Source organism: Aphelocoma coerulescens, chromosome 4, assembly GCF_041296385.1.
Source record: "Aphelocoma coerulescens isolate FSJ_1873_10779 chromosome 4, UR_Acoe_1.0, whole genome shotgun sequence".
NCBI lineage: Eukaryota > Metazoa > Chordata > Aves > Passeriformes > Corvidae > Aphelocoma > Aphelocoma coerulescens.
The window spans coordinates 15,135,988-15,278,624 of record NC_091017.1 but is presented as its reverse complement, the minus strand read 5'-3'; the positions used below and the strand labels follow the sequence as shown (position 1 = coordinate 15,278,624).

The window sequence follows — 142,637 nt, the reverse complement described above, 5'->3', positions numbered from 1 at the left end:
TAAAATGTGATTTACTCATATGCAGTGCCCTTAGCAGCAAATTTACATTTTAGATTAACAGATAGAGACTTTCAAAAATCACACATGGTTGTCATTGCCCAAGTGTTTGGAAGCCAGCTTAAGCTGTTACAAAGAGATTTTGAGCCCAAATTATCTGCAGGCTCCTTTTAGGACTCAGAGCAGATTATGTGGAATGAGAAGATCCTGAAGCAACCAATTTTGTTGGTCTGTATGTGCAGGCAATTATAACTGCAATGTAAATATAAATGGACTTGGTTTTAAAATGTAGCTGCAGTGCGAGGCAGCCAAGATAAACCAAAATGTCCCTGGAGTCTCTGATCTTCTTTTTATGTTGCTGGATAAACAGCGCCACATATTTGACACTCCTTTACTTCCTGGCCATTTCCAGCCTTGGAAACACCTTTCTCAGAGCTTATCATGTGTGTTGGGATTCACCTCTTCTGGTAGCCTGTGTGGATGAGGTGGTGCTGGACCAGGCAGTATCTGTCTCCTGGCTTTGGAGCCCAGCCTGGCTTTCCACGAGGGATTAGATCTGCTATCTCATACCTTCACCATAGCAGTTCTCCTTCCAGTGTCCCAAGCCTCTCCTCAACACCCTGGATCTAACCTCATGCACATAAAACATGGCACATTCTCAAGTATCAAAAGGAGTTTATAGGAGCAGTAAGCATCAAACTGCACAGCCAACAATTTTCAGAGCTATCCTGCCCTCCAGGATTACAGGGCCTTTCCTTTCAGTATCTATGGCTTCAAAAGCTACCAGCAAAGAACAACTGCTAGAGCTGCCAGAAAGCTCTGCAGACCAGCCTGGGGAAAGAGCTGGACAATAGGGGACAGAGGCTAAGTTCATGCATTTATTAATAGCTGGCAGTGATAGCTGGGTTACCTGCCAAAGTCAGACCTGACTCTTCGTTCTTAAACACTGTGTCTGATGAAAAAGCCAAAATCACATTTCACCACTGCACCTGGTATGCAGCTACAGAGCCATCTTCTAATTCTTTGTTTTACAAAGTGCCTCATAGCCCAGAGGTATCTGACCACACTTGAAAGGTTTATCAAGGGATGGCAACAAGACTTTGACCAACGCCCTCTTTATCTGCTACAACCCCTTCCATATGCACTTCTGACAGCATCACAGCATAACTGAAAGGAGCATAAGCTCATCTTTCTGCCTGAAGACTCCTCTCATTGAACATTCAGAATGAGGAACCAAAAGATCCCTTGTTCCCTCACCTCATCTTCCTACACCCAGTAAATTTAAAATGGAAAACACTGAATATGTAAGGAGTACAGAGGGTTTTTGATGTGCTCATCAAATACGATTTCACAAAACTTAATTTCTATATATACATGCATGTATGTTTGTACAGAAACATATTTATCACCATACAGTTTTCTAAAAAAACCTACTGCTATACCACACAGACCATACTTTGATGCAGATACACTGTGCAAAAGAGGCACAACTGCAGGGAACATCCACTTCTTTGACCTTACTGTTACCGTCAATAAATACAGGTTATTAGCATTTAAACGTATTTAAGCATATGCTTTTATTTTTCTGGAAAAAATAAAAATCTCAGGTCACTTACAGGGAAAAGGTCTTAGACTGCATAGAATGGAATCTGGCAAATGGGCACAACCTGAGGGTTAAAAAAAAAAAGGAAATTTAAAAAATTATCAGCTAGTAAAAATTCAGTGGATTGCAAGTGGCAGCAGCATTTTAAACCATGAGAAAACTTGGCCCTGAATTCTTCATAGAAGGTGTATAAATAGTTACAGTAAAACTGTTTCTAGTTCCAGGGCTTCTCTGAGACCACACAATGATCTTCTGCCATCCCTCTCCAGCCCTTTTCTTTATCTGTGAGCAACGACAATTTCTCCATTATCAAAGAACCTGGCATAGAAAAATCATCTTGTCTTTGCATAAAGCATGACTCGTTTTTATGCTTTATATAAAATAATAATGAATGTGAAAGGATCGCTAAGTTCCAAATCAATCACAGTCTTTTGATGTTATTATTAACTGCACATACTCCATTCTTGTGGTTTATGGTATCATCAGAACCCCTCAATTGATTTATACCCTAGTGATCTAGTTGTCTCTATTCATTATCCCATATTTAATTAATATATGCCTCAGAAGGAGTTGTCAAAAGACAAAGTTAATTATAGCAGGAAAAAAAATCTAGTTGAAATCATGTCATATTTTAGCTTAGTGACAGCCCCCACAAAAGACCATTTTAGCTGCTTCTGTATTTTTTCTGCTCATCTGAATAAACACTATTGTATTTTCCTGCCCAAGTAAGAAAAAAGACTTGTCTCTACTCTTCACTAGGCACTTTGGATTGCAGAATGATTTCTTAGATAATTAATGTTTTACTAAATACTTGCAATTCTTGAGCTGTGCTGAAAAACTTGATCCTGAAAAATGGAGAATTTGGCAACAGATTATTAACCTTATTCATCAGGCTCAAAGAGCACCTTTTATGAGGGGAAAGCAAGTATTATACAAACTATAGGTAAATACACCAGAATTTTTATTCAAAATTATCCCAGCTGTGTGGGCAACCTTCTGTGAGATGCTTTCACTGTGTTCAAACAAATTACTCCTTCTGGAAGAATATTTGCAGAAACAGTACGTTTTAACTTCATGTTGGAAAATATTGATGTAAAATGAACAATTTAGGTCTTAAGTATAAGTATTCACTGTGGGTGATTCAAAACTTTACAGCCATCCAATCAGAGGTGTGAGGCTCACATATCCAAAGTAAGTTATCCTGCTTGTCTTGACTTAGGTACATTTAAATTACGTCTGTCAGAGCCCTCTTCCAAAAAATCCTAATATAAAGACGCATCTGCAGAATTTTAGTGAATTATTTTGAATTATGAATGTATTGAGAAAATCTTACCTGTTCACAGGTATAACTTAATAAAAGAAATAAAAAACCACTAATCTTAGCAAGCTGGGGATAAGTGCTGCTGCCTATGTAGCACTTACACTCTTTACATTACACACGCTGATGCAGGGGAGCTCTCAAGCTGATATTTTTAATGCTTCTTGTTTATGATTCTTCTCTCAGAGATCTGTGTTTTGCCACTGAACTTTTAGTCTAGGTCTGACAGTAAAATCTGAGAGCGATGGCAAAGTTAGAAATAGAAACCATGTCAAAAAGTGACCTCTTCCATCCATTAAAAACTCCCTTATTCCATGTTCTCATACTTGCATTGCACAGAACCTTTCTGTATCCAGCACCTATCTAGATTCCTTTCCAGAAATCCCTTTATGGGACTTCACCAGACACTGATGTTCCTTCACCAGAAAGATTCCCAGACATTTGAGATTGGCTCTTGCTGTCACCCCCCCAAATTTTCTTCACCACTAGCACTACTGCTCAGAAGTCTGTGGTTATATAGATGTTATTCTAGGTCTGAAGACCACCCATCATGATCCCATGGACCACAAAGGTTTCAGAACTCTTCTGAATGCTGTTTCTGGTTTGGAATCTGCAACATTAGCATCCACTACGGTCACACAGTAGTGGAATGTGTAATTGAGAAATATCTGCCTCTGTGGGCAGGAACAACAATTATTCTATCAAGCTGGAAAACACACCCCACTATCCTCATTTTTCACTGCAAGAGGAACACTGCTTCATGAGCTGCCTGGATGTCAGCAGCATGTCCCAGACAAGGATCAGCAGGAGCAGTTTTAGCTCTTCTGTAGAAAACAGGACTATCAGCAAAGACCTGACATCCCTCGAGCCTAAAGGTGACATTTCAGAGCTGGGTGGACAAGACTGGACTCCTTGGTCGGCATTTCAATATTTGGTGTCTTGGTCTTGCAAAGCACATACTCATCCTCTTTTCCATGTGGCAGCATTTTTTACACCAAGAGGCTGCTCCACGTGCAAAATTGGTCCCAGTTTCCAATGGTTTGCTAAATTTCCAATACCTGATATAAGAATGCCACTGTGGGCCCCACAGAGGCTCCATCCTCCTCTCTTTTGTTACAGTAGCTCTAAAGGCAGGGTTCTGCACTTCCCCTGCCACCCACAAATCCTAGGGGGTGCAATTTCTGGAGGAACTATAAACATCTAACAGAGTTGGTCAACTTATTCTGTAAGTTAACCAAACAAACTGAGCAACATTCTTTAGGTTCATTAACCGTTTTGAGCAGGCTTCAACTTTTTACCTATTCATTTACTGTTTGTAGCAAGTTTTAGCAAGAAGAGAAAGCATTTAAGCCTCACTCCTTATTTAAATTTCTTGAATGCACACCTTAAAATGTTTGAAATAAAGAACACAAATAAAGAATGTAAGAAACAAGTACAAAACAAAAATATGTATAAATATATTAATTGCATAAAATATGGTTTAGATTAATACTACTACTATATATATTATGATTATTGTAACTAATAATAAATAAAAATGATGTCTATATAACTAAAATTATATCACTATATAACAACACAGGTATGTACAGATAAAAAACAAAGAACATAAACAAAAATCAAGCTAGACTCTGTAACTATGAAAAAAACAGAGATGCATCATGTACAAGTCATTGAAAAGGGAAATATACTTTTTCAGTGCTTGCAATATTTGACCCTCTATGATTTCTAAAAGTGAGACTGACCACAGAACACCACAGATTATAACCATTCATCTTCCATAAATCTATTTATTGACTTCCATATTTCTCTCCTAATTTTTAGTTTTGTTCAGTATTTTTTCTCCTTAATATGCATGCATTCACAGATTTGGGATTTTCTAATAAATCTCTTTAGACAGGATTATTGGCATTTATTCATGAATAAAGTATTGGGCCCTTTAGATTCTATCTCAGCTGGGACAGTACAGTGACCAGAATCAGAGGGCTACTCTGTCAGGGTAGGGAGCAAACATCTTCTCAGAGGCACTTCCTACTCCTGTTTAAAGATAGAATATGATTTCCTTGCCATATTCTTTTCAAGTAATGGCAGAATACACATTGGCACCCAGGTACAGTGATCATGGATACAGGCTGAGGGAAAAAGGAAAACAAACCTGTGCAGAATGGAGAGTATCAACATTCTTCCATTGATACAAGGACGCTAAAAACACATTTGAAAAAGCTTCATTAGATCACCTGTGTGCATTCCTGACACAAATCACCACCGTCCTCATGAATTTACAGAGGAACCTAGTAAGTAAATACCTCTTCTTGACTTGTATAGCAAAAATGGTAGGAAAAAAAGGTTGTGAAGTGTCTGCTTGGGAGTATATACAAACTAAATCAAAGGTATTGTTCAAAATTTACAGCAGGTCATCTCTTCTTTTTTCCTATTTCTTTTCAATATCGAATGAAGGGCTGACCAGCAAGGTCAAACTTTCCTTATTAATGAGGCATTGCTAGAGCTTTGTCTCATTAGGGCACTCAGAACTATGCATTTACTGCAATTTGCAGCACTTAATAGAGAAAGGTCAGAGCGGGTTACGTTCAATTTCCACTTGGCAGAGGGAGGAAAAATGGAAGCAATTCATTTGCACAAATTTGAATAATTCTTCTCAGTCTCCTTTTCTTTATCTATGTCTAGATAATTCCTGCATCTTAGCCCACTCACAATCACCCCAAACCTGCCAACAGCCGGCTTTCTATGAAGGCTGTAATGGAGCTGACAGATTCTATGAATCCAGGTGTCAAAATAAAGCCATTCAGCTCCCCCTCCTCCCTCTCTCACAACAGGGAATAGGAGCTGCCTCTAGTGAGCTCTTAAACTTATCATAAATGTATCAAGATTGCTGTGGGCCATGAAACAGCTGTAGACAATTAATCTTTCCACAATTCTTCGCCATAAGAATTGCTTTCCCTGCGAAGTAACATCTGCCATGCTGAGGTGATTATTCATGGGCAATGGGCGCCACCGTAGTTTTATGCATAGAGCCATCAGTGGCAATGAAGCAAAATTTATAGTTTTCCCTGGTTCAGTAAAAATAACATTTCAGCTGCATTAAAATGTCATCCATCAGCATTGTCCCAGAGCACAGGGCTCCATCTCATCCAGAGAAATTAAAAAGTATTCATTTTAATGGTAACTTGCGAAGCTTGCAGTGACATGGCTTTTCTTCCCCCCTCCCTCTCTTTTTTTTTTTGTAAGCAATATTGAGGAGGAGGAGGACTGGAGGAAAAGGTTATGTGGTGCAGCGAAGCTGAGGATTAAATGTGCTACTAGGCAGTAATGATATACCAATTACTGGGCTGCTGGTTCTTATTTATTCATAACCCCTGAACGCTTAATCAAAAATCCTTGAATCAAACTGAACAACTAAAGAAGGAAAGTTATTTCACAGAGATAATGTAATTCTTCAACTTAAAAAAAAAAAAAAAGAGAGAGAGAGAAACTCTGCCAAATGGATATAAAGGCAAGACGTGGCACTTGCCAGAGTGGTAGGGTTAGTCTTTTAAAACATTAGCTTAAAGGAGTAGGGAAATTTCAGCCGGAAATGTAATGGTCGTAATTTACAAGCGAGTTTCTATTCTAACTCCTAGAGTAAAGCTGATTAATGTCTGCTTTGGCAGAGTGCTCAAGGGAGAGAAGTGTGCAAAAACTTACTGTGTGATTTTAACACTTTACTCTGTGTTGTTCCTGTGCCACTGCATCAGATTGCTCAGGTAGCACCTCGCTCTGGAAGTACTGACCAGTCAAGGACTGCTCAGGAACTGAGGTGCCATTCACCTGAGCAAAGATAACACATCCCGGATTTTAGACTATTTGGATGCTTACATGGATAAAAGACATTTTTCTGTGTTAAAGAAGTGACTGAAAAGAAGAACTAATCACATCTGCACCTTCTGGAATTGGACCTGGACTATAAAGGCTCCACAGCCCAAGGGCAGTGGTGACCTGCAGCGGGTCTAATTCACATTTGTCAGCTACTACCACTGCTTCTGACTTAATTTAGAGTAAAATAAACTGGTTTTAGTGTAGGACATTATGCGCAGAAAACCTTTCAAAATCTCTGAGAGCTAAATCTGAATATGTCTACATTCAAATTTTTAGCAAAATTGTGCTGACTCGATTTCTAAAGCATATTAATTTAACAATCTGCATATCAAAAGTATTTTGGAAGGAGTGTTAGAAAATATCTTCCCTTAGCCTTTAAGGATAGACTATTTACAAAGGCATACAGGCAGTAAAATATGAGATGAAACACAGCACTGAAGGAAGAGCTTCCCCTCTAGAGCAGATTTGGTTCCAGGCAGACTGAAACACCCACATTGCAAGTTTTGTCTTTTTTATTTTTTTACCTCACGGTGACCACAGACTGATTTTACTGATCAGTTTTAGCATTTTACCTTTAACCACTCAGTTGGTTTTTTCCCATAGTGTTTCTGTGGAGACAAGCTCTCTCTGAGGGTTCAAATCCTCTGTGTTTTGTGTTTCTCTCTCTTATGATGCACCTCATTATGACATGAGTGTCCAAAACAGAAATTCAGGCTTGGACCAGGAGTCAGACCTCAAATCCTTCAAAAAGTTAAGTGATACCAAAATATATGCTGGCAAGTCTGGAACAGCTTGAGTTTCAATAAAACACCATAGCAGGTAGATGGACTTTTTTTTACACTACCTGATTCTGAAAGTACAGCTTGCTATAAGAAAAATACCTCCCTCTCTTTTCTGAGAGTCTCTAAAAAATGCCAAACACGCAGCAGGAGACAAACTCCCCACCTATTGCTTTTGTCTGAGAATGCAATTAAATATGGTCTAAAAGAAAAACTAAATTCCCTTAGTGAGCGGGAGGGCTGTCAGCAGCTGAGTGGTGGTGAGCGATTCCAGTGAAGAACAAAAAGGTTTGCGATAAATTGTTACATGGAATGCTTGGGTTTAGCTCCATTCTTCTGTTTCCTGTGCAGTAGGGGGACTGACTCAAGGCCCACATCGAGGATGAAGGAGGCCTGGGCTGATCTTTAATGGATCCTACACTTTTTACTGTTTGCTGCAGAACAGAAAAAACTGAACAGTGCTGTCAGACCTATCCCCAATACGGGAAACAACAAAATAATTTTGATGGTTTGCATAAATTCTTTCAATCCCACTGCTGATTCATTGGAAAGGACAGGTTCAGCTCCTGGGTCTTGACTGACCTCTCTTGAATTATGAGGGACCTTGCCTGGAAGAAATATTACAGTTGGCAAGATTGGAAAATAGCAACAGTGCCTGCCAGACCCTCTTGAGACTTCAGCGATCAGCTAAAGTGGCACATGCTGAAGGACACGAGACTCAAGAGCAAAGAAAATACTGAAGGGGAATTGCAAGTAACAAACCCTGTATGGATTCAGAGAGAAGGTAACAGCTAGTGAGAAATCATTTAAGAAATATTTTGACTTAAGGAGAAAATACAGGCTGACTCATCAGTGTGGAAAGGAAAAGACATCTGACCAAGGACCCTCTCAGTTCCCACAAGCAATCTGGACTTTCCTAGATTCAGCCTATCCACAGGAAAAAAGCAACAATCTTTGGTTTGTGTGCTATGGAGCTGCCTGAAGGCTTACAGCAAACCATTTTAGTTAGAAGGTGACAAATGGGTTTTATGGGCACTAAGAACAGACTCAAGGACCATTTAGTACTGGACCCATCTCTGCCAGCCACAAGTGGCAGACGCCACAGTAACCTGCTAACAACAAGGCAAAGCATTTGTTCTCCTGGATGTTATTCACAGTTTCCAGCAATCAATGTTTCAGGGATCTCCTGAGCCAGAGGCTGCCTCTTCCTCTTACACGTTACTTGTAATATCCAATCCTCCTCAACAGTGTAATTGTGCTTTTGATCAATTAGCAGTTTCAAGCAGCTCTAGAGAGCTGCCCCTAACTCGGTGCTATCACTGCCCCCTCCCAATACCACCCATCTCCAAAGAGGGGCACTAAGGTAGATGTTGGTCAGTGCTACTGGCAACAGCCCAGACACAGGAGCATCATGTGAAGGGCTCATGGGGAAATTGGCCTTCCTTCTTTCCTTGGCAATAACCCACCCTGAGCTCTCCAGCTTTTCCCAGCAGCTCTCAGAGTCTTTGCCTTCCTAGGAGGCCAAATGTCTTCTGCATTCAGAAGAGAGAGAGAACCCTCCACAGGACTCCTTTGAGTCTCAAGAGGTGTTCAAATATGTGAACCCTTTTATGAAAGTTAGCATTACAAGCGTGATTTGGCTTTCAATTTAAAAATGTTTCAACTGAAATGCTAAGCCACAAGGCTTTTACATTTTGGCTCTTTTTTAAGCTGTACAGTTACCCTTCCCAAGAAATGTTAGGACAAGACAATTAACCATGCTATTGATTTTCTAAAATAGCAATCTTACTGTGACTTCATCAGGAAATCTGCTGATGCCGGGCCATAACTGCACTCTCTGGCCACACCAAGCCATCCTTTCTGATTGGGAAGGTCTCTGTCACCTTGAAAACAACTGGGTTTCACCATAACACAGGCTGAATACTTTTAGGGATTTGTGATGAGCTCTTAACTATCATTTATTATCTGAGGTGCAGAAATCCCAGTGGAAGTTCGTGCTCGTAATAGACCATTATCCAACATCTCTGCACTAGTTTGCTCTGACAGAGTAAAAACACGCAGGGAAGTCCCAGTCCCATAAGCTGCAGCATATCCCAGCAGCCTGGATATATCCCCAGGTCCTCCAAGAAACCTGCACCCGAGTTGCTCATCCAGGGTGAAACTGAACCTGTGTCCTCCCATCCAAGTTCAGCCATGCATTAGACTTAACCCATCAGGCTCCACAAGAAAGTACAACTGTTCTTCTTTTTGGATGGGCAAACGCACATTAATTATGAACAGTAATTAGGAGCAGTGTGTCAGCTTCTGCCAGAGGAGTTTCCCACAGGCAGAGAAGAACAAGGAAATCCTGGCAGATAAGTGCTCTGTTAGCCACTGACCAGGTGAGGTGATGAGGGGATTACAGATGGCCTGCCTAAAATCATGTGAGACTAAAACCAGCCTGGGAACTCTACCTGCAGTCACATTCATCCATCAAGCACTCCTTCACATGCCTCTTCCTTCTTGGAACACGTCAAGAGGCACCACTGTCCAGCAATTTCTCAGTGCCAACCACTGTATGCACTGAAAGAAGCAATTTAAAGAGAGCTGAGGGTTTTCTGTTAATTTAGGAAACCCCCATTGTTTTTTGTCCTACCAAGACAGAAAACTTCACTGCAAGGGGAGAACCTGCAGTGAGAAGGAACAATGTGTTTCTGCAACATCAACTCTCATCCAAGAGCAACCATTCATTCACTTTCTAGCAGTAACAAAAAACATGAGGTGTTCACATTTGGAGCCAAGGAAAGAGCAAATTAAATCTTCTCATATTCTTCCCATGGAGCTAAATACCTTTTTCTACATGTACATGGTTATTTACTGTAACTTTACTTCATTAGTGTTAAAGACTATATGTTAAATGTTGTGGGTCTTTTAAAATAGGACACACTGAAGAAAAAATAAAGGGTTGCTTCATCAAACACATTAAACCCTATCTCTAGCTGATTTTAAAAAATCGTGAAGTACAAATTATCCAGAGCTTAGCACTCAGTGTCTCTTCCCTGGCCCATAAAGTCAACAGTTATGGTGTTAAAGTTTAATCAATCCCATAAAATGTTACTCAGAAAGTGACCCTGGTGTTATGGCTGAAGTACATCTCCTACATTAAAAAGCACTTTCGTGGAAGCCAGAGCAGTGTTATTGAAACAGAGAGCTAATAGGTATCTATATGAGGTTATGGAAAGGGAGGAGAAAGTAAAGGAGAGCCCTGGGAAAGGCAGTTGAAGGAGGAAAGTAAGAGGAGAGGGAGGAGAAAATCCTTTTTTTCCCAGTGGTTCTCCACAAAGCTAAATGTAAATACATGAATGTTCAGGTTGAAGTATAAGAAGCTGTTTTGACAGTTGCTCGAAAGCAGAGATCTTCATGAATTTCATATTAAAGCCAGATGCAATTTTCAAGTCAAGGCAGGAAGATTACAGCAAACAAGAGCAGTGGTAACAGCACTGGAGACAGATGACAGGACATGACGGCTTCCTCCAAAGTATAGGCTTTTGGATACTGTTAAGATGAAGTTAATTAAATTATAACTTCATCAGAACATTATATTATGGCAAAAAAATTAAAGCCAAAAGATCAGTAGTTATTGTCGGTGAGCATCCTTTTTGACTATTAACATCCTGACTATTGATTCACTTCCTAACATCCAGCTGAACTCCATTGCAACGTGCAAGCACTAGATAGGGCACAGTGAGTCTTGCCACATATTCTACTTTATATATGTTTTGGGTAAGAACAACCAGCATCCTTCAATATTTGTGTCGTGGTACATAAATCTGTTTGGAAAGTGTCAGCAGTGGCGAGGAGGAAAGCACACAAACTCTTCTGAGGGAGGCAATATGGCTTAAAATCAGAACAGTTAAGCCTACCAAGAAGTATAAAACTGCACAGTGAGCTGCCAGACCTCTGTATTTCATCCAGCAGAATTTAGGCTCCACCACTCACCAACAGATTCACAAAAGTTTGTCACATTTCAGGTCAAGATTATTAATCACGCTGAACCTTTGGTGCGATATTTGATGTCTTCCAGACCCATGTCCAAGTATACACAAACCACTGAGATTATCAGAGACATTCAGAAACTACCCAAGTTAGCACCTTACCAGAACTATTTCTATGTGTTAGATGTTATGCAGGGGGAACTAAAGAGAAGACAGAGCCTGAGGACAACACAGTTCTGAGAAGCAGCCGAACAAAAGCTATTTTGAAAGGGAAAAAATATTTCTCTTTCAAAGGCCTCTGTCTCCAGATTAACGCACAAGTGATTAGCAGTGTATTTTCAAACCCTAAAGAAAACAACATTTGTTTGCTTACTACCTTTGGTGAAGGTTTTGGAGCACAAATCCTATGAGGTGAATCTGAGGGAGGTGGGCATGTTTAACCTGGAGAAAAGGAGGCTGAGGAGGGATTTCGTCACTCTCTACAACTCCCTGAAATGAGGTTGTAGCAAGGTGGGGGTCAACTTCTTCTCCCTACTAGGCAACTAGTAGGACATAGCCTCAATCTGCACCAGGGGAGATTCAGAGAGTCAGGTTGGACATCAGGAGGGATTTCCTCACAGAAAGGGTTGTTAAACATTGTAATGGGCTGCCCAGGGAGGTCATCATCCCTGGAGGTGTTCAGGTCTGGATGTGGAACTCAGTGTCGTGGTTTAGTTGACAAGGTGGTGATCAAAGGTTGGACTCAATAACCTTAGAGACCTTTTCCAACTTAATGATTCTGTGATACCTATGAGAAATTTCAACTGACTTTTTTTCTCAGGAATATGGATGAGGAGAAGGCCATATTTTGGAGATAATTTCAAATTAGTTGTACCCTGAAGTGAGAATGTTCATCTGCAGCATCAGATGTAAGGTGCTGGTGTTTCAGCCTAATTTAACTAAAGTAGTTAGGACTTGCTGTTTCATTAAAAGATTATCTAAGCCTGATCTGTGCTGGAATTCAGTACTGCTATTCCAGAGCAACTTTGACTGCAGTAAGGATTTTCTTGTAGTTCTGGAGCAGAAAGCAGAAAAGCTCTCATCTGAAGGAAGGCTAAAGAAACATTAAGAATCACCCCTGCAAGATTCATATAGAAAACACGGCTGGACAGCTCCCTCCACCCAGGCCCTCCCAGGCAGATCCAGCAGCAGCCAGACTCCTGTCACAGCTGTTCTCCTACAGAATCGGCTACAGCATCCAAAGAGAAGCATTCTCCAAACCAATTTGAGTTACATCTCAAATAACCGAATGTTCATTGTGAATTGCTTACAAGGAAGCAGATATCTGCCACGGCACAAATAAAAGACAGCTCTGAGGGCTTTGCAGATCAGACCGTGTCAGCAACAAGAGCACAACCTAAAGAGAAAATTATGACAAGTTATTCCAAATGTACCTGTTTACAGTTCTGCACAAGCTAAGCTGTAAAGGCCATTAAATGCTGCAACTCAGCTGAACAAACTTGAACCAAGGCATCAGAGTGTCTCTTCCAGGCCCATGCAAATTATACTAATCTGAATTTAACTTTGAACCTCTCAGTTTATACAATGTGGGATTCCTTTAAGTTTTATAGTGTACAGAGTTGAAATTTTGACTGGTTTAATCTCAAAATGTATGGCAGTACAAGAAGTAGTTTAATAAATGTAATCCTTTGATCAGGAGAGAAATCATGGTAAGAATACAGTTGTTACTTCTAAGCAGGACTCACGACTAAAACACTGAAGCATTCTGTACAGTCTTTATACCTAACTACACCAAAATTTGTCTTGGACATTCCTATTCTGACTGAAAGACAATGAGAAAATCCACCTTACTAACTCAAAGGTGTCAACTTTTTCATGTGAATTCGCAGACATGCAGAAGTTGACATCAATTCTAAACTTCTAAAGTCTTGCTAGTGGGCTCAGATCCTCAGAATGACCAAAGCTGCAAGTGCAAAAGACCAATTAGCTTCTTGTATCTGTCTTCCACTCTGCTGGAGCTTTATATGCTATTCTATCTCCCAGGCTGTCTTTAAACAGCTTTAGCCAGAGGTTTTCCTCCCTATCAAGAGACTACTGCAAAGCCATGGCTGCCACCATCAGAGTTTTCCTTCAATACTTAAACTAAACCTTTTGCCCTCCTTTTCACCTTGCTATACTGATTTTTTATATCCTATATACAGTAAATAATTCTTTCCCCTTTTTATTTTTTTCCTGATGAAAAATATTTGTAGTCTTCTTGTGATTTCTTGCTCAAAAATGGATATTTTGTAAGGCAAACAGCGAATCATTCATCTCACTGACACCTCTCAGAATAACAAAAATAAAAGTGAAGTTCTCTTCAAATAATTTTACAGAATTTTTCAAATAATTTAAAGAAATAAAGTTCTTTATCACCATTTTGACCAGGAACAGATTGCTAGTGAAGACATAGATAATCTCCAGTGGGAGTTAGGTCTAGTATTTAGCAGAGATGCAATGAATTATGAATAAATAAATAAAACTACAAAATTGAGAAAAATATTAGTGTTTGAATCTCCCCACCACAGAGGAAGAGTTGCTATTTCAGCATTCTTCTGATCAGTCTATTCAAATTATGATCTAAAAAGGGTTCCTTTTTTTTTCTTGTTCCCTTAAATAACTTATTAGTTAAAAGGATGTGAATTAACTTAGAATGAATGTTCAATTCATATAGTAGAATCGCCATCATCATTATTACAGGAAGCTCTAATCATTATGCAGCACTAATATAAGACATTCTGCTAGCTTGCCTTTAATGAACATGACTCACATTTCACTTTAATGATTCCTACACCCCTGTCTCCTCTGAGCCTTCTACTCAGCCATGGGGGAAGGGTGGCCTAAATACCTTTTTAAAGATAAAGAAGGGAGTCACTTCCAGTACCTCTGTCTTATAGCAGCTCACACTGAAGAGCCTTGCAGAAATCTGAAGTCCAGAAAGCACTCAGAGCCATCTCCTTTCAGGAAGTCTCCAACTGGGCTACCCAAAATTGAGGCATGTGGAGTGATCTCAAAGGAGCTGCGCCATCTGCAGCTTTTCCTCCAGAAGAGTCCTTCCCACCTTACTCACTGTTTTCTACAAAAGAATGCCGTGGCTTAGGCAGAGCTCCCAGGGAAGGGGCTTGCATTGGTGGTGGTGCAGAGATGCATTAAGTGCATTATTCTCTTCCCAAAGAACTTGTGGAAATATTCCAAAGAGAAGCCCAGCACCCCACACCCTCCGTTCTCACCCAAATCTAGCCTCACGATAACAATCAGATATTGAGAGACTGAAGCTTCAGATTGTGAAAACAGCTTCAGATTGGAAAACAGGTCCACTTACCTCCAGGTCTAGGGTCTTAACTATCTTCAGTGTCATACATGAAATCCCTATTTGTGCTTGGTCTTTGCATATTAAGTGCTTTAATTAATTAATTTTGAGTTAAATATTTTTAAATTGAATGTTAAAATTAACCCATCAGCCCAGGTACCAAAAAAATCAAGTTCCATTAATCACTTGTACACCATAAGAGTTATCTTTCCGGTGTTTACTGTATACTTTCACAAGTGTTTTAAGATGTTGGATGTATTTTAGTACTTTTTAAGGTGCTTTTACTTGTACTTTGGTTCCAAGGCAAATTTCAAAACCCCAGTTCCAACAAACAGCCCAGCCCCCATAGCCATTGCCCTGTAAGCTCCATGGCAACCTGAATTTTAATGACCCTTATCTCAACTGAGACCACCCCTCTGACAAGGATGAGCCATTGGTGGACAGAGATGATCTGTCAAAGGGAAAACACCAATCACCTTGAACCGAAGGGGTGGGCTGTGGGCGGGCTGTGGGCGGAGCACAGGCACTATAAAACAAGGAGTAAGAGAAAGGCACGCCCCTTGTCTCCAGCCTTGCCGAGGTGGAGTTCAGTGCTGGGAAGGCCTACTCCTATTAAGGAGCCTTTAGTAATTTCTTTAGCTTTTGGACCAGCCAAAAGCCAGCCTAGCACTGCAAGCCCTTTTTCTCTACCTGAGGTCTAGTGCTGTTTCAGCCAGAAGATCTAAAATCCCTGCACTCCTGGGGCATACCATCTACCGAGCCATAGGATCCCAAACTTTTATATTTTGCTAATTTTTGTAATTTTTCAATTTTTCTGTTTTTAATAAATTGTTTTAATTTTTAACTAAGAGTTGTCTCATTTCTCACACACAGCATAGACCATTTCTCAAAAAAATCCACCTCACTCAATCAGGTCAAAGTCAGAAACGTCTCTGTGGCAACTATAAACTATTGCTCGAGAAACATTACTAATAACAGCACAGAGATAAGCACAAAGGTAGCTCTTCGTGTGTCTGCTACATAAAAAGACACCCCACCAAACCACGTTCATGGCATGAGGGATAAATAAAACTGCTAATTTTCACAGGACTTCCATTACATTGCACCTTTCTTGCCACTAAGTGTACAGTTGAACTGCAGACCAAATTTCACTACGAATTCCGTCACTTTGACAGAAGTCTACTCCTAACAACCTCCCTGCTGGAGCCAGTGCTCTGCCATGTGTTATCATAGCCTTCCCAAAGGATAAGGTTCAATGAAATCAGGTTCTGGTTTTATGGATGTTGATTACAGGTATGAATAAATTGCTTCTTTACACACCAAAAATTCTCAATTGCACTCCTTGGTCAAATAGACAAATATTTTACAGCATTCCTGAGAAACAGATAAAGGAAAAGCAGAGACAATTTCACAGAAGTTCCCTCATATCCATCCCATCCAGGTGTGATGTCTGGCACATAAGCATGAAGCATTCAGACATGTGAAGCCAGGACTGAACAACACTACAGCCACTTAAAACAGTGGCATCAGTCTAGGGGGGAACGATGACATTACTAAAACTAGTTGAAAAATTTAACATTACAGTTTTCTTCCTTTTACTTCATAGTCTCTTTTGTTTCCTTAACTTTTACACAAACTCCTTTCCTCCTGTCATTAAATTTAGAGAGGCTGGCAAAGTTAAGTATCACGAACTTTCATAAATTACTTTGATTGTCCAGAACCTGTTTAATATCCAGCCTTACAGGCAGTACTGTACAAGAACAAAGTTTGGTCCTCTCCTGACTTAGAAGTTCAAAAATGTCATTGCAACTCCACAGAGTGCTCCTTGCAAGGGACAGGGAGTGCAGCTGCCATGTCAAGAGACTTGATTACAAGAGAGGGACAGAGGACATTTGAGGAACAGCACTAGGAGCAAAAGGGTTCTCTGATACTGCTCTAAAGCAACTAAAGCAAACTAAAGCAGCTAAAGCAATCCTCTCCTTATCACCTGAGGAATGCAAGAGACTGTCCCTTCCCTATTCCCTATCCCTGTACATGACACTTATGCTCATGCTTAGCTATGCAGTTTTATTCATTATCTGTTTACAGGACATCCCTTTATGCCCAAAGTTCTTAGGAGATGCAGGACTTTCCTCAATTTCAGTTTTGGAGGACCATAGCTGTTACTTCATGCATTCAGCTCTGCTGCAGTTGCTTCCTGTTATTCCTTAAAACTACACAACAACCTTTTCTCACTCTCTGGTCTATGGCACACAAGGATCTGTGGGATCACAGCTGAACTATTCCTGGAAATGTTAAACATCTCATGCTCAAAATTCATCCATGGTGTGGTTCAGCAGCTCAATCCATCATTACTCAGTTAGGCCTAACATGTGTGTATAATTTCGGACCAGGAATGGAACAACAAAGCCAGCCAAAACTACATTTTTGGTATTAAATGTCGACCAAAGATTTAAGAGATCCCAGAACAAAATGTTTTCCTTTTTGGCTTTGATGATGACAAAATTAAGATCCTCCCCCCTGTACACACCTGTTCCTGTCATCCTGCTTCACATCTCTTATGATCAAGGGTACAACTAGAACTGCTGATTGCCCTCGGAAAGGCTGACCATCAAAAAATATGGTACAAGTTGAGAAGCCTGCAAACCATCCCAAGGCAGCCAGGCATTGCCCATACAAACTCCCCGAGTCTTTCAGGCCAAATTCAGACATTTCAGCTGGTGCTGAATGGCATCTTTCTCACGTGGCTGCACAACAAGTGCCTGAGCCTGTGAGTTAGTCTCTGACCTCACAGGCTTGTTCGAGTTTGCAATTATCCCAAAATGTATTCTTGTCAACAACACACAATTTTCAATACATCACTTGCTTTTCGAGTCAAATTAACACTTCACAGTCAGATTCTGCCTCCTAGACAACTCTATCCTAATTGAGACTTCCGTGATTTCATTTCAAGGGAGAGCAGAAGCCTTCATTTGTGATTTTAGCTGCAGGGACAGATAGATAATGAACTGCGTAGATTTCTCCAAACCAAATATCACATCCCCTGAATGCAGCTACCTGACAAAAGACATTAGACTACAGGAGCTGGGACTGTGCTTAAGCTCAGACATGTATTGTTAAATGTGACATGCTCAATTTATCATTAGTTATGAAGTGAAAACGGATGAATACACATTCAATTTAGTTCAGCTGCTTTCTTCATTTATCACACTCTTTCATCATCCATCATTCTTCCCTGCCACCCTTTTGATTTGAACAAATAACACACTTTCATAAGTTTAATCTAATTAATCATAATTGTAAGGTAATGTTCCCTTAATGAAGCGTATATTGGGCTGTATAAAGTTTGTTGCAATTTTAATAAAATCTGTTCCAGATAAAATCTACAAATGTTTTCAATGGAGCCAAACCCAGCCCTATCTCTCTCCCACTCATTACTAAGGTTGATGATGATGTATCAGTACAAAGAGTTGCTCAAGCATATTGTTCTTTTATAGAACCACTGTTTCAATAAATTGAAAAGCGTTCATCATTTTATGAGACAAGACATGCAGTTAAAAAAGTTAATTGAAGTAGAAACAAATTAGAAAACCAACCTAAAAGATTTTTCACACAATATTGCTACGAAATATACAATATTTGCTATCTTCTGAGTGCATCTCACACGTCAAAGTCAGTATAAAGAAGAAGTTGCTCCTTAGCAGCACAAGCAGTGTACAGAGCTACTAAGTTTGCTGCAGTTCTCCAACTGCAGGTAACCCAGAGCAGAGCCACTTTACAGCAGTGCCACTGTACATGTAGCTTCGTGCACCAGGACAAGTCAAAGAATTTTAGTTCTTCTCAGGACAACTCAGCTTTGTTCACTGAAATCTGTCATTATGACCCCAGATTTCATTTCCACCCCTCCACCACCACTGCCTATGCTACACTAAATTTCTCGCCTTGTCTTGCTGTGAGTTTCAAAGATTCATAAAACATTTTTGAGCATCTGGGTGGGAAGTGCTGTAGAGATCAATATTACTTATGGTGATTATTAATGAGCAGTTAAATTTGATCATTATTAACATACATGGGTTCTTCATGCCAAGATTAACATAACCTCCATTTGCTCACACCATAACATACTCATTTGTATCTCTTTCCACTCTTATTTTGGCAATTATTTCTAAGTTTCAGTAGCAGAAACAGCACATTGGAAATCTGACTTATTTTCCCACTGGTAGGCTTTCACATCTCTGGGCCACTAGTGACAGATGTCTGTCCTTTTCCAAATCTGGCTGAAAGCTGTACTTATTTGCTCCAGGGATTTTTGCCCAAGTCAGTGTCCTGGTTACAAATATTGCTGCAGAAGTATTGGCAGGTTCATGCTCCACCCATCAAATCATTTATCCACAATGTAATGTCCATGTTTTCATTTTCAAGTGCAATTTTACCAGCTTTACTTCAGGTTTTTTTCAAACTAGTGAGATATTTCCACAAGAGAAACAATTCTAACCATCACTACTACCATCTCCATCAAGATGAAGTTTCACCTGGCTGGAGGATGGGTGAACAACACAGAAAACATCAATTCCAGCATCTTATTCTGATGTAAGTCACTATAGGATCCCTTCTTGTTCCATCAGAAAGGAAGGAAGACAATGCAGCTCTACAGCTTGTTCCCTGGTTTACGTAAGGAATTGCAGAGCTTTTTCCTTCCACTTTGTGAAATGAGTGTGTGATGGTTTCTGGCAGACTGTTAGATAAAATGTGATTGTGACTCTCCCTTGTTGCACACAAGATTAGAGCTGCACAGCTGCCAGTGTTCCCTTTAGACCTGGCAAGTTATTTTACATACCCACACAAACAGGGGCAGAAAATAGGGATTTACTGGTTACCAAGACAAAGGCAACAATAACAGGAACTAACTTCAGGTCTAACACAGACTTACTGTGGCTGACTGCTGCTTTTAATAGCCACTTCTGTAGCTCACCCCTTGGAACACAAGAGTACAGGGTTTAATAATCCACCAAGGACACAGAGCACCTGAGCAGGAGTGTGTGGAAGAGGAAATAACACAACAGCAGTAACAAGTCCTTGTAGCTGCAGCAAGCTGCAATAAATTCATTTGTAAAGGAGTAGACAGCCAGGAAAGACACCAGGGTCAGCCTCTTTCTAGACAGAGGCTGATACAGAGATATCATGTGAGAGGGAAACCTCAGACATTTAACAAAGTTCTGCATTTTTCTGAAAAGAGAAAAAAAAATAAAAAAAAAGAAGAAAAGTAAAGGGTCTCAGCTGGTAAGGGAGGAGAAGGATGCAATGCAAGCTCTTCTCTCAGGACAGGGGGAGTTTCCACATCTTCCCAGCCGGGGGGACTCCTGCTGTAGTCTCCTTTCCCAACTCTTCCCTTTACCCCTATTTTGCCCACAACAATTACGAGGGCCAGTGAGGTGGCAATTCCTGTTCCTTGTCCTATATCCCTTCACTTTTTTTTTTTTAATTTTTGACTCAGATTGGGTTTATCTTCTAAGATTCTACAGCAGCCAGTACATCCAAAGCACTGCTACCAATTAAGTACAAATTATGAGATCAATTAATCATTCATTATCTTCACAATGCAATAGCTGAAGCTCCAGGGTAGGCAGTCCAATAATCCTTACAACCCTCAAGGTACTCATCTCCTTCTAAGCTGATCATTCATTAGCCAGAGCATATCAGCACAGAAAATTCTTCAATTTCCAAGGCAATCAGTCTAGTAGAAATGACAAGTCTTTGAAACTCTGATCCACCTTAACTACATGAAGTTTAAAAGGCCCGAAAACACGTGTAATCAGTGCTTTCAGTGAAAACAAAGGAAAAAGTTGTACTGAGCACTTGGAATTCAGGTTCATTTCACAGCCTGGACAAAACCAGGCAGCCTTTACAAAAACTCTGGTCTGCACGAAGTGTTACCTCTGTCCCAAGGCAGAAATACATAACAATCCAATCCAAGAGATGCATGTGCAGGGAAGAAAGCTGCCTTCAGTAACCTGAATGAGGCAGGAGCCTTCAGGCTCCTGGCGAATGAAAGCCTAGAAAGCACGTGTGCAAAATATCCCAGCTCCTGCCTTCCCTGCTCTGAAATGATCGGTGAACTCTGACACAGGACAAATAGCAAGATGGCAGCACAAATCACAGAAATCCCAAGAGGCACCCATGAGTTAATTGCTCACTAGAAAGCACTCAGACACAAAGTGGTGCTAATTGTCTTGGGCTATGGTGCACCCATGCACTTTTTTAGCAAAAAGGTATTTTACAAGTAAGCATCTCAACTTTACAGAGGAAGGTTCTGCATGGGAAGAAAGGTAATTCAATGCTTCTCTGCTCTTTAAATCAGGTCAGTAACAAAGAGAAAAGAAAAAACATCTCTATGGAAATGGTGAAGCCATTGACCTTAAGCTCTCAAAACAGGACCATCCAGAGTAATATAAAGCATTATTTAGAGAAAAGTGACTGCCAAAAAGGGAACAACTTAGATGATGTAATGGGAGTGTCCAATTCAAAGGAACATGCTGGTCTGCACAGACTTTGATTTACCACTGTAAGATCACACAGCTGTTTTTCCTGCTCCATTTTACCCCCTAAACATCTTTCCTTTCAGTCTCCTAGCTCCACAGCCTCCCATATAACCTTGTTTCCCAGTCAAAGCACAGTTTCCAACGTGGAAGTTGCTGCACAGGCCACAAAACAGCCAGAGGGTCTGGGACCCATCGCACCAGGCACTGGGGCTGGGACAGTGGTGGGGGGTGAGTATGTGGAATCCGTGAGTGGCAAAAGCTGATTTCACCAAAAAGTGAGATAGTAAGCTAGGAAATAAGATGTTTTCAGCTCAGAGATCTGCAGAGAGAGTAGGGCTTAGAAAAGGGGTTTACCTGGTATCCAGAGATGGCTGCTCAGCCCAGCAGGATCCAGGTGAGCTTACACAGCTACTGAGTGCCCCAGATCCTAGGCAGGTATTACCTGGCTGTGACTTTGCCACAGTTCGGGAAACTTTTCAGAAGCAGAATGGCATTCAAAATCCATTCAGGCATCGGTTTTAAGAAGCTTGCCTCCAGTTCTCTCCCTCTCTGTGAGAGCTCCTTCCATGCAGTAGGACTAAAGAAGTTTGCTCACATCTGGGAAAAGTAAATGAGGAGGAATGATATTTCCCAAAGAAATCTGCTACAGCTTTTCTAAATAAGAGATCTCCTATTTAAACAAAAAAGAATGGAACAAAACAAACCCCACCTTTTGTCCAAAAGGGAAAAAAAACCTCCAAAAACAAAACCTCAGAACTTTCTTTTTTTTTTTTTTTTTTTTTTTTTTTTTTTTTTTTTTTTTTAGGAAACTGATGACTAGGAAGAAGATTTTTGAAGATTTTTCTGCATATAACAGTGTTTCTCCTGCTTTTCCTTGGAAATTAAAGCAGAAGAAAGGAAAAAAGTCTCAGCACAGCTGATTTCTCACATAGCATTTTTGCTGAGTTCCTTCCAAATTCAATTCTTTCCTGCAAAGCACATTAGAAAAGGAACTTTGCAGGTCTTCCATGGCAGTTTCCCTAGTTTTTCCACCAGCTCTCATGCAAAGAGGCAACATCCCCAGAGCAAAGTGCATCCCTCTGAACATCTTCAAACTGAGAGGCACCTTCTCTATCTGAAGGACATTGCCCATGTGTGTTTCAGACCAAATAGTGCTGCTGGAGTTGTCCCTTTACTTAAAGCCATCAACCTCTCCCCCTATTACTTCTCCAGTAATTTTCTCTTCTGGTTTTCCCACCCCCACAAACTCACATACCGCAAAGGACTTGAGGCCACTCAGGGGTTGTGTCCTACTTATTATTGGCAATTGTGTCCACTCCAGTGCCCTCATTGAGCCAGGAGTTTTCATCCGGTGAAGCTGGTGGAAGACCCTTCTATTTAAGAACTAATTTGTTACAAAGAATGATCCCTTGCATTTGGTTGTTGTTTGCCCAGGGAGTTCCTTTGTCATTTACTTGCTTGGTGCAAGGTATTTACTGAGCTCTGCATTCCTGGCAGCAGCACAGAAACCGCCTGGACTCAATTCATTAGCATTTAACCTTATATTTGTAATAAGACCCAACACTTAAAAACCACTAGCAATCGTTGCCACCACATTATGCTGCGAGCACAAGATAAGAAGAGGAGAAAATGTACTGAGCATCATCTTTGTTACATGTGTGCCAATGCTAACCTTGCTGTATGTGGCCATCATAACCTTGCTTTCAACTCTAGAGAAACACCTCATAAAATCTGCCTCTGCCACAGAGCACTGTCTGCTCACAGAGTGCTAATGTTTAATTAAATGGATACTTCCTAAGAAGAGCACAAGGAAGGACAAGTTTCCACTTTGAGCAAGACCATCACTCACATACATATCCAGTGTTTCAAGTTTCTGAGTGTTAAACAGCACACAATCAACACCCCCAGCTCCTGAGCTTCACAGGTGTATTTGTTCAGCACAAGAAAACATTTCTTTGCAGCAAGAGCTTGAATTAGAACAAAACAAAAAAACCAAAACCAAACAAACAAAAAAAACCCATAAAAATCTTAACAGTAGGTTACCATCTGAATTTTCTGAAGTAAGCAATTCTTATTTCCTTCGTTTTCCAGCTTTCAGTTAAAAAGGTGTTTTCTTGGAATTGTTTAAAAGAAAATTGCCAGAGAATGGAGCTGATCAATTAAGACCCGGAAAGAAGGATGTCATGCATATGGATAAGCGAGGAGATAGTGCAGGGAGAAAAAGAAGTGGCAATGAAAGGATAGAGAAGGAAACTACTTGAGTGTTTCCTGTGAACTGTCTTCTGCTTGTTGGCACCTTATTCCAGCTTTTAAAAGGAGAGACAGAGTCTAGAGAGCAAATTTAGCAGCGTCTACTTGAAAGGTAAGAGTAAACTTAGACCCTGACAATTACTAAATAAGAACATAATTAATTATTCCTTCAACTGAATAGTCCGGAATCCTACCACAAATCAATCAGCTCTTCTTGCCTAAGAAGCTCTGACTCTATTTTAGCTCAATGAAAACAAAATCAATGAAGGCCAATTATAGCCCATCTCGTTAGAGTATGCAAATAGTGCCCCGCGGAGCTGAGCTGCTCTTGCTCTGGGCACTGCCGGGGAGGACACGCGTCAGGCACACCAAACATGAGCTGGTGCTGGCACCTAGCTGCCTGTGCTGTGATACACCAGCTCCTCACAGCTCCTTTGCAGGGGGATACACACGTAGCAGAGACCAACTGTGCCGAACATCAGTTCTTCAGCAGCCTCCTGTCCTGGAATTTCAGGTGCAGAAAGCCCACCAGTGTGTCTCAGACAACAGATTCAGCATTATTTACAAAAAAACAGTGTGTGCAAAGCTGCAGAAAACAGAGAGCCTACCTACCTTTCATCACCTTACATCGAGAGGAAAGGGCACTTTAAAAAGCATATCATAATGATATAATTGTAATATTAATAATAATGATACTGCAAGGAAACGATTTCATCCAAGTGCCATCAATCAAACATCTCGCCCTCTCAAACAGCAACTGAGAGCTCTGGGTCTCCAGACCAGAATTCTGGCTACCAACATAAGGCTGTAGTACACATCCACCCTGCCACCACTCTAACCTGAGCTCTAATCCCCACCAAAACCATAGCATTTCAGGAAGCTTTCTCCTCTTCCCTGTGAAAATTCAAAATGCGAAGGACAAGTTTGCCAACATTTTCCTGCATGCAATGCATGGTCCATAGCTGTCTGGAGACACAAGGCTACTGTAGCATGAGCTGTTTCGAGTTTAACCTCTTGTTCCAACCAGTGCCACCCCAGCCCCACAGGAGCACTGAGAGTGCTGATACTGACTGTGCACACATCCTTGCAGGATTCAGGCACCGGGCAAGTGCCTGCCAGACCACAAGATCCAATTTCATGCACCCAAAAAATCTGGCCTTCCCGAGTCCTGCTCATCCTGACCAATTTCTGCATCACTTGCTCACAACAGACAGGATTATTCCTTTCAAGGAGCCACCTGCAAGGACTGAGCTTCCCAGTTTCCTGGCTACAGCCCAAGGACATTTTTGGCCAAAAGCCCCCTCACAGTGGCTTTCTGCCCATAAAGTGGGACTCTACCTACCCTTGGCCTCAGAGCCAGCTTTGACAGACAGCTTCATCTTTCCACTAGCTACCTAAAAATTATGATGTAATACTTACTTTACTGCCACACTTGGAAGTGCAGCCAGGGCTTGGGGTAAACTACAAAGCAGCAACTACAGAAGGATTTCAAATTAAATATGCAACTGCTGCAAGAACAGGGTGCCTCTAGTTTTGCTTCTGGTGCTAAAACCTTGGTGTCGCAGCATATCCCAGGCTTTTGGGCTGTGTGTGATTGGGAGCTTTGGGTTTGTGTTTGTTTGTTTTTTCTCATATTGTTATTTTTATGTTGGTCCTATTATAGCCAAAGGGGGCTTTTTTGAAGCACCTTGAAAAGGAACATGATTATGCTACTCATAAAAGATGGAAGACAAACCATTCCTATTTTTAAACCTTGACACACCGACCCAAGAGATGTGAGGAGCCAAACCTGAGATTTCAAGTGCTCCAAACACTGTTGATCTTCACTCTCTCTGCATATTAGTTAACACTGATTTCTAAGCTAAATCCAAACATTAGCATTTTTGCCATTAAAAAAAAAATCATCATCCTATTTAAATACTGTACAACTCTTCTGTTCTTCAGGAACAGAAAACATTAGAACTGAAATCTTTAAAGCAAAAAAATGGGGAAACAAAATTTTTCATTACTTCATAAGCAGTTACATGCAATAAAAAGCACCCTTGTCAGACAGTTTTGAAAACCACGCACAAACCCTTGTGCAAAGTAGCATGATGCTCCACAGCACAACAGCCTCCTTGACACAGTATCCTTAAGAGTTTATTTTACATTCCTGCTAAGAGAGCAGTGTGAAATACCCACTTTTACTTTAGCATGCATGCACAAATGCACACAACTAGAGGGCTGCTTGAGACACTGCAGTAAGGGAATTCTGCAAGCTGTAAAGAGGTCTGCTGGAATTGCCATCACACGCCCATGGAAAAGCTTCAGGGCTATCAAGGGCATTCTCGAAACAGCACTTCTCCTGTCATGTCCTGGGATGTATTTCTTCTGCTTACTCTCTGGGCCACAACCAATTCAAACAGCAATCTTCTTAATGGCTCAGAGTTTTACTCCCTACAGAGTCAACCTTCCTAAAGGACCACAGTGACATATACAAGCTACTTGATTCTGTATCTGTTGCTGATCTCTCCCTTCTTCAAGCCTACAGGAAAAGATGCTCCACAGCCGGCACAAAATAACAGACAAGAAGAGGAAGACTGCCTTACTGATGGAAAAATCCCAAGGACAGCAACAAGTTGGAAAAATTGGCAGGAGCAACATACTTAGGTTTTCTTTCCTCACAACTGTGTACAGGGGGTTAAAATGCAACATCGTGCAAGCCTCAGTAGTGGCCCCATTTACAGATTCCATCTTTTTGCAATTTCATTTCAGTTGGTGATGTGGCAAGGCAAGTAAAGCTACTTCAAGCAAAGATTAATCCAGAAGGTCCTGAATTGTTAAGCCACTTCAACTTTGCAAAGCTGGACAGTACAGACTCAAGTAAATAATTTTTATCGTTTTAACAGTAAGCCTGGACTTGGCTGGTTTCTGAAACTAGATTTCTATAATACAAGTTTACTGTGGCTTAGCCAGATCAAACTCAAATTCAATGTGAAAAGCCAGTGTATTTCCACCAGGAGGGAGCCAATAGTCTTATTTGGTCCAAAAGTAAAGCCTGGAGTGAGAGTAGCAATATTTCTGAAGTTACCAGTTCCTGGTGCTGCCATCAGTGAGTACTGTAACATCCACACCTCATGGAGAGCCCATTAGAGAAACAAGGTATGAATGATAACAGTGACTAAAAGAAAGTCACAAAGTGCCTCAATTTTGGATATTGAAGATGTCATCTACAGCAGTGATTAACTAAGGCTGGTTAGTACTTGCAAGTGAGCACACACACACATCTAACCTTAATCTTTTACACGAGTAGTAACACAACAGTGATGCCACTCTGAGTAGAAGTTAACTCTCAGCCTTAGCCCTTAGGACAAGCCTTAGCCCATTTGGCAAAGCACTGCAGCCCTCTCACTGTGCTTTGGAAACCTCTGTAAATACAGCAGCCAGCATCCTGCTCAAAAAACTTCAGAACCAGAAATCAGCATTGTCTACAGGAAATAGAAGTCCTGAGATAGCCCTGATGATCAACTCCCCAGGAGTTTTCTTGAGGAGGTAAATGAGTGCATATGATTTCAAGAGAGGAATGGGGAGGCCACACAAACACTCCTGCCATCCTCAAGGTTTATTTTGAGCTCTTTGGAAACACAGCAAAAAACCCTGTACTGACAGAAGTGGGAGCACAGCTGAATCCTGACCAGCGCACATTCAAAAGTCCAAGGGCAGCATATCAAGCTTGAATACAAGCAAAGATTTTGCCCCTTTGGAGCATGAAGAGATGGTCATATGACTACGCTGCACAGCTCCAAAAGATACTGAGGTGAGTGCAAACTAAGGACACAATTTGGCTTCAGCAAGTTATTTCTAAAGCCATAACTGCACTCCTTCCCAGTTGGGTCTTCTTAATTCCCCTGTTATCTCTAGTTTCACAGAGCTAGACCAAGCCCATGCTACTTCTGAAATTCTTAGGACTGAAGATTTACATTTGGGCATCACCTTTCTCAAGATATCAGGGACAATTTCCAAAGATCTTTTGGCACCTGAAGATTAAAGGTACAAGGTTTTTAGGCATTTTATGAATACCTACCAGGCACTTAACAACCCTAAAAACCTAAATATCCTCCCTCACCCCTCAGCTCCTTCCCAAAACCTCAGACATGTTTAACTTTTACCCTAAGCCAGCCTAGCTAAACAAACAGGTGTGTTTGGGACTTCACCTGGTCACTGGTTTCTTCATGTGGCTAACTTGAGAATTGACAACCTCCTAAACATTATTCCTCTCCCTCCCCAACAAGTAGTGCCACTACTATTACAGAGCGAGACAAGGAAGAAATTTCTGCTGCTCTCAAGAGCTCATGCTTCTGAATTCCCATCCCTTCCCCTGAGCACGAGCCCAGCATTAGGAGTTGAGTGCACAAGTGGAAGTTTGATTGCAATTGTTGGAAAGGATTAATCCCTGCCCGGGCAGCTGACTTCCACAGTGCAATAATTAAGTGGAACCGTTGCACAAGATGAAGCATGAGGGAGGAAATTAGAGTATGCTGTGCCAGGGTTGTTTTGTGCTAGAGCTGTCCCCACATGGGCTTACACTCCATCACGCTCACTTTATGCAATGCTGTCAAGCATCTGGACTAATCCATTATCCCAGGATGAAGTGAGGAGCACACAGGGCCAATCTCATCATTCTTCTTTGTAACTAATTGCAGGAGACAGTGACTTGCTAGTGTGTGGGAATGCAGGTAGAAGGAGCTCACAAGCAAGCAATATGAGACAATCAAAGCTGAAAGTACACACAAACATCACCCTTCAGTGAAAAGACTGGTGCCTTTCTTAAACACCAGGCATGGAATTGCACAGCCAGGTAACATTGAAAAACAAAATAAAAATTAGGTTACAACAAACACGTGACACAAAATACAGAAAGACGTCCTAATGAGCAAAGCACGCACAAAAACCTCCTGCTGCCTAGTAAAGCTCTGACTTATGCCAACAAGTCACTTCAGAGGCAGAAAGTTTTGGCCTGCCTAGCCTGACACAGACACAGGGCCCGACACTGAGGGTGGCAGTGTGCTGCTGGGAATGCCCTTTACTTGAAAACTCCAAGAGCTTCAAGGAAGACTTAACTGTAAAAGGCTCAAGTTCCCTGCTCCCATCCTAGCTCAATGCTAGGTCTCCCAAAAGCCCTCTTCACTACTCAAAACAACAAAAAACCCCCCCACCAGCTGATAGATGGCGCTACTTGGCAAGGAAATTTCTATCCTGCAGTGTGGCTGGATTAAGGTGATGGCCTCAAGGTTCCAAAGCAAATTTCCTTTGGACTTCTGTGCAACTTGTTCTTACATGAGACAACTCTGGAATTAAAAGCTCAAAATACTAAGACAGGACATGATTTAAGGTGTAGCTAAAAACCTCACTCCAGAGATCCATTCCTCATGCTGGACAGACACCCCACCCCTGGAAATGTTCAAGGCCAGGTTGGATGGGGCTTTGAGCAGCCTGGTCTAGAGGAAGGTGTCCCTGCCATCAGCAGAGGGGATCAAACGAGATAATCTTTAAGATCCCTTCCAACCCAAACCATTCTGTGATCCTTAAGAGCTGACATGAATCCAGTAAAATGAACCAAGTTACACTGGTGGAATAGTGTCAAGCCCTCGCGTGACAGAGCAATTCACAGAAGTTAAAGGTTATTCAGCTCTCAGTCTCTCTTTGAAATTAAAATCCCTACAAATTAGGTCTCCAAGACATACTGTGTGCACAGAACATCATCTGGTGTGTGAGAAAAAAAACGTATACAGGCCAGCCTGTGAACTGCATACTACCATAGCACAAGGACACAACAGTGTCACTGCCACGGGGGGCTGGAAATATCCTGGATTTTAGTGACCCAGGTCCAGAACAAGTGGCCCTTCCCACCACAGAGATGCACCAACTGCAGCCTGGCCACAGTCCAGCCGAGTTTCCAGCCCTGTGCCATGCCTGGTCTAAGAAGAGAGGTGGGAAGCTGGCATGGAGATTTCCCTGTGCCTCCTCACTGAGCCACGGGGCAGCTCTGCTGAAGCTCAGCTACAAATCCATACCTCCCTGCCCCAAAGGTGGCCACAAGTTGAAAAACTGAGCCAAACACTTTCTCATTCCATGCTATTTAACAGAAACATCAGCCATATCGATACAATTATCATGCCTTGTGTCTGTCTTTTATTTAAAAACAATATAATTTTTCTTATTAGCCAAAGAGTAAGAGGTCACACAAACCCTTACAGAGCCTAAAAGCCAGATACTAATTTTAAAAGACTGTAATAGCTTTGTGATCAGTTAAAAAAAAAAATCATCATTATTCCAGATGATGTCTTATATGCACTGGCTTCTTTGCAAAATGAATTTACCTTTTCATTACTATTTACTGACCGTGCTTGTATTTCATTTGTATGGATTTTACCCAGTAAAAAAGAGCCTCAGAAAAATTTAATAAAAAGATGGAGACAGTGAACAATTATTGGAGTCTGTATCTTGACTCTTGAGGTCACAGTTCTGTTTTTATTATGTTCATTTCAGAGAAACAAAAACCTTTTTTGATGGGAACAAATCAGGATTGGTAATTGCATGGACACATTCTTCAGGCACAGCAGTGCCCAAAAACATGTCTGTGACAAAACCAAAAAATTCACACCCTCACTGTTAGGCCTGAGCAGCCAGTTCGTCACACAAATAAATATTAAGAATCCCCAAGACTTTTAGCAGCTCTCTACTCCAGCTGCATATCCTCACACAGGGCTGAGTCAAGCTCTGTTCTGCAGCACATACTGGCCTACATCATGCTCCAGTGGTCTCCCTCAGAGTTAATACTGGGACCAGTATTAACTTCGTCCATGACATACTGAGAGCTAGTGCCCCCTCAGCACATTTGCAGATGACACCAAGCTGAGTGGTGCTGTTGACACACCTGGAGGACAGGATACATCCAGAGGGACCTGGACAAGTTTGAGAAGTGGCCCAGGGAGGCTCTGTGTTGGGCCTTCAGTATTTGTAGGAGGCTTACATGAAAGATGAGGACAGACTTTTTAGTAGGGTATAGGACAAGGGGCAATGGTTTTAAATGATAAGGTGGATTTAGACAGATATAAGGATTAATTTTTATACAATGAGGGTAGCAAAATGCTGACACAGGTTGCCCAGAGAGGTGGCAGAGGCCCCATCCCTGGAAATATTTGATGTCAGGTTGGACAGGGCTCTGAGCAACAGGGTCTAGTTGAAGATGTCCCTATTCACTGCAGGGGGGTTGGACAGGATGGCCTTGAAAGGTCCCTTCCAACCCAAACCATTCTGTGATAACACTGTATTGCACCACAGCTTCAACTAGAGCTTGCAGTCTAAGTTGAGGCACAATTGCATATAAAACCAGGCTTCCTTACTGCTAGTACTGATAAATATTTTTGTTTATCCAACAGCTACTTTGTGTCCACCATCCACAAAAAAATCAGAACTAGGAAGCTCCTTCCAGAGCATTAGTACTAATACCTCGGAGAAGGCTTCACAGCCAAAGCCTGCTCTTATCTTAGTTGTGTCTCTTGGGGTTTTCTTTGGCCCTCTCCTTAAATATCTCAGTACTGTCTGAAATCATTTCCATTCTTCAAGAAAGAATTTGCAGCCTGGATAATATCAGGACTGTCCAATTCCTGAGAATAAGGAAGAGCAGGAATACATCACATTTGCCAATCTGATACTTGAAGTCTCCTGTGAATTAGACCAGATAAATACTGGGGGAAGACCTAAATATTAACTAGAAACCTTTTTATCAATATGTTCAGTAATGGGCAGGACAAGGACATTTTTAAGTACCTTAAATCTCAGGATTGGCCCAGGAGCTTCCAGAGTCAACACTGAGATTTTTATAACAAGTTTCCAAGGACTCTCAATTGGGCTTTTTTTTTTTCATTAGCCTCCTTCAAGTCAATTAGGAGCAGTCTATAATGACAGCCTGCCTACATTTAATGTATTAGAAGCAGAGCAGCTTAACAGGACACAAAGGGAACCCTTGGCTATATCCACTGTGCTCAAGGTAGAAATAATAGATCTCAGCAGCAGGAAAATAATTTTTAACATTTGAATTGGATTCCATCACCATCTTTAAAACCACCTACCTGTCCAAGGCGTGTAGAGTTTCATCAAAGCTTGAAAGGGGCCAACCCTTCTCTAAACTCAAAGGTCTTTCTCTAAATCCAAACAAAAATATGTACTTATGTCCTAAAATAAGAATCAATGCTCTATGTGCCCGACACTAGAAATGAAAACTTCCAGTTCAACCACTGATTTCTTGAGCTATCTCTACTCATTCAAACCAATAAAGCTGCGATATTTCCCAGGTCTCTCAGGGGAAAAGGAAAAAAATGTACACGAAGCTTTCCAAAGGCAGTAGAGAGTGGCCTAACTGGCACTGAGTCAAGTAACACCTTCTATGTACTGGCCTTCTGCTATTAGTCATCGTGGTGTACATTGCTGCCCTATAAAAATACTCCTCCGAAGTAGAAATTAAACCACCCCAAGAATGTGGCTCTCACGTCTGTAACAAATCTGGGATGCAGTCCTGAACCACCTATTAGCTATCACCACTGCCCACACAGCCTCTCTGAATACATTTTCAGAGCTAAGTGAGAAGTCTGGGCATACAACACCAAAAACCCACCAAGAGTCAAAGAATACACAGGACTTTGTGCTTCATAAAGATGTACGAGCTGCTGCAGTTCAAGAAACCTCAGCTTATTCATTCACCTACATATTTTCAATTAAGAACTGACAGCATGATGCCTCATGGCCCGTGCCACTCATATAGCTAAATCTACACACTTCCTTGATAAATCCCTCCAAAATAAGGCAGATTTTCTTAAAAAAAAAACAGTTCAGTGGAGACTATTTGTAATTAAGTCACAGAATTCCATTTTGCTTGTCAGACAACATTTCATTACAGTGTCACTATTACCTTGTCATTATCCTTCAACTTAGCAGGGCTTTTTGCCTTAAAATTCAGTTTTGCCCTAAGCAAGAAGCAAACTGCAGCCTTGGGCAAGCTCACAATCCTATTATTGTAAACACATGCACCTAGCAGAGCATCCCAAAGAGTACATTCAAGATTCCAAAACACCACTGCAGTTCAGCTACTGATGATCAACTCCAAGAGCAGGAAGAAAACAAAGGGCCCATAAACTGACTGTGAAGGTTCTCTTAGGAATCGTATATTTAAACCTTCAACCAAAACAATTCTTGTTCCATCTACAGAGAAATACATCACAATCTACACCTTAAAAGAAATATTTTATATACATATACATACCCCAATATTTACAGAGTAGATTTTTAAATGTGTTACACCTAAGCTGTATTTTATGTGTGTATGCATATAAAAGAGGCAGGCATATTTTCATAAAAGTTGTCCTTACAAAGCTTCCTATTGTGAGTGCAATCCAGGAAAGCTCAAGCTCACAGCTAATATCTGTAAATTATGACAAACACGTTCATTAACCCAAAGCTTGCATGACCAGTTCATCTTAACAGTAATAACATAACTCAGACCACAGTTGCTCTAGGTTCACCTTAAGCAAAAAGTCTTTGCTGTGTCTCACTTGTCTTACCACTGTAACCCTTTTAACATAAACAATTTCCTTCTTAAAGGCCTGCCATGCTAAATCTGAAAACACTTCCCTATGTATTTGTCCTTGTGTAAGTGCATAATGGGAAACAGGAACTCTTTTTCCGGGAGACTATGCTCTAACAAGATTTTAAAATTTTGATTTATAGAACAGTAATTTTTTTTCAGCATTAAATTTAATTTCTCCTTGCTGAAAGAAAAAGACTACTTAGAAATTAACTTGGTTAAAAAATGAGGAGCTCAGTTGTTTTCCAGTTAATTACAGATTCACTAATTGAGTCTCCCTGATATGACTTCATGTTATACTTTCAAGATGAGCCTGCATGATGAGTCACTCCTACTCTAGAAAGGATAAATACCATCTATCTGCCTTAAAGTCCAAGGAGAAGATAAAAAAAATGAAAGAAAACCAGGTTAGAAATCTGTAGAACTCAGCTACAACTGGTCCTTTATGTCGGAGACTGGAGTTTCCACGAGTCCAATGTTAAGCTCTCAGGAAGTGTAACTGTTTTAATTACATACATTTAGAGAACAGTAGTAATGCCACGCAAGACCCAGTAGAAATATAGAATTTATTTCTCATTACATTCAGACAGCAATACACTGCAGATTTGGACATGCCATGTCTCGTATCACAGCTGACTTACGGATCCTATGTTTATAGTTGTGATAGCTACTGCTGGCCCAGAAAACACAAAATGTGTTACTGGAGTAGCTCTCTTGAGAACTTCAAGCCATTAGCAATTTTTGCAGATGGATACTTATGACAATCCACAAAAATTCATCTGTCATAGCCTACATTATCCAACCTTTACTGTACCTTACTTCTACAGCTCCAGAGCTCAAGAAAGCAATTTCAACAACAGCAGTGGACAGGGAAATTAAGGACTTGCCCCTTGTCTTCCCTCAGGCAGCAGTTCTCAATAAAGGCAATACCATGTTATAAGGCCACCAAATTCCTCATAGTCTATGATCTGTGCTTTTGGCAGGGCAGCTCCTTTCCCATCCTATAGGCTCTGTGCAGCCCTCGCTTCCATTCCCTCCTTGCACATCCAGGTGCAAGCTAACAAAAAGAGTCAATCTTTTGACTCCTAAACATGTTATTTAAGTAATCTACAACAAAAAGTCTGTGAGCAACAGGAAAAAAAAAACAACAACAAAATTGTGTTATGTTTAAACCTTTCAAGTACCATGAACAAGAGGTATCTTCACAACCAGTGTCCTGACAGCATCTGTTCAGTGTACTTCCCTTCATCCTCACAAACACAGAAAAACTGGGGTGGTTTTTTTCATCTTCTAACTCTGCAGGCATTCAGCTTGGGAATACCAGGAGCTGCAGTGCATCATCACGTGAAGATGGAGAGGGGCAGGAGAGGGAAAGAGTGAACAGGGAGGAACACAGACACTGCCCTTGGCAGGCTCTGCACCAGCCACACACAGAATATGCATACACGCAACGAAGGATTTTGTTTTCTTGCTCTATTTTTTGCCAGTTTTTTTTTTTTAATTATAAAAACCACATTATTCCTGCTAAGGCTGGTTGTGCAAAGTTAGTTTTCAAGAACCACCATTCAGTCTGACTCAGTTCCTGCAGACAAGCTTCCTATTGATCCATTTCTCACTAGCATCTTGCTGTAGTTTTTCTGCTGTTCTTCTTTGAAAGTATCTTTGACTTTTGCTCGTTTCAGACCTCCATCCCTGGAACAGAGAAAGAGGGAACAGTAAACCATCAGGACTGTTATAGCTATTGCTATCAAACTGTGCATTACAATAATTATCTCAATCAACTGTAGAGTTTTAATCTAAATTATTATCATTAAAGGCTTTTCTTCAGAACTTCTACAACATCCAATTTTAAGTACACTTATTAAAACCTTTACCTTAAGCCACAATGCTTATGCAGTCCAAATTTTAAATTCAGCCCATTAAAACAGCCTATTCATGTTGGGAGCAGGCTGTATCTACAATAGAAATCTCTGGCAATCTGAGATGCTACTTCCCCCGATTGTAGAGGCAGCCAATCTTCTGCAACACTACAGTTATATCTTGCCTTGTATTTTTCAGAGCTGGGTCTCATAGTTAAATCTATTTGCCCATTCTCTTCATCTAAATTTTGCTCTCAAGTCTGTGTCATATGAAATCTAGGCACTATCCTGCTACTTACTGAGGAAGAACATGAGAAAGTCAAAACAACGCTTGAGGCTTTCTGCTTTATTTTTTGTTGTTCATCAGATTTGTCAAGTAACTTCACTTCTGCTACTTAACCACAGCAGAAGTCTCAACATAAGAAATATGAGTGGACCTTCTTCAAAAGCATCAAACCTTTATATGACACTCACTGCATGCTACATGCTCCAAAGACTTTATACATCTTTATTTTTACTTTGACATATGTGCACGTGGAGTTACTCCATTGTTTTCTCTGAGTGGAATAAAGTGCTGTTGAATGTTATCTGTCACAAAGCAAAGGAGGGAAAGCACCTCTCAGTCAAACTAACCACAAATAGCCCATGAATTCTAACAAGGATGTCATCACTCACCAGGGGAGTTCAGTCAGTCCTCCTTGGCGAGCAATGGCTGACCTCACTCTGTTGGCAAACTGAACAGCATCTTCATCTTCCTTCAAGGGTCATAAATCCAACATAATCAAAGCAGAGAGAAGTCAATTGAAGCAGGCTTTCGTAATGTTTTTTATCTGCTGCCTCATCAAATTAGCTTACTGCCAAACAAACCATCCCTTATCATACCAACATCACAATCTGATGTTCCCATGTGATAATAACTCATTTTTCCCCTAGAGTGTTGAAATTAGGAGAAAATTTTGCTTCAACAGGATGGAATATTAACACTACTGCTACTGTAAACAGTACTGCATTTACTGCTATCCTTTGCATATTTGATGCACTGCTGGCAGCACCAAGCTGCATCAGGAAAAGCCAAGTCCAATCATACATCAGCCAGCACTGACAAAAATCCAGTATAAAACTCAGATTTGGAGACAGGGGGTGGATAGAGGTTTTGGGGAGGGAAAAAAAGAGTAAAAACACACTTGCAGACACAGTCAAGCTCTTAAACAGCAATCAAACAGATGCTGGATTACCTTTCTAACCATTGGTGGCAAGTACCACACGTTGCAAACAATGGCCCAGCTGGTCATTATTCGCAGCAGATAGCTCACGATGTTGTATTTGCTGCTGTTCCAGAAGGCATCTCCAAACTGAGGATCATACTGCAAAGGATCACCAAAAAAAATTATTAAGCCTTTTCCCAGACCATCACAGCCTTTCAGACCTGGGATTACGTGGCAGAACAAGCAGCAGATGCCACCCACTTGCCTGAACAGCCAGAAGAGTTAAGCCTGCTGTGAGCAGGACACTCCTCTTCCCTTCAGCTCCAGGAAGGACTAGCTGGATTTCTCTTCCTTCCAGCTTTCTGGAGGAAGAAGCTGACCCCATCAGGGCCTACCAGCCAGGCTCCATAGACCGAAGGACTTCACTTTAATTTCAGCCACTTATACTCCAGGAGCCATCCACAGCATGCATACAATTGCCTGAGATACTGTGCTTTCAATAGCAGCTGTATTGAGACAACTTCCTGCCCCTCTGACAAAAACCCATCCTAAACTCCGAAATTCAGTAGCTAGCTATTTCCACTTACTTTGATTGCAACAGGATAGATTGTCCCTCCTATTTCAAAGCTCCCCTTCTTGAACATCATCACGGATGTATTGTTTATACAGGTACCTGTCCAGAAGATAAAGTCATTGCTTCACACAGCCATTTCAGTACAACACAACATCAACATAACAGATCTTACCCATAAAGGGCCTGCATTTGCTGCTCAGTTAGTTAAGCATCTCTCCCCTGCTCACTTTTATCCTTTGTCTTGTGACTGACTCCCTGAATGAAGCCAGAAGGTGTGCAACACAAAAAGCACAATACTGAGGTTAAATCCACAGGACAGTGAATTGATAGTCTCAGGGCAAAATAAGCAATCTTCCCGTTCTTCTGCCTGAAGCTTCTGCCAGGAGAAGCAACGTCCAGGGACAGTATTGTGTTGTCTTCATATATATTCATCTTATATTAAAGATGAAAAACAGGAATGCCCTAACGAAATTGAAGCCAGAGGTGAAGATAGATTTGAGCAGCAGAAGCCATGAAAAGAGAACAGGGATGACATCAACACTGAATGGAGATAAGTAGTTCAGCTTCTTACCTTCTGGAAAAATTAAGATCGGGAGCTTGTTTTTATCTGCCACATGTTCCCTGAGTCTGTGGAAGCAGAAGGAAAGTTTAAAAAACAGCTCCTTTCCACTCTTCTTTCCCCAGGCAGGTGCATTAAAAATATCTTTATGTATTACATATGTTTGAAACCAAAGCCTTTTACTAGACACTAATTTGTACTTGGTTTTCTTTTCTACAGAAACTGAAGCCATCCCTTAGGCCCCTGGAGCATTACACTGAGGCAACATCCTGTTTTCTTTCCTCCACATTATTTTACTAATGACTGTCAGAGAAGCCAACAATTTTATGCCATTAAGTCAGTCCAACTAACTCTGATCAACTCAACCTTCAAGAAATTGCCTTCATAAGAAAAAAAATTATTGATGCAGTGGTCCATCCAGACTCTGTGTACTTAACAGCAGATTTCTTAAAAAGGGGACTCCTAAATGCCTACAGCTCACACTACTTGAATAACACTTGGATAACATGGCAAAGCTGTCCTGCTCTGCAGAGGCCAATAAGCCAGTGAAGAAGTTAACCTGTCAAAATTAACCTAAAAAGTTCTCTACAAATTAGGAAGAATTTTTATCCCTGTACTACAGTATTCATGGGTATGTTTTTGGTGACATTTTGCAGAAAACCACTTTTGTATACAGCTTGCTCTTATAACAAGACATTTTGCCTCTCACCCAAACAAAAAAAGCTTTTTATTTCTAGTAGCTCGCAATTTTCAGTGAAACTGAGACAGTTTCTGTCACAGAAGGCCCATTTTATCATCAGTATTTCTCTTCAACAGAAAGCACCAGCATTTAAGTATCTTCACATCCTTCCAAAATGCATACCAGAATTCATCAGACATTAGTCATTTTGCTGATGGCTTCTCAGCTGAGATGCTTTTTGAGAGTCTGCAATTCAGACCTGACCAGAACCTTTGGTCTGAACCATGACACCCTGTATAAACGTTTCAGGCCTTCCCTGGTGACCTGGGAACCTGACATTTTGACCACAGTGTACTGCACCGAAGCTCACACAAGCAAGCACATTCAGGTCGTTCTGAGTGATCAGTGTGCAGCACACCACCCCTACAACTCGCTTCCAGATCCCCTCATCCGGGTCTTTGATTGCCCGATGCCTCTCCAGGGAGGCAGCCCAGAACACACCTCACCTTTTTGTCACTAGATGGCGGTCCTTGATCTCGGAGCGCTCGAACCAGACGTGAGGACAGGCCTTGACCGTGGCTCGCTGGATAACGCCCATAAGCCCACCGTGAACCTGGCCCACCTGCAAGCCCAGCAAGGCACATCAGTATCTGAGACACCTGAAGGGCAGAACTTCCTCCTCTCCACCCCTCCAAAAAAATCCAACAAACCCAAATGCACTGGGAGGCTGCAGACCAGGATTGAGCAGTGACAAGAGAAGTGTTAAAATGCATTCACTTGAGAGGATCTAGACACTCACATGGAAGCCTATCTCAAGTACTTCACCAGATGAAGAGCCTGGCATTGACACTCCCAGGACAACTTCCCCGGCACATAATATAGACCAATTTCAACACAATTTACACTTTTCCCCACTGACCAGTGCTCAAGTGAATATCTCTGCTGTGAAAGTTAAGTACTGAAGTCTACAAGCTTTACCCCACAATCTTTCCCTTTCCTGGTCCCTCTCCTGTGGTCACCTTAGATCTCCTCATACCATTGCATAGCATCCATCATTTGTCAAAATGATCGCATCTATCGGTGATGTGTGGTTGGCAACACAAATTCCTCCTTTCTGAGGTCTGTTTTCCCTGCAATTACATATTTTTTTGTTAGACTGCTAGTGCACTAAGCACCACATTACACACACAACAGTTCCATGAAGCTGTCAGGTGAGTCAGCCTCTAGTGTGACATCAACTTGCACCTCAGGAGAGCAGTCCCCATTTCTAATGGGATGCTCACACATATATAAGCATAGACACACTTTTGCTCACTCACTTGTTATGGTAATGGATAGTACCAGACAGAGCTCTGACGAGGATGCGGGAGCACGTGAGGTGAACCACTTCGCTCAGGTAGTTTTTCACACTGAAAGAAATCAGACACCTGAAGCATCCTGGAAAGCAGTTAGACACACATGCAATGTTCTCCAGCCTACTCAACACAACTCAGGGCTGAAATTTTCCTGGTATTCTGGAGCACAGAGGGATATTCCCAGCTCTACAACTCACTCGCTACAGCAGCTCAGCCAAGATATGTCATACCCTTGGTACCACATCGCTAGGCAAGGCTGTCCTCTCTTTGCTGTGTGTTTTTCATCCCAACCTATTACCTACCCTACAATGCCCCATTTGAGTATCTCATGGCAGTAGGAGGAGCCCATCAGAAATCATCAACCTCAGTGCCAAGACTGGCAAGAACCCAGCCTCAGCCCAAATTCAAAATGCCACTAAAAGCAAGGTCCCAAGGTCCACAAATCTGTGGGTGAAGTATCAGTAGTCTGTTATAGGTAAAATCTGTTCACTCCTTATCTTCAGCTGTTTTGACTAATGCAACTTGGCGAGTTCATTCCTCACACATAGTACCTACCTGCCATTTGGCAGCTGTCCCACCACTGTTGTTCCCACAATCATTGACGTAATCCCGATGGCAGCGAGGGTAAAGCTACAGACAAAACAGACATTAAACCAAAATAAGTAGCTTTGCTCATTGTAATAACACTTTGCCCCTTTAAAATGGAAAGGGATTGCAGAAATTCGATTATTCCTCAGATACTTGACACATGCAGTTCTCTAACCCAGCAATTCCCTGACCTATTGCTTAAAGTCATGGTGTAGCAAAGGCAGCAGATCCAGATACTCCCATGCACACAGTGTCAGGGAGACTAGAGCTTGCCCACCTTATATTTATTTTGTCAATACATGACTCAAGGGAAGCATTTGTGAAAAAGATGACCACCAGCCCTACTCTACTCTCCACAGTGAATGGGCAACATAAAAGTATTCTGAAGGCCTTCTTAACCTAAAAGAAGCCTTTAAGTAGGTTAATCTTCTGTATCTGCCAATGCTGCTTTTGGGTTAAAGAAAGCTGAGATGACATTTACCAAGAAAACAGAAATTTACCCATTCCCAGACTGACAAAATCCCTCAGCACCAGAGCTTACCGTAGGGGCAGCAGGAAGCAGTACCGCACTATCACCCCAATGACCCACACCACAGTCAGCCTCAGGCTGATGTAATGGAAGTTGACATTAGTCCTTGTGAGCAGATTCCAGGAGAGCAGCTCTTCTGAGGAAAATCGTTGAGTGACTTCATCTTCCACAATGGCCTCAAACCCTTTTCTGCAGAAGTAGAAAATGTGGGAGAATTCGAAGTCCGCTCGATGCAGACGGGCAATTTCTTTCTCCATAGGCGTTTCATCCCTTTCAATGATACCTTGGGAAGGAAAGGGTAACCACATGAGAAAATAATTCTGTGAGGTAACAGTCACCCTCCACACCACTTGTCACTCTGCATTACTCAAGGAGACAAATCTACTGTCAGAGCCCCTCCTAGGAGAGGAAGAGAAGCTGTGCAGTTGAACACAGCATACCCTGCAAGAAGCCAGTTCCAGCTCCCCTTCCTCACACCAACACCCTGAGCAGCGATTATATCAAGTTCTGTTACCTACTGAACACGAAGAAGAAGGCTCTTTTCTTTCCCACCATCTGGCATGTTCTCAACTCAAACTTTATCCAAGATTCTCTTACGCTTTCAGAAGAAATCAAGTGAGACTTTGGCCTTTCAATTCCCTTCTGTGCTCTGTGTATTTAAGAGTATTCAATCTCCTTGATGAAGGCTTCCCTATCCCCTAAGCCCATCTCTTGCCTAACATTCTGGTGTCCCACAGCCACAACACAGCCAAAGCCCCAGACCACAACACTGTGCATGGATTAGCTTTGAACCAAACACCTCCCTGCCTTCACAGCACAAATATTTTCTGTAAGTACAGGCACACCACACTATTTTTTAATTTTACTTAAAATCAACAAAAAACCCTCCAAAACACCACATCAAAGAAAGTTGTGCCTAGAGAAGCCTTGATTTAGTTCAGCACTAACAACTGTTTTAGTTGAACTCTGACTACATCACACCTGGAAAGAAACCTGGAGAGTTCAGAACTGCAGTGCGAACAGCAAGTATTTCCCCTCCCCCACCCTTTTCATTTTTTAAGCTCATGGTCTGATAAGCACCAATTTCTCATTAGAGCTTTCAAAGGCAAGGACAAATTGTGTAAGCTAAACAAAGATCAAGTAGCTGCTTGCTGGTAAGCAAGTCTGGCTCCAGAAAGTGATGACCGAAGAAATCTAGAGTAACAGTTAACCAGAACAACCATCCCCTGGGACACCCAACTTGGACTACAGAGGTCCAAGTTCAGGCTGCCACTCTGTCAGACACCCTCTGATAAATTGCATAATCTCTGTGCTTGCACAATGACATAAAAACGGGAAAGGACATAGCACCCAACTTCTTCAAGCTACTAGAAACTTTCCACATTGAAGGATGTATTTTTGTAGGAAATCTGCCTCCCAATGAAGTCTTGCCAGCAGAAAAATCTCTCAACAAATTTCCTGTGCCAATAATTGTAACATTTAAATTACAAGTGATATGGAAAATCTTCATATCACACTGTACCATACATATGGGATAACACAGGAAGCTCCAGGATACAAGTCCCCCAAATCACTGAGGTAAGCACTGAAGAACAGCACTGCAACAAAACCTATTGGCACCTTCAGCTTTGAACTTGACAGCCACGACTTCCAATTGTACCAGCAGGCCACCTCACCGTATCATCCTATCACAAGCCTACAAACATAAACCATTAATATGGTATACCCAAAAAGCCACATGCTCTTCAGGATCTAAATTATACAAGCATGCATCACATCAAACATTTACCAAAACGGACTACGCTTATGCCATACACTAAATCCAAATCAGAAATCCAGTTTTTGATTCAATTTTTCTCACACTTGGAAAAATCTCGGAACTGTGGAACATCCAGGACTGTAGGCCAGTCAGTCCAACCTGTCTGCTCTGTGCTGCTGGAGACAAGGTTGTAGGCAAGAAACCAGGGGAGCGCTCCAGCACCCATCACACAAGTACCACCCTTCTCTCCAGTTCCCAGAGCTGGGAATGTTTCCTCCTTATCCAGCCCTTATCTTTCCCCCTTATTCAGCACCAGTCAAGCAGCTGCCCCATCTGGCTCCAGCTTCTCAGCCGAACCCAGCCCAGGGCTCAAGTTTATCACACTGCTAGCAAGTTGAGATAGCAGGGCTGTAATGTCTTGCCTCATCAGCCAGTGCTGTCCTTGTCACATGACACCCCGTGCACCAGCTGTCCTGCAGCCTTCTGACAGCTACTCTGAGCCAAGATCTCAGCAGCACATGAAGGTATTACGAACAGAATTAAACACACACTGCTCTGGTGATGTACTTAGCCTTCTTGTAAACACAAGTCACATTTAACGGCCTTTAACCCCTTGGCCATAGGCAGAGATGAGCTTGCCAAAGACAGCACTATGCAGGAGTACAGCAAACATTACTCTGAACCAAAAAAAAAAAACCCCATAGTCACTGTTTTTCTCAGTGTTGCAGCGCAAGCCCCAAGCCTTCAAGCTCACATACTCCAGTCAATTACACCAGGCTCAAATTTGACACTATCTACTTACATAGTCAGTAGATCTACTTAGTAGTATCTACTTAGTAGTATCTAGTAATAAGCTCCTTAGTAGTATCTACTTATGTAGTAAGTAGATACTATTAACATTATTTACATAAGCTTTTCTTTTAGTGGATGTAATTTTCAAAACTTATTAGCATTTTTGTCTTTTTTAAACCCACCACCTTGAAGCAACACAGTCAGCACACAGAGCTGAGAGCTGGTTATTCAGCTGGAGTGAGATAGACGCCTACCTTCCGAGTACCTGCTCAGCCAAGAGCTACCACTGGGTCCAGCACACACTGCCCTCTAACAGAGAAGGGCCTTGAAGCAACAGCACCACATAATTCCCCACATAACCACACCAGCCAACATTTCCCTTGAAACTATGCCTTATCACACCACCAACACAGGGGCACTGGCTGCCCTTTCTGCCAAGAGATGTAAAGCACACTGGATTTGGTACTGCAGAGAAAGGTGGTGTCTCCTGAATTGTGCCCACTTGTCTTTTTGCCTATTTTTTTCTTTTACTGAGGAACACAATTTCGAAGTGTTTGGGGAGGACCATTTTTGCTCTGCCAGGGAACAGGAAAACCTGCCCTTGCACATACATCTGCAGTGCTCCCTCGTATCCTGACCCACCTCCTAGTGATGGCTGGATGGACAGGAAAGACGTAAGAGGTGATACGTCCTTTCAGCACTTACACATAGGTGTACACACACATAAAAATTTACTTTTACTCTGTTTTAAATCAACTACTCTGTAATTCACTATCAGCAGGAGTTTCTCCTCCCTCAGTAAATATTGTGTAATGTAATTGGGCCTCTCTGTCTGCTCATGTTCTGTCACCTGAGGGGACACCAACTTACATAATGTACTGTTAGACCTACACCTGCCCTGGCCCTCAAGTACTTTCTTCCACACCCAGGAACTCTTAATCATAAGTCAGTTACTCCTATGCTTAAAAAATTCCCAAGAGCAAGATATGGAGCACAGCTTGGCACTACAGACTTCATGTCTCCCCATACTTTCTCAAAGTAAGAACAGTTAAGACTCCAGCTTCCTGCAGAAAGAGCCACCTCCAGTGGGGAAAGGTTTTAACTTTTTATTTCAGATATGCAAAGGACATTAAAAAGGGCTTCAGGCTACCATTGTGATTGTGTATCCCCATCCATAAGACTGCTTGAACGTAGCCAGCATGCAACCATCTATATGAACTACCTCAGGCCATTTTTACTATCTCTAATGCTCCTCCAGGCAGTGGAGTACACTCAGTTCAGTGCAGGTTCTGAACCACTACGCACCCCTCAGCTGCACAGATAGGAAATAGCTACTTGTAGCTTTTGAAAGATAGCTCATACGACAATCTACTAGCTAGGACCTCTCTCCCTTGATATCTCTTTACTAGAGAAGAAATAACTGTGTAAGAATGATCAGATGTCTAGGAGGACAACAGCTCCTACTGTGCAGCTAAGCTAAGCTAAGAGTAGGGTCTCTTGCACTCTTACTGGCCCATGATGTGATGGGGCACTGTCAGCCTTACAGGAAGAAAAAGGATATCTTCCTGCATCACCGACAACCTGGGAAGCAGCCAACATGGCAGTGACATTGTCCAAAACGACCGCTAACCTTGACTTTCCCCCTTTCCTCCCAAAAAACCTCACAACTTTCAGGACACTGGTGAGTGATATAGGATGTACTTTTTCTCAGCCACTTGAAAGTCAGCAATTAAACAAGGCAAGCTCTAACCTGTTTTCAGAGCTGCTGTGCAGTACCACTTATTACCACAGGTGCTGACAGTTGCATCTGCTGCCATGGAAGCCAGTTCCATGCCTGGCCTGCAGACAGTGAGATCCCAGTGTTCACAGTATTGATAAGGATATCCCTTTGGAGCTGAAACATGCACACCCAATTCGGCAATTCAGTCCCCATTACTGGATCATGTTCACATGAGCTAATCCATAGGCTCAGGTAACAACTGGCAAGCTGGGCCTGCTTCCAGCTGTGCTGCCTAAGGAGGGAGCACACAGAAAATGCTCACCCTGCTGCTAAATGCTGTCAAAACAGAGCAACTGAATAGCAATACTGAAGCATTCAGGAACCAAGAGGAAACCAAGTGCTAGCTGCAATGTCTTGTTCAGCCTTCTCCTGTTTCCTGGGCAAATTCAGACTTCTCTCATGGCTCCAAAGTCTTAAAGCCAACTCTGACCTACTACAGCCTACCATGACTCACACAGTATGAGTTAAGATACAGCAAAAGAACTAATTTCAAAATTGGGCTAAAGGAAGAAATATGAAGCAACTTTTCAGCTGTCTTTCTACAGATAGTGAGTGCAAGACGTTTGGCAAACACTGATATTAACTCCAGAGGGTAAAAGGTCAATAGCAGCAGACTGAAAAAAAGACAAGTAGCCCACCACACACTTTCAACTTGCAGTCCTACCACAGAAAAAGCACTGAACTTGGGAAAGAAAAGTACTGTCCAAACACTCAAATCTCTTCAGAGAATATTTAAGTGCACTCTAGTGCTGTTAGCACTGAGATAGCTGGCCAGCAACCCTGCAAGCAGCAAAGACAAATTTCAAGATGAAAATCAACCTCCTCATATTTAAACTTGAAAATTTCCATCAGATGAGAACAGTCTCCATCTTCAGCTCTACTTTGTTTCGTTAAACTTCATGCTGCTTCATACCCTTCATTTCCTCATGCCCTGATTTTTCAGCTACTCAGTACAAGCCAGTCAGTAGAAGCAGCATTTTATTCTGCAGGAACTGTCTGCTAGCCAGTAGTTGCACAGCTGAGCTGGAATCACGAGCTGATAATCACTAAAGAGCTGACAGTCTCTGCAAGGGCCCTCCTGCCAGCAGCTGAGGGAAGACACCAGGCCTCGGGAAGGCGATCCCTTTCGGGACCATCTCTCCGGACCGGTCACCTCTTCCTGGGTCAGAGCCGCTGACCCTCATCACCAGCTGTAATAACTGGTGCCCGAACAGCCATTGGACCCCGGACCTGGCCTGAGCTCCGTCTTGACTCGCCAAGACAGAACCAGCCGTTCGTGCACTGATCCTCTGAAGATAGGCCTACGTTTTAGCAGGCCCTTTTGGATGGGGACAGTTCAAGACCCTCGCCTCCCACCTAGGACTGAAGTCCCTGAGGATCAAACTGCCAGACCATCTCCCCAGCAGACCTTTCTAGGAGCTAGCCCCACCAGAAAACGGGATTTGTAAGTTTAAACTTGGGGCTCTCCTCCTCTTTTTTGCGCACAACTTAAAGTAATTTTGGGGTTTTTTCTCTTTTTTCTGCTGAGGGAGGAACTAAGATGGGACATAGGCAAGCTAAACCCAGCCTTTCCCAATCTGAGAGAGACCTATACCCCTTCCTTCTAACCCTTCTCTTAAAATCTGACTTTAAATTCTCTACAGGTGCTCTTTCTAAGAAAAATCTTAAATCTTTCACTAATTGGATATCTCGAAATTTTCCTGATGCTACAACAGACTGTCCTTTCTGATCCGTTCTGGGACAGAGTGGGGAACAAACTGTACTCCTCTCAAGCCTTGGGAAACCTCTCTGTTTCCAAATTCATTCCTTTATTTCATTTATTGGTTAAAATGTGTCATGCGACAACCCTCCCTCAGCCAAACCCCTTCTCTGCCCTTCTCCCCTCCCACTCCCCCTCTCTGCCTCAAGCAATGGCCAGCCAGAGCACGGACCCCGCCTGCCGCCCTGGCCCGGCCGGGGCACCGGCCACCCCACTTCCCTACACCGATCCCCTATTTCCAGCAGTTCTCCCATACCCAACCCCCCCCCCCCCCACTCGCCCCCTCGGTTCCACTGCCACCCCCCAGGCAGCGCACACGGGATCCATCCCAGACCCATCCCCCCTCCCCAGGATGGATGCCTCTGAGCCGCCCCCAGCCCCATCTCCCTGTGCCCCTGCTATTTCGCACCCTTCCCGCACGACACCACCCTTCCCCCTCTCGCACCGGCTCGCGGTGCCTCTGACCCCCCCCCACCCCACCACGTCCCACCCCATCCCTGCTCCACGCGGCCCTGCCCCCCCCCACCCCAGCGCGGAGGCCCCGTCCCAGCAAGCTGCTCCACCCCCGCACCCCCACAGCAGGAATCGTACAACACGGGACTGGTCCCGCAGAGCTCCGCACACGCACTGCGGGGCACGGAACAAGCGTCTGCCCCTCTCGCCGCTGGCGGGACCCAGCTATCCGCGGCACTGCCCCAGGCTACCGCCCGAGGAGTGGAATCTCCCTCCCCCCTTCCCCCACTGGAAATGGCCCTGACACCCTGGCAGGTGCCGGCACACCCACTCTCTCCCTCCCCAGCTGCATCTTGCGCAATCCCTGCTGATGCTCCCCCTCTCCCTGCACCCCCCCCTTCCCCTACCACGGGTTCTTGGGCAATCCCCATCTCCTCCGCTCCTGCCCTAAAGCCCACCGCCCCCCACACCCTCCTACAGCCCATCCCGACTCCACACGGAATTGCGAAACCGGCACTACCTGCAACCCGACCCCCCCCAAATGACCTGCTGCTGTACAACCTCTCCACCCCCATACTGCCACAACAGACCCCCTTCCCTGCAACCCGACCCCCCCCAAATGACCTGCTGCTGTACAACCTCTCCACCCCCATACTGCCACAACAGACCCCCTTCCCATCCCTCAAACCACCCCCGCTATCCCTGCCCTGGCTAAAGGAAAGTCGGCAATTCAAAAACGCCGCGCTACGCCCCCTGTATCCCGGCCCTGCCCTGCCACAGCTTATCCCTCCTTTTCAGATGACAGTAGCAGCAGCTCTGACTCTGAATCTGAGGACCGATGGGCACAGACACGCAGGGAAGCGAACTGGGAGGGAGATTGGGAGTTAGCCCAGAAAATCTCAGCCTTTACAGTCATTATAGGGAAAGGGAGGAGGGGTGGTCCAACTACAAAAACATGGGAACCTATCCCATACAAAGAACTCAGAGCTTTGCAAGGCAGCAAAAGAACATGGGAGAGGGTCACATTTCTTTAGAAACTTATTGGAAACCACTTTCTCTGCCTATACATTAGTACCACATGATATTAAAAACATTATTAATTGCATCCTTTCCCCTGCCAAATATATGTTATGGGAAAGGCATTGGAAGAGACATTTAAAAACAGTCTGACACTTATGCTAAAGATGCAAATCAGACAGATTGGACAATAGAACAACTAGCTGGAGAAGGTGACCTCCAAAAACCCTCAGATCAAGCTACAACCTTACCTGAAGTAGCATTAAAAGACAGAGCTATTACAGCTAAGACATCGCTGTTTCTTACCCCTGATGATTCTGTTCCTACACAATATTTCTCTAACATCAAACAGTCAGCAAATGAAAGCTTCATTCAGTTTGTTGATCGTTTAAAAGCTGGCTTAGAGAAACAGAGAGTCTGGATGGACGAAAGGAACTTTTGGGCAAACTCGCCATGGTAAATGCTAACGAACAATATAAGAATATCTTGAGGGCCCTAACCTATGGACACAGAACCCACAATAGAACAAATGATAGAGACCTGTACTAGACACACATCTGCAGAAAACACAATGACCCAAGCAGTTGTAAAAGGCATCACAGAGAGAGTTTCTGCTGCATTTGCTGCAGCAGTCTCTAAGGAGAATGCCTGCTGTTTCTATTGTGGCGAATTTGGACACTTAATAAAGGACTGCCCACAAAGGTCACCCACCCAGGACCGTCGTGCCGCCTACCAAAGGCACCAGAGACAGCAACAGCACCAGCAGCGTCCAAAAAACTTCTATCGCAGTGTGGTGTCAAGGCCCCGCACCCAGACAACAAATCAAAGGCCATACTACCCTGCCCCAGCTGTGAACTCCACATCGGACCACCGAGAGCAGACAACTGGACCTCACCCGGCACCATCATCCCAGGCGATCCCAGAACACATGAGAAGGATCCAACACACGTAGTGCTACCGATCGGAACCAGACGCCAACTGGTAACATCACTGCCATTTAACTTTGTTGACGAGCGTTTTTATTGTATCCCCACACGAAAGTATGGACCGCAGAACGGCCCATGGGACATTCTTATCCTAAGCGATACCCTCCATGGTCCAGAACAACTCTTTGTATTACCTGAGATACAAACAGTGCACCCTGGACAAGAGATTCTTGTCCAGCTTTGCTGCACGGACACACCTTTCTTTCTCCCACAGGGAACACCGATTGCCCAAGCTTTTTTACTTCCACAGAACCACCCAGAACAGCTTCCTCTCAATCCTACAGCAATGTGGATAGAGATTGTGGGCTCGAACAAACCGACCATCGAGTGCAGCTTGTTCTGTAAAGGAGAGAGGGTCTACCGCCCAGGGATGCTGGACACTGGAGCAGACGTGACCATCATCGCCCGCTCCGAGTGGCCAGGGAATTGGGAACTGGAGCCAGTGGCAGGTATGATCTCCAGGATTGGTGGAGCTGCAGTATCCATGAGAAGCAAACGAAACATTGTCACCTAAGGACCGGAGGGCAAGGTAGCGACCACCCGACCATTTGTGGTAAGAGCCCCCATCACCCTACGGGGCAGAGACCTTCTATCCCAGTGGGGTGCCACCCTTACCATTCCCAGCCAGGATTTCTGACTGGGGCCACTGAGAAACGCGCGCTGCCATCTACTCCCCCGCTCACCTGGAAGACTGACAACCCAAAGTGGACAAGGCAGTGGCCCCCTGAAAAAGAAAAACTCAGCATGCTGGAAGCCCTGGTGGAAGAGCAACTTGCCAAAGGTCATATCACCGAAACCACAAGCCCTTGGAACTCCCCTGTCTTTGTACTGAAAAAGCCTGGCAAGGACAAATGGAGACTACTCCAGGACCTACGAAAGATCAATGAGGTCATTGAAGACATGGGCCCCCTCCAACCCGGCCTGCCATCACCATCGATGCTGCCCCAAGACTGGCTGCTGGCCATCACAGACATAAAAGACTGTTTCTTTAACATCCTGCTCCATCCTCAGGACGCACCACGGTTTGCCTTCTCCATCCCCTCTCTTAACAATGAAGCCCCACTCAGAAGATACCACTGGCTCATCCTCCCACAAGGCATGAAGAACAGCCTGACCATCTGCCAGTGGTACGTCGCCCACATTCTGTCCCCTGTCAGAAGCCTGTTCCCAGAAGCAATCATCTACCACTATATGGATGCCATACTAATCTGTGCATCAGAAAAAACTTATTTGGACAGAACTCTTAAAAAGACAATTGAAGCCATAGAAGAAGCAGGGTTCGAGATTCGTGAGGACAAAGTGCAGCACTCCAGCCCATGGACTTACCTCGGCCTCCAGATCCGTGAGAGAACCATCATAACCCAGCAACTCACCATCAAAGAGGATCCCAAAACCGTAAGGGACTTACACAGCCTGTGCGGATCCATAAATTGGATACGCCCCCTACTAGGAGTCACAACAGAAGACCTCACTCCCCTCTTCAACCTCCTCCGCGGTAGCGGAGACTTGGACTCTCCACACACCCTCACGCCTGAAGCCTGAGATACCATCACCAAAGTCCAGGAAGCCCTGTCTTCACGCCAAGCCCATCACGTTGAACCCAGCCTGTCTCTCTGCAGTTCTGAGTAAGGCTCCCCATTTACATGGACTGATCTTCCAATGGGACCCTCAACTCAAGAGACCCTTTGCTGATACTTGAATGGGTCTTCACAAGCCATCAGCCTACAAAGACATTAACCACCTTCCAAGAAGTAATAGCACATTTAACAAAAAAGGCCAGAACCCATCTCTGCTCTCTTGCAGGGTGTGAGTTCACATGCATATACTTGCCATTGACCACTGAAGATCTAAAGCAGTTGCTCCAGACAAATGAAAGCCTCCAGTTAGCCCTAGATAGCTACACAGGCCAAATTTCCATTCACATGCCAAAACATAGATTTTTCTACTGTGATGCAGCTTTTAAATTGATTCCAAAATTAATCCAAAGTAGAAAACCTCTCAAAGCTCTGACCATCTTTACCAATGGGTCTGGCTCGTCCCATCAGTCTGTCATGACATGGAGGCAACCCAATACCCAAAAATGGGAATCTGATATCCAAATAGTAGAGGGATCTCCACTGATTGCTGAGTTAGCAGCTGTTGTCAGAGCCTTTGAGAAGTTTAAAGATGAACCTTTTAATTTGGTCACAGATTCGGCTTATGTCGCTGGCATAGCTATGAGGGCTGAACATGCTTTTCTAAAGGAGGTCTCCAACCAAAAATTATACCAATTGGTTTCTACATTAATCCATTTAATCTCGCACAGAAAACAGCCTTACTACATTATGCATGTGAGGTCACACACTGACCTCCCTGGTCCCATTGCCGAAGGGAACAGGAGAGCAGATGCACTGGCCATGCCAGCAGAGACTGCAAACGTCCCTGACCTCTTTGCCCAGGCAAAGTTGTCACATGCATTTTTTCACCAAAACATTCCTGCCCCCGTCAGAATGTTCAAGCTTTCAAAAGATCAAGCAAATGCGATCATTGCAACGTGCCCGAACTGCCAGAACTACCAAATACCATTTATGGGTACCGGAGTCAATCCCCGTGGTCTGAACAGCTGCCAATTGTGGCAAACTGATGTAACACACTTCCCATCCTTTGGGAGATCCAAATATGTGCACGTGGCAGTCGACACATTTTCTGGGGCAGTGTTTGAGTCAGCCCATGCAGGAGGAAGTGCTGTCCACGTCATCAAGCATTTCCTCCTTGCCTTCGCCACCCTGGGAGTCCCTGAAGAAATCAAAACAGATAATGGGCCTGCCTACACCTCTCGTAAGTTAAAAGATTTCTTCAAACAATGGGGAATAAAACACAAGACAGGCATACCTAGCAATCCCACAGGACAATCCATCGTAGAAAGGACCCACCAAACCCTCAAAAGAGTCCTCAACCAGCAACGGAGAGAAACAGAAATCTTGTCTCCTGTTGAAAGACTCTGTAAGGCTCTCTATGTCATTAACTTCCTAAATGGTACATCGTCAGAGCCTGACCCCCCAGTACTCCGCCACTTCTCAAATTCAACCCAAGCTAAGCTCACGGAGAAGCCACCAGTGCTGGTGAAAGACCCAGAATCACACCAGGTCTCTGGGCCTTTCCAATTGATTACCTGGGGGAGAGGCTACGCCTGTGTCCAGCTACCATCTGGCTCGAAGTGGTTCCCAGGAAAAAGTATAAAACCATACCTAGGCCCTACAAACACTGCTTCCACAAACTCCAACAAGAACTCTCCTGAGTCAAATACAGGACCTCCCCAAACTCTGCATGAAGATGAAAACGTCGCCGAATGCCCAACAACCAGGAAAAACATCGTCCCACCACACAGCAGCAGACTGTTAAAGACTGTTTCTTTAACATCCCGCTCCATCCTCAGGACGCACCACGGTTCGCCTTCTCTGTCTGAAACAGAAAGCTGAACAAGAAGCTATGGCAAAAGTCAAGCCATAGGCCAGACACAGCCTGAAAAAACTGATCCTTAGTTTATATGTTATCACCCCTTGTTACCCCAAAATATCCCCTTCCCTCAACCCTTGTCAAACCTCCCTAAACCCCAAAACCTCCCCTCTCACCACAAAGCTAACAAATCTCGCTTATATTCCCTCTCAGAAGCCCCATCTCTGCCCAAAGATGAAATGTATCTACGTTGATGCTGTCCTCACCGCTGCCTCGATGACCTAAAAGCAGATAAGAGCCAGGACTGGGTCAATGACCTTTTTGGACAATTAACGGGATGGATTGCATCTCTGATTAAGGGAGCTTTGTGGGTATTCATTGTAATTATTACTGTGTTACTTATGTTCTCTTGCCTCCTACGTTGCTGCAGAAAGGCTGCTGGGAATGCCTTTTTAATAAATACAGAAGGAGGAGTTGTGGGGTATGCCCAGCCCCTGCCCTGGAGGGATCTCTGCTGAGATAAGAGATTTTGCAATCGCCCAGCAGGCAGCCACTTCTTTGGTCACGGCGAGAAAAGACAGACCCACAATCCTTTAGGAGACCCTATGCAGATCCTTCGTAACCCATTGGTCCTCACCCATCCCAGATCCTCTGTAACCCATTGGTCTTCACCCATCCCCTGTATCCCTATAAAAGCAAGCTCTCTGGCCCCTGTGGCTCAGAGAGGGTTCTCATCCCTGGCTTTCCCCTTCGCCAGAGGGGACCAACAATAAAGCTACCTTCGTGCAGAACCAGCCACACGAGTCTCTTGTCTCTCTGTCTGGCCTGGCCTGGCGGCTGCCCTGCAGAGCTGAGCTGGAATCATGAGCTGATAATCACTAAAGAGCTGACAGCCTCTGCAAGGGCCCTCCTGCCAGCAGCTGAGGGGAGACACTGGGCCTCGGGAAGGCGATTCCTTTCAGGACCATCTCCCCAGACCGGTCACCTCTTCCTGGGTCAGAGCCGCTGACCTCCTCATCACCAGCTGTAATAAGTAGTATTGCAAAACAATTAGGTTTATAAGTGTGCTGATTTTCACTGGTATAGAGTTACTTTTATTCACAGTGGCTGGTACTGGGGTGTGTTTTGGATCTGTGCTGAACACAGGGTTGATAATACAAAGATGTTTTTGTTATTGCTGAGCAGGATTTACAGAGCCAGGGGCTTTCCTGTTTTTTTGTGCACAGCCAGGCTGGTGAGGAACTTGGGGGTGCTTGGGAGGGTGGGAGGAGACACAGCCCGGACAAGTAACCCAAAGTGACCAAAGGGATCTTCCAGACCATATGGCATCATGCTCAGGATATAAAGTGGGAAGAAGGAGGAGGAAAGCAGGACATTTGGAGTGATGGCATGTTAAAATAAGTCATCATGTTACCCATGATGGGGCCCTGCTCTCTTGGAGAAGGCTGAGCACCTGCCTGCCCATGGGAAGCAGTGAATTAATTCCTTGCTTCACTTTGTTTGTGTGTGTCGCTTTGGCTTTCCGTGTTAAACTGTCTTTATCTCAGCCCACAGGTTTTCAGGCTTTTACTCTTTGTGATTCTCTCCCCAATCCCGCTGGGGCAGTGAGTGAGCAGCTGCCTGAGGATAAGCCATGACTTTCAGTGAGCATGTAACACCCCACCTCTTTTCCAGTTCTCTCATGCACACATCTAACTGCTTTGAGAAGGCCTCAGTACTTCCAACGTTAGAACATTAGTCTTATCAATGGAACTTTACCCCAAGCTCTCACCATTAGCAGTAGGAGTCTGTGGCATCCGCGGCTGCGGCTTTTTGACACCTTTTTGTAACCGGATAGTGGCCCACTGTTGAACAGAAAGAAAACATTAATTCACAAATGCAGTATTCACTTAAGGAAAAAAGTTACCAAAAAAACCCAACAGTTAGTCAGACATGTTGTGATTTTCAAAGAATATCTTCGCCAGGTAATCATCACTCACCTTCTTCAGATGTGTCTACAAACCCAAACCTATACACAGTTCTTATGAAGAAACTCAGAGTAATTCACAGTAATTAAAAAAACCAAACCAAAACAACACTCAGTGCTAGTCAGTACTTCACAACTCTGGTTTCAGTCTTCAGAGAGCCAACTCAGCACTCCACAGCTGCTTCAGTTCTAGTTCAGATACACGGCCACCAAGAGCCTGAACGGCCTCTGTCAGCCTTGCTACTGGCACAGCAACCACTGAGTCCAGGCTGCATGGAAAGCCCCAGAAGCCAAGCTAGACACAGGACACACAGCACGTGTTCACAAAGCTGACAGACACATCACAACCCAGCCTGCCTTCTTTCAGAGTAGTCTCATCATACTGAAGCAAAAAACCAGAAGTCCGAACTATGTTAAGTGAAACTCAAGCCTGTATATAGCTGATTTCACTAAAACCAAAACCAGCATTTGCAGTCTTGGGAAGTTTCAACTAAATTCAAACTCAATCCAAAAAGGATTGCACCCAAGAATTTGCCAAGCTGAACAAACCTGGCATTTCCCTTGACTGTGCAACTGCTCATTTCTTGGCATCTTCACAGAATCATAGAATGGTTTGGGTTGGACGGGATCTTAGAGATCACCTAGTCCCAACCCACTGCCATGGACAGGAACACCTTCAACCAGATCAGGTTGCTCAGAACCCCATCCAGCTTGGTCTTGAACACCTCCAGGGATGGAGAACGCACAGCTTTTCTGGGCAACGTGTTCCAGTTGCCTTCTCTTCTTCAGGCTGAACAGCCCCAACTCTCTCAGCTCTCACTTCAAAGCTCTGAGCAGCAGAAAAACAGGCCAAATCACCAGCTTTAGGGTGAGCTATAGAGAGCCCCTTCCCCTGCCCTTGGGAAGGGCTGCCAGCTCGCAGGGGCTAACCTGCTCTTTTCCAGTGGGTGGTCTGAGAGAATGAGATTGAAATAGGGAATAAAGTAAGCTTTGCTCTCCAATGAGTGTCAAAGCTTCCCAGCTGCCCTGGTTCCTGCAAAAGCCTCTGGCAGAACCACATCAGAGTCAGGAGACTTCCTCTCATTTCAAGCCCTGATGAGGCTGGAGCCAGTTTAACCTGTTCTCAGGGCAGAAGGCTTTCTTGACCTCCATCTGACTCAGTTCCAGAGAGCTTTCATACAGCCCTCTTATCTCAGGCTTCATTTTTACTGAGTTAACAATTATAATCCTTTTTCCACTCCAAAGCCTGTGATGTCAGAGTAGCCATTCTGGCCTGAATCCTTCCTTTCCCTACATGGCAGCTTTGTTAAGGGATGGAAAGCTCAGTCAATGAAGGCTGACTTGGTGGTTACCCACTATCCACATCAATTCCTCCTCCACAAGACTCCTTTCTATTTCTAGGAACATTGCTATTATGGGCATTTTCAAGACAGACAGGTGACCTGGTAGAAATGAGCTCATATCAAGAGATCAGGATATTATCCTGTTCAAATCATAATAGCTTAATCAGTATCAAAGGCATATTTTTAAGAGCATACAGATGATGCTCAGTCTGCACAGGAAGGACCCAGACCCATGTTAAACCACGCATTTTCCACCTTTCCCCTCCAAATGAGCTGTGGGACATAGGAAGATGCAGTTCCCTTTTGAAAGGTCGGCATCCTGACTCATGGCATTATCTCCACCAAGTAATTTCCCAGTATGAGCCAGTACTGCTTACTGTATCAGATTTTGCTGAATCACAACCTACCCTGCCAATACAGTCACTCATTTTCTCAGTTCTGCTGCTGCTAAGGCAATAGCTCTCCCAGAAATTAATTTTAACTGTAGAAATAACTCAGTACTTTCTGTAGTACTCAAGTACTCTCAGTAAGTTTCTGGCACATCATTCTTAGCAGTACTGTGACCATAAAAGTTGTGAGAAATACCAAACCAAAACACTGCTCAAGGAAGAACCCATTCACAGCACTGGCATTTTACATTTTGTCTATGAAATGGATTTGGGGGTGCACCGGGACCAGCAAATACATTTACACAATAATTTCTGACCAGACTTGAACCACTGCATTCAACGAATTAAAATCTCCACAAACAGCTAAGTCACTTAGCACACTTAGAACAAGAACATATTTGGCTAATGGTCTCAGCCGTACACACTAGCAGAAAAAATAAGTTTTCATCTTTCAAATCCTCTCAAAGGGGTAATCAAACCGTGGAAGAACATTTTGTTTGGGGCTCAGAAAGAGCATGCAACACTCCCTTCAGAAAGCTCTTGCTACAGAAATCCTGCAGTTACTGGTTCATACTAGACTGTATCAAGGCCTGATCCTCAGTACAAACCATGAGGACAGAGGTTATTGAGACACGCCTTTGTAATGCCCAAGAGCTTGCAACACCCTCCTGTACTGCAGTATCTTTTGACATTTTGCTACACAAAGGAAGCAGTGGAATCTTCCCAAAGCAGAGAAACTGCAGGGTCATGTAACTCAAGTCAGTTTCTAATGCTCAGACACATTTATCAACCCTATTCAGAAAAGCACATTCTTTCTTCCTAAGTGGTCTGACCTTTGCTCCTCAGGTCCATCTAACTCCAGAAAGGTGCAGCAGCCCGCCTGGGGGATGGGGGAACAATGGCAAAGAGAAAGGCTGGAGAGGACAGTTCCCTTTGCCCTCTACCCGTGCCTTCCCAGGGGATGGGAGCACTGCCATGAGCCTGACATCAGCATAGCATCATGTACAAAGGTTGCACAGAGCATTCCAGGGGACAGCTGACTTGTCACAAGTCAATGGCTGAGGCAGTTTTACATTCCGTGCCAGGTCTCTCAGGGGGTTTAAACACACTTAATAAAATAGGCAATGATGAGACCAGCTCTCCCTCTTGGTCAGGAGCATTTGGGCATTCCTAAGGACCCACATCTACCAGATGCCACAGCAAACATTTCTTAAGTTCTCTATGTCAGCTTTCTTCGTACCTCAGTCCATCATATTTCCAAAAACTCTGCATGTTCCAGCAACCAAGGAGCAAGAAATGAGAAATTTTTACTTAACATCTAATTCTTTCACGTACATTCAGGCACCTGAATTAAAGGCACTACCATCAAAGCCAGAATCTCAATTTTGATCAAGTGAAAAGCCTGTTCATATCCAGGCTGGGAAACAAGAGACACCACCTGCAGTAGTGTGAGTAATTTCCCTTCCTTCCTGCTAGCCAGGGATGTGTGCCATCCATTACTGTTTCAGCTGTAGGACAACTTTATGCTACAAAGAACTATCACAATGTGAGCTGATCCATTCCACAGAGAGGAACATAACGTGTTTGTGTATTAGAGATCAAAGCATTGAAAACAATTATAAGCCATAACCTCCATTCTACTCAGGAAATAAGCAAAAAGCAGACTGGCAAGTCTTTTGGATCTGTCAGTAACACCGGCACAAATCTAAGTGGCTTCTCCCAGCTGGTGCTGAGCTGGCAGTCCCAAGAACCTTGGTGCAGACCTATGTTTTCAGGAGGGATTATTGAAGCAGCTTTGGGGAATAAGTATAAAACACCAGGCTCCCAAACAGATTAAAAATAGTTCTGCAGTGGGGCTACCCACTGGACTGAAAATGTAAGGTCAGAAAACAGCATCATCCCAGAACTACAAACATCACCACAAGTCTGATTTTGAAACTTTAGTATCCTAACTGCTGACAAGAAAGTAGCTTGGATGCTTTAATCACACAACACAGGATCTGAAGATACCACACTTTACTAGGCAAGGAAAACATCAACTTTCCCCTGAAAAATTCTCCCTCTTTCTCCTCCTAGAAAAGGCCTCTAATTTATCAGCACCTTAAAAAAAATCCAAAATGGCCAAAAGAACAATTTCACTTACACATCACTAAGCAGCTGCCACACAGAGAGAACCCGTGCAGTACTTGAGAGAGATCGCTGTCTATTTGGCAACTATCTTATCTGGAATTAGGGAGGGCTTTTGATATCTCTTGTAAATAAAGTGTAATTTTTACCTCTGAGGTCTCAGTATCTCCAAAGCCAAGCCTAACGTGTCGTTTCATGAAATCACATTTAGACATTCTTTTCTGGGATCAGAAATCAAGTCATTAGGAACACTTCAGAGTGTTGCCCTGTTCCCCTAAGAAATGAGGCTTAGCCTTTCACCTCATTTACCACATTTACATCACCTCTGACTTCACAATGTTTGATGATTTTTCAGAAGGGAGAGATGACTGAAATCTGCAGTCATATGGAGACAGACCACTGGTGTTCCTCTTCTCAAGGCACCGCCGGATCAGAGCCGAAAGTTTATGTGCTAGTTTAGGTGAGCACTCCTCCTTGGAATCTCTCCAAACCTCAGTAACAACAGAAAGACTGCAGAGCACCTCCCACACAATGCCACCTTGTTTAACACAGCAAAATCTGCATGCCAGTTATTGGGTTGTTTTGTGTGAGGCAAGAACACCACCACTACCACGAGGAACAATCATTTCCGAGTGAGGGCAAAAGGCCCTCTCTCACCTCCCATGCACTTCTCATTCTGATGGGACACCCTTGGCACTGCCTCCAAGGACCTCCCCAAATTCTTCTGCACACAGGAATTGCATAGCAAGTCCTTCTTGGTGGACAGGTATCCAAAGAGCAATAAAGAGTCCAGCTTTACAGGATAACACCAATGGTATCAGCAAAAGGAATGCCAAGCAGCTTCTTTTACAGCAGCTTCACAAACTCTTACTTCAAGGCAAGCTCTGAATACAGCTGCTGCTATTTTTTTAACAGCATTTGCTTATGAACAGTGCTCATTTGCTTGTTGTAAAACTGAGAGCGGTTTCAGACAAGAGCTGTTGATCTGGAATACGGTGCATTAATTACTGATGCAACCACAGCAGAGGGTGGCCCCCAGCTCTGCCAAACTTACTGATGTGCAAGGACTCTTGATTTTTAAATCTGTGGTAAACATACATAAAGGCCTTCAAAGGACTGGGGTCTATGTTAATACAGGCCAGGGATTTACTTCAAGATTCTGCACAAAAATTGCTGAAATACTACTCCAAAAGTCAGTCTGAGCCCTGTAAACGAGGGTGCATCGTTCACATCAGGCATGTCTCCAAGACGTTTCTCATTACCATCTGAGCTGGCAGCTTTCAGAGCTGTCGGATTCTCCTCTGCACAGCAGTCTTTGAAGGATACCAATTACACAGACAGAGGCCTTCATTGACTCTGTGCAATGACATTAGTCAGCAAAGCTTGCTGCCGAGGCCACTGACTTACACAAGCAGCAGTCAAAGCCCACAATGATTCATCTATTTATCAGCTTACTACTTCTCCTTTTCCCTTCCCCACCCACATTCCCGGCACCACACACAACCCTGACGGTGACTCATGGGAAGCAGCTGCAGCCTGGCATACCTAGGACAAGAGTAACAGTCCATCCCAGCTGCCCTGCACAGCCACGATCTCCAGTTTGACCAGGGGCCTTTCTTCCTCACACCTTTCTGAGAGGTCCTTTCTTCCTCACATCTAGGTCCATTCATATTGCCAAGGTCATCTTGCAACACAAGGAACTTGGGCTTAACCTCCAGCTACAGAATAATATTACAATCTTGTCTAGCAAAAGTACATTCCCAGCATGCAGCACAATAAGGTATCAGAAATTGCTTCTGTTACCAGGGGTTGCTGTTAAACCCCAATGGATCAGTTACAGGATGTGAAAAACACCTACAAGTGCAGCATCTGCTGTGCATTACAGCCAGCAAAACCAACCACACAAGAAGCACCCTCTCTGCTCACTGCAAGCCCCCACAAAGAGCCTCAAGAGACTGGGGAGGGGAGTGCATTCAAAGTGCTTGCAGTCATCATCAAACCACTAGCCCAGAAATAGACAATAATGTGACGTTAGTTAATAGCCAGGTTGTTTGTTTCCTGACACAAATGTGACCTAAAGACCTCACTTCCCTCAGGCTTTCTTATTTCTTAATATTTCACAAGTATTATACACCGCACAGTTTAAAAAAACACAAGAAATGTTTCCCATTAGAAAGGGCGAGCAGGGTAGTCTGTACAAAGTGTTGCTGACAACTCTACTGTCTCAGGTAGCAAGGCACACCCTCAAAAAAAACCCCAGCAGACTGGAAAAAAAACCCCAAAGTATTTAACATGGTGAGCTGCAATCCATCAAGCAGAGATCATCACTCTGGGGGTTCATTGCCACTGCCAAATATATAGACATCCAGTCCAAACCAGTCCTCCAGATCTTCTACTACCTGATGGAAATAGAGGAACTGATCCTCTGTGACAGTGGCTGCTCTGTGGGCCTCAATGAAAGACAAAGGACTTTCTGAAATGCTGGATTCTCCAGTGCTTGGCAAGACAGCTCCAATGGCATGTTTGCAGGGGCCTTGACAGTCACAAATCAATTAAGAGTTCATAAGAGACAATGGATTAAGACAGAGCAAAAACGAGACCAAGAGGTAAAGATGCACTAAATTTAAAATTGGAAGCTATCTGTTCATGTTGAAAAACAAACAGGGAGAAATGCAGCATGCTGTGATGACTGCAAGAGACAGTCCCCAGCATTTCAGCTGTCAGGAATATTTCTGTGGAAAGTAATGTCACAAGCATCAGGATGGCAGGTGACTAGTCCAGACTAGCTCCTCATAGGGGCAAACAGCTGATGGAGATGTTTTTGCAGCAGTACTCCCACGTTTTAAAAAACATACCAATAAAAATCCTTCTATTAACACTGAGAGGAAAGCCACAGGCAGAAATGAGCAATCTCCTAAAAGTTTGCTGAGTTTGGTAAGGTAATTCAGAAGCAAGATAATGTACTTTCAGGAAGACCCACATGATGGGGGAAGCAGGCTTTCTAGTAGCCAGTGGTCTGCCTGCTGTACTTCTTTAGCACAGCTTTCTACACTTTTTCCCCTTATTGCACTGAAAAAAATACAATCCCATAGGAAAAAATGTATCCATATACTCCATATAAAGCTGGTAATCCCTAGTGCAGTACTTAAGGGTCAAATGCAACCCAACAGAAGCACACCCTCATCTGTACATGCTGCGTTTTGCTTAGCAGCATGTGCTTGCTGAGGCAGCTCAGCAGAGAGAAAAAGCTATTGTGCACCGACTGATGTCCCTTGTCAGAAACATCAGATGGTTAAAGCACAAAACCACTTTGTTCCTAAAAGGAGCTTTCCCCTCCCTTGTCTCAGATCATGCTTGCAGCACTGGGAACAACCTTCTGCCCTCCTGAAACAAGTAGAAAAAGGTTCTTTTTTTAACTGGCAGGAAAAAATTCAAGTATAAGCCCCCTGTCACCTTCACCTTGCTCCATCCCACAGCCTACACAACTGAGCACCACAGACCCGTGCCTGGATGTCTTATCTGACGTGACCTGAAGAGGTATCAGCAAACTGTAGAACTGTCCCTGAACTATGGACAGACTTGGACCCTCAAAACAGATTAACTTTAATAAAGCACACGTTGTTACCTGACAACACAGGCCATGTAGGAAACAAACCACCGTCCTTCCACTTCGCCGATGTTTGGGATACAAACAGGCAAAGCCAGGGAGCAACTCGGTATCAGCTAGGATGCACAGCCACCACTTTGCAGACAGTTCCTGTAATCTGGCCCATTAAAGAGGCAACAAAAGCAGCAGCATCCTGACTGAACACTCTGCAGGTCCAAGAGCTCACCCTCCTCCTGGGAAACAAGGGAAAAGGCCTGGGGAGATCCAGGGCTGGGGGCGGAAGAGGAAGCTTAAGGAAGCTATTAAATTAACATTCTGCTGAAAAAGGTCTCAGCCATCAGAGATTGCAGCATCCTTTGACTTCACAGAGCCAGAAAACTTGTCTCGGGAGAAAACATGCACACTCAATTCAACATCCCAGGAAATCTCACCCAGCTAGCAGCACATTTCACTGTTAACATGATTTTGGCAACATCACGTATCTTTAGCTGCTCTTGCAGGCGCTTCTTGGACCTGGCTGGCAGACAATCAGCCTCTGTCAGGCTTCTAACCAAGACAGACCTGGGAGCCAAGGAAGAGGAGACATCCCACAACAAACCACTTCCTTTCAGGGATTATTCCCAAGCAAGTATTCTGAGGACAAAGAATTCACAGGCAAAGCGAGGCCAAATTGAGATAAGCAGAATACCTGGGTGGATTGAGCAAGTCCAACTTAGCTGACTCTTCTTCTCAGAAGACTTTCCAATTTTTCATTGCCTTTTCCTATATTTACAATATTTTATATCATATCTATGTCCAGTATAATTCTGTATTAATATAATTTTTAATATATAGAGTGGCATGCAATTCCAGAAAGTATTTCATGCAAAAGTAATGGCAACTCTCAAGATAAGTCATTATTTCCTCCCTTAGGCAACAGGAGAGCTCTTGCAATTAACCATCGTCGATATGCCGTCAGACACTTCTCCATAATTTTGCCCAAAACATTTTGAGTCACCTCTTGTTGCAACATTTGGTGACACTAAAAATAACAATTAATGATCTAGGAATAAAGAATGCAAATTGTGGTTATTCACAGGTGAAGGCAAGTCATCCAAACAAGACTATCTCACTAGGCCATCTGGATTGCTCCCTCAGGCCAGGATGATCTTTACCTCCTCAGCTTCTGCTATTAAAAATCTTTTTTCCGCTAACAGCTGCATCTTCTCTCCTTAACAGTTATCCTGATATCATTCACAATCCCAAAAAGTACTTCGAGCAGATTCATTCTCACCCAAAAGCCTTAAAACATTTTGACTTGAGATGCATTTAACAGATGCTGTTTAATAGGCGAGATTTTTTTAGCCAGGCTTGCCTGAAAACCTCGAAGAACAAGATGAAATCAGACAAAATCTACTTTCCACAGTCACACACTGATGTATATTGCATGGCCACTGACTGTGCCGTGAGTCATTTCACTTTTCCTCCTTACAGCTGTTTCCTTGGTTTGGGTGCCCCTCCTCCTTCGAAAAAGCGTAGTAAATATTTAAATCTCATCAAGTCCAGCAGCAATTTAAAAACACTCTTCCTCACCACTACCATGAGCTTCAGAGGGAGGGTTTTCACACACATATTAAATATGCCCCATGCAGAAAGCAGTTTCTCTGCGAGAAACTGGCTATCACGGAGAATTTAGGGGCAGATGGCAACTGAGGTGCTGGACATGCTCAACTTGGATGGGAGTCCGCATCTCTGAGCATCAGCACTCCTGGCACTTCCCTTCGCAAACTTCAGACCTTTACACCCTCCTAGAGCACGACCCAGCATCATTTCCCCCAGGTGGGGCACAGCTGCCACCGAGCAGCGACAGCCTCGCCCAGGCCATGGTACAGCCTTAGGTAACAAGGTTTATTCCGCTCTCCTGTGGGTTCAGGGAGAGCACTCCAGAGCCTACACAACCACGAAATTAACAGAGATCTCCAGTTTTGCCCAAGGGCTTTAAGCCCAAAGCTACAGCCAGGCAATGCCAGGCAGGACGTGACCCAGCCGCTCCCCTCTACAGGAGAGGACAGATGGGACCGGAGCGGACAGACGCTTCTCGGGGATACCCACCCCCGCACACCCGCCGGCCGGAGGGAGCCGTGCCCGGCCCGCCAGCTCCCCTCGGCCCTGGGGAAGCGAGCGAGGCCCAGCCCGCGGGGGACACGGCGCCGGGGACACCCCCTCCTCCCCCTGGAGCCCCCGCCTACCTCCAGCGTCTTCACCAGCACCCACATATAGGCCTCGGAGATGCCCAGCGAGATGCCCAGCGCCGAGGGCAGCACGATGAGCCCAAGCACCACCGCCAGCCACACGGCGCCCACCTGCCCCACGGCCCACACGACCTCCATGGCGGGCAGGGCCGCGCGACGCCGGCAGCGGGGACCGGGCAGCGCCGCCTCCCGCCGGCCCTAAAGGCCCGCGGCCGCCCCGGCCCGCCCCCGGCCCGCCCCGCTCCGCCCCGCCTCGGGGCCGCCGGCTGCTCCAGAAGGGCTGGCTCGGTGCAGGTTTGGAAGCTGATGAGCCTCGGGAGACGGGAAGCAGCTAAAAGCGGCTTTAGCGGACGGCACGGAAAACTCCTGGTACAGGAGGAACGGCTCCAGCGGGTGCGGGCGGGAGCGCGGGCTGGAAAGCCGTAAGGAGCCCGAAAAGAGCGGCTCGGGGAGCAGGAGAGAGAAGGAAAACTGGGGAAAGCTCCTGCGTCTGTGAATATCAAAGAGGACAAGGACAGCTAAAGAAAGGAAAAGGAGCAAGGTCGGCACTGTCCGCCTGTGTTGTCTCGTGCCTTGAGCTGGGAAGAGGGGTTCACTGAGGGTCCAGCCCCCATCCCGGCGTTAGGCCCACTCCAAGAGAAAGGAAACTTTGTGGCAAGTGCTAGAGGAGGGTTTGCCTGCCCGGACCTGTGCACAGCACTCCTACAGCACTCGGCGTGACACAATCCATACCAAGAAAGCAGTGTTAGCAGAAAAAGGCTGAAGAGGGATGGCAACCTTGACAAAGCATCCCGGGGAAAGGGAATAACATCCTCTTCTGAGAAAAAGGCAGTCAGCATATTTTCTGCATGCATCTTTCATAACTGCTTCATAGAAATGGGATGTTTAGTTTGCCTCTCCATATTTGAGAGATCAGAAATATATCTGAGAGCCAAGTGTTTAGGATCCAAGGAAAAACCTGAATTAGAGTCCAAGGCCTAAAGAACTATTTCCAGGAGAGTCATGTGGATGAGGGCGTTGCTTTCTAGCTCCCATTTTTGGCTCTGGTGTCTCTCCTCCTAGTCTTTGCCTCATCTGGTTAAATAATTTCTCTGAGGCAGAGGCAGGATGATCCCTGATGAAGCCTCTAGACACAACAACCACAGTCCAGCTAGATTTGACATTGCTAAACAGCACTTCAGTGTCTTCATTCTTGTAACTGTTTAGTTATGATCATGCCCAAAAGGCCCAGTTAGGATGAAGGCAATAACCTGTCGGTGCCATACACATGGTAATAAAGAGTCCTTACTATTCACACTATAAGTGATTTTTAAATATTACAAAGATATGTGGATCCAAGTCAATTAATATTGGCCAAAGCCCAGAACAGAAACAAATCAAAAGTACATTACTTTCCAAACTGTCTGATATTTATAACACACCCATGGGTAACATATTTTAATTTTGTATTTTGTCTGTTGCTTCCCAAGCAGAAAGTGCTTTTTAGTGCTTGCTCATGAATTTTTATCTAGGGTGCAAATGGCAGAGGCCAAAGGCTTTGTTGGTTTGTTTTCATCTGGCATTAAGAACAAAAGTCTTCATCCACAGAACAGACATAACCCAAGTAGCAACAGTGGATCCTGTCTAGATCCTGAGGAAAACAGTACAGTGTTCATAGCAATGGGTCATACAGCTTTGTATCTCCTTGATGTTTCAGTACCTTCCTTTACATAGCAACATCTAAAATTGCCATCTGAAGCAAGAATTGCAATACAGGTAATCCTGTGCAAGGCAAAGCATTGCCTTGTGTGTTAGTTGAGAAAACAAACCTTGCAAACTGAAAATAATTTGATTTAGTCCATGTGTTTGTTAACCTCTGCTTTAGTGAAATGGCACAGCATATGTCAAATTTGATGGCATGTGGCAAATTCCTGGGTCTCAGAGGGCTGAGATCCATCAGGGTACCTGGAGCAACAAAAGAAGGTTCTGGAGACCTCTCCTTGTAATATTCGTCACATGGAATTAAGGCACTGTGGTTTTTTTGCTGCAATAGCCTGGCTGTTGGACCTGCTGGCACTGTCCTCAGGCTCCGTAAACAAAGAGTAAGAAGGAGCAGTCTCTACCAACATTTGTGTTTTAAGAGCAGGGGGGGGGTGGCTGGTTTGACCCCTGCTCTTACTACACAGCAGCAGGGAAAAAACACTGGTGAAAATGTATCATGACAGGAAGCAGTTTTAGGCACAGGCAGCCATCCTGTGTGAGCTGAACAGGACCAGGACGGAGGCAAGACTCGCATGTAAACACAAACTCCTATTTATTGCATCCAGGCTTCCCCTCCGGAATTGCATGAATAATTCACAAAGCTATTAATGTTAAATGGGAAGAAAAAAATCAATTCTCTTATTGAGTTGCTTGAAAAACCACCTTCTCTGCCTGGGACAGCAGGGAGGAAACATGCCTGCTCATCCTACAGCCTCCTGGTGACAGAGCTGCTGGCAAAGTCCTGTCATGACTGTGCTGAAGTTCAGCCTTTGCACAGATCTTTCACTCCTATCAAAGACTAGCTGGCTGTTAACTGCAAAAACTGTTGACTTACTTAAAAAAAAACAACAAACCAACTTGCTTTCTTTACCAACTGGCCTTTGCCTTTTAAAGATAAAGCTGTTATAAACCGTTCATCACCTATCTACTGATAATTTGATTTCAAATTAATTACGTCATTACATTTTATTTGTTTGTACTGTAAGCTGTGAAGACATAGAATTTCTCTGCCTCACTTTTACCAGTGAGCCAGTGTTCCTGAGAGGAGGATTTTTTTGGTTCAAGCACTAAGACCATTCTTTCATTATGGGTGAGATAGCATGATTCTGTTGAAGATATACAAAGAGTGCCAGTTCTAACAATTTTCCATGCTTTCATTTTTTCAAGACCTATTTTATGTAGAAAGGCTACAGTTAGTCATGTTTCTAATGGAGTATTTTCCAGAAAGAAACATCCCATTAGATGTTCCTTTCCTTCCAAGTTTCTATATTTGGAAGAAAACATTTTCATATATCCTTATTTTTTAATTTATTTCACGAAGTCCAGTGCATACCAAAAAAGCTTTGGTTGAAATGATATGCTTCAAGTTTACCTAAATCAGGTGCTCCAAATGGATACAAAAAGTTTTGTTGCTTTTTTTTTCTTTAACTTTGTGAGAAGTTTCCGAGATACTTAATTTTTGCCCCATTAATACTAGCAATAATGTATTTTTATGTCTGTAGCAAGAATACATTTATTGTCCAAATAAACATGACTATGTGATGTAACACATGATTTTAATGAGGGTTGGATTGAATCAAAGACAGAGGAAAAGGATCAGTCTTACCACAATGCTTTTCTAAATTTTTTGTTGGTGTTTTTTTGTTTGTTTGTTTGTTTGGCCACACTTATTTTATCCCCCTAATTATCAGTTCCTCTCAAGTTTTGGTGGTATGAACCACGGCTGCAAACTTGTTTTCCAGGCTGGGGGAGATCTTTTTAAACCAACCTGGGAAGAGAGCCTGGACCTCATGTGGCAGTCCCAGTCTCCCTTTGCTAAGTTATTGCATGTGTCATTGGCTTCTGGTAGGTCAGATCTAATAAAAAGTAGCATTTCATTTGTCTCCTGTCACTGGAGCTGGGCAGCTTCAGAATATCAAACAGTTTCATCTCATGTAAATATCTGTGTTTTATTGGAAGTAAATAGGGCCAGGGTGGCTATCCTAGTGCTCCCTTTTATCTTGTGCTGTTGAGGAATGGCAGGAAGCCAGCAAACCACTCGGGGGAATTCTGCACTCTCTCATCTGCCTTCTGGCTGCAGGCAGGTCGTGCTTTCTCTCTACCACTGTATTTGCCATAATTCACTGTAAAAATGGATACCTTTTATACAAGGAGTCAGATGTTTTCAGCTTCACTTTGTATCCTAAGTGGAATTTTACTGTCTGCTGTCATGACTTCCAATTCTTATTACACTGAAAATAAATAGAAGTAGTTTGACTTCCACTCAGCCTTTGAGCCTGGCAGTGTACACTGAGAGAGCTGCAGCCTTGTGTGTTGTCTCTAGCAAGAACAAGGGCTTATAAACTCCATGCACTTCATGAACACAGCACCCAGGCATGCCCCACCTCAAACAGTTTAATTTCCATCATTTAGAAATTTAGGTTTCTAGGAATTCATCAATCCAGCTGCAATTAAAACCAACCAGCCCAGCAGATGTGCTAGAATTTGTGGCGTCGATACAAGGAGCAGGCCACAAGGATGGCACTTCCTTTGGCTGTCCACCATGACCTGGCAGCCTGGATTTCTACTGCATTTGGAGAGAGAAAACAATGAAGGAAAAAATATGTAAGTATTATTCCAGAACTCCATGATCACATTAATGACTGAAACTTTCAGGGTAACTAAATTAACCACTTAAGAAGAAACTGTTTTTTTCCCTTCATGCCAGGATTTTAACGAACGACAAAACATGCTGATAGCTCATAAATTAATTTACCTTTGCATCTCGTTTTTTTTTTTCTTGAGTGATATGAAAGCTTGCACTTCCCAAAAGAGCATTAGTAAGGTTCTAGTCCTCATGGCAGCTTAGACACATACAGGGGTGCCACCTCCTGGTCCTGCCGCACAGTGTAATCCTTGAGCTCGATGCACCCACCAGATCCCCGTGTCACACGGACTCTGCAACATGCAAAGAATAACTTAAAAGCCCAAATATCTTAAGACAGCATCTGGATAGAAATCAGCCTCAGCTCAAACCTAACAAGAATGTAATTTTTATATTGATCTCTCTTCTTCTAATCCCTTTTAGGTGGACTTCAGAAAATTATATTAATAAAACACAAGACAGAGTGGTCATTTGAAGTTTAACATACTTCAATTATTATTTCATTGAATGCATGTACATACATCTTATTTAAAGTTATAAATTATATGAGAAAAGGAGACTGCCCATAGCCCATATATGATGAGCATTTTAGAAAAAATAATCTATTATATAATTGATAAATGCAGTACTTAATATATGAACTACATACACTAAATTAAATCACGTAAGTGATTTAATGTGTGCTTACAAAATAGGCTGTTTAACAGATGTCTGTATAAACTTAAAACATAGTTATTAATAACTATCCCTTGTAAAAAGAAATACACCTTTCCAAATTATTTAATAACCTACTTCTTAGAAGTTTGATATGCAAGGATATAGTACTTTTCCCAATATTACTCTGATTAATAACCACAGTTTAGATATTCCACCTCTTTCACCTTTTTCAGCATCTTTTATACTGTCAAATAGAAATACCAGGGGATATCAACTGATGTCAATAATCTACAACAGCACACAAATCATGACTACTGATTAGTAAAGCAATTATCATATTAAAAGAGTTCAACAGGGCTCAACATACTGTAAAATTAGAAATCAGTCAATACCACTGCCATTATATAGAATAGCATTGATTGGATGTACTAAATGCAAGCCTTGATGACAATTGATCATGATGAACTCTGCTCACAGAGGAGTCTGGTACACTAATTGAGGAGCCATCCTTAAATAGAATAAAAAATAGATGAGGAGGGGAGAGGAAAAATGTCTACAAAGCTGCCTGTCTGTGCAACAAAACAATAAAAAAAAAAAGAGCCAGGAAGGCCTCTGTCTGCTGGATGTCCACTAACTTCCAAGACTCCTTTTCCAACACCAAATGAACCTGTGAAATCCTCACAGGTCATCTCCACAATCTGTGCCACAGCTGGGAGACCTGCTCAAAAGAGTCCTAACTACACCTCAGCAGAAACATTTCCCTAAACAAATCCCACAAGTAGGCCAGAAACCCCAGAGGTCTCATCTGTGATGCCGGAAATCAGGCCTCAGACTGCTCATGTAACCAAAATATGCTCCTTAGAATGAGGAGCTGCCCAGGCTGCTTTTCTTGGTTTTTTTTGGGGAAAGCTGCACATGGAAGAGTTTGAGTGAAATGCTGGGTTGTTAAATTCGACACTAACAGTTTGTAGTTCTCACTACAGCTCAAGGAAATGCATTATCCTGAAAACTTATTCTAAAAGCATCCCCAGCCCCTGATCAAGATCAAACAGAATCAAGATTCTGAAGACACTCATCCCAGCAAATGCAAATGTTGTACTGTCTCCAGGATCATCCCAGTTTTGTCACCTCTACTGAGTTTTAAAACACAAAAAAAAAAAAAAAAAAAAAAAAAAAGCTCAGGGGCTAGACCCCCTAGACCCCTACCTGATTTTCAATGAACTAGAAGGACAGAAGTAGTTCTGATTTTGGTTTGTGACATGGAAGAGATGGTCTGGAGTAACTCCACACAGCCGAGGCTGCTCAAACTTCAAGCAAGCACAAGTTTTGATGGTAGTAAACCACGACAGATGTTCAAAAATCCGGTGTTTGGGGTATGCAACGTTTTTTTTATGTTTTCATTGTTTCCTGGCAATGGGAGAGCAGGCTGTGCACGGCAGTTTGCTACCGATGACTGGACGCCAGCAGATGGCCCCCTTTGAACATCTCTTCCTAATGCTCAGCGGAACGCACCCTGAACAGCCAGCCAGCGGGGAAAAGTCGTAGATGAGCACTTAAATGTTCTCAGATGTAAGACACAGCAGTAGAAAAAGACATTTGGAGCCAAGGGAATAAAGGACTTTAGCTACATCAATCAGTCTTAACACGCAGGTATGTTACAGGGAAAGATTATTATAAAAATGAGCACACTACCTGAGTTTTATTAAGGACATAAAGGAGGAGTTTTTAAAATATATCTGGTTTTTCATCCACAGAGCTCTTCAAACAGTGATGTCTTCAGGAGTTAGAAGCAGCAGATGTTTTTGTTCTCTGCCTTACCCACATAGCGAGAAGGAGTGATTTTATTCATTCATTCCAACCTAAATTTATTTTCAACTCATGGCTCATTTCCTTAGGCAGCTCAAGTTCGAGATGAATGCACCTGGGACTGCTGGGGTTGTTTCAGTTTGCTGATGCATTAGTGCCACAGCAACAGGTAGCATCCCTTACATGCTTCATACATAGGTACCAGCCAGCAGCACCAAATTACAAAGCAAGGCTATGTTTTACAGTGTAGATTTTCCCTGCACTGATTCGCTGTATCATATTTAATTTGGACATGAGGTCATCCAGTCAATTCAAAGAACAAGGCTCCTTGGTTAAGAAGCAGACGGGCAAATACATTAAATGGTGAACAACAGGGAAATCTGTGCTCTGGAGGTAGACAGAGCTCACAAGCTTGTCCAAGATGATGATACATCTTGTCTATGTTGTTTGCACAGCAATCAGATAAATAAATTAAAACAAACAAACAAAAAAACCACATAACTTACACTGACAGATTCTTTAATTTTTTTTTTTTTGCTTGATTTGCTTTGTTTTGGGCATTGATTGCCTGATCCACCCAAATACTCCACTTGCTTCCATTTCAGCCTATCATTTGGCACAAATGAGCATGAGATCATGCTGTATTTGATCCTGCAAAGGTACATGGTAAAAAGAGGAGCTGTAATACTCCTGGTTCCTGTAAGACCAGTGAAAGATAAGCAAAGAGGAGGAGCAACATGCGTGCAAGATTCTTGATTGCAAAAAATAAGCTGTTTGTCAGCTTCCCACTCAACGTGTTGTCATAAGAACATGTTCTTTTTACTGTTACCAAGGCCTCCTGCTGATACATTCTGTACTTAATTTGCATTTCAAGAGAAAAGAAAGGAGGAGGTGGAAGGTGGGTTGAGAAAATAACACCAAAAATCAAAAACACTTCTTTAAAGCAGGGCAAGACAAAGTAGTCTCTATTTCAAGTCAGATTGGCATTTCTACCAGCAGCTAACAAAGCACACTTCACTTGTCATTGACAAGTTCATGGCTTCATCACTTGCTTTACACTTCCCCATTCTGTATGTAAGGACCCACTTCACAGAGTTTGCAGCTTCTTTTGCCAAGACAGACAAAAAATGTCTGAGAGAATACTGACAATCCCACCATCCTCTCACAGATGACACGTAATGCTTACACATTCAGAGATCTGAGCTTTACTTTTACACAACTTGGAGTCATAACCATAATGAGGGTCACACATTCCTAGGCTCCTCTTGATGAGCTGGAGAAGTGTTGCAGGACAGGGAAAAAGGGCACATCATTCTCCTAATTTCTTACAGAAGCAGAAAATTTCTCTTCCAACAGTTGTTCTTTGTCTCCCCATATTTTCCCATGTCTGGTCCCTCTTTCTGCCTATTCAGTCTCCCATTTTACCTCTGAGCAGGAAAAAAGCACACAGTAGTGTGGGAAGGATGCTCTCAACACTTGTCTTATTGCAGTCTCTGTTTGCAACTCTCAGAAATCAGCCACACAGAAGGAAAATCTCCCAGTTTTAAAATCTGGCACATTGAAGACATTTGAGCATTATCAGGTTTCTCAAACACGTTTCTTAACATTTTTTATACCTAGAAAATAAATCAACAGCTTAAACAGCCATGGAAGCACATCTTATTACAGTTGGGAGCAAGTAGATCTCTTCCATAGCAGAAGAGCCTGAGGCAATTTTCCTTACTGCTGGCACTCTCCCTGCCCTGGGTGGCTAAAAGCTGTGCAAAAGGGCAGATTCTCCTACTGCTTACCCATGATGCCAACACTTTGACTGATCCACCAAAGGAATTCACATACCTGTAGCAATACCAGGCCTGGCCACAGAAGAGGAGAGCTCAGTTCCGTGCTACCTCTGTGCCACACAGCCTCAGGACAATTATCACTTCTGTTAGCCCCTCTCCTGGATATTGTTTTTCTAGACTTTCCAGGGCTGGGTAGAGTTGTATCTGTGCATCTGTCCCTCTGCAGGATGTATTTGTGCTCACCAAGACTGATCCTCTGTCTTCCCTGAGACTTCAGCCAGCAGGGAGCTCTCATGTAAACATTATTAACTGTTCTTACCAATGTCTGTGTTAAGAGCACCTTGGCCAAAACAGCACTTATTTGTGTGTGTTTCATTAGGGACTGTGCTAGTTTGAAAACAAACCAGTGGGAGGCACCAAGTCAGAATAACAATTTAATGGAAATTAAAGGAAAGGAAAAGAAAGTAAAAGAAAACACTGACAGAGTCAAGATACAACCTGACTTCCCTGTTAGGCAGGGTGGTGGTAGCAGACTTGTAGAATGGTGGTAGCAGTCCTCTGAAGTGGTGATCCTGTGGTAGAAGGAGTCTGCTCTTCCTCAGAAAGTCCAGTGGTGGCTGTGTAGCTCCTGTCCTCTGGAAATCCAGTGGAAAGAGTGTCTCTGATGTTCAGAGTCCTAGATTATATCCACGATGGGATGCTTGGTTCCTCCCTCTGGGTGGAGCAACTCACAATAGGGTAATGAGTCATGAGGCCAAGTGTTGATTAGGCTCATTAACAGAAGATAGTCCGGAGGGAGTTATCTCTGAGTCATGGCAGGACAATGATGGGCCATTAACAGAAAGATAGTCTGGGGGGAGGAGGCAAGGAAACACTGCCCCACCTGATTTCAACAGCTCATGAGGATGGTAATAGAATACACCTCAACCCAGGACAGGGACATTCAGACTGTTAAAGAAGCCAGATCTTTCCATAGGGGGCTACTTACCAGGAGAGCAAATATTTTATACCAATAAATTCTATAAGAGATGGAAATATTCCCATTGCATACTCCTTAAGTACACTTGCTCTGTTCCTGGAGGATGGGCTTGTCAGAGGCTAAATCCTTAGCCTTCCCATCCAGTGGTAACACAAGCGGGGGGCTATCTAGAAATAACAGCAACAGAGGACAGTGGATGTCACATCACAGGTTTTCTTTAATTTGTGTAATGCATACAAACAGACACAGAAAGGGATTTAACAAAACCACAAGATATAATTTAAAAACACAGTATATTTTCTGTTACACCATCCTTGGCTGGTACTAATTTATCTCAGCTTCACACACCCAGGCATCAGGGACATGCTGCCCTGGACACTGTTCTGCTCTTTGTCACAGCAGAAAACTTTCTACAACGCCATCCCTGGTCTTGTGACATGGAGGAGAAAGTCAGCACCTGCTTTTTCCCTCTGACATCCAACACTTCCTCTCCAACATGCAATTCAGAAAACATATTTTGGTGAACTGCTTCATGTCTTCTGACATCAGGAAATCTATCTAGAGCAACATGGTTACTGTGGCTCACAGTAACAATGCTAGTCCAAGTCCCTGAGAGAGTCTAGGAGTACAGAGGTGTTTTATTATGAGTAACCATTTAAGTCCTCAAGGTATCGTAAATATTTTTAAATTGTATTTTAATGAACATAATTAACTTTATTGTAGATTCTTTCTGCCTCAGGGAGAATTTAATTAGCATATTTTATGTTTTCCTATTTATAAAATTATAGTATTTTGCTTTAAATAAGGATATCTATGGTTTCCCTGCTGTGTCACATGCAAAATATCTTATAGGGACAGAAGGAAAACATGTTGGGTTTAATATAAAACCAGTCCATTTTCTGGTAGAGATACATAATGGAAAAATGAGATAAAATAAATAGCATTTAACAAACATTTCCGTTTCCCACAGATCCATTTTCTATTACTATCTGACAATATTTTTTCTGTTGCTCTTCCTTGAAAGACTCTTTGACTTTTTTCCTTTTCAGTCCCCCGTCCCTGAAAGATACAGAAAAGAGTCTTAAACTCACTTCAGGGTCAAGGCAGAGAAATATTACTATATTTAGACTATGTAGTCAAAGCAGTTCCTACTCTTAATGTTGACTTTTGTAAGACAATGCTAAGTGATTTATTACTGCCAAGACTTACCACACAACAATGTCCTTCTTTTAACTCAGCATTGGACAGGAAAGTAATTAATTTTCACCTAATACTGCCTGCTGTCTAGATCCACCTGTCAGCTGTTTCTCTCTACCTACTGTATTATTCTAATTATTCTAATGGAATTATTCAAGTAATAAAGTAATATTTTCTGAATCAGAGTCAGGAAGGGTGATGGACTACAGTGCAAACAAAGCAAGTTTTAAAGGATTCCATGCTAATGTTTCAGAATACAGAACACCTAAATATGCTTTAAACCCAATTCCAGAGATGTTGCTTCTTACCAAGGAAGCACAGACATTCCTGCCCGAGCAGCGATGACAGCCTTGACTCTGTCAGCAAAGTGAACAGCATCTTCTTCTTCCTGAAAAAAAAATTAATTAATTGCTTTACAACATAGACATTTTCTCTGTGCCTCACCTAAAGAGATAGATTTTGTCAGACAGCAGGCACAGGAGTTTGTACAAGACCCACAGGCCAAATGTGACCTGCAGGGCAGTTCCAGCTGATCCTGGTTTGCCACTACTTGGTGCCAAAAAGAACTAAATGGAGGGTCTTTGGTTTCTGGGGCAATCTCAAACAACACACAGCCTGAGGTCCCAGGTCTGGGCAGAGTAGGGGATGCATCCTGTATAAATCCATGCTCACTTAAGACTATAGCATTGCTTCCTGTTCTTTGTCCATTAAGTTATCAACAAAGATTCACAAACACCTTGTGCAGTAACACAGACATCCTTCCAGACATTTCACAAGCACTTTCAAAGCATACAAAAGCGTAAGAACCTCTTTGACCATCGGTGGCAGGTACCACACATTGCAGACAATAGCCCAGCTGGTCAATACATTAAAAGCATAGGTCATGATGGAATGCTTTGTGCTGTTCCAGAAGGCATCTCCAAAGCGGGGGTCATACTGGAAGACAAAAAGAATAAGCTGCCTTGGTTTAAATCACATGAGCTGCTTTTTTTTTTAGCCACAAAGTCACAATTCAACTTATTAAATAACCACCTCCTGAAAGTATCAGTAAATTCAGAGTAAAGTTCCAACATTCATTACAAGTTTCTAACAGTTAACTTTTACAAGCAATGCAGGACCCTAAACTATGAAAGACCTGTTGAAACACAACTATAGCAAAAGATTTATTCAAAAGGTAAAAACTTGTCATCTACAGATACACTGACCACAAAGGTTTCCTTGAAAATGCTCACACCAAGTTTTAACAACTTCAGGCAACGTTATAGTTCCAGAAAAAGTAACTAATGTTTCCAGATCTAGAGTGACCTGGCTGAAGGTACGCAGAAAGACTTGGAAGTGCCAAGAAAACTGCCTTTATCCCCAAAGCACACAAGAGCCAGGAGCCTATGATAGAAATGACGTGTTTCCCATACTGCTTAAAACCACAAAACATTTCTGTGTCTCAGGGCTTATTCAGTACTTTTTTCACACCAAACATACCCCTTTCCAAAGCTTACACATGAACAGTTTCTCGGACATGAGAAGCTTTTGCAAACAATCCTTCCATGTTTGGAAAACTGCAGTTACAGTACCTTGATTGCTACTGGATGGATGGTTCCTCCTACCTCAAAGCTTCCCTTCTTAAACATCATTACAGATGTGTTGTTAATGCAGGTACCTGGTCAGAATTAAAACAGGTGAAAGGCTTAATCCACTCTGAGAAAAGCATCAGGAAATGAATCCTAAACGGTCTTAAGGAGACTTAGTTGCTAAAGGAGAAAGTAAACTTTAGTTCTGGAACATAATCCCAGAGTATGTCTTCATCATGTTATATGCTAAAGCAAATAAACTGTCATAAAACTGCTGTAAAATACTAGAACATGTCTTTTAATATCTCACCAGAGCTAATTAATTCTACAAACTAAAAACAAACACCTCACTTGTAAAGACTGGGTATAATAAACTGCACTCAATGGCAAGAAGTGAGAAGAGCAATAAAATCAATACAGTTGTTTCCTACCTTCTGGGAAAATTAAAATGGGTAACTTGGCCTTATCTGCAATGTGTTCTCTAATTCTGTGGAGAGAAAACAAAATTTCAGTGTATACTTCATATTTATGTTTGTCTAAGAATCTAGACATCCATTACTTCTCACATAGGACAAGTAAGGCCCTTGCCCAATTGCCCTTTGCCAGTCAGTTGCCTCAGCTGGAATATCTGCTGGTTTCAGGCCTTTATCTCAGTATCTCTTGCTAATTAAAAAAGTAGATTTTCTACAAAGTTGTATGAAGTTTCATTTTACCATTTCAACCAAAGATTACTGGTACTTGAAGCATGTGAAAATAACTTCCCAGATTCCAACTAAAAATGCAGTCAAACTTTTCTTTAGACTGAAATATATTCCAAACTTCTAGTTTTCATGCCTTCTAGGTTCACAACATCAGTTTTATGTGCATCTAATGATTCTCCACATTTAATTAAGTGACAGGTCACTATCTTACTACATTTGCTGCATCACTTAAAACCACAAGTATCACCATTAAGCAGATTACTGACACCAAAATCTGTCATTTTCCAGGACAATTGTCTTTCCTACAACTCAAGAGCATGGAGCTCCTCTCCATCTGCATTAAAGAACAAAATCAAAACACCATATATCACAAAAAAAAAAAAAAAAAAAAAAAGACAACTGATGACAAAAAATGACAACTCTGCGGACAAATTACCAGACCTGACCAGACAATGAAGCAGACACCTCACTACCTTACCTTTTCCTCACCAGGTGACGGTCTTTCATTTCCGAGCGTTCAAACAAGACATGCTGAGAGGTTTGCATGCAGGATTTTTGAATAAGTCCCATAAGCCCTCCATGTACCTGGCCAACCTGTAAGCCCAAAAGAAACTTGTTACAAAGCAAACACACATACACACTTAAATTATTAAATTCTAAATACAGATGCAACCATTTCTAAGCTTACTGACAAATTATACCAATCCCCTTGGTCATAACTGTGCACACACCTGCCTGCATCTGGCTTTTTGCAGTCCAGAATGCAAGTTTGGATGCTGTCAAATCCCAATCTTTCTAGCAGGAAGTTTATCCTCTTACCCAACACTACATCTATGAGCATCTCAACATTATGGATATTTACCAACTGTCTTGTTCATACCAAGGAATAGCATCCATCACTGGCCAGGACTAGGACATCCAATGGAGACGTGTGGTTGGCTACACAGATGCCTCCTTTCTGTGGTTTGTTTTCCCTGCAGTGACAACCATAAAAGTAATTAGTTAATGTTTATCCTCCAGACTTCAGGCCCCATCAGGTGGCAAACACTGAAAAATATCTAAGCGTCTGAAGGCAGTACTACGTCACCTACACACACCCTACCAATGCACAACAGGAAACACAGTAGGCAGAGTCTGGATGATTATTGTACCACCACCAAGTACCCAGGCTGTAATGGAATAAGAACCTTGCTCCAAAACTTGAGATGTTAAATACTGCAAGAAACAAACTCCAGACTAACAAGGGCAGGGTGGCATCACTCACCTGTTGTGGAAATGAACAAGGCCACTCAGACATCGGATACCCAAGGTGGCACATACCATCTGGACCTGGTTGCTCAGCCAGCCTTTAACTCTAAAAGAAACGAAGCCATAGAGAGATTCCCAGTTCTATGGAGTCATACACAGGACAATGCAATGTAAACTCTCTGAATTATCCCCAACTGCTGTTACTACAAAGACCATACTAAGGCTCACACTGCATGTCTGCTTTCAGATGCCATTGCCATGAAACTCTCTCACAGCACTCTGTAAGTTTGCAGGAGAGAAAAAGTCACTCCATGATAGTCCACATCAGTCCTCTGGACTCAAGCAAAGTGTTCCAACTACTACTTCAAATGCTTAACGAAATACAGAAGAAACTGAAAGAGCCCTCAGCAAACACCTACCTGCCATTTGGAAACTGTCCCACTACTGTAGTGGCCAACACCAGCAACAGGATGCTGAAAACAGACAAGCAGATGCTGCAAAGTAAAATAATCTTAATTAGACTCCAAGAAGCAAAACTGAAGGAGTAAGCAAGAAGGTATTTTTATTTGGCCCACTGATCCACTTCATAATGCTTCCTTCCAGCATTAATAGCATCTAACTAGCAACAAACCACTAGCTAAGTAGCACACAAACCACTTAATCCATCTTTGCTGGATTTAAAAAACAAATTAATTACTAATAAAACATATGGAACATGGGAAATCTACATTTTTTTAAGGGATATTTGAGTTTAGATGGCTTCTTGGAAAGGTCATGCCAGGTTCTCCTTCCTGCACTAGCCAATAACATATTATTTCACAACTTCTGTAAAAAGTACCATGAAAAATGATCCCAACCAACGCTGTCTGGCTCACCGGAAAGGCAGCAGGAGGCAATACCGAAATAGGATGCCAGTGACCCACACAGCAGCCAGTTTCCAGTTGGTATGGTGCAGGTTAGCATTGGTTCTGCTGAGCAGATTCCAGGACAGCAGCTCCTCGGAGGAGAACCGCTGAGTGACTTCATCTTCTGCAACTGCCTCACAGCCCTTCTTGGAGAAGTACATGACATCAGCAAGGCTGAAACATCCTCGGCATCGGCCAGCAACCTGCTCTTCCATGGGGGTCTCATCTCTCTGGATGATCCCTGCACGAGGAAATGAGCCTTCCTTCCACACGGTGAAATGAACAATATGGATTCCAAAGAGAGTAAAATACATGTGCTTTTTAGAAGTAGCTCTCCTCCTACTCAAGCATCATAATGGCATTGCTATGCCTCATCTATGTACTGACAGTTCATTCCACAAGTCACTTCTGTAATCCGACACCATACAACCCCCCCTAAATTGCTGAGGAAGGAGAAAAGGATTCAGATCAAGCCACAAATAAAACCTTGAGCACAACACCTACTTCATTGTCGTTTACCAAAAAACAGAGGTACTCACACCTAGAAATGTCACCAATACACTGCCAAGATGGCAGGTCCCTCCTGGTGCCCAGACTCAAATTCAGGCAGTGTTTGTATGATTGTTGTTCTGGCTGCTGTTGATTAGTTTTATTGTTTCCCAGCTGTAACAAACACTTTCCTCTGGCATTTTTTTTCTTGAACCTTCTATTTTCCCCCATCCCTTCTTCTTTAAGAGTCACTTCACTACCAAGAAACTTGAAGGTGCCTAGATTTCACCCCCAGACATACACAGCATTACACAGACACATTGTGCAGGAATAATGACAGCACATTCATGCTCTGCTATTTGTAAAGTTATACCCCATAGAACAGCCACAGAGCAAGTCTCAGATGTTTGTTGAGGTCACTCTGAGACCAGATTCTTATCTGGCTGGTTACAGTGACTAAAGTTGTCTTGATTCATACCAGCTAACACTTGGCTTTTCTGTTTGCCGTCCTGCCTTTGTTGGTTGTTTTTGTTTTGTTGTTTTTTTTTTTTTTTGAGGGGGCGTATTGGATGACATTAAATATGCATTGTAAAAATACACTTCATTTATCTGGATCAACCTACTTCCCCCTAATCAGAATCACAAAACTTTCCTCTATCTGCACTTCAGTAAAACCTTCAACACCCAAGAAATCATCAGACCAGAAAATTATTAGCAGAAATACCAGAAAACCAAGCAGCCTATATGACTAATGACTAAAAATGGCACTACAAGTAAAGGATTACTATGAGAACTTAACCCCCCCCCCCCTTTGGTCGAAGAAAAAAGGAAAAAATAGTTGGGGGAAGAATTTATTTGGATTTTATCCTCATGCCTAGAGAAGAGTGCAAATTGTAACTGTGATCCATGGGATGCTGTAACTCTTCTACTTGAGAGACCCTGGCTTTTTTGCATGCTAGGAGTTACAAGAAGCAAAAGATAACCATGCAGAGCCATGTCAAGCACAAAGAACACTCATTCCTCCCAATCCTGTAATGAGACAGCTGATGGAGCCAGAAAGCACAAACTACTTATGCAAACAGGGACAGCTTCCCACAGGCTTATCAGCAATGTCTTTCTATACCCACACTAGTGTCTAACTCCTTTTATTCACAAGACTCAATCATTCAGAGATTCTCTTGTTTATAACATGCTTTTGTAGGTTTGTAACTTCAACAAATATTTGCCCATCAAACTCCTTTCTAAGTAAGATTGTTAAATAGCTGCCTTTTTACAAGATAAATAGTGCTGTGTCCCCTTCATCCAGAGATCTTACCAGTGGAGATTAAATTTTCAAGTGCCAGCGCCTTCTGCTTTTTCACTCCCTCCTCAATCTGCAGGTTGGCCCACTGTTCCCAAAACAAGAAAAGTAGATGTTGATGGTTTTCATTTCATCATTTCCAGACATTCTGTAATTACTTCAGGTGAATTACCAGACATTCTGTAATTACCTCAGGTCTGAGCCTCTTTTACCCCTGCCAGGTCTAAGATTTTCATTTCTCAAATTCAGCCCAAAGGCTGTCCCGCACACCTCCTGTTTCATTTGTTACATGGACTACCTTTTGCCATTTCCAGGAAAAAATTGTTTGGCTCAAACTGCTTTTCAGGACACAGGCAGCTGGTTTTTTCTGGGGGTCCAACAAGTTACTGAGCTACCTATGAGACTCTAGGAGATCCAATGTGCCCAAAACTCTCTCTTCTCCAGTTAGCTTCAGGCAGTAGGATTATGCAAAATAATATCACTGACATTAGAGACATGCCAGAAAAATAGATCTAAAAAATGGATTTGAAAGAATAAAAGAGATTACCTCATTTTGAGGGCATTCAAGTGATCCCTGCTGACAGAAAACAGACGTGGCAACATTTTGTATCTATAGTATTTCAGAAAGTAGCAGCTTTGATAATGAGCTGTCACCCTTCCCTGTATTCATCTTTTTGAGCTCAACCAAGTTTCTCCTCCTTGCGTAGAGCATCATAAAACTCTCCATCAGCAAAAGCAAGTATAAAAATATGCCTAATTTTTGAAAATTTCCTAGTTTTGAATGTTTTCATCATACATTCATAGACATATATATAGTAGCTCTCCTAAGTACTAAATCTGCCGGTATTTATGTCAAGGTACCTGCCCCAACAAAGGGCACAGGACGCTTGAGCATAGGCTCTGCTCATTATTAAAGGCTCAGTGACCCACTCACTTTATGCCTTCACCTGCTATTAAGGGTTCCCATATACAACAGATAAGGATAATCCATTTGCTTCATATAAACTCTTGCTAAACAGTGTATTTCCCTCTAACTGACATGTGCAGCCACACAAGTCACCACAAAGCTGATCTCAAATAGTCTTCGTGCATTACAACGTCTCATGTGCAAACACCAACCAGTTTTTTGCCACCCTTAAGTTTTGCATGCTCTCTACCAGCTCTTTCAGCAGCTATTAAAGTTAATTCAGTAACGAAATGGACACTTTGCTGTGACATAATTAGGATATTTTACTTAACCTTAGCTGACCTTTTTTTTTTTAACCAGTCATCATAAAAGAAAAGAAAAAAGCGAAAGCAGAATAGGCTTTTATGGGATATTTTAAACTCCATGCAAACCATCTTTGAAAACACCATAAAGCAAACAACCCCCTCAAAAAAGAAATTAAAAAACCTACACCACAGACCTTCATCTTGTCTATACTTCCCAATTATTCTCCTGAAAAGGTCAACAGGTACATCATCTCTCTCAATCTTTTGCAACACATGGAGAGTCATTCAGAATTGTGGAGCCAGGGGATGTCATGAAAAGAGCAGCCCACACACTGAGAAATGAAAGAACATACAGAACAGGTACAGGAATGTTGCAAAAGAGAGTAAAGGCAGACATGGCAAATTTAACCTCTTTACAAAATATTGCTGGTCCTCATGCCTTCCCCAACATCCTTTAGGTTAGTTGCATGGTATGAGGCAGGAAAAAACATAAAAATTACTGAGACTGACAAATAAAGCCTTCTGCCTTAGTCTCTGCTTTTCTGTCTCCTGCCTACCACCCTTATCTTGCCTATCGTTGTCCTCCTACATAAAAAAGCACGTGTCACCTGGCCCACACTGCCAGAAATGAGCTTGCTCATACTGTCCTGAAGGATTTGGAATAGCTCCAGGAGGCTGGCTTTTGATCCCACATAGAAAAAGGGTGATAATCACAGACCAAGCTGACTCCAAAAATACACGTTAGCTAATCTAAATGAGCAAGACAAGTCAAAACCAACAAAAATTTATAAAGCTTACTAGTAAATTATAAAATCTTGTCTCCTAGCACAGAAAGAGTGAGGCAAAAGTGGCAGACTGTAACTAAATAGTCAAAGCTACAAAGGCAGTGGCCAAGGAAGATGAGGAAGAGTTTTCAAAGTCTGAAGAGTTACACAAGGCTCATTAGCTTGGAAAAGAGCTGGCTGAGATGGGTTAAGAGAGACATCTACAAAGCCTGGACTGGCACAGAGCAGGTGTTTAAGGAACAGTTATCCATTTTCCCTTCTACTACTAGAACTGAGGTTTACTGTGGGAAAGCTCTGGGCAGAGCAAGGAAAAGGCAATATATTTCCACAAACCAATGTGGGACACAAAATTCTCCTAACTCGTGGCTTGGCATGGGAGGCTGAAGCACAAGCAGTGAGGAGGGAATACCGCTGAACAGTCACCCAGGTCTTAGGCTCTCAGTCAAGCCACTGAATTGACACCTGTCAAAGCCATCTCTCTGGGTCAAACGCTGGACTAATTAACTCTGGAGTAGCTACTGTGTTGTTCTGCATTTGGTAGCATCTGTATGTATAATTTGTTTTCAAAAATGAAATAAGGCTTCATGATCACCTTTGTATTGCACAGTATTGAGACAGAGCTGTCACGCTGGTCTTTGTTGCAAAACAGTAATGAAAGGATGTTTTAAATACCTTACAAAAAAAACACAGATGTTGCAACTAACACAGAATTTAAGTATTAAATGTAGCAACTTCATTCCTACATTTGCTGACTGAATGAGAACTCAGGTGTTGTGCTTTCCTCACTCCCGTTTCTGAAGTGATGAGGATACAGGAGTCCAAACAGCCAACAGTTGATCCCAGCTGGAATACTGAAGACTTGACAGCTTAACTCCAACAATCCATTGGTTTGAGCTTCCTGTAATTACATTCTAAACAAAATAAGGGTACCCAATACTTCATTATATTAATTACTGTCTTCACAGGACAGGACATGAAATACAATTTGGAATGTTCATTTCTTGCAGTCTCATTTCTTGCAGGATTTTTCCTCCCTTTTCCCCTTTAAGTACAGCTCAGTACTCCATTTTTCCATACTATGAAGTAATTCAGTTTTGCCTCTCTTCCCATATTTTACTACCTCTTCTCCCATATTCTCACAAAAGGTTTTTCTAATCACTCATTACACGAACTTTTCTCAATCTTTTCCTCGTGTGACAAAGGCTTTGGGGCAATTCTTCTACGTAAAGTCTTCCACTACAATGGCAAAGAGAAGGCTGGTAGGTTCTCAGCACAAACTAAAATCACCATCTAAGATCAAGCACTTGTGACCTCTTCATCCAACAGTCCTTTCTGCCTGGCCTCATTTCCCCTTGCCCATCACAAACATGAACCCAGATCAAACGCTGTGTTACACTCAGTGTCACACTCAGTGTCTGAGAGGATGTGACTGTCCACCCTCAGACTGTGAAAAGGACTCAAATCTCCCAGCTGCTCTGTAAGGGCTGATGAAATGGGTTGAGAAAGGTTTTTTTGGGACAAAAGCACAGGTACACTTTGTTTGGGTTTTGATGGAGAGGCCAGCTAAGGATAACCATGTATTTAAAAGCACAGCAGTGCAATTTTTCACCAGATGAAGTGTCTGCAACATCTGCCATACTCCAGTAGGAGTTTACAGCATATGAGCTACCTCCACGTACAAGTGAGCTCTCAATTCAAAAGCTACTCACAATTTTTAGCTGGGTAATTTCTTCTTCTCAAGAAGCAACAATGCTCCAATTTCATACAGAAGTTCAGATCCCATAAAACTCCAGAATATTTCTTGGCAAGTAGAGCTGCAGCTGTTTAACATGTTTCTTTGACTCTTCACAGGGCTGTGAGAGCATGGTGTAGGTTTCCTCCTAGCAAATGCATTTTCTTTTGCAACAGCTGGAATAATGTCCCATGTACAGCTTTCTTACTATTCTCAACAAACCCCAGTATGGACAAAGCTCAGAGAAAAGACATTATTTACAAAAAAAAGTTCACAAGCATATGTGAAAGAACAACCGTCAAAAAACCCAAACCACATTCACCTTTACCATTTACAGAAATATTTGAAGGATCAGTTAAGGGTAATAATAATAATTATGGGCTAACAGATATGCAATTGAGAAATTACTGTATTGGAGATACTTTGCTATTATATTATCCATATGTCCTCAACCACCCCCCCCCCCAAAAAAAAAAACCAGCCACAAAAAGTACCTGCAAACAAAAACAGTCACTCCATGTTTTTAAACCTTGAATCTTACTTTTAGAAAATTATTTCTTTTCTTTCCAAAATAACAAGTATCTAGATTCCTTGACAGAAAAGCAGCAGAGGGTAAAAATTATTTCCATACATGATTACATCTTTCCCATTTGTTCTATTCACAGTGCTAAAACACTTCTGTGAAGTCAAGAGAACAAAGTGACTTATCATATGCCACCATTACTCTTTGCTTAGTCATAGATCTGAAAACTTGAGTTTTAATCTAAAACACCTTTTTTGCTCCCAAAAAATTCAGTAAGGTCTACAGATGGGCTTTCTTTGAAAACACAACTTTAAAAAATAATTTTTGACTTTGAAGTCCTTGATTTTAGTCTCCACTCTTCTATTTTTCTCAAGTTACCAAACACAGAGGAAAATAAGACATGCTTTCCCTCTGCTCAGCTGTAAGAAACTGATACAAAGTGTTCCCAGGTGAGAAGTTTTCTATTCATTTTGCTGGTCTACATAACAGACTAAATCAAATGCAACACAACAGAGAGACCAGTCATAGTGCTCAAGGTCGGACTTTTGCTGAAGCATCAGGCAGTTGTTAGGCACTTCTATATAGTCAGTAATGTGTTAATACATGACTAAGCATCTTCAATATTTCCAGCTCAGCTATCCGGGAAGGCATCGTGTTTCACCATTCCAGATGACAACAGGAACCACGGATGGTCTCTGTGCATTATCCCATTAGCAATATCACAGGAGGACAACACCACAGCTGGAAACCAGCCAACACTTCTCCAGGCTTTCAATATCAGGTTGTTCACACCTCAAACAAGCCTGCTTTAAAGATGACTTAACCCAAGCTGCAATTTTGGCCATATTCTTGTGGATGAGCCTCAGGACTCCAAGAATAGGCTCAGCAATTCCATGCTCAAGCTTTAACCCAGCATCTCCCAATCCTACCCTTTCTTCCAAAGAGCCCAGTAGGCAGCCACAACACAAGCAAAGGGGAGCTAACTTTCCTTCCATCTTTTCTCCCTCCCATTTCCCCCCCAAGACAGCTCACAGTTACTCTTGTGGCACAATGAGAAGCACTTAACAATACTTCAAAGAAAACTGTTGGAATTAATAGTAAGATGAAAACAGAGGAAACTCCTTTTTTGCCCACAGGACAATTAGGGAACAACTTTGAACAAAAGAACAAAACGAGCCAGCCTAAACATCAGTGCATGGAGCTGTGCTGTTCCTGTTATTAGCTGCTGTGGCAACAGGGAGCTAGACACAAAAGGCTGATCACACGACAATTAACTTATCTGTTTTTCAATACGTTGATCCTCCACATTGTGAGCACAGAATTATCATGCTCATAACCTGTTATGAAAACTGTGGAGAGAAAAACACTTAATGTGCTTTATGAAAGAGAAGTGCCTTCCTCCATAAAACACACACTGATCGGGACAAATGTCTCTTGAAGTTGGGAAATGCACAGGGAAAAAAATACAGAAATTATTTTGATGCCCACCAACTCCAGCAGCAAAGGTGTCCAAAGACAGGTTTGATATGAGAGTAGCTCTTAATTAGGGTACAAATAAGAATTTAATTAGCATACCACTGGCTGATTAAAATGTTTCACATATAAAGACCAATATTGCATACAGCCACCGCAGGCAGTCATTGCCCACTGACATCAGTATCTGAAAAGAATAAGTAATCCCTAATTTTTGCAGTCATGTGCACTATGCTAAATGATGTTCTTACAGCTGAAGACAGATACTGCTCAAAAGCTCTTAATTGGTATTAAAACAAATAAAACAAACAGACAACCTCCCCCAAACCCACAAACAAACAAACACCCCCCAAACAACAGCAACAAAAAAGAATTATAAGAAGAATAAAAGAATTGGCAAGGTAAGATGGTCATGATATTAACTGTATCACACTGTTACAGATGTTCTACTGCAAAACAGGTAACTCCAACAGCTTAATAATAATAGCAACAATAATAGTAACATGTTTTCTGCCACAAGTAGAAAGTATATTCACAGAAAGCAGGTTTATGCCAGAGGCACAAAGTTAATCTACTGGAAAATGGAAATGCTTTACTGTTCAGTATGATGAATTAGCAGCACCTACTTCTGGCTAATGATGGATATCAAAGTCAAACTTGAAAAACTAAATGGGATTCTGGCTTATTAAAAGCCCCAGAAACCTTTTACTGACAGAAGCAGGATCAGGATCTTAGCTATGACCTGTTTACCTCTAGAAAGGTACACTTTTAGAAGGTTGCACACAGATTCCTTTAAGTCTTGTACAGCAGAACTTGTAACTGCTGGATCCCCCAGATCAGATTTGTAAGTGGGAGAAGCAAACACACAGAATCAGTGTTCTTACCTGGAATATTAATCTCATGCAATTAAAACAATCCAAATAAAACCACTGGAACTTATATACATCTAAAATATATGGTTTTATTACTTACCAACTCCCATAAACTACAAGATCTTTTTCTTTATACTTGACTCATGAGTATTCTACTTCCATGAAGCATTCTAACCAGCATGAACTAGAAGAAAATATGCAATCTGTACTTTAACCCTGAGAAACCTCAAACCAGTAGCAGATTATAAGTCAGGACATGACTAGGTAGCATTAAAGACACCCCTCAAAAGATTTTCACAAAAAGTAAAGCTGCGAACAACACATCTAAGTTAATGGATTTTTTCTGCTTACTTTTATGGCATTTCTATCAAATGTACAGATTTTACTTTTTTTATTAAACATGTCCTGTAGCAAACACATACCTTTTGAACCCACTTCTCAACTTACCTCTAACATTTTAATTACAATTTTCACATAGAAATGAGAAATCCCCAGTGACACTCGAAACATCGAAGGCAACAAAACTAATGCCACAAACAAAATCATCCAGATAGAAAAAATCTTGCCTTCTGCAAGGCCGTGGCCTTTTCTGTTTTCTTCCATGTTTGCTCCTCCAAAATGCCAACCAGCTGCCTTTCTGAGAATATATGCTCATCTGTAGTGGAGAATCCTGCAAGCTTCAAGAGACAAAGGCAAATGAAAATTACACATTCTCAGAGCCAAAGCTGTCTCTAGGAGTAAAGGCTGTTGCTCACCGAAGACTGACACTACTGATACTTTCAATGATAAGGTGATTTCTACCCTTTGTCCCGCCCTAACTCCACCCACTTCCTTGTAATTGATAAGCATTTACTCACCAGGGGACAAGAAAGAGAAAACATGATAAGTAATAATATATGTTAGATAATTAGATGCTGCCAATAAGGAACCCTGTCAATGTGACAACTAGTTTTCACAAGGTGTCCTGCCAATAAATTACAATACAGAACTAGGTGGGTGTGTTTTTCTGACTGCCTAAAATCTTCTCTTCTAAATCTTATTAATACACGTGAAGCATTTATCCAGCTGACGTTTGCACAAATTTGTGACTTATTCAGTCAGATTTTCTATTTCATGGTGAGATAACTGTCTTGATTTGGTATTCGAACAAATGAATGAAACTCAAGCTTGAGTTGCAAGTCAGGGCTTATTTTATTTTATTTTATTTTATTTTATTTTATTTTATTTTATTTTATTTTATTTTATTTTACACATGTGAAATGAAGATGCAAGTTTCAGCAGGCAAGGACTGACAAGACAATAAACCAGCTCCCTCCACTGCTCTATCAGAAATTAGTCAAAAAGCCTGTATTATAGGGTTACAAAATACACTGCGGTGAAGTAACAAGCCATCTATCTTTGCACCTATTCAACTACAGAATTGAAATGCAATAGGTAATCCTGTTTCTCCTTCTAGCCTATCAAATTTCAATAATTTAATCCAGTATTTTTTAGAAGAGACCCAGCTCAGCCCCTTGCTCCTGCCTTTTTGTGTGCATCACAGAAGATACAAAGGTGAGTGACTCTTATCCCTAGAACCTCAGGGGAGGCCACCAGCTTCTCGTTTACAACTTTCCCACAGAACAAGTTAACCAGCCTTGGTGGAATGAGCATTTAGGGCACAACTTCCAAGACAGTGACATGCCAGTCCACAGAAGATCTTCCCTTTGCCAATAATTACATTGGTGTGTTTGTTTGAAGCCAGGGCTGTCCTTTTGAAATATTCCCATCCCCAAGTACCGCTGCTTGGTTCGTGTTGTGAAGCAGTTGGATTCCTTAGAAATGGAAGCAGCCCCAAAGATCCCCTGTAAAATGTGCACCCAACGCTGTCCAGGCAGTAAGAGAAGCAGAGCTGTCAGAGGGGGCTGCACCACCTCTAATTTACACCACGCATCCCAAAACGCAGGCTCCTGACACTCACAAGCCCACGTGAATCCATGGCACACTTCTTGTGCCACACAGTGAGTCGAGTAGCTTCTGTACCTTCAGATTTGCTGCTGCACAACATCCCTCAGGTCTTTCAAATTACATTGCAATCTTTTCTAGCAATGTAACTTCTGCATCTTTTCATTGCTTAGCTTCTTTACCTTCTCTCCCCTTGCTGGCCTCCTTCCAAGCCTTCTGTATCCTCTACAAAACCTCACTGGTTTGTTTTTTAATTGTTTCTGCCTTCCCAATGCTCTTTCTCTCAGCAGCAACCTCAGGCCCCTCACTCTCATCACCCTCCTGCTGCCAGGTACACCATTAACCATTATTTCCCACTGGCCCTTCCAAAATGCTTCTCTAGGAACAATGCTCTGCTGTAAAACAGCTTTGCTCATCCATTTTTCTTTAGCTACCATTCCTTATTCTCATTTCTGATCTCTCCCTCAAGTAGCTTGCCCAGCTAACACACATTCCCTAGCATGGCCTGTGGTGGAGATCTGGAGGAGAGGGCATTGATCCACCTGGCAGCACCTCTGAATAGCTGCCATCAGCCTTGGCACATGGCATCGGTATGCACTTTGGGTGCTAAAAACCTCGTGGGCGGGAGGGTGGAGGTAATTTCTGGGACCTGATTTGAGGCAGGAAAGGTGGGCAAAATGAAATATTGCAAGGAACAGGAAGATTCAGTGACTTGCTTGGTGGGATGCCTCAGCAGTAAGTTAGTCACACACAAGACAGATCATTTCTTAAAAGCATAGAGGGAAAGACAGACTTCCCCAACCTGGATGGGAAGAAGATGGTTCCTCTCCTGGATAAGGGAGAATTGTTTTTCATCCTTGTGAAACCAGACAAAGAAAGAATTGAAGAGTTGCTAGTAGCCTCTCTATTGAGGTGGTCAAACTATCCAGCCCAAAGGTACTACAAGATCCATATGGCCAAGGCTCTTCTTACATTTATTCTTTGCTTTATCCACTTTGTACCTCCGGAAATAATGAAAAACATTGTAGTGTTTTTACTATTCTGTTACCTTTAATGTCACATGGTTTGGAGAGAAAAACAAACAACCAAACATACAAACAACCTGCACCTAAACCACCCAAATTGGGAATGACACCAAAATCAAGGAGATTCTGCACATCTACCTATTAACAGTATGGAATAAAAATTCTAATTCAATGGAAAATTGTCCTAAAACCCACTAAGGAAGGAACTTGAGTACTGGAACTTGTCCAATCATGACCAAGAAGTTCAATCTTGTTAAATTTCTGACAAAAATGGCTGCCAAACCTTCTAAAGCATCTTTCTGCTCTTGAGATCATGAGCATAAAAACAACTGAGACATGGTGGCCTAAGCATTGTATGTCTTAACTTCAAAGCACTTGAGACTGCTATAGAAGTGAATATGGATTTGAATTTTATCTCTGCCCTGAATGAAGGTAATGAACTTGCCCATGATATGAAGAAGAAAGGAAATTCTTTATTTCTCCAGGCAAATCATAACACAGCTTCCTATTTTTTGGTCAGAAATTTGGCATAGCTTTTTGCAGCCCAGTAACAATAATTGATTTTTTCTTACTATTATTATTTCAAAAGAGCCATGAAATGTCATGTTTGTCAAATTCCAATGTGAATAGATATGCATCCATCATTAAGCTGAGTAACTAGTTATTGATGATGCTACACAAATTTCTTCAGAACAATAATTTCTTTCAGAAGTAGTTCTGCCATACACTGACTAAACAGAGCTTCTGCATGTTATTCTTCTGCCCTTTTTATCCCTCTTACCAACAGCCAGCCTGCTGCAATCATGTCTCTTTTGAAGCTGTGAGAGAGAGACATCATCCAGAAGTGTGAAAGTATTGCAAATAATTCAAATAAACATCCAGCAACAGAATGTAGCACTCATTTGTAAGGTCCAGTAAATAGTAGCTGATGAATTGATATCAAATAACAACAGCACTTCTTTATGATGAAGTACCCTATATGTCAGGGGTACTTTGCACAGACAATGTGCAGAAGTCTCTGTCCATTTGGAAGAATGGAATCCAACTTAGAAGAAAGGGATGCTGATGACACAGGAGGAATCCAAGAGCAAAGCTTCCTCTAATATAATGAATCTCAAATTGACACCCACAATCATAAGAAATTCACTTGAAACAATTCCTGGTCTCCTAGGGAAATGAAAAGGAGATGGACTGGGCGTCAGCTGCCTACTCTAGGCTCTAGATCCCTTGAGGTTATTGTACTAATTTCATATTGCAAAACATTGCCTATTGCCTAACTGCCATTTGTCAGAGGGAACTGGAATTATGACCCATTTGTTTTTTCAGCGATAGAAGAAGCAAACACAGCACAGACCTGTGTCTGTCCATAGTGCCTCACATAGAAGGGTTAAATCAGGTTTAAACAGCCCTTTCCTGCACCACAGGGGTTATACAGCAGTCAGCTTTCAAGCAGGTTCATATACACTGTGAACAGATAAAAAACTGCAGTGAGATGTGACGGCTTTCGAGAAGTACCACTATGGTTTTGCATTCCCTCTGATACACAGAGGGAACACAGCCTGGAAATAACACTTGATGTGGTCTTCAAAAGGAAGGAATCCCACAGTCACAGAAATTTTGGGAACCACTCTTTCCAGGTGTGCTTCCTTCCTCTCCAATACTAACCATTCTAGTGACTCTGAAGGGATGTCAGGGGAGAGTTTGCAGTCTACCTTTCTTGTAATGCCTTTCTCATCAGAGTGCCCGAACATCATGTCCACAGCAGGTACTGTGCCAAAGCAGCACTGACACATCAGCTTCAGCCAGGTGGTGCTTCAGATGCTGAAGTAACATACTCCCTGAGGGTTAACAAAGAGGTATTTCTACCTGAGGCAAATGACAATGACCATGACTGTCAGTCAAGGTCTTCTACCAATGATCCTTTTTATAGGAAATATACAGAGTACAATTTTTACTTGTTCGGAGTAGCAACACTGTCAAAAGCTGCTTGCATTCAGTGTACAGAAACACATCCTAACATTGCCATTAGGCACATGAAGGTGTCACTATTGCTAAAGTTATTCTTCTGATTCCAGTTGTAGGGCTCCCTGGTATTTCTCTGTGAGTTTTGCCATGCTACAAAACAGACTGATCTATTTAGAAAAACCTTGTAAGTCAATGACATAGAGTCAGACAGCAAACCTGGGGTGATCTCCCAGCGTCACTTAACATCCAGGGATACCAGGATTATGTTTTGCAGGATAAGAAAGTCTTCAAACAGGACTCGCCAGAGCATTCTGCACTCCAGTAATTCTGATGCATGTACTCAGAATGAAAACTACTAAGAACACCTCTTACAATTAAACTTTAACCAGCTATAACAACAACAACAGCAACAACAACAAGCCTTTTTTAGTTCTGCTTATGTCTTCTCAATGTTTCAAACTCACATTTATCAAATTCCTTACCTGATTACTACTCAAGGGTGAAATAATCTCTGATAGTTTTGTTTTGATATTTATCAAGACTGACGGTCATGCTTTACTTGTGGAGAATCCTCCAAAAGGCCAGAATAACCTTAGAGGTCACCTATTGCATGGTAAGCAGTGTCAGGTGCAATGTTTATTTATGGAAACCACACCATCTTCATGCACTGAAGTGCAAGTATGTGCTCCTCTGCATTCTCACTCTAACTGAGCTATGTCTGCTGTTCTTTAGGTCTCCACAGATCCCATCTATGCCACTAAAGGTGTGTGTTTATATCTGACACAGTAAGATTGTGCTAGTTATGCTTAATCTTTGGCCATCAACAGACAAATTATGAAAACACTGAAGAATTATATTTAATAACTTTATCACTCATTAGGATGACTGTAACACATTTAGCTCTGACTACAGAAGCATTATTGTTTCCACACTAGATAAATTCAACAAATACAGAAAGTTATTTATTGTATCCTGTGGCTTACAACAGGCTTGAGTCTTTGTATCTCAAAAGAGGGGAATCCACTACATGTTCTGATTACACTTGTTTGCCTCAGCAATGTATAAATACCCAGAGATGTGCAGGCATTGCACGGCTGTCAATACATGTCTCATATATTTGCCATATAAATCTTGTATATGGTTTGTGTATCATTGACACCGAATGCAATAAATTAATTTGTCAATGTCCAACACTTATTGCATTGATTAAATGCATACAATTTTCTCCCAGCTCTGGCTTAGGAGTGACTGCAAGCACAGCACAGAGTCCTTTAGGGCAATTCCTGAAAGATGTCAGCACTTGTGTCCACTTCCAATGTTTTTTCCACAAACAGCTAGAGACGCTTGTCATGTCCATCTGTTCTTATTGCCTTTACAAGAGCAACATGGTCCATATCAGAAACATTTGTTTTAATATATCTGTTCAGATGTGTTGTTCTTGCTACCCATTTGTTTAATACCACATGGCCTGTATTGCAAGGAATGCATGGTAGCTCTTTCCCATCAACCTTGTCCATCATTCCATACCATCCAGAGACTTTCCATCCCCCTATTCAGAGATCTAGATCATTTATGAGTGTGTTGAGAAATAAAAGTCTTACCTGGTCCCTCTCTCCACTGTAACAACAGTTAAGAATCACAATAATTTTCCCTTCTAAATACTGGCATCATTCACATACCTTTTAAGTAATGCTTAAAGAACTTTATTTAGATGTAAATATGCCAGAACTAACCATTTTCCTTCTACATCTTGCCAACAAATTTTAAGGGAAAAGAAACTACACTGAAAATATTAATTTTATATGCAACCTAAAAAAAAAGCATGGCAATGCCTCTTGAAAGACCCCAGGTCCATACATCCTATTTCAAGGCTCAGGAAATTAATGCCTAAGGCTAAGAATGTGCTTACCTATAGTCCTGATAAGGGATTAAATCACACATTTGCTCTCCTGAAGTAAAGGAGTAAAACTCCTGCAGCCTTTAGACCAGATCTCTGATCACATTTCAAAGAATGTTGTCACTTTTAACTCTCTCTTCCTGAAATTGTTTTCTAGGGCTTTCTTCTGGCTAATAGGTCAGGAACATCTGCTAGAAAAGGAAAAAAATTATTACTACAAGTATTAAAAAGAAGTAAAATGTGACAACTCAAAAAATACAAAACATGCATTCTGCAAACTCAGTCTACATCTGAGGAAGAAGTAGTATAATTTACTGCTGTCAGATCATTGTTTAGCATTACCATTATCATTTTATTACTTCCTTATCACATTTTATTAGGTTATTAACTCAGGTTCTCCCCACAATCTCAAACAGTGCAGTGCACCTCCAGACATACTCACAGCTGCATGTCCTGTTTCGAAAGGCACAGCCTTGTTATGGACAGGAGCTCAGCCAGTGCCATGCCTTTTGATATTGCAGCCTGGCATGACACAATCCTCCCACTCCGGAGATGGGAGCACAGCTTGCTCCACCCACACTCCCAGAGGGACAATGTGGGCCAGGCAGCTTGGTTTAAATGCTGATGTTTTGATGAAAGTATCAAACTAAAGCTCACAGTGCAGCTCAGTGAGGTGCTTCCATCAGCACAGATCCTGCCCTTCAGCCCAGAGCCTGCTGGCAGGTGACTGGGAGCAATGGCTGAGGACCGGATAGCTGCATTTGTCCTTGGGACAAACCCTTGAGCTGCCCCTAAATTCTGCATTCTTTGTATCCAGTATCAATGGGCATCCTTCTTCCCAAGATTTGTTAGCCTCCCCCTGGTGAGGCCATTGAAGCACGTCCAGCCCTAAACTTTAGCAAGGCAATTCTATCAACAAGTAATTTGTCTTTCTAGCACCTGGATATCACTCAGAGCTTGCTTGTTAGCTGCTGTCTTACAGTCTTAAGCTGCACCGGGGGAGGTTTATGTTACACATTAGAAAGAATTTATTCACAAAAATGGTGATTAGACATTGGAATGAGATGCCCAGGGAGGTACTGTAGTCACTGTCCATGAAGGTGTTTATGGAAAGACTGGACATGGTACTCAGTGCCACGGTCTGGTTGACATGGTGGTGTTTGGACACGGGTTGGGCTTCATGATCTCAGCGGTCTTTTCCAACCTAATTGATTCTGTGACTGTTTCACGGATTAAATCTTCCTTCTTGTTGATTAGGCTTGAGAGCAGACAAAGATCAAACATCAGAGAACATCCTTTCCTGAGAACATTTTTCCAAATTCCGCATTTTGCAGCTGAGGAGCGATCCCGGGCCCCGCCGCCGCCGGGCCGCGCTCTCTGTGGGCCGGGGATGTGGCTGCCCGGGCCCGGGCCCGGGCGCTGCCGCCGGCGGCCGCTGGGGGCTCCCGCCCTCCCGCGGCCCATCCCGCCATTGCCGGGCATGGAGGGCGAGAGCACTTCGGCCCTGCTCTCGGGCTTCGTGTTCGGCGCCCTCGCCTTCCAGCACCTCAGCACCGACTCGGACACGGTGGGTGCCGCGGGAGGGCCGGGCCGGGCCGGGCCGGGCCGGGGGGAGACGAGGGAGGAAGGGGCCGCCCCCCCCGCGGAACGCTGCCGCCGGGCCTCCCCTGACCGGCCCCGCCGGGAGAGCACCCGGGCTCGGGGTTGTCCCGCCCCGCCGCGCCCGGGGGTCGCTTTGTGTGCGAGCGGCGGAAAAACGTGGATGTTCCGTGTTCGAACGAGGCGAGCGGCGGCTGCAGCGCCGTGTCCGCCCCGCGCCGAGCACAGCGCTGGCCAGGCCGCCTGGCCCCAGCCTCGGCGGGCAGCACCCGCACGGCCGCGGGCTGCTCGCTGCTCCGTGAACACGGGAGCCACGGGAAACCGACGAGCACACAGCACTGCGTGACTGGGGATTTTTTCCTAAATGCGGGCTAGTACTGAAAAATGAGCCAGAACCTACTCAGAAAAAAACCAAACCAAACCAAAACAAAAAACCAAAAAAACCCCCCCACGTTCATTTTGACAGCATTTTTCCTCTCCTGAAGAAAGCATTTACACTTAATACTAGAGGGGAACTCGTCATAGAATATGCTGAGTTGGAAGGGACCCACAAGGATTATAGAGTCCAACTTTTGGCACCGCACAGGACACTCCAAGAATCCCACCATGTGCCTGTGAGGGTGCTGTCCAAACGCTTCTTGAACTCTGCCAGGCTTTGGTGCTGTGACCACTTTCCTGGGGAGCCTGTTCCAGTGCCCAAATACCCTCTGGGGTAAAAGCCTTTTTCTGATATCCAACCCAAACCTTCCCCAACTCAGCTTCATGTCGCTCCCTCGGGTCCTGTCACGGTCGGTAAAGAGATGAGTGTCTGTCACTCCACTTCTCCTCTTGAGGCAGCTGTACACTGCATTGAGGTCTCCCCTCACTCTCTTCCAGGCTGAATGGACCAAGTGACCTCAGCCACTCCTGGTATGGCTCTCCCTCTAGAACCTTCACCATCTTTGCAGCCCTCCTTTGGACACTTTCTAAAAGCTTTGTATTTTTCTTACATTGTGGCACCCTAAACTGCACAAAGGAATGGAGGTGAGGCCACACCAGCACCAAGGAGAGCAGGAGTGTCTGTGCTACTGTTAATGTGATTTTTTTTTCCTCTTCCCCTCTAAAGGAAGGTTTTCTCCTTGGAGATGTGAAAGGTGAAGCCAAGAACAGCATTACAGACTCACAAATGGATGATGTTGAAGTTGTTTATACAATCGGTTAGTGTGTCTACATTTTTCATACCCTGCTTGGTTTCAGGCAGTAAATGACAGCTTTCAGTTTTGAGGGATAGCAGTCAAAACTCTACTGCAAGACCAAAGCTGCAAGATCCTACACGCCACACTGATGTAAAAAAAAACTTCCAACCAACCAACGAAAAACACATGGGTTATTTTGTAACATTTTTAACTACTAAAAAAATTACAATTTTACTGCAGAAAACACAGTAATTTAAAAGAAATAATAGTTCTTAGTTCTTTGAATGGCTACTCTTTGCGGATTATCTTGTTACATTAAACATAATTTAGGCTTTAGACTCCTTGTCTTGGCTACATCACAAACTCTCCTGGACTACAGTTGCCCTGGAAAAGCTTGGTCTATTTCAGTGATGTGAATTGTAGTGCATTAGCACGCATTACCGCATGTGGAGCTTATAAAATTCTGTGTGTGAAGGCTGTAAACTCTTTAATAATTTCACTAAGCAGATGCCAGATGTATTTTTCTTTATCATCCTGATGTTGATTGGAGTGGATGTGCACTGAGTAACTCAATGAAATCTTTCATACTACAAGCTCCTACACTCAGCAGAAGGGAGAGAAAAATAAAGTACCTAACTTGATTTTTCAGTTGACCAAGTAGAATAATATACAAAAAATACAGTTTATGTAAGTGGTTCCCTTTACCTTTGACAAAATTAATTAGAAAATATTTTTTAAATATTTCCTTTCTTCACCTTATTAATTTAGATGTTAATGCATTTGATTTTAAGAAATATAGAATTATTTCTTGATCCTTCTATCAGTCTAATGCTGATCATAGCACGCAGAAGAATATACATCTTGAGCTGATGAACCCAGAGTAATATTAATTTCTCTTTCCAGATATACAGAAGCATATTCCATGCTACCAGTTGTTCAGGTAAGAATCTTAAGTAAACAGATATGAAAAAGTTAAAATTAACCCTAACTTCAACTCTTCAAGAGTTAAACTTATATTGCCTGAGAAAATCACCCAGCTATAACTATAGTAACATAACAACCTCTTGGAATTACAGATGAAAAATTCCTTATGTTATTCCTGTTTTGGGTTTTTTTCTTTGGTGGTTTTTTTGGTGGGTTTTTTTTTTTTTTTTTGATTGGTTTGGGGGTTTTTTTGGCGGGGGGGGTTTGTTTGTTTGGGGTTTTTGTGTGTGTGTGTGTGTGTGTTTGTCTATGCATATAGAAATGGAGATAAGGCATACTGCACCCTCTGGTGAGCTATGATACCATATAAACTACAGAACAACGTCAACACACTAAAAACAAAGCATTCTACACATTCTAACCCCTCACCCGTAATAGTATTAATTAAAAATTAAAAAACAACAACAACAACAAAAAAAAAACCCAAAAGTGAAATGATTCCCAGCATGCTAGAGTTATTTTTACAGTACAATTTCTTGCCCTCTAATTGCCCTAATTTTCTTCTAGCTTTTACAATTCTGCAGGAGAACTGAATGAACTTGCCCTGAAGAAAATACTATCAGGCTGTAAGAAGGTATTTTATTTTCAAATCTAAACCCTACTGAGGAGCTCACTCAAATTTTGGAGGCTGTTCTGGATACCTCTTGTATCAATGTTTTTTCTTTTTAAACCTCACTCATGATGCTGGTCAAGGCAGCTACATCTTTTTCCTCCTTGAAAAACAGTTTCACTTATCTTTGACTAGAGTTTACCTACATATGTGTCACAACTTTAATTGTTAATTTCTCAAGTGAACACTTCAAGTATCCTAAAGGAATTCCACCAATTTCCCCCTTAAGATCAGCTGAGGTCAGCTCACAAGTGGTTAAGGACCACTTCATCAAAAAACTTAAGTCTTTTCCACAGAACAAAGTTTGACAAGGGGAAAGTAGAAGCTGAAAAGAAACAAACAACAAAACATAATAAAGTTTGCAGTTTCAGCTTGAACACAAGCTCAGAAACAAGCCAATTCAACACATGGTTTTTAAGGAAATAAGATGGGAATTAAGTTTAGCAACTTTAAGGGTTTCAAGTTAACTAACTGCTTGGATATGTACCTATTAGCAAACAATTCAGACATGACTTTGCACTGGATCAAACTTGCTTCAGTGTGACAATCACATACTGTGATTCAACAGTAACTGAATTTTCTTCTGCCTGCAGAGTGTAATAGGATGGTACAAATTCAGACGCAACACAGACCAGACCATGACATTCCGGGAAAGAGTTCTTCATAAAAACCTGCAGTCACACCTATCAAATCAGGGCCTTGTATTCCTCCTTTTAACCTCTAGTGTGATGACAGAAAGTTGTTCTACTTACAGACTGGAACATGCCCTACATCGGCCTCAGGAAGGGTAATTGGTTTGTTTTCTATAGCATGTGCTAAAACTTGAAAGTTTCTCTACTTTGTTGCAACGGAATCAGTAACACTGTTTATTTTACTCTTGAAACTGACGCGTTTAATAAGATTACTCCTTATGTTGCCAGAGCCCAAGTGAAGGCTTACCCTGGAACTCTGCTCTGGGATTGGCCTTTTATCTGTAGTGCCAGCATCACCAGGCAGACGCTGTCAGTTTATTTACACACAAACTGCTCCTGATCAAATTGTTTTGTGTACAGGACTTCAACTATACATGGTGTGCATCAAAATATTTAATTTGGTGTTAACTTGATCTTCAGAGACATCCTGCCCACAGGCTAGGCTTAGCAAGCGCTGCATTAGTGTGTGTTGTACTCAGAAAGGGTGGAAAAATATGGGCATTGCTCAGCTTCTGGTTGCTCTTGGAGTTTGCCTTTAGCTTCATCTGTATGTGATGTAATACATTTAGCAAGGACCAACTGTACTGCAACCCTCCCCATGGATCCTGAATGGTCAAGAACCTTTAACTCTCAAAGAGAGATCTTTGGATGTTAATAGACCACGTTTTCACACTTCTGCATTTTAAGTCTTTTCCAGAAAGTCCCTTTGGTGGTTACCAACTTGGGCATGGCAGAACAGCAAGGTTACAGAACAGTGTCTGGTTCCTGTGTATCCTCTGGTTTTGTGAGAGCTGTGAGACAACACAGGTACAATACATGTCGTATTTACTGATAGCTGTAGCTTCCCATCACCGTAACTACCCTTACCTTTCTATAAAAGCATTTAAGTGCTTTTGCAAATGCTACAGCCATAGCTTGCTCACTTGTTGACCAGTTTTCTGCAATTATTTACCATTCCAGCATACTTGGAAATTAATTCAGGCCCATACTTTGCCAGGAGCTGTCTGTCTCAACACAGGCACCTGGCACTGAAGTTCAAAATGCTTCTTTACTCATTAAAGTTCCTCCCATTAAAGTTCCTCCTAAGTGCTGGGATAACTAACTTGCAATTATGCAGTTATACTCTTGGTTCACAGGTCAGAATTCTTCCATGAAGATGGGTCCTTACAAGAGGTTCATAAGATAAATGAAATGTATGCCACCTTGCAAGAGGAACTGAAGGTAAGCCAGGCACACCTGCCTCACCTTCAGCAGTTCTACAAAACCAAGGCAACCAAGGGCTACAACACCTCGCACTGCATGAGAAACAAAGCCATGCTTTGGAAGGACAAATTGAAAGATCAGGAAGTTCTGTTTACTGTGCTGCACACTATATTCTCCAAGTTGAAGGCTTAAGTTCCCATTTGATGAAAGTACAATGTTAAATCTTCAAGTCCACTAATAAGTTCTCACAAGAGGATTATTGTGAAGGAGTACTATCTGTAGTTTGTTAGATCTCCTTTGCCTAGATGGGAACAAATAAAATATCTTGCACCTCTTTCAACACAAGGTTTAAGTTCTGTCAAATCCACCTCTGTATCATTACTTAAGCTTTTTACTACTTTGTGTCCAACTTAACCATGAGTACCTTTAAGGATTTTGCAACAATTTTAAGGTCAGCTGCTGTGAATACTGTTAACCTGATCACACGCTCTTCTTCTTGCAGAAAATATGCTTTACAGTAGAAGTCAGTGAACGATCTGTAGAGAAACTCTTAGCAGAGGTGAGCCAATTAAAAGAAGAAATAAAGAGGAAAAAGCAACAAAATTGTTCAGGTAAGTTAACCAAATGTGATGCAAGTCTTGCCCTTCCAAAGCTGACTCAAGTGGCAGAAGCAGAAAACACTTCTGAATGTGAGGCAGCCAAAACGGCAGTGGTGCAAGACATTCTGCAACTCTGACTTTTTCCCCCCCCCAGGAGAAGACAGAAACCACCCAGGAGAGCCAAAGGAGAATGTTCTCCTTTGTCAGGCACTGCAAACATTTTTCCCCAATTCTGGACTTCAGACATGCATTGTTTCCTTCAAAGGCCAACAGATATCCAAGAACTGCTGTAACATAGACCATCATATTAATGTCATGGACAAACTGACTCTCATGGTAGAGGAAAGAGACTTCACTGAAGCTGAAACAAGGCATCTAAACAAGCGTAAATTCAAAGGGACCACAACAGTTACAAAATCATTCAAGAAATCCAGATCATTGCAGCTTCACCAAGAATCACTTCAAGACCAAGAGGACAGTGACCAGGAAAGGAAGCTTACACTGAGTAGCACTGAAACAGACGAGGATTTGTTTGAAAAAAACAGAGATTCAAATGAATACCCACATTCTCCTACTTTCTGATCTGTCAGATGACTTCACACCAAAAGCTACTGCCAGTGTATTCCAGTGATGTATCAATCTATAGCACTACAGGGTTGTATATAACCAGGCATTTTTGCAGGTTGGGTTTTTTTTTCCCAGTGCACGAATCCTGTTCAGCATAAAGACAAGTCCAAGATGACATTCCCTCACTTTGCCTTCCAGAGTTCCCATCTGTATTCTCTCTCTCAGGGTTCAAAGACTATGCCACAGGATGCTGTCAGTCAGATAAGCATGTCACATACTGCCTCAAAGTGATACGAGCTGCTGTTGAAGAAGCAATGCTACCCTCCTGATGCAAGGAGCATCAAATGAACACGTAACAGAATTAGCTGTCTACATGAACTGCCACAATTTAAATACATTCATTAGTCCTTGGGAAACCAGTACTTGTTTACTTCCCCCCATCTTACAACCCAGCAAGGGCAAAAACAGCCACCTGAGCTTTAGCAAGACCTGTGAACAGAGAAAGGGGTCCATATAGCTGCCAGTTTCTATTATTGCTTTAATCTTTCATACTTCCTTCAGACAATAAATTTTAGAGACTTCATTAAAAAATTTTTTTTAAAAGACTGATATCTACCCTCAGTCTACCACACATTATACTAGCAAACAAATATATAAACATGAAACAGTTTTATTGTTTATTTCTTTACAGTATATCACTCCAGATACTTGATATTACATAGCTTGGGGTCTGTGAGAAATTGTGGATTCTTAAACATAACTGGCATAAATCCTGTTAAAAAAAAAAAAGATGGAGGTGTTCTTAGTAGAAAAGTAGCCTTGAGTTAGAAAACTCGAAAGCAAAATCATACTTACCAAATACATGAGCTCTTTTAATGGCTTTTGTAATTTCCTTCTGCTTCTTGTTGCACAAGCCTAAAGGGATGAATTATTTTCAAGACTAAGCAAGTCATTAGTCTAAAGGGTGAAAGGGATATTAGTGACAATTCCCTCTAGCTTTGATTAAGTCTTTCTAGAAAAATGCACGTGTGCTTTTACTGTTAAATACAAAATGCATAAAATTAAGGGATATTTTAATTCCTTGATGCAGGCTACTAAGTCAGGGGAATACTGTTACAAAATGTATAGAGTTAAGACTGGTTACTTTCAGAAAGACTGCTGATGCACACTTACTTTGACTCACAAAAACATTATTATTATTAACCCATAAATGATTTAATTTAATACTTCACATACCTGTGATATGTCTGCCATAAATGGAGCCAGTATACGGAGAAACAAACTGGGAAAGAAGCTACTTAAAATTAAGAAAACCAAAGTCAGTTTAAGAACTTTTTTTTTTAGCTTTATGTTACTACTTGCACCCTATTTTTTATTTTTTCATCTGTTTTTACATAACTCAGTACTACCTGAAGAAAAAAGTACAGCTTGAACCAGACAGCATTTTCTGTGGAATAGCTGTCATGCTTTGTGGCAGCTGAATTGTAACCAAGCACTCTATTTGTTAAACAACAACGTTGTCACACTCGCACATAAATAGTAGATTAAACATCTTGTCATGACCACATTATTTGGTCCTTAATCTGCACACATTCTTACTCTGAAGTTCTAAACCCCTACACATATGAATGGATTTTCTTTTTTTTTTTTAAACCAACTACCTTCTTCCAAGGACAGCAATTTTCAAACTCACCTGCACATTCTTATAGTCCACATTTATTCCACATAAGACACATCTCTTTGGAGGGTCTTTATAGGGGTTCTCCATTTGTATGGGCTAAAATTAGAGAAATAGTACAATCTGTAAGCTTCACGAGAAAACAGAGAACATTTATTACTTTTAATCCTTTGATCAATATTTTTCTTGAAACCAAAAGAAATATTTAGTGCACCACTGAAGTGTTTCAATAACTTTACTAACTCACTGCATGGTACTTTGCAACCTAAAAGACTTCTCACAAGTAAACAGTCTTTCTTATTTAGTAACAATGACACTAACAACTCTATTCAATCATTCAGCAAGATAGTGCTGCCACCTTCTACTTGGAAGTCAAGGTCTACAGAAGCTGGTAGAAAGGTAGCTCTGTCTGATAAGCCACAAGAATTTTTTTTAATCATTTCAAAGCAAATGGTCTCAGGAAGCTCCTGTGTGCTCACACACTTTCTGAAGTGAGAGATTCACAATTTTCTCCCAAGGACTGAAAGCTTCCTCAAGCTTCAGAATACACCCAGCACCAAATTCTTACAAGGTATTAAAGGCAACGTTTCACTTTTCACAGAGTGACAGAATTGTCAGGGTTGGAAGGGACCTCTGGAGATCCAACCCCCTGCCAAGGCAGGGTCACCTGGAGCAGGTCACACAGGAACACGTCCAGGTGGGGTTGGAATGTCTCCAGAGAGGGAGACTCCACCATCTCCCCGGGCAGCTGTTCCAGGGCTCTGCCACCCTCAGTGTAAAGAGGTTTTTCCTCGTGCTGAGGTGAAACTTCCTGCGGTTTTAGTTTATGGCCATTGGTCCTTGTCCTGTCGCTAGCTCCCCATCCGAGTTACTGAGACAGCAGGTTTAACAGGCTCTAGTTAAGATATTGGAATACAGATCGGTGGGGCTTTAACTTCCAGCGTCTGGTGACCTCCCTCTGCGCTGCACTCCCCAGAATGGATTCGGGGTTTTGAGGAGACCAAGCTACACAGCGACCACGGCAAAGCGTTTCCAGCCACCGCTGGTGCCTTGCAGAGGGGGAGCAGCGGGACAGCAGGGCTGGGCAGGTCGGGGAAGCCTCACCTGGTCCGAGCGCTCAGACTGCCCCTCATGCTGCAGGCGGCGCGGCCGCGCCCACAGCGCCGCTGCAAGGGAGAGAGCGACAGGGTTAGCGGCGGCGCGGCACGACAGCCGGGACACGCGAACGTCCCCGCGGCCTCTGGGGACAGAGGCGAACGGGGAAACGAGAGGGACGCACCGGGAACCAGGCGCTGCCAGGGCCTCCGCGCCACCACGGCCTGCGCCGCCATGACACCCACACCCCGACCGCCACTTCCGCCTGACGTCACTGCCGCCGCAGACCGGCTGACCAATAGTAGCGCCGTCTTCCGACTCTGGGCGGGCGATTGGCCGCGATTTGGTCACGTGCTTTCCCCGGCGGGTTGTTGCCGGAAGTTCCCGCTCCCGCCATGGCGGCCGCGCCTCCCTGGGGCGGTCCGGCGGCCTCTCCCCGTGTCCCGCCGTGGCCGTGACGGCCCTGCGCCGCCTCCGCGCAGCCCCGGCCATGGCGGAGCCCAGGCTCGCCGTGAGGAGGAAGAGCCGCTCCAGCTCGGACCGCAAGCGGAGCCGCACCCCGGTGCAGCCCATCGCCGCCAGCTCGCCGGTGGCTCGCAAGAGACCGAGCTCTGGTGGCGAGGGGCCCCCGGCAGAGCCCCTGGTAGGGGATGTCGGGATCCTGGGCCTGGTGGCGAGGCTGGGAACTCCGTCTGGGAGGGTGGCGTGTGTTGGGAAGGGCCGTGCTTTGTATGAGAGTGTATGATGCCGTTTGGCTTGCCTTTAAAAAAATTCGTCTCTATCAATTCTCTGCTTATGTATCCTGACTACTTGTAGGATACCTGTTTCACTGAGTCAAGGCGTTCCTTCAGAACCCAGACTGGGTTCTCCTCACCAACGACATCAGACAAAATACTTTTGTGTTAAGTTGGGGCAGGCTTAGGTGACTTGCCCCTGATGTTTGTTCTCTGCAAGTTATTCTGCCTTCTGTGGTGTTGCTTCAGGGTGCTAATAACTCCTCTTTTGTTTTTGCAGTGCAGTAATGATAGCGAAGAGGATATGTTTGGTGACTATGACAGCTTCTATGGAAACGATTCATTGCTGGCTCAGGTGGATGATGTTGAGCACAAATACCTGCAGGACAAAAATACGAATGTGAAAGCAGCTGGAGAGATCATACTTGGGAACCTTCAGGCAGGAGCTCACCAGAAAGAGCAAGATAGCTTTTCTGCTTCAGAAAATGTGATTGTCCTTAAAAGTGACAAAGAGGGTGCTTGCCAAATGCGTGACAGTGACCCAGCTGATGGTGATCAAGAACTGACTGAGTCTATTTTAGATGACTTGCCATTATCACAACTTCTATATTTTGAAAAAATGGATGAACTTTCTTCTGCTTCTAGAACATCTCCAGTCTCAAAAGCGGGGGATGAATGTGTGAATTTTTCCTCGGATAAAATCAGGGGCCCATCGTCTTTTTATGCTGGTGCTGAATGCAGGAACAGACCTACTGGCTCTTCCTCACACTCAAAGTGTGTTTTAATTAAAACTGAGAGTCTCAAAGATCACCTGAAAAGTGCTATGACTGGAAATGCCAAAGCCCAGACTCTGCAGGTCTCTAAGACCAAGCAGCTTAAAGAAGCTGTTTTATCTGAAGAGATTTTTGTGGCTAAGAAAACTATTGAATCTTCTTCTGTTGATATAGGCCCTTTTTATGGATTACCTAGCAAGGTTAAAGATTTATTCAGACAACTTCGAGGGATTGAAACACTTTATGGTAGTGTAACTAATGGTCTGTTGGAAAAAAAGAATTGCTAGTGGAGTATTGTCTGTTTCACCCATTTTGCTGTAAAAATATTTAAGCTAATGCTTTGTGTAAACCACATTGGAAAGTAGTTGCTCTGTTTTAGCAGGTGGCTGTTTTGGTGTTTTAGATGGATGGACTCGGTGGATGGTATCCAGCTGGATTATGGAATACCTTGAAGCCACCATCGCTGAACACTTTAAGTGCTTTATTGGGGAAAAGCTCTCAAACACTGAGCTTAAAGTATTCTATATGGAACACGGGCATTGTGGTATCAACTAACATGCCCCTGGGATTGCTGATAGTCCCTTTTTCATTTTTCAGAGTGGCAGCACGACTGCTTAATGTTAGAATCCCTGCAGCAAAGAAAGAACTTGATATACTCATTGCCAACCGGTGGTGGAAAAACTCTTGTAGCTGAAATAATAATTCTCCAAGAATTACTCTGCAGGCAGAAGGATGTTCTGATGATCCTGCCGTATGTTGCCATTGTCCAAGAAAAGGTCTGGATACAGTATTTCTGATATGCTTTTTTACTTGCTCACTTGCCTGGTTTTCAGCAAGCTCCCATGGCTTTTATGAACATATGGTGGGAAGTGAGTGACCTCTCCTAAGTGCTGCTCTGAGGGTCAGTAATTTTGTAATGGAACAGACATAAATGATGAGGTGAAGATGTTGAGTTATGAAGTAAAGGGTGCTGAATTTTGAAATAATGGCTTTTTGTGATGTTTTGTGCTGCCCAGCTTGCTAAGGAAGTGATCTTGAAATAAAAACTAACATTTTTTGGCATAAAGGTAAAGTTAGTTTCAGAGAACAGATGAAACCCAGTTTGATAATATGTGTAGATGCTTCAGTTTTGTAGCTGGAATAGGTATTCTTAGCTAATATGTGTTCACTAATTCAAGCAGCTGATTGTGATGTGGGTTGGTTTTATGTACATTGAGTTCTTGAGGCAGCTCTGAAATCCAAAATGAGCATGAATTTATTCTCTAATTGATTTTCTCTTATAGGTTAGGGGTTTATCGAGTTTTGGGATAGAATTGGGTTTCCTGGTTGAAGAATATGCAGGAAGTAAAGGAAGATTTCCACCAATCAAAAGGAGAGTAAAAAAATCTCTTTATATTGCTACTATAGAAAAAGGACATGCTCTGGTGAACTCCTTAATCGAAACAGAAAGAATCGATGACGTCGGCCTGGTTGTGGTAGATGAGGTAGGCCACAAGATGTACTCAGATTTATCAGATGCAAGTTCTTTAGGTTCCTAATAAGCAATTATTTAGGAAGGAGCAGTTTTTTGCTTGATCGGTTTAGCTTAGAGTGTTCATCATGAAATTACTTTTGGTTTTTGTGTTCTGAATTGGTACATGATTCTGTAATTCTGAAAGTTATTTTTCTTTAAATGAAGCATTTATTGCTATTTCAGAGTAATAAATTTTATGTGGAGAGATCTACTGTGGTAGTGGTTGATGGTGAATTCCTGCATAACTTGTCATTTAGAAGTCTCTAATGGGTTACAAAAATGCATAAAGAATTTTAATTGTATGGAATGTATTTATGAATCCCAGAACTTAACTCTTAGAGGTGTAACCATGCAACTTTGTGTCTGGTGGTAATAGTGACCCAGTGAAACATTGACAAAAAAAGAAAAATACCAAGTAACATTTGACTGTGAGAATTGCCCCTTGCTGTGCTTTTAAGTGCTGGGGCTGACTTGTGCTACCAAGGGTTAGTTGTGGGATTGAATAACGTGTATAGCATCTAACAGGGATTTTAATTCATGGAATTCTTCAGGCTGACTGACCATACTTTAGCACTGTAGCTTCTAAACAGAGGGCAGCTGAAGCACTAACTTCTAGTTTTTCTGGAAGCTGGCTGCTAGGAATGTTTTTACTCTAAGGGCTGCTTAAAACATGTTTTGTTTAGAATTGCCTTAGGCTGGTGAATACAAAGATCTCCACGGCTGACTGTTTACTGTCAGGAGTTAACTGTGTCAGTTGTGCTCTAGTTAAATGGAAGGTAAATCTTGTTTATGTAAGGTAAATCTTGTCGTCTACATTTGCCCTTGAGTCTGTTTTCCTGTGATTCTTAAATGCTTTTTAAGTGAGGTTATATATCTGAACGTAGCAATCCAAATTTACACGAGGGATATCATGAGGAAGTCCAACAAACACAGTTCTGTAGTATTTATTTAGGTCTATATATTTTGGAGGTTGTTTTAGAAATACTGGCAACTCAGTAACATTCTTGCCTTTTCTTTTTCCCTTCTGTGCACAGCTGCATATGCTCGGTGAGGGCAGTCGTGGAGCAATTCTGGAAATTACTCTGGCGAAAATTCTTTACACCAGTAGTGAGTCATGGCTGCAATTAATGTCATTAACATTTCATAGTTGTGGCCTCTCTAGAGAGAAGTCACACTCTCTGGATTTGTGCTGTTTTGGCTACTTTTGAAAAGCACGTAATGACTCCATGTATTAACAGCATTTAGTCATTAAGTGTTAATTGACCCTCTAATGTTTTTGAAGCTCTTACGATATATCTCTGGGAAATCTTGAGTATTGTCAAACGTCTTCTGTTTCTTTGTAGGAGCCCTTTAGCCATTCCAATTAAATGCCCTGTTTTTACGTTTAAGTCTCTGGTAGTACTTTGTAACTTAGTATTATTTCTTAGTTAGTTAGTATTTCTTTAGTAGCTGCCTTTCCCTTCAAACCTGCTACTTTGGCACCATGAATGACTAATGATGAAGAAGGAGTCTTATGACTTAAACACTGAGCAGAAGGGTTAAAAAAATGGTAATGTGACAACAAATTTACTTTAACTTCTTGTTTTACAGAAAAGACACAAATCATTGGAATGAGCGCGACGTTAAATAATGTTGGAGACCTGCAGAAGTTCCTTCAAGCAGAGTACTACACTAATGATTTCAGACCAGTATGTATACAAGTTGCCAGGAACTAGTAAAGAAGATATTTGCCCTTAAATTATAGTAAATCTCTTTAGGATCGTGTCCCAGCTTTTGTGCTTAATTGCACAGTATAAGGCCTGCTATTGCTCTCAATTGCTAACAGTACAATAAATTGTACTGTGCACTTCTAAATGCACAGATGGAATACCCTTTATATTGCTGTGCTAAGGCATTTGTTTCATTTTAACTAAAGCAATTCCTAAATTACAGCTGCTGTGATGAACCATTGCAGTCCATTTGATTTAACTAGAATCTGTGCTGCTCGGGCTTGTATGCTGTCAGGACGGCATGGTTTATGAATAGTTCATGGGATGCAATATTTGGTGTTCTCCATTATGATTCCATGCTTTATCAAGGCAAATAATTAAAACAATGAACTTCTTTTAAAAATTCAAAACTATGTGCTTGTGTACAAGTATGTATATGACCTGTGATGCTTAGAAAAAAGCTGTAGCTGTACATCAGCAACAGCTTTAGAGAAAACTGAGTCATTTAACTGAAGTTCTCTTTGTGGCTTCTATCTTGCTAGGTAGAATTAAAAGAATACATAAAGATACGAGACACCATTTATGCAGTTGACAGCAAAACAGAAAATGGCTTTGCTTTTTCACGTCTCCTTGATTTCAAGGTAAAAACAAAGTGCATATAGCTTCTTTGAACTGTTGTGAAAGATATTATTTTACACTGATTTGCTTACAGACCTTTTACTAGAGAAATTACTTAAACATGATCATTCATTTGTAGTACCCATGAGAAAGAAGTGGTAGGCTTTGGGAAGGAAAAAAGCCTTAAAATACTGAATGCTTAACTTGATTTTCACTTCTTTTTTACTCTTTAAGGTAGAGGTTTCTTCAGTATTTTGATGTGTGGAGAGTAATGTGTTTGAGTATTCCAGATACTCGATGTTTTCTGTTTGGGGGTAGCTTTTCTCAACAGTTGATCACTCTTAGTTCTGAAAGAAGATATCTTTTGGGGGGTTTGCCAGCTTACTACTGCCTTGTAGGGATTCATTTCAACTTTTACAAAGAAAAACGTGTCTTATGGTAGACTGCCAGTATCACAAGTGTTGCTAAAAGAAAATTAAGTATTAAGAGATAAAGCAAAGACTTTGACTTGTGTATCCATGTATCCCTCAAGTTAGATGTCTTTCAAGTGAGGATTGGGAGAAAAGCTTATCCTACAACTTCTTGGAATTGCATCACATTGAATCCAATGGGAGTATTCAAGCGATGGTTGAGAACAAGTATTGAATATTTAGGTTATGACTTAACTTCTAAATTTAAATATTTGTCAATCTATGTTTGTTACAGTATTCTAGTAATCTAGAGAAAGCAGATCCTGACCACATCATTGCACTGGTTACTGAAGTTATTCCTAAATATTCCTGCCTTATCTTTTGTCCCACTAAAAAGAACTGTGAAAATGTGGCTTCAATGGTGTGCAAGTACCTCAAGAAGTAAGTTTCTGTCTTTTTTTTTTTTTTAATTATATGTGAGATAATTGCTTACAACTTAGGATTTATTGTCATCTAGTTTGCAAATGTCTTTCCCTGGTGATTAGAAGTAAATACTTTGAACATGGAATCATATAAAGTTGCTAACTGCGTAAGTGATAACAAACTGTGAAAGGCTTATGAAACAAAACCTTTTAAAAAATTCTTACTTTTATACTAAAATAGTTGGAAGAAATTATTGTCAGAAGACAAACACTAAAGAAAATAAGGAAAAGCATACTAAATTAATCTAACTTTGGCACTGGTTGCTGGAAGCTTAGAAAACAAACATTTTTCTCTATAGCCTGGTATTTGGTCATGTATTTTAGTAGTCAGTTGAATATCTGTGTTCCATACCCACTTTGGAAATCTAAGTTGTAAAGTGTAAAGCAGGCTTCATTAACAAGGAAAAGAAAGTAAGATGTAAGATTGACTTCATTTAAATATGATTCTGTCAACTCATAATGATCTGGCAAAGTGAAATTTATGTAGAAAGAAGCTATATTAAAATGAACAATCCCCTCCCTTGCTATCAAAATTGAAACCATTTTTAGCTGCACCTATAACCTTCACTACTGGCCCTATATCCTTTGTTTGGTGCACTCAATATCTACACCCAGCCAGTATTTGATCCCTTCTGTTCCTGTGCTTCCAAATAAGAAGGGTTCTATTGCAACTAAATCAGCCTCCTGTGTGTTGCTGCTTTGAAGTTACTGGAAATAACTGTTTCTCCAATCTAGATGTTAGAGGAATGGATGATGAACAGAAGTAGACAGTAAGCATGTCTCCTGGTTTTTATTTTCTTTTTAGTTAATGATTGGTCAAAGTCTAAAGAAATGCTTTTCCTCCTCCAAGAGAATTTAGAGCTCACAGGGAGAAAGAGAAACAAGATCTCATCAAGAACCTAAAGAGTATTGGAAATGGAACTGTCTGTCCTGTTTTGAGGCAAACAATTCCTTTTGGTATTGCCTATCACCATGGTGGCCTTACAAATGATGAAAGAAAAAGCATAGAGGAAGCTTATTCTTCAGGTGTCCTGTGTCTGCTTGCTTGCACAGCCACTCTAGCTGCTGGAGTCAACCTGCCAGCTAGAAGGTTAGTAACAGAAACATTTAATTTTTGCATAGACTTTTTGCTTTGTAAAAATAATTGTTTTAATAACGTGGAAATCTCAGTGCTATTTAAAGTGTTTTTCTGCTTTTACCAGCAAATTGGAAGTATAAGGGATTTTGTGTTCAACTTGGGACACAAGACTGTGCAGTATTTATGTAGGAGATGTGAATCAGTAGGAAGTACCTCAGAGTACATAACTGAAGAGCACTTATCTAAATGGATTAAGGAAATTTTAATAAATTGAAAAATGCTTCAGTGTTTTTAGTAAGGTTATTAAAGACAACAGTGGTTTCTTTAGATACTGCCCTAAGAACAGTGTTTAAATTGTAAAATAAATCTTTTCCAAGGAGTTACAGTTGGAATATGTTTTAACACAAAAATGTATTATCTTTTCACATACAAGTTCTGATTATGGGGCTGCTGTACCTTGTGTGACCAAAGACTGCTAAAAATCCACTTCTGTGTGCACATTTAATACACCTTAAGGAATTTAATGCTTTACAATTGATCTACACATCTGTCCAAAGAGGTGCATTTGATTTTTATTAGTTACTAGGTAAGGGGCACATACAAAGAATGATTTTGAATTTGTAACATTTTATTGCTGCTTTAGTAATTCGAATATAAAGCATAACTTATTAAAGGCTTCTTTGTAGGGTGATTCTCAGGGCTCCTTATGTTGCCAATGACTTCCTGAAGAAGAATCAGTATAAACAAATGATTGGAAGAGCTGGTCGAGCTGGTATTGACAGTGCTGGAGAAAGTATTCTCATAGTGCAAGAAAAAGACAAACACTTGGTAAATTTTAAAAAGCTTTTGCTAATTTAAATTGCTGGGTTAAGATGGTGGAAAAAACAGGACAAGCTGAGCTGCCTAGCTTAATTTTTGTTCACTTCTTAAAACTGTGAGTATTTGACTTATGTAATAGTACCTTTATGTGGTTTGTTTTCAGGTATCAACTGTAAACCTCAGATGTTTACACTTATATACATGATTCAGCTTATAAAGAAAACTGGCGGGGGGGTTAAGTGTAAAATTAATGCATGAATATTACTCTGTACTAATATATTCCTTGATAATTTTAGGTTCAGGATTTAGTTCACAGTCCTTTGGAGAATTGCTACAGCAATCTTCTGCTGGAGTTGACCAAGGGAATGCAGAGCCTGTTGTTATCTTTGGTTGGACTGAAGGTATCGATTAAATCTTCTCTCTGAGTAACTTAAGTGCTTGGAAATGCCAAGAAAATATCACTTGTTGAGTCTGTAGAAAAAGACAGACTGCTTAAACACTTGGACTTACAAGTTCAGGACAGCTTCTAATCAGATAAGGACAAAAATTTGATTAATCTTTTCACTTAACTCACTTATTAAGTAATCATTTAACACAATTACTTTATGTGTAAAAGCAAAAATTTTATCTACTTTATTATACTATACAATATTAATATTTCTATTTTTGATACTTGATTCAGAATACAAATAAAACAGTGGAAACAAGTTAACATGATGCAGTATCTATAATAATAGAACAGATGGAGAGCAGTCCCATCAGATCCACCACTGAGTACCTATCATTCTATTTGTTGGGATGTATTCCTATAGAAACACAAACTCCTTCTTTATTCGGTATTTTTTTCCTATATCTTATTAAGTGTGTGAAATTATAACTTCAAATATGCTAATCCTTTCCCAAACTGATGCAGATAGCAGTTACCCATGAGGAAGTGAACAATTTTATGTGCTGTACATTGCTGGGTGTTCAGCAGCAGCTGCTGCCCAAAGAGAAGAGCCTCTCAGAGATAATTAAAGATGGGCTGGAAAATCTAAAAGAAAAAGGACTCCTAAAAGGAAGAATATCTGAGAAGGACCACAATTCCAAATGTACACTGACAATCACACCCCTGGGTAAAGCTACATATAAGGGTAAGGCTTTTTTTATTCTTCTTATTAAACTGCAATGAAAAATGAGTTGCAGAGAAACAGTTTTACTGCATGATGTACTGGACTGAAAGTGGGAGTGAAGTAGCCCATGACTGAACGCAGTGGGAATGACATGTAATAATATTGATCCCAGTGGGAACAAAAGCAGAACTATACCCCTTAAAAATGACTTAAAGATTTGATTTAGTGGTTGTAATCATAGTGACTCAGGACCTTGTTTTATAATTCATTGTTATGAACAGGTTATTGTAACCAGAAGGATTTCTTGGAAAGCTTAAGAGGGAAAGGGAGTATATGACATGTAGACCAATTGTAATAAAAAAAATTTATCAGGAAGTTCTCTTTTCCTGTATATCATAAAGATTTTGGGGTATGGAATGCAATTGAAATAGGATGAATCTGAAGGGTTCCTTCAATCTACAGCATTATTGCAGGATTTCATTAAAGCCAAGGCATTTTGCAAAGCACTCCAAAACCACACAGAATGACCATGCATGGAAATAGGTGACTGCCTCTCCTCAGTTTGGCTTCACTGCTCATGTTAGGTCAGAACAGTTATTCACATTACAGATACTTCTCTCCAGTTCAGATGGCATAACAAGCTTTTGTGGAAGACAAAGACTGATTCTATATTAAAATGTACTTCGTTTAACTCTGTGTGCCTGTTTATAATTGTACTTATTCTTACCCTCTGTGCTTATTCTAGGCTCTATAGACTTGGCATACTGCAATCTTCTGTACAGAGAATTGAAGAAGGGTTTGGAGGGGCTGATTCTTGAGAGCAATCTTCATCTCCTATACCTGGCAACTCCCTATGATTTGACTTTGAGCTGTAGCCCAGATTGGATGATATACTTGAGACAGGTGAGAATTTGCTAGCAAACATGCATTGGGGCGTTCAGTAATCCTGGGTATTAAATTTGCAGGGGGTTTGTACACATAGGACATGTAGTGGAGTAACAATTTGATGGGAAATATGCTTATTTTTTACTGGGGAAGCACTAAAATCTATTTAATTCTGTTAAAATGTGGCATTCAGAGATGGACAGTTACAGATAATTCAAACAAGTAGGCAAAGAAGCCTCAGATCTGCCTGTGACTAGTGATTGTAGTACTACTCTACTGATTCTACAGAGATACAGAAAAGCCTTGTTTCACTGTAAATAATACACTTGTGTTTCCTACAATATGAAAATATCTGAAAATTCTTTATAAAATCTTATTTTAGTTCAACCAGCTAAGTGCAGCAGAGCAAAAAGTAGCAGATATTGTGGGAGTACCTGAAAGCTTTATTACAAAAAAGGCTTCTGGTCAAGCCATCAGAAAGGTAGGTTGGAGATTTCTCATACCTAAGATAAAAGTTTAGTCATTTCATATGATTATTTACGAATTCTAGATTATTTTTCTGCTAGTGTTGTTTATTACTGTTCTGATTGTTAAAGTTCTTTTAACCTCATTGGTTGGTTTTCTTAATGTTTTAATGTCTTTGTGTGTAATATAGAAATGTTTTAAAGCTGTGAAGGGAGTAGAGGTGAAAAGATTTGCCTTGTAGTACTAACAGAACACCTGCAGTGTGATACTGGCTCTGCATTCTAGCTTGTTTTATTCCTAGAATGTGGACATGGCTGTGGTGAACAGGCTCTACCTGACATTTGTCCTTTATACCCTACTGAAAGAGACCAATATATGGAGTGTTTCGGAGAAATTTAACATGTCCCGAGGATATGTGCAAAATCTCCTCAATTCTGCTGCCTCCTTTGCATCTTGTCTTCTACATTTCTGTGAGGTACTGAGTTAAAAGAATGTAAATAAATTCTTTGTGGTTTGGTTTTGCAAACTCTGGAGTTTGGTTCTCTTACTTTAGAACTGAATACAGGTGTGGTATTTCACCTTTCCTGTGCAAAAATGTTTCTTCACCTTTCCTGTTCAAAGTTATCTTTCCTATTGAGCAGAGCATGCTCATACAATGACATTTCTGATAGTAAAAGTAAGCTTTATGCACTGAGAATGTGAAAATATACAAATTGTACAGGGCTTTGATCACTGTCAGTGCTGTTGGGGAGATAATTGAAATAATGCATTCCTTATCCTTTAGAATTGTCCCAGCTTTGGGATGTTCAGCTGAAGAGTGCTGAATAACACCTCTGCAACTGTCTGAAAGGATGACTAGAAATAATTGTGCTTCCCCCATCTGAAAGCCAAATATATTCTTGTTGCCATAGGAGAGTTTTGTCAGTCATATTCCCCAAATACAGAACTTTGGATCTGATTTTTAGCCATCTTTGTCTCTGCAGGAATTGGAAGAATTCTGGGTTTATAAAGCCTTGCTGACAGAACTTACCAAGCAGTTGACATACTGTGTTAAGACAGAACTCATTCCTCTGATGGAGGTAGCAGGGGTTCTAGAGGTCAGTAAACCTGGCTCGATGAAACTTTTCAATGTAAACTTGTGTGCTAAATGTTACTGTGCCTTTCAAGTGAAAGACCAAGCTAATTTGTTACCGGGACTCCAGCATAATGTGGATATTCCACAACAGTCTGGAGGTTGGAGGAAAAGTGAGCTGTTGAGGAAATGGGAGCTGGAGCCAATGTTTTTCTTCTGCCTGCTGCCACAGCAGCTGTGAAAATACTGTATTTGGACAATAATTTAGCTGTATACTTACTTGGAAAACAGAGTCCAGGTTTCTTTTGTGGTAAGGATTCTTCAGTTCACGGGAGTAAAGAGGAATAAGAATTTACATATTTAAGTTAGAAGATCCTTACAGAAATATGCAAAGTCCTATTGGGAACTTTGGCTTTGGCAATCACTTGCAGTGCTGCATGCACTTTAAATAAGAAATTTAACCAGTCTCTGAATCAAAGACTCCTATTAAAATAAAAGCTCTTTTGGGGCTTCAGTCCAAGGTTATGCTCTTTGTAAAATGATTTAACTTGCCTGTCCAGCCTATTGTAGAATCAGTTTGCCAGAAAACCATTGAGTTTAGTGGTAGTAAGGCTTTAATCTGAGAAGCTAAACAAGACAGACACCTCCAAAGAATGTGGGACTGTCGTTCCTGTCAGTGACAGTGAATGCAGGAAACATGGCAATAAGAGAAGACAGCAGAGTTGGTATCATCTAGGCTCAGAGAAAATAAAGGCAAATTGATTCCTGAGAGCCCAGTTAAGATTGCTAGGGTGGTAAATCTTAGTGGTAAAGCTCGGCTTTTGGGCTATAAAGATTCTCAGTGAGTATTCATGTTAGAAAGAGAAAAAAGAGAGTTGGATTGATATGCAGAATGAAATGCTTGAGGCTGGTGTAGAGGTTGCCATTTACCAGTAATTCTTATTTCCCGTTCTGATAATCTAGCACAGTTTTGTACTTTCAGGCACGAGCAAAACAGCTTTACAATGCAGGGTACAAAACTTTAGCTCACTTGGCTAATGCAAATCCAGAAACTCTGGTCAAGATGATTGAGCACTTGTCACGACGTCAAGCCAAACAAATTGTTTCATCTGCAAAGGTGAGTTAGAAACAAAGGTATAAAAACCTGCTTCAGAACTCCCAGTATGTCAAAAATGGATGTCTGAATGACATTACAAGGGAAGGATTTGGTTTACTGGTGAAGGCACTCGTGTATGTTTGTGATCCAAACACTGATCTGTGCTAAGAACAATCTGTTGTATACAGGATAGTGCCAAGTGGTGCTGCTTTTCAGAGGGGCAGCAAAGGGCAAAAATGCTTGACAGCTTGTCTGATGAAATGTGGGAATTGAATGACTACAGTGGTCTCTGTGCTGGAAATGCTCAGTTCTGCCAATATCTCAGGACTTATCTTACAGAGGTTCTAGTGGTAGTTGTGACACAAGGACAGGACTTTTAGGGTTGTAGAAATGGAAACCAGCAAGGTGCATGGTTAACCTCACCTATTCAGGTTGCTTTGTCATGCCCTGTTATTCTTTCCTTTCTTTCCCATTTTAAATATGCTGGTTCTGTAACAAACACTGAGTTGTGTCTAAACAAAAACTTCCAGGAAGTACTTTATCAAGTGATGGTATTCTCTCTCTATCTCCATTCATTATCTGCTGTTGCAATGGCATTGGCTTCACGTTTGATTCTACGAAAAGAGCAAGCTCTTGGTGAAGTAAGGGAATGTCCAGAATAAAAGGATGCATGGTTGGTGTAAAAATAAGGCAGTCAATTAGAAAGTTTTGGTTTGTACATTTTCACAAAGTAAATATGTTAACTTTGGGGGTTATGCACTTAAACGGTCACGTTCAGATAATGTTGCTGTAGGCTTCTTGCTGCTTTTTTATTTTGCTGCTGTGGGAGCCAAAAGAAAGTGATATATGCAGATCCCTTATCTACACCAATGCAAAATCTAGCAATCTAGCCTACTCTCATAGTCAGATAGTAAATTTATGGAGTTTTCTCTCACTGGGAAGTTAGAAGAGTGCTTGCATGAGGTCCTGTTCTTCTCCAACTGCCAGCAACAAACCGTCAGGGCAGTGGATTAAACAACTGCTGATATCAGGAGTCCTGTATGTCTGGTGTAAAATGCTGTAGTAAGAAATTTCAAATAAGGGAAGAAGTTGGCAACTCAGCAGGCACAACTTTAAAAATGTTTACTCCAACATGGAAAATAAATATCTAAGGTTAACAGTGTTCCTTAATAGTTCCAGACAAAACTGTTTATGTTCTGTAAATTTGGCATATTGTGTGATGGCAGAATCCAGAAAACCAACTGTGTGCTGTATGAATTTTTGTGTGACTGCTTTTTATATGGGTGTACTCTAATCAGAAAAAAAATGTTGGTGCAAATATTAGTCCTTTGAGGCAAAGCTGCTGCAGTCCTGGGAGCAGCAGCAGAAGTCTTTTACAGACCCAGGTGCAAGTTTGGAAAGAAACACTGGTGTTTTAATCTGTCTAAGAGTTATAGCCACTGCTTGTATTTGTTTTCTAATTTTTGTTTCTTTGTTTTTTCTTATTGTAGATGCTGTTGAGTGAAAAAGCTGAGGCTTTACAGGAAGAAGTTGAAGAACTCTTAAAGGTGCCAACAGATATTCCAGGGACCCACTGACTCTCATGAAGAAAAATCATGAATCCAAAATTTGGATATTTTAAAGTTTTTTACCTCTCCTGTTTAAAGATGCTGTAATTTAATAAATATTTAATGCCTTTTGTATACCACATTTTTGAGTGAGTTCTGAGTTCAGAATGTTTCCTGGAAAGTGGACTTCATTTGCAGGTTTGGATTATGAACTTCTTGAGCAATAGGACAGAATCATAATTCATTCCTGGTTTTAGACATAGCCCTAGGAGTGCTTTGGGGGTTGGACAGACTGCCTGCTGTGTACTTCTGCTGGGAGCTTATGTTCACAGCTCACTTATATAGTATCTTTGGATATTCCCTTTAGTACACTTGCACTTGAGTGAGCTACTCCAAAGTTCCTGCTTGCAGGATTCTCTGTACTCTAAGTGTAGCTAATGGAAGGAGAGAAATAGAGCTGCAACTCATAACAAAGTTGCCCCAGAGTTGTGCAAGAGGTCATAGGTGTTGCCTGGTTTAAGCCTTTTTTAAAAATGCAAATATCAAATTCGTACCCAGCCTCTGGCAATTCCCTGAGATAATTCTTTCAAGATGCTTCTGAAGCAGTCTTCCAAACAGAAAGTTTACTTTTCTTTAAGGTTTTTTATTTTCTTGCTTAAATGTGAAGACAAAATAAAGATGAAGTCTTAAAGAACTGACCTTTGAGAAGCCCTGTCAAGTTCTGAGACCCCATGGGCATGTGTCAGTTGCACTAGTCAGGATTTTTAAAGGTATCTGAAGCAGATTTTCTCCACCAAAAGGTTAAGCTTCATGAAAGTAGTTTTGAGGATGCCTGAACCTTCGTCAGTTGAGATTCAGTAAACTTCAAAGCTGGTGTGTAGTACTTGACAATGGCCTGCACATTAAGGCAGACTTGAAAGCTGGGGCAGCCTGGTGCATTAAATTACAGATCCATAGGCTGGTTTGGGTTGGAAGAAACCTTAAAGATCACCTACTTCCAATCCCCCTGCCATAGGCAGGGACATTTTTCACTGGCCCGGGTTTTTCAGAGCCCCACCCAGCCTGGCCTTGAACACCAGGGATGGGGCATTCGCAGCTTCCTTGGGCAACCTCTGCCAGTGCTTCATCACCCTCACAGTAAAGAATTTCTTCTTAACATCCAATCTAAATCTCTTCTTTTAGTTTAAAGCCATTCCCTCTTGTCCTATCACTATCTGCTCCTCTAAAAAGTCTGTCTCCCTCATTTTTCATAAGCGCTGGAACCTTCTCCATGAAAAACAACCCCAGTTCTCTCAGCCAATGTTCATAGGAGTGGTGCTCCAGCCCTCTGAGCATCTCCATGACCTCTGAATCTGCTCTGACAGGGTCCATGGCTTTCTTGTGCTGAGAACCCCAGAGCTGGATGCAGTATTCCAGGTGGGGTCTCGTGAGGGCGTGAAATTAGTTTTGAATTATGGTAGCCAGTGTACTGGCACACCTACACACCGCACTTCTGTGTGAAATTGGGTGTCTCTTCTCAGTAAAGCAAAAGTAAGATAAACTTTAGTTAAACTGGGGGCTTGTTACTCAGGTTGATTATGTTGAGGTTCTAGAAATAAACAGGAATTTTCAAATCCAGTGGGGGTGTTAGATGTTGAATGGTTGACAGAAAGGGGTTATGGTGAAAAATTGATGAAAATGCGAGTATTCTACTGCTCATTTTGTTGTAGCATTAGAGAAATCATAGGTATCAATTGAATAAGTTCTTTATAAGCCTTTATTTAGCAGAAACATGCCTCTAAACCCATACTTGTGATACTTCATAGTGGCTTACACAGTTTGGATAAATGCAATATTTGACTGCACTATGTATTAAACTAGGTCAAGGATTTAAACCCAGCACTTCCCAGAGGCAGCATGTTTCATTTCCACTGGTACACTGAGTGCCCACAGGGGAATCCCGTTACTGATATTTAAGTGCCTAAGGCACAATGGGATTTGGAAACATGAAAAAATGTGAAGTTGGCTCTAACAATAGTTGGCCCCCGAGGGCAGAAGCAATACTTGCCACGACTTGAGGCTATGTAAGTCTGTCTCTTAATGCCTTGCCCTTTTAATTAAGATATATTTTTGAAAAAACAAATAGATAATATTAAATTCTGTACTGGTTTATTTGTGTTACATTCAAAAGGCAGACGATGCTTATTCCAGCATAGCTGTGCATACATATCTAAGCAGGTGAGGTAGTACCCACATAAGAAAACCCAGTTGCCCTAAAGGTTTATTTGTGCTTAGTGGTGCTTTTCCAAAGTTTGATACAGTTTTGTGTGGATTTGGGGGGGAAAAGAACCCCAGGGAGTTACTATAAAATTATTCACTCTAAGTACTCTGTTATTGCAATAACAGATGTTGTGGAAATAATCCATTAATTGCTACATTTATTACAGAATAGTTGATGAGCCTGTAACCTCTGTTGCAATTCTTTGCACAATACTTGTACTTGCATGCTAACTAAAGTGTACATTTTTATATATTTATATAGCAGAGGGGAACAACAGGAAAATACAATTCCTGCCAGGTGCTAAATGTACCCTCGCACTGTACATGATTGTAACACCCAGCACTGCTGCAAGATCAGGTTTTGATGAGATACACATTTAGGAATAAAGTCAAGCATTGCCTACAAATGCCAGAGCTTCTGTGAAAATGGCAGGAAAAGCTGGTTTGAAACAAGAGAGTGGTTTCAAATCTGCATAAAGCTGGTCTGGAAAGAAAAAGAGGTTGGCATTTCTTGTCTCTGCTGTTCTGTTTACACAGGCTGTGCTCTGCCAGATGGATGAGTGCAACTCCCCCAAGGCTTTCTCTGTGACCTTTGAGAGCATCAGCAGTGAAATGAAGCTGCACTAATTTGCACTGAAACTTTGCTATATGTAGCTTGTCTTATTTTCCTGAAATCAAGCTTTTCAGGCAAGGCAGTACATGTATTTCATACTGCTTTTTCTTTCTGCAGTATTTAGTAATGTGTGATTAAATGCTTTTCACATAAAGCTTTCTTACCTGGGCTTTTCCCCTGGGTGGAGATGGGAGAGGAGGAAAAAAGGAATACAAAGGAATACAACAGATGCTGGTCATGGTATTTTTGTGCTGCCAGAAGATGCTGAGGTACTTCAGTATCAAGTACAGAACTGGGGTCATAAAATATATTTATATATATATATATATATATATATATATATATATATATATATAACATGCAAGGTGTTGGAATGGGTATGCATTAGTTTGGTAAATGTCTGTTATGGGGGGATGTGCTATGGGAAAGCTTATGCTAAGGATGGGTTCAAGATGTTTTGGAAAAGCAAGTATTTCTCTCTTGCTTCAAACGGATGTTTGTGTCCTAAGGCCTGTGTTAAAGGGAAAGAAGCAACATTGATGAATTTATCTTATTTCTATGTAAAATAATGGTAGATGCTTCAAAGCTAAAGTAGGTCATAAAAACATGGATGTTCCTGCCATATCTTCACAACCCACAGTAAATTGGATCAGAGCTATTGTGTGTGCAAGTCTGTTCAGGTGCAGAGAGATGTTCTGACCTAAAACCTCAGAGCATATTTCTCAGTTTTTATTTCCATTCACTCCACTTTCCAGCTTGCCCACACAGACTAGTTCTTGTGTTTTTGTGATTCCCTTCCTTCCCCTGAGTCATAATTCTGTTCTCTCAAGAACCCCTGTACATAACTTACTGAAAACTGTCTCCCTGGAAGGACTGGTAAGAGAGTCAGGCTTAGGGTATCATTTAGCTGTTAATTTTCATTGTGTGAATGAGACCTATTGTGTTCCTGTGTTCTGGAAAGCTGTTTCCATGTGAGTTAGTCCTGCCTAGCTCTCACTTTGTCCTTCCTTTTAAAGCTTCATTTAATCTCTATGTGCATTTCAAAGAGAGCTGCTAAAATCTAGACCCAAGGTGTCATTTCCATCTCTGAACAAACAGTGTGTGCCATCTCAGACTCCCATAACCAACTGGCTTCAGAAATAAAACCAGCTGGGAGTGCTGAGAGCTGTGTGCTGTCAGGACAAGGTCTGGCTGCAGGCTTGCAGCAGGGAGGAAGGATACCTTACAAAACCACTTTGACAGGCATCTCTGTTTTTACAGTTTCCATGCTTTCTTGGCATCAGCTTAGCCTTAGTTTCCTCTTCCTGAGGCTTCTTACATAGAAACAGAACAGTACTCTGACACAAGTCAGCTCTGTTCACCTGCCCAAACACTGCTCTGCCACAAGAATTGTTTGCCTTTTGTACAGGCAGCTCCTTCCTTCTGAATTCCCTTAGTATGCACAAGGTAAAGCACTGACATACATATAGATATAAATGTATCAGATCTTGGTGCTTGCCCAGGAACAGCAGTGGTGCCCCTGTTAGCAATAGCATGGTGCTGCTGCTATCAGACAGTTGAAATTCTTGGAAGGTTTTATTTTTAGTTCTTTCTAGTTATAAAAACCTAGTCATCACAGGGTGTCTAATGGCATCTGTCACGGGAGAAGCAGGACTGCCTGATAGGAGCTGCAAGACCAAAGCATTTGAATGTCACAAGGCAGTGTGTAGGCTTTCTGTGGAGTGAGGAAGTGGGATGGGATGCTTGTTTAGAGCTGATTTCAAGTAACACTCAAGTGGGCTTAAGCCTAGTCCTACTTCTTAAGTGCTCCCCTTGGAGCTCATAGGGCACCACTCAAATTCTGGACTAATTTCCATGAGTCCAAATACATCTGTAATGATCTCCCCTACTCTGCAGTATTTTAAAATGTGTATAAAACTATGTGAAAAATGCCCAGGCAAAAGCTGCCGCTTCTCATTTAGTACTTCAAGCTCTTAAGCTAATGCTGGAGGGCATTGTTTTCCAGATACAAGGTTTTGCAGACTGCTAAAAACACAACATGTGCTAGAATTTACATACACACATCTGCACACAGCAACTAAATCCAGACCATAGCCTTGACCATTTGAAATAGACCTTGTGCCTTTGCTGTGAGAAATACACCACAGTGGCAAGTGCCTCAAAGTGCCTCTTCTCAAAGAAGAACATCGAGGAAATGAAGGCAGAAGTAGTGAATTCCAACAGAAAAAATTGTGCACCGGCTGCATCTTGCCTGACGGCTCCTGACCTTTCCTGTACCTGTAGTAACAACCTTAGCTAGGTTTGCAGCAATGGTTTCTCACACACTGAACTACATTCTTATATCCTTAGTTTACCCATGGGGCTGGGTAGTTTGTTTGGTACTCCAGTCATCTGCTGATAGATGAGTTACTCCTCTGGCAGATAGTCACCCCAGCCCTTCCTGGGGCGTAGGAACGTAATTGGTGCTGCACCCCCAAAATGGGAAGCATTACCCTGACTAAGATACTGGGACAGTCAGAAGTGTCACTGATGTTTCCTTTTTGGCAGGGCCATGGATGTGTTTATCAGCAACAGAATTAATTTGGTCGCGTTCTTCTAGTTCTGGTGGAGAGTTACTTAATAGTACAAAAATGTAGAGCAAGCAGGAACCGGAAGGGCCAGGCAGGCGAGCACTTGAGCCACACTGATTAATGCCCAAACTTCGGTGTGTGTGGGAAGTGCTGCACCCAAATAAAGTAACAGATTCGCAGCCTGTTCCAGCAGACAGCTGTTTTCAGAACAAACTTCACACGAAACATGGACACTTCAGGATGAACTGGTGCAGGTGGAAAATGCAATGGTGGTGCTGAGTGGAATTGATTAAAAACTCTGCAAATGTTTCAGCAGTGTGCATAGAAACTTAGAAACATTCTTGCAGTCCAGAAAGCAAACTGTAATCTGGGCTGCATCAAAGGGAGAGTGGGCAGTAGGTCGAGGGAGGTGACTGTCTCCCTCTACTCCGGACTCCATCTGTGGTACTGCATCCAGCTGTGGGTCCCTCAAAAAAAGAAGGATGTGGACCTGTTAGGAGGCCACAAAGGTGATCAGAGGGCTGGAGCAACTCTCCTTTGAAGAGAGGCTGAAAGACCTGGGTTTGTTCAGTCTGGACAGGAGAATGCTCCAGGGTGACCTTAGAGCACCTTCTAGTAGCTGAAGGGACAACAAGAGAGCTGGAGAGAGACTTTTTACAAGGGCACGGAGTGATAGGACAAGAGGGGAGCAGCCTAAAGCTGAAGGAGGGTTAGTTTAGACTTGATGTCAGGAAGAAATTATTTACTGTGCGGGTGGTGAGGCATCAGGTTGCCCAGAGAAGCTGTGGACATCTCATTCCTGGAAGTGTTCAAGGCCAGGCTGGATGGGGCTTTGAGCAACCTGGTCTAGTGGGAGGCATCCCTGCCCATGGTGTGGGGTTTGGAAGCCATTCTATGATACTAAGCCATACCTGCCCCGTGGCTGCAGCTGGCTCTTTCCCGACAGGCCTCCCGGGCAAGGCCAGCTGCCGCGAAAGGAGGAGTTTCGGTAGAGACTGGACTCTGCAGGGAGCACCTGGGGCGCAGGCCCAGAGCCGACCTGAATCTTTCTGTAACAGTAATTCCAAGCTTCGTGCCTCTGTAATTAGGACGTACACTTGTTCCAACAGTGCAGCAGGGAGAGGCGGGTTTCAGCCTGACACGGCTGTGTGCTGCTTGGACTCGGGTTCCCGCAGTGGAGGAGGCACCTGGGGTGCCAGGCTGACATCTCAGCCCTGGAGCGGCAGCGTTCAGCCTGTAGCCATTTTCCAGCCCGCTGCTTGTACACGGAAATGTCCACGGCCGCTCGGGCAGGGCGGGATGCTGGAGGAGGCGGCTGCAAGGGTGCAAAGGTGCGAGCAGGGAAGGAACCAGCTGGAAACACAGGTTTATTTTGCAATGGTTGAGGTGTTTGGGTAACCCCGAGTTTCGGGCGTCTTGGTGCTGATTTGAGGCTCGAAGATGCTGTTGGAGCCCTTCCAGAGGGTGAGGAAGGTCCTGCTCACGCCAGCGCGGCTCTTCCCGGCGGGGAGCGGAGCGCTGCAGCCCCGGGCCCGCCCTCCGCGGGGGTGGTGCCGGCGGCGCGGCGGGCCGGGAGCGGAGGATGCCGCTGCTGCTGCTGCCGCTGCTGCTGCTGCCGGCGCTGGCCGAGGGGCAGCGGGCGGCGGTGCTGCGGCTGGGGCTCCGGGGCAGCCCCCGAGGGGAGGTGAGCCCGGCTTTCCTCTCCCTCACGCTGGATGCCAGCCTCGCCCGGGACCCGCGCTATGTCGCCTTGCTCAGGTGAGCCGCCTCTCGCCCCTTTGGGCAAAGGAAAAAGGTCTTGGGAGGGTGGGCCATCCCGGCAAACGCGCTGCGGAGCGAGCTGGGGGGAACGGGGAGTCCCCCACCCCTAGAACTGGGGTCGGGAAGAGGCTGCTGGATCCCGTCTGCTTCGCGGTTCACTAATTCCATCCTCTCAGGGCAGAACGCGGTACCTTCCGCAGGTGCGAGCCTCGCCGGCTCGTTTGTGCTCGGGGAAGGGGTGGCTGGGCTGGGTAAATGCAGGCAAGGGTCAGCTCGGGGATAAGCTGGGGAGAGGAGTTGCTTTGCTAGCAGGACAAAAAAAGAGAAGGAAACTGAGAGAATTGCGGTTGTTTGGCCTCGAGAAATAGAGGCTTCAGGGTGTCCTTATCGCTTCCCGAACTACCGGAAAGGAGGTTGTAGTGAGGTATGGGTCCGTCTCTTCCAGGTAACAAGTGACTGGAGGAGAGGAAATGGCCTCAAGTTGCACCAGGGAGAGTTTAGATTGGATATTAAGAAAAATTTCTTCACTGAGAGGGTGGTCATGCACTGGAACAGGCTGCCCAGGGAAGCAGATGGTGGGATCACCATCTGTGAAGGTATTCAAAGAACATGTGGATCCTCCAGTCCTGATTTCCTTCTTCCCACCACTTGCCAGTTTTCCTCCTCACTGAGGTGGTGAGAAAGGTGTCACCAGCTTTACTGGAAAGTGCTCAGGTCCCCAACATCCAGCCCCAACCGTACACCTTGGGGTTCAGCCTGGGGCCAGCCCTGCCACCACAAGGAGCAGGAAGTATTTGGTGGCCTCTAATCTGCTGTTTGTCACCAGGAGCAGATAGTGCCTAATGTGCCTGGTGCCCTCTGATGCCTCGCAGTGTCCCCCAGAGAGGGCTGGGTGTTGGCGCTGCACATCCTGCACGGGGTGTGAGCACATCACAGTTATGTTCTTTTGTACACCTGCTTTGATAAAGCTAACACTTGTCCCAGCAGGGAGTCCTAATCTCCCTTGGTCACAAACACAATTGCTTTGGCTGTTGTCGATGGAAGTTGGGGCTGATGATGTAAAGTCAGTTTTGTGTCCACCTTCTCACCGGACATTTATGTAGGCGTTGCACAAACAAAGCCAAAACATCTGGGGGAGGAGGATGTTTAGGACCAAAAAAACAAGCCTGTTTTGAAGTTTTGCCTTACTTTGCCCCCAGGATTTGACTCCCTGCCCATGACCATGTTCCCTCAGGCATGTCCTCCCCTTGTTGCCTCATAGACACTCTCCTGGCTCACTTGGCCATCAGTGTCCGTCTTGTACATCAGAGTGTACAGTACAGAGGGCTGGGATGCAGATCCCAGCAAAGTGTCAGGAATGCCCTGAGGCTACTGGGTAGCCCCAGGTCACCTGCTGCAGCATGGTCCTCAAAGTGCTTGCCACGTTTACCCTCAACACAGTCTACATAAATATAGTGGTTTTCTGTTTCTCGGCATTCCTTCCTCAGCAATTCCAAACTGCGTGCCCTGGCAACGGCCCTGTCCCCAGGTTTCCTGAGGTTTGGTGGCACTGAGACAGATTTTCTTATCTTTGATCCCAACAAGGATTCAACTTCAGAAGAAAAAATCCTCTGGGAACTTCAGGCACAGCAAGGTAAAGTGGGCATCAATGTGTTAGACTCAAAACCATCCTGGGTTTTGGAGGGTCTTTGATACAGGCTGAGAGTGCTGCAAGAGCACAACAGCAGCATTGGGGGCCCTCCACAGGGTCAGTATTGCTATCATCTGTGGAGAGGAGATCTGTGGGCTTTCAGCATGGTTTGTGGGAAGAGCTGTGCCAGCCATGGGAAAGTGAGAAAGGATGTGGGGAAACTTGCACCCTCCCTGGCATCTGCTGAGACTGTCCCTTTGCTGTCTTCTGCTCCCTGCAACAGTCTTGGGAGCTCCCCCACTGCCTGGGAGGCAGTCAAAGTCAGCTCAGAAGTTGCAGCTTCATTATGAAAATTAAGTAACACACAGAAGAAATAATCTGAGGAGAACAGAGTGTTCAATCTCTCTGCCAAAGCCAGAGAGCTGGGCTGGGGGTGCAGCTTTGCCCTCTTGCCGCTTTGACAGGACAAACCTGCTAGACCCCTGCCAACTGCTTGAGCTTGGTATTTTCTTTTTGAACTTAGCAAAAGTGCATAAATTCTTCAAGAGGTGTTTCAGATGAAAAAAATCCTGTCTGTTCCTGTGGCACATAGCACAACAGTGCAATCCTACACTACTGCAACCCCGTGATGCTCAGTTTTGAAGTCAAGTGGTACTTCTTCCCTCATAGCACTTTGCTAAGTGGCCACTTCCTGTGACTATGGCTTTTGCCTTCCTCTTTGGTTATGGCTTGTTCCTGGTTTACATGCCAAGAAAAAACATGAAATTTGAAGGAAATGTGTCTTATGACTCCTGCCAGTGAGCCGTTCGGGGAAGTCAGCACTTTCCCCTGCATGAGACGGGCAGTGCAGGAAGCATTGCCCTGTTCCTGCCCACAGCAAGGTGGGTTGTGATCCCAGCCACACCACTGCATGCCAGGTTGGCTTATCTGCCCCTCAGGCATGGCAGTCCACACTTTGTCAGCTCACTGAAACAAGGGTTCACTGGCTGTGGAGGTGAGGAGTTAATTCCTATCACCCTTCTGCCCTACAGAGGCTTGTGGCTCGAGACCTGCATTTGCTGCTGTTGAGAAGCTGCTGCTGGCCCAATGGCCTAGCCAGGAGAAGCTGATTCTTGCCGAACAGAACCAGAAAAAGCACAAAAACACCACCATTACAAGTAAGACTTAAACAGGGGGATGCAATTCTCTGCCCCATGGTAAAAGGGTCATAGGCTGTTAGGAGCTGAAATCACTGAAAAAGAAACATTTCACCCACTTAGAAAAATATTCAGAGAACTCTTTTCCCACTGTTTGCCACCTCACATTTAATAGTATTCAGCTGCAGGAGTTGGGAGGTTCTCAAAACTTGTTAAATGTTGTGTAGTGAGGCCTGACTTCTTCTGTTTGGTTGGGAGAGTTTGGCATATCTGTGGCATCAGGCTAAATAAATACAGGCAGTAAAGATTGTTGCTTGGCCAGAGCTCAACTAGCACACTCTAACCTTGAGATAAACACCCCTCCTTTCTCCTCTGTGCAGGAAATACACTGGATATTCTCTACAGCTTTGCAAACTGCTCAGGGTTTCACCTGATCTTTGGACTCAATGCCTTGCTGCGGAAAGGTGGCTTGCAGTGGGACAGCTCGAATGCCCAGGAATTGTTGGACTACTGTGCTTCCCAGAGGTACAACATCTCCTGGGAGCTTGGGAATGGTAAGTGCTTTTTGGCCAGGCCAGCCGTCACCTGGAAAAGTACCACCACAGGGTATGGTCTGGTAACTTTGGATGTTTTGGATGATGGCACATAAAGGCAAGGTGATATTTTATTAAGAGACATTAAGGTCTTAATTTGCAACAAGGGATTTCACAAGAAGACACAATGAATGAGCAAATTTGTGAGAAATGAGACAACTCTTAGTTAAAAATTAAAATAATTTATTAAAAACGGAAAAATTGAAAAATTACAAAAATTAGCAAAATATAAAAGTTTGGAATCCTATGGCTCGGTAGATGGTATGCCCCAGGAGTGCAGGGATTTTAGATCTTCTGGCTGAAACAGCACTAGACCTCAGGTAGAGAAAAAGGGCTTGCAATGCTAGGCTGGCCTTTGGCTGGTCCAAAGCCAAAAAAAAATTACTAAAAGTTCCTTGATAGGAGTAGGCCTTCCCAGCACTGAACTCCACCTCAAGGCTGGAGACAAGGGGCATGTCTTTCTCTTACTCCTTGTTTTATAGTGCCTGTGCTCCGCCCACAGCCCGCCCACAGCCCACCCCTTCGGTTCAAGGTGATTGGTGTTTTCCCTTTGACAGATCATCTCTGTCCACCAATGGCTCATCCTTGTCAGAGGGGTAGTATCAGTTGAGATAAGGGTCATTAAAATTTAGGTTGCCACGGAGCTTACAGGGCAATGGCTATGGGGGCTGGGCTGTTTGTTGGAGCTGGGGTTTTGAAATCTGCCTTGGAACCAAAGTACAAGTAAAAACACCTAAAAAAAGTACTAAAATACATCCAACATCTTAAAACACTTGTAAAAGTATACAGTAAACACCGGAAAGATAACTCTTATGGTGTACAAGGGATTAATGGAACTTAATTTTTTTTGGTACCTGGGCTGATGGGTTAATTTTAACATTCAATTTAAAAATATTTAACTCAAAATTAATTAATTAAAGCACTTAATATGCAAAGACCAAGCACAAATAGGGATTTCATGTATGACAAAATTGAGATGATTTTGTTGATCCTACTAGGGCTTTGAGATGAGGTGAATGATGTCCCACGAGGTGCAGAATGTCACCTATGGGGACTGACTGCGACAGAGTGCTGGAGAGCAGCATGCTGTATCCCCTGGGCTTTTGGTTTCATGCTCATCTTCCAATATCTCACCCACACCAGGCCAGATCAGGTGAAGCCTTAGGGGACTGGTGCTTGCCATTTGGATGTAACTGCCCTATTCTGTGCCCCAGAAATAGAGTGGGATGTTGATGTGCACGTGTCTTCCTCAGAGCCCAACAGCTTCAGGAAGAAATCTGGCATCCACATCGATGGCTTCCAGCTGGGGCAAGATTTTATCCACTTACGCCAGCTCCTGAATAACTATGCCCTCTACCAGCACGCCAAGCTCTATGGTCCCGATGTTGGGCAGCCCCGAAAGCACACTCAGAGACTGCTGAGAAGGTAGGGGTGTGAGGTGCCAGCAGCACTCCCTGGGGTGGGGCAGGTGTGGAGAATTGTGGCTTGCCTGCCCCTAGATGCAGGAGGCACGAAGAAGCTTCAAGGTAGGGGTTGAACAATTTTTTTTCCCTTGACTGAGGACAACTAAAATCTTACCTGCATGCATGAGTTCAAGGCTTGAATACTCAGCCAGGTGAAACTCAGCTGCTGGCAGTACATTAGTGGTCCACACATTTTTCCACTGAGCACTGGCTCTAGGGTTGTGCCAACAAGGGCTTTTAGCCTGAGAAACACCCATGTGTTATATAAACATCAGTTCATCCTCCCAGCAACCTGGGGAGGCAGCCAGGCTGCCCAAAGCCTGCATAAATGCCATGGCAAGCCTGGTCCCCAAGCACCCACCATCAGTACTGCCAGCTCGGGGGGAGGGGGCTGTGATTGGCGCTGCACTGGTGGGAGGGCCATGACCCATCACTGGTACTGCTAACCATCTGCTCTCTGCTATGCCCTCTGGTTGCAGCTTCCTGAAATCGGGAGGGAAGGTCATCGACTCTGTCACATGGCACCAGTAAGTACCACTTGGATACCACTATCACTCTGACTACTGCCTCGTTTTCTTTACAAAATGTCAATTTGAACAGAACTGTCAATCTCAACAGAAAAGAGGGGTGAAATGTGCCTTTCGACAGTTTCTTGGGGGCCTCTCCACAAATTTCTCTGTTCAGAATAAGAGATGAATTGAGGGAGCACATTACAGAAATGCTGAAGTCTCCAAAGGGTCTACTTGGTGCAGAGACCCAAAAGCTGTGGTGGGGGGCTGTCACATAAGCACAGCAGCAGAAAATGCATTATATGTAAGAGGATCATTTTGCTTGCTCTATTTATGTCTATTTGATATAAAGGAAAAGCCCTGCAGGTCTGGCTGACCCTTGTCCATGGAGAAGTGCCAGCAGCTCCTCCTGCTCCCTTGAGTTTGTTCTCTGAGTCATTTCAGTCTCTGTGTGGGTAACTCACCCTCAGGTCCCACACACAGTGCAAGCAGCCCTGGCACATGGCCCTTTGCTCTTGTGCAGTAACTTTGATTTGTAGGTTTAAAGTGCTCACAAGGGCAGTGGAGTAAATTGGCCCCAGGGCCATGAACTCCACATGTTTGAAAGTCTTTTCCATATGAAGGCATGTCAAAAGCAGGACATTTACATGCAGCAGTCAGATAACAGTGGGAAAAGAGGCACATACTTATTTTTTATATATGTGCATAAATACATGAATTATCTCTGTATTTTGAGCTGCTAGAAAGGCATGAAACATGTCCTTTCCCCTTCCTGGACTGTTCTTTACTAATTTAGGATTATCAGGTTTTAGCTTCCTCTTGTGGCTGGAAGGCTTCAGCTACTTCTGGTAGGACTGAGTGATAGGATGAAATGCAAAAACCACAGGGATCCCAATTTATGTGGACAAACCAGACTTAAAAGCTCTTCTGCTCATGGTGGAGGGCAACCTTCATGCCACAGGGATGCCCACATTCTGGCGCCCTCCAAGTGGCCAAAATATTCCAGCAGAGGGACAGATTCTGGGATATTATATTTTTAATACATAACTTGATACAATAAAGCAAGTAATCACATAGGAGTGTCAGACTCCTCAACAAGAGAAGAAATACAGAAGCTGGCTCTTGGTGATGTTTTCCTTATTCTAAACGAGTGGATGCAAACAAACCTAATGCTTCTGCTGGTGGAAATTTCTGTGATATCCTGCCTCCATCGAGGTAATTATATCTGATAGTCCCTTAAATACAAGTGACAGACCTACACATCTGGAAAACAAAAACTAAAAAGCACTGGACAGAAAAACCGTGCTGTGGATAAATGTACCAATCAACTGAATACTTTCAGTGATGTTTTGTACCACTGGTGGTATTTTTCCCTAATTTTGGCTATGTTTTTTCCCCCATTTTCAGTTACTATGTGAATGGACGGAGTGCAACAAGAGGGGATTTCTTGAGCCCTGAAGTGCTGGATTCCTTTGCCGCAGCCATATATGAAGTCCTGGAGGTGCCTTGTCCTGTTCAATCATTCCTATGTTCAGTTTCCAGGGGGTTAGCAGAGAATCCAGAATAAAGCACCATTTCTTACTAGCAATAAATAGGGATGCTCAAAGCTTGTGTTCTGCTGACACTGTAAATTTAAAAAAAAAACCCCATAAGATTAGCAATACTAACAATAAATGATCTCCATCAGTTTGCCATGGAGCAAAAGTGTGTGATGCCATGCATCACCCACTTACAGCATTCTCATTTATTGATGTAGTAACTACTCAGGGATGTAAGTTACAGTTATCCCATTTTCCCTGCTGCATTTTTTTTTTGTATTTTGAGATCCTGAGAACAGTATAACTTAGAATATAGCACTACTCAGCACAAGAAGAATTATGGGACCTGGATTTAGTGATGTTTTACATGGGTAGCAAGTTTTTGGGGGGGGGAGGATGTAAATCTACTTCTAGTCCTTTAGATCCAAGTTTCTGTGACATCCCATCTCAGGGTGTTATCCCTTAAATGCATACATCCTAAGTGAGCCTTTGGCTAAAGCACAAAATGTTGTTTATTTTAGTAGCCAAAAAACTTAACTGTTGTCTCTTTCTCTTCTTCCCTAATGCCACACTGGCCAGATTGTTGGTGGGACCGTTCCAGACAAGAAGGTCTGGCTGGGAGAGACGAGCTCTGCCTATGGAGGAGGAGCTCCCAGACTGTCTAACACTTATGTTGCTGGCTTTATGTGAGTACCATGTCCCAGGTGTGGGGAAATTACATATTTTACCAGTTGAAGAGGGCTGCCCCACAGGAGGAATGTGGCTTCCTCAGGCTTTCTGGGGAGTGTGGGCAGGTTTTTTCCCTCCTATAAGACATGATGACCTTTTTAGCAGGGCCTGGTGGGCCAGCAAGTCAAAGTCTGGTAATGACAGGCAACCTTGTTGTTGGTGTGATGATTTCTCTCAGCCTTCAGACCCTTGGCCAGTTCAGGAGAATCTGCTGCCACTCCTGGTTTCCACCACCTGCAAACAGGGGAATAGAGCAACTGTTCCCACCAACTTGGACTTCAAGAGGTGGTCTGAAATTACTTTTTAATGTAATCAATGCAAGACCTGAATTGAAATTATTTGTGTGATTTTAAGGAAGTCAGCATCATGCACTAATTTTTGCTTTCATGCTTCCCAAGCTGGTTGGAGAGGGGGCAATAGGGTACAGTTGAGGTCAGCAATTTCATCCACATGATATTTGCCTCATTTTTTGGCAGGTGGTTGGACAAACTCGGGCTTTCAGCCAGGCAGGGGATTGATGTGGTGATGAGACAGGTTTTCTTTGGGGCAGGTACCTATCACCTGGTGGATGCCAACTTTGAGCCTTTGCCGGTATGTAAATGACACCCCCTGAATGCACCTCTGCACAGGCAACGCTGGGTGTGGAGGGACAAGTCAGCTATTTTAACACCTTTTTTTGCTTGGATGGTCACAGGTATCCTTGTACCTAAAGTTATCTCATGTTCCACTAGGGGTTAATGTGTTATTACATATATATGTATGCACACAAGATAGTTAGTGCAACAGCAGGGGTGCAGCCAGTCTTCAGCACAGCAGAGATTGATCTGTGGGACACAATGCTCTGGTTTGTATGCAGGTGCTCCTGGAGCTCACAGGGCTTTTCTGGATGGTCTGTTTTGGTTTGGTTACTCCTCAGCTGAGTTTATAAACAGAAGTGAAAAGAGGTATTAAAATAAATTATATTCCACATGAAAACCTGGCCAACATGAAGTCAAGACTCAAGCATTATAGGTCATGAGCGTATTCATCCTACAGTGGTGTCTGAAAGAAAATTAAATTGAAATGTACATTTAGTATATTTTGATTCATTAGGAAATAACATTTTGCTGTGATAAAACTTTATTATAGGAACTATACATTGTTCTTGCACATATAGCACATTTCTTTGTACTACTAGCACTTAGCTTGGGGTGAGAGGACAGCATCTTTCTTTTTAGCTTTCCTCTCATTTTTCTGCTTCCAAATTGTGATTTTCGTGGGTGGTCTTAGATCCAGCCTGAAAGAAAACCCAGCATATGGGGATTTCCTGTCCTGCTTGCTCAGCTGGTTCCTATGCCAGGGGCTGCATCATCAGGCTCATTGCTTTGGGCTTTTTATTCCCTCATTTAAAATAGATTTAAGTTGGACTGAAACTATGTGCCTTGTTCTTCACCTACAGGCAGTACAGATATTAATCAAGCCAATAATGCTTCAGAGGCAGGGAAATTCAAACCCAGGTCCATCAGCTGTAGTTAGCACAGAAATTAGGAAGCACAGCAGTGTGAGAAGGCTGCACCTGCTTGCAGAGGGATTGAGCATGAAGGCTGATAGGAAAAGTACTTTCCCAGGCTTGTGGTGAGTCAGAAGAGAAACACAAAGACTTTCCTCCTAGAAAAACCTCAAAGACAAACAGATGAGCTGGGAGAAGCTCTCTGAAAGCCTGGAAAGACCTTGAAAAAATGAGTCTGCGCTGGGCATCACCCTGCTCTGAGGCATCACCCTGGGGTGTCAGAGGATGCACTGGTGACTCAGGTTCAGAAATCAATCCTGAGACCTGTTCAAAAGTACAATGTTAATGAAAGGCGTTAAAGTTTAGGAGCTTCTTTCTGGTGTTGCACCTGTGCCTTAGGCACAAGCTTTCCTGCAGGAAGGGCAGCTCACACCCCTGCATTCAGCCCTGAGGTTCTCTGTACCCTGCAGAAGGGTGTTTCCAAAATGCAAACAATCTCTCCCTGACAGAGCTCTGAGAGTTGCAAATGAGGGGGGAAATGGCTCTAAGGTACCTTAGCTGCTCACAGGCAGGGCTTCCCTTCTAGCTATGGTGTTTGTGTGAATCTAAGTAGATATGGTGAAAAGCTTAGTAAAGCAAAAAGCTATAGGGGAAAACCTCTTGAAACGAGCTTCAGAATGAAGGTTAGATTCGCAGCTCTGCTGTGTGGAGCACCTGGCATGTACACAAACGTTTCCATATGTTTTTGTGCCTCCCAGGACTACTGGCTCTCCCTGCTCTACAAGAAGCTGGTGGGTACCAAGGTGCTGCAGGTCGGCCTGGCAGGCGCCGACAAGAGGAAGCTCCGTGTCTACCTCCACTGCACAAACAGCCTCAAGTAAGCCTCCAGAAAGGACAAAATGTCCCAAAAACTGAGCCCGCAGTCAACCCCAGGCCAACAAATGTCATTTGGGACAGTGCAAGGTCGCACATTTTTTCTGTGAAACCTCTTTGTCTCCTCATCCCCACCATCACCTTCTCTTGCCTTGCAGCCCAAAGTACAGAGAAGGGGATGTGACGTTGTTTGCCTTAAACCTCTATAATGTTACCCAACATTTGGAGCTACCAAATTACCTCTCGAGCAAGCACGTGGATCAGTACCTCTTACTGCCTCATGGCAAAGAGAACATTCTTTCCAGGTGAGTTGCAATTCCTCCGGCCCCTGTGGAAAAGACTGTGAGTAGGCTTAGAAGGTCTTTAAAACCTCACCTTATTCAATTTGCCAGGGGAAAGAAGAGGCTACCATTCAGTCATATGGGGTTTTTTTCAGTAAGATCTGACTTCTGTTAAATCAGGTCTCCTAAACTCAGGCTACTGAAAGCTTGCTAAATTATAAGAACATTTACCTGATTTTAATTTGGAAGTTTCTCCTAGCAGGCATCAGCACTATGGACCAGTGGCTAAAGTCCTTTACTTTTTTTTTGCACAAGCACAGGTATATTGCTTTCCCAAGTGCTGGCTCCTGATTTACAGCAACGTGTTTAGGCTTTGTATGTTGATGGGGTGTTTTTGTTGTCATTGTTAATGCATCCACAGGGAATGGATCTGCTCTGTGGGCATAGAAGAATATGCATATTTTTAGGAGAAAAAGCAATTAAAATTTGTACTTTTCAAAGCCTGTTTAGCTGTTGACCTCACTGGAAGAGAAAGAAATGTACTTTTTGATGTGCTAGTGCTACCACTCTGAAGGAGTCTTTGCAGAGGGAGTGCTACAGATGTCTCTGTGTGTGTGTACACACACACTCAAGGGAAGTTTAGTTTGGCTTTGGGCTGAGTTACTGTTTACACTCAGGCCCAGAGCAGTTTGTGCTCAGTGGCAAACAGAGCACAGCTGCCCAAACAATCTCTCTGTCCCTTCTCCAGGTCTATTGAGCTGAATGGCCATGTGCTACGGATGCTGGATGACGAAACACTGCCAGAGCTTATGGAAAAGCCCCTTGGTCCTGGCACCCTGCTCGGCCTTCCAGCCTTCTCCTATGGCTTTTATATTATCAAAAATGCCAAAGCTATTGCTTGCATTTAAGTGGTCAATACACACACTCAGGATAAATGAAAAGCACTTAGCTAGTAGGGAATTCTAATCCTAGAAATTCACATTTCTACCACGGGATTTAATTCTGGTAAGGGATGCAAATGTTGTAGCACTAGTATGAACTGTGAGCTGGGGACGACATAAGGTCCCACTGGGTAATTGGTACATGAAAGATCCCAGGAGAATTGTCCAGGTAGAACAAGACCAGGCAGGGGCTGGTTTTGCTCTTGATCCAGCCTATCACTGTGCTTGAGCATGGAACCCTCCTCCACACCATGCACGGAGCCACATCAGCTTCTCACACTGCTTGGGGCTCTGGCAGCCCAGGCACTGCAACCTCCCATCTCCCTCTCATTTCTGCAAGCACAGCTCCTAAAGCAGTTTCTTCAAAAGCTTGCCTTTAGAAAGGATGAGTAGGGTTTTCATTTGAGCTGCACAGCTGTGACTTTGCACCATGTGGGGAAGCCTGAGAGGGGGTTATGGTTGCTGAGGGTATCTTGGGGTGGAAAGTGTGGACATGCAAAGCAAACCACGGTCAGGGTGTTTGCACAGGGAAAGGCCACGCAGAGAAACCAGATCCTCTATCAGATTTGGGGCGGCGCCACGCATTTTTCTCAAGCCAGGAGAGTTCAGTCACAAGATGGAGCTGTGGCCATGTGCTTTCCAAAGGCGAGGTGTTGGCACGGGAAGTGCAGGCTGCTCCTGTAGGGTGGTCTGCCTCTGCCATCACACACTTCCTCCCTGCAAGGAAAGGAGAGGAGCCTGCCAGCGCCCTGGCAATAACCCTCTGTGCTCAGGGGGCTGCACAGTGAGAGTTCGTGACTCCTCAACCTGCACCACCCTGCAGGCAGCTCAGCTGGAAAGGACTTCCCTGAACCTATGCACGGGCGAAGCTCTCTCTGCTTTACACTCCCTAACCTCGCAGAAATGGTATAGGAAAGAGGCTGAGCAAACCACTCACCCCTCAACCACCAGAGGGATATCAGTGGCCTTAGAGCATCCTGGGGACAGAACTGCCCAGCCAGGCTGACATCCTACTGGGAGAACAGCGATTTTGGACAGAAATCTGTGTTGGTAGTGGCTTTTCTCCCCAGCTGTGCCTTCCCCATTTTTGCAGTTGGCTGTGCCAGCAATAGCTCCCTGTGGCACACAGGCTGCTGTTCCCCAGAGCAACAAAAGGCCTCGGACAGTAGCTGTGGCCACCTGCACATATTTATTTGCATCTACTTTTCTTGAAGGTATGTAACCCACACAACTGTCAATGCCTTATGATATTTTGAGCACAGCAGGGAAGAACAGCTCCACATGACTGTACTTCCCTTTTTAAGGTTTAAAAAGATGCTACCAGCTACATAGGACTTAATGCAGGGCAGGGAACCTTTTGAACCAGAGAGCACTTTTGAAACTGATGTACTTTTGTAGCTGTGATGACAACCTGCACACTAAAAAGGAGTGTCAAAGGAGTGTGTGCATCCACAGATGCATTCTATGAAGGGTTATGTATCAGGGGATAACATAGATCAAAAATGAGGAAGGCTGAGTTTGTTTACGTTGTCAAAGTTCCATAAAAGAAGTAAAGAGAGTGTAAGATGGAGTGGAAAGTCTTACATACAGTCAGTATAAAGTTAATAATATATTATTATTGTTATTAAAATGTGAGTTACAGCTAAAACATCAAAGCTATTATTTGTCCGGTAGCTTCTTTTTAGAACTTTACTAAAAATTTTGTTTATTCCAATGCTTGTGGGTTTTGTATTTGAAGATTTTAATTAAAGCGATTTATACCAGCTTTTGGCAATCTTCATTTTTTTTTAAGATTTCTTTTTGACATACTGATACCAGGACACTCCCTACTTTTCTTTTGGTCATAACTACCTGTGCTTTTTTTGGTTATCAACAAGAGTACCCAAGTACACAAAAATGAAAGAAATCCTACACAGGCTGGTGTGTTTCTGTTGTGTTTGCCCACCAGTTCGGAAGCCCTCCACCCAGTCTGACTCAGACCTGATATATATGCTGGTGATTGGCAGACAGGAACTACAAGGAGAGGCCCGGGGATGTTTGCTCATGCAAAGAACAGCTGCTGCCAACCACGTCTCATTCTCTGAGCCCGGTTCTTCACCGTGGGGTGGGGAGGTTTGCTTTATGGCTCAGTAACCACCTTTCTCCTCACAGTGCTGCACATCAAGCTACTACCTACTGTTAGCTCTACGCAAACAGAGCAAGAGGGACATAAGTGCAGGGAATGGGAAAGATGCTGGATCCCAGCACGCTGAGACAGTTATGATAGTGAGATGAACATCACCCTCACAGGACCAATGCCTGCCCCACCCTTATCTCTGGGGCTTTTATTCCTCTGTGAGAGCTGTAAACCTTGGGGGATTGAATATGGGTGTGTACACTTATTTGAGAACAGGAAGAACCATATCTCACACTCACTCCAATTCACTTTTGCTCTTTTGACTCTGGAGGCCAGGTTACTCACATTGGATTTGCTGTAAATCAGTTCCTGGAAAATGGAGTAAGTCGCATCAGACTTTGGTACAGGAGATCATTTGGTGTACGTGGAAATAAGGAAACTGATAGTCTTCTTAGAGTCAGGGACATTTTGACCATCAACTCAGATTTGAGCCAAACAAGACAGCTGAGATTTATTAGTCTGAGCTATTCCCTGGATTATCTTTCAGCAAAGGGCCAGACCACTTTATTATGAATATAAACACAATGGCAGTAACTGTAAAAGTTTACTTTGTAAAAGTTTACTTTTCTGCTTTATTTCCATGAGCTCCTTAAAAAGTTTTTGCAGACAGTCCAGGGTTTCCTCACCACATCAAACATAAAAAAATCCTCAAAGCAGTGTCTGTAGAGGAGCATCCACCTGGTGGCAGTCAGAGCATCTGTGTTCCTATGGACACAGCAGGCAGAGAGGCTGTGGGGATTCCTTGCCAGGACTCACTATTTAAATACACCTCAGGTACTTGCCTGTATCTGAATAAAGACCATGATGGCCTTATCAAGATAATATGGAGACTAGATTATTAGGTACTCCTCATCAGAGTTGAGCAACTATTTCCTTTATGGTCCTGTGCAAATCATTTTACTGCTGTGGAGTACTATTTATTAAAACAATAAATGGCAAAACATTAAAGTCACCTCTCCATTGCATTCATATTTCACTTTCTCCTGCTAGTCAGGGTGTCGAAAATTAAAGTTCAAAATGGTTTCCATTGTTTTCTACCAGTATGTGAGTCGTTCAAGCTGAAGGAAGGAAAAAAAATTTATACTCTCCAGGGACAATAAACTCTCCAAGGAATCTTTCAGCAGCAGATCTGGAGACATTTTGGCACTGAAACCATGCCATGCAAAGCAAAGGTTTTATGGCTCTGTCCTCTGCTCTCTCGTTTGTGCAATAACTCATAAGTTGGTGTTACGACCAGCCCCCGAAGGTGAGGTAACTGTGAATCAGGGGGATGGGGAGCAGAAGAATTCGTTTGTCAGGAACAATGCATCTAGCTTGGTCAGCATACCAGAGCAGGAAGAAAAGATAAGAGACCGATGATAAGACCAACGGGAGTCTCAGACAGACATCCTGCCTCATCCCAAAACTAGCTCAAATCTGCGCCAAAGCTTAAACCCAGGCCAAAGGTATAAAAGAGCATGCGCAGGAGAGAAAGGTGAAAAGTTCAGACGAGGAAGACTCCCCTGACTTCATCAAAAGACCCTCAGAAGACCCCTACCACAACCACCAAATAACACTGCGCAAGCGCTATGCGGATGTAAATGACTTTTGAGTTCATTATAATACGAAGCGAGGCTGGGCGGGGCTAGGTGATGAATATGTATAAGTTTGTTAGGAAACTTAATGAATATGGAACTTGTAACCCGATAAATACCGAGCTGAATGCAGCTGTCGGCACGCATGATTTTGGAGGAGCGACCCCCCGTGCGTCCCAGCGCTGGAATAAAGCATACCTACTTTACTACTTATTCTAGTAGTGGAGTTCTTTCCGCTTTTCAACTGAGGTTCTTGTTAATCGGTCCCTCGGGGTGGATTACAGCAGGCTTAGTTTAGAACGATGGAAAGCAGGTATACAGCCGTTTTGGCTATTATCTATAGAAATACAACAATAGAAAACTATAAAGATATCATTTAAGAAAATACATAAGGAAAAGAAAGAGAAAGGACAAGATAATGGAAAGACATGAAAGGAATGAGAAGAATGTGTCTTTACAAACAAACTGTAAGTCTGCCTGTAGGAAAAGCCAGATACTGATAGGTGAAAGAAGCAACAGGAGGAACCATAAATTTCAGAGGAATGTTACTAATTGACACAGACTGCTGCTCATCCAAGGCCGTGTTAAATTCCTGGACTTAGAGAAAAAGAACAGAGACACAAAGAAAAAGAAGGGGGGGAGGGGTGGGCGTACAGAAGGGGGTCTGTATTAGGCGTTTTGGGAAGTCTGTACCTCTCAAGTACTTCAGCCAATGGGGCAAGGAAGAGGGTGATGCGGCCCGGAAAATAGGACTAAAAGGAGGCTGCGTCCTCCAACAACTGAAGAGATCCCAAGAGAATGCCCCATGGCCTCTCCCTTTATTTGAATAAAGTTACAGGACTCCTCTGTCTCCTTTTTGAACATAAACCTCTGGCACCATGTATTTCTCTGCACAGATATCACCACCTGTGGACCCAGCAATGAGACTTGACTGATAGAATTTTGATGTGTGATGGTGACAGTCTTGATCCATCAGGGGTGGGGGAAGCCCTTGAAACATGAAGTTCATCGGGTTAATACACAATCTGGTTCAGGTGGGAATGCCCAGGTACCTCCCCGAAGGTGGGTTCCTTGTGGCCTCCTGGGCTGTTCTTATGCAGGTCCGAGGTTTCCCACCACACACACCAAACCCCCTCCTCCTCCTCCCCTCCGGCTCGGCGGCTGCAAATCCGGCCTCAGCCAAGGGCCCGCTGCTTTTGCAACTCGCCGATTGTTCGAGTCATTAGCCCTCAGCATTTCAGTCCCTCA

General features: G+C 42.7%; 6 protein-coding genes across 20 annotated transcripts; 3 read left to right on the top strand and 3 right to left on the bottom strand.

The window, feature by feature from the left end:
• Positions 1-33,851: 33,851 nt before the first annotated feature.
• LOC138109435 (glycerol-3-phosphate acyltransferase 3) lies at positions 33,852-64,484 on the bottom strand. 2 transcript variants are annotated; one of them, XM_069012803.1, is made up of 12 exons: positions 64,294-64,484; positions 54,405-54,477; positions 40,665-40,935; positions 40,091-40,165; positions 39,500-39,589; positions 39,217-39,310; positions 38,687-38,802; positions 37,514-37,569; positions 36,956-37,041; positions 36,399-36,527; positions 35,839-35,918; positions 33,852-34,996 (listed from the first exon to the last, which is right to left on the bottom strand). In XM_069012803.1, exons 1-12 carry the CDS (start codon positions 64,432-64,434, stop codon positions 34,870-34,872), a joined length of 1,338 nt encoding a protein of 445 aa, XP_068868904.1. In that variant the 5' UTR covers positions 64,435-64,484; the 3' UTR covers positions 33,852-34,869. The 2 variants fall into 2 exon arrangements, with proteins under 2 accessions (XP_068868904.1, XP_068868905.1); XM_069012804.1 differs by lacking the exons at positions 54,405-54,477; positions 64,294-64,484 and adding an exon at positions 41,167-42,454.
• A 9,618-nt stretch (positions 64,485-74,102) lies between these two features.
• LOC138109434 (glycerol-3-phosphate acyltransferase 3-like) lies at positions 74,103-94,927 on the bottom strand. Of its 10 annotated transcripts, XM_069012799.1 has the most exons (14): positions 85,018-85,511; positions 84,052-84,206; positions 82,718-82,855; positions 81,327-81,399; positions 79,493-79,781; positions 79,037-79,111; positions 78,634-78,723; positions 78,250-78,343; positions 77,848-77,963; positions 77,100-77,155; positions 76,672-76,757; positions 75,908-76,036; positions 75,409-75,488; positions 74,103-74,962 (listed from the first exon to the last, which is right to left on the bottom strand). In XM_069012799.1, the coding sequence occupies exons 3-14, from the start codon at positions 82,721-82,723 to the stop codon at positions 74,848-74,850; spliced, it is 1,209 nt and encodes a 402-aa protein (XP_068868900.1). In that variant the 5' UTR covers positions 82,724-82,855; positions 84,052-84,206; positions 85,018-85,511; the 3' UTR covers positions 74,103-74,847. The 10 variants fall into 10 exon arrangements, with proteins under 10 accessions (XP_068868900.1, XP_068868894.1, XP_068868897.1 ...); XM_069012793.1 differs by lacking the exons at positions 82,718-82,855; positions 84,052-84,206; positions 85,018-85,511 and adding exons at positions 88,356-88,585; positions 94,752-94,927; XM_069012796.1 differs by lacking the exon at positions 85,018-85,511 and having other exon boundaries at positions 84,052-85,011.
• Positions 94,928-96,205: 1,278 nt separating this feature from the next.
• On the top strand, positions 96,206-102,720 carry ABRAXAS1 (abraxas 1, BRCA1 A complex subunit). 2 transcript variants are annotated; one of them, XM_069012789.1, is made up of 9 exons: positions 96,206-96,306; positions 97,444-97,534; positions 98,417-98,453; positions 99,005-99,071; positions 99,701-99,894; positions 100,487-100,606; positions 100,936-101,020; positions 101,505-101,613; positions 101,756-102,720. In XM_069012789.1, the coding sequence occupies exons 1-9, from the start codon at positions 96,220-96,222 to the stop codon at positions 102,181-102,183; spliced, it is 1,218 nt and encodes a 405-aa protein (XP_068868890.1). In that variant the 5' UTR covers positions 96,206-96,219; the 3' UTR covers positions 102,184-102,720. The 2 variants fall into 2 exon arrangements, with proteins under 2 accessions (XP_068868890.1, XP_068868891.1); XM_069012790.1 differs by lacking the exons at positions 96,206-96,306; positions 97,444-97,534; positions 98,417-98,453 and having other exon boundaries at positions 99,005-99,063.
• A 100-nt stretch (positions 102,721-102,820) lies between these two features.
• MRPS18C (mitochondrial ribosomal protein S18C) lies at positions 102,821-105,219 on the bottom strand. Its single transcript, XM_069012791.1, has 6 exons — positions 105,126-105,219; positions 104,951-105,012; positions 103,862-103,945; positions 103,405-103,462; positions 103,024-103,083; positions 102,821-102,940 (listed from the first exon to the last, which is right to left on the bottom strand). The coding sequence occupies exons 1-6, from the start codon at positions 105,175-105,177 to the stop codon at positions 102,864-102,866; spliced, it is 393 nt and encodes a 130-aa protein (XP_068868892.1). The 5' UTR covers positions 105,178-105,219; the 3' UTR covers positions 102,821-102,863.
• Positions 105,220-105,322: 103 nt separating this feature from the next.
• HELQ (helicase, POLQ like) lies at positions 105,323-119,394 on the top strand. Of its 4 annotated transcripts, none has more exons than XM_069012786.1 (18): positions 105,323-105,584; positions 105,956-106,694; positions 107,046-107,224; positions 107,732-107,932; positions 108,996-109,068; positions 109,552-109,649; positions 110,213-110,311; positions 110,994-111,139; positions 112,031-112,270; positions 112,945-113,086; positions 113,374-113,478; positions 113,991-114,210; positions 114,935-115,092; positions 115,457-115,555; positions 115,841-116,014; positions 116,523-116,636; positions 117,594-117,728; positions 119,198-119,394. In XM_069012786.1, exons 1-18 carry the CDS (start codon positions 105,432-105,434, stop codon positions 119,282-119,284), a joined length of 3,162 nt encoding a protein of 1,053 aa, XP_068868887.1. In that variant the 5' UTR covers positions 105,323-105,431; the 3' UTR covers positions 119,285-119,394. The 4 variants fall into 4 exon arrangements, with proteins under 4 accessions (XP_068868887.1, XP_068868885.1, XP_068868886.1 ...); XM_069012785.1 differs by having other exon boundaries at positions 105,505-105,584; positions 105,961-106,694; XM_069012784.1 differs by lacking the exon at positions 119,198-119,394 and having other exon boundaries at positions 105,413-105,584; positions 117,580-117,720.
• A 6,742-nt stretch (positions 119,395-126,136) lies between these two features.
• HPSE (heparanase) lies at positions 126,137-139,397 on the top strand. Its single transcript, XM_069012783.1, is given in 13 exon segments — positions 126,137-126,220; positions 126,222-126,454; positions 127,945-128,090; positions 129,119-129,244; positions 129,604-129,777; positions 131,070-131,241; positions 131,759-131,806; positions 133,196-133,289; positions 133,906-134,012; positions 134,532-134,646; positions 136,303-136,421; positions 136,576-136,722; positions 137,447-139,397. Coding segments are annotated over 13 exon segments (1,725 nt in total). The 3' UTR covers positions 137,607-139,397.
• The last annotated feature ends 3,240 nt before the right edge of the window (positions 139,398-142,637 follow it).

What these genes read in the sequence shown, in the direction of transcription:
- LOC138109435 (XM_069012803.1), bottom strand. Translation starts at nt 64,434, where the DNA reads ATGGAGGTCGTGTGGGCCGTGGGGCAGGTGGGCGCCGTGTGGCTGGCG. An exon ending in GATCTTAATTTTTCCAGAAG is followed by an intron (nt 37,042 to 37,513) that starts GTAAGAAGCTGA and finishes TCTTCTGGACAG; the next exon opens with GTACCTGTATAAACAATACA. An exon ending in TGCCACCAATGGTTAGAAAG is followed by an intron (nt 35,919 to 36,398) that starts GTAATCCAGCAT and finishes TGACCCTTGAAG; the next exon opens with GAAGATGAAGATGCTGTTCA.
- LOC138109434 (XM_069012793.1), bottom strand. Translation starts at nt 88,511, where the DNA reads ATGGAAGAAAACAGAAAAGGCCACGGCCTTGCAGAAGGCAAGATTTTT. An exon ending in CTTGTTCATTTCCACAACAG is followed by an intron (nt 78,344 to 78,633) that starts GTGAGTGATGCC and finishes TTGTCACTGCAG; the next exon opens with GGAAAACAAACCACAGAAAG. An exon ending in GTGATGGATGCTATTCCTTG is followed by an intron (nt 77,964 to 78,249) that starts GTATGAACAAGA and finishes TTGGGCTTACAG; the next exon opens with GTTGGCCAGGTACATGGAGG.
- ABRAXAS1 (XM_069012789.1), top strand. Translation starts at nt 96,220, where the DNA reads ATGGAGGGCGAGAGCACTTCGGCCCTGCTCTCGGGCTTCGTGTTCGGC. An exon ending in AGAGCTGTGAGACAACACAG is followed by an intron (nt 100,607 to 100,935) that starts GTACAATACATG and finishes CTTGGTTCACAG; the next exon opens with GTCAGAATTCTTCCATGAAG. An exon ending in CCTTGCAAGAGGAACTGAAG is followed by an intron (nt 101,021 to 101,504) that starts GTAAGCCAGGCA and finishes TTCTTCTTGCAG; the next exon opens with AAAATATGCTTTACAGTAGA.
- MRPS18C (XM_069012791.1), bottom strand. Translation starts at nt 105,177, where the DNA reads ATGGCGGCGCAGGCCGTGGTGGCGCGGAGGCCCTGGCAGCGCCTGGTT. An exon ending in AGTCTGAGCGCTCGGACCAG is followed by an intron (nt 103,946 to 104,950) that starts GTGAGGCTTCCC and finishes CTCTAATTTTAG; the next exon opens with CCCATACAAATGGAGAACCC. An exon ending in TGGACTATAAGAATGTGCAG is followed by an intron (nt 103,463 to 103,861) that starts GTGAGTTTGAAA and finishes AATTTTAAGTAG; the next exon opens with CTTCTTTCCCAGTTTGTTTC.
- HELQ (XM_069012786.1), top strand. Translation starts at nt 105,432, where the DNA reads ATGGCGGAGCCCAGGCTCGCCGTGAGGAGGAAGAGCCGCTCCAGCTCG. An exon ending in CACGTCTCCTTGATTTCAAG is followed by an intron (nt 110,312 to 110,993) that starts GTAAAAACAAAG and finishes TGTTTGTTACAG; the next exon opens with TATTCTAGTAATCTAGAGAA. An exon ending in GTGTGCAAGTACCTCAAGAA is followed by an intron (nt 111,140 to 112,030) that starts GTAAGTTTCTGT and finishes TCCTCCTCCAAG; the next exon opens with AGAATTTAGAGCTCACAGGG.